The 121,896-nt window shown below is 36.1% G+C and overlaps 1 protein-coding gene across 3 annotated transcripts; it reads right to left on the bottom strand.

The window, feature by feature from the left end:
• Nucleotides 1-2,209: 2,209 nt before the first annotated feature.
• Nucleotides 2,210-89,413, bottom strand: Use1 (Vesicle transport protein Use1). 3 transcript variants are annotated; one of them, XM_090390848.1, is made up of 6 exons: nt 89,073-89,413; nt 63,424-63,476; nt 34,823-34,901; nt 16,381-16,540; nt 7,452-7,633; nt 2,210-2,467 (listed from the first exon to the last, which is right to left on the bottom strand). In XM_090390848.1, the coding sequence occupies exons 1-6, from the start codon at nt 89,172-89,174 to the stop codon at nt 2,288-2,290; spliced, it is 756 nt and encodes a 251-aa protein (XP_090246974.1). In that variant the 5' UTR covers nt 89,175-89,413; the 3' UTR covers nt 2,210-2,287. The 3 variants fall into 3 exon arrangements, with proteins under 3 accessions (XP_090246974.1, XP_090246975.1, XP_090246976.1); XM_090390849.1 differs by having other exon boundaries at nt 63,392-63,476; nt 89,073-89,168; XM_090390850.1 differs by lacking the exons at nt 34,823-34,901; nt 63,424-63,476.
• Between the last annotated feature and the right edge of the window lie 32,483 nt (nt 89,414-121,896).

Here is a 121,896-nt window from a genome sequence, read left to right as displayed (position 1 = left end):
AACAAAAACCGCGTAAGTCGAATTCGCGTAACTCAGGGTATAATTTTGCATCTAATTTATATATACAAACATACAAAATATTAGTTAATTGGGACCAAAGGTTTACAAAAACAGCTATATTTTTTAAGAAATATAATCATAATTGTAGTTTTTCATACATAAAAAAAAAAGAAAGTTATTTCGATGTCAATGGTTTCATAAAATCTAATAGATTCATCTGACGGCATAATGTCTTTTTCTTGTTACGCAAAATTTCTTCATAGCAAGCTAATGATTTTTTTATTCCTTACCTTGTGGCTACAATTCGTTCCTCGTTAGAATCTATGTCCTCCAAAATCTGTAAACCTTTCTTTTATGATTGTTCTTACTGTGGATTCCTGTAGATCAAACTTCTTTACTAGCTCACAAATTTTCATTCCGCCTTCAAAATCCTTAATAATGTTGAGTTTTGTTTCCAAAATCAGTTTTTCTTTTCTTGCTAGCTGTTGAAGAATCGGACTTGCTTCTTTTAGACGACATTATTAATTTCTATGTGATAAAATTTTTATCAAGAACATAACATTAAACAATCACAAGGTTTGTAGACTATAAAAATCGTGTATGAATGGAGACCACGTGAAACACATCAGTGCTTGTTCACAGCATGTGCGACACTGGCAGATGCAGCCAGCGCCAGAAAGATACGACTATGTGAGGTAAGGTGTGAAGCGGGATGGGAATACATACATATAAGAAAGCGCGTAACTCCGGATTCGCGTAAGTTGGGGTATGACCGTACCACCAAAATTTATACTTCTCATATTTCTTGCAGGAATCTCACTTCTTTCCTAACTGGGATTTCCAGTCAATATTGAATTTCTCCTCTCAGGATGACTCACACTTCTAGCCCTCTTTGGCACAAACACATCCAAAGTCTCTTCAGCTTCCAAGAAATCTGGTGTTCTCTTCAAGTCACTATTTTTCCTCTACAACTTCTAACTCCCTTTTCTTAGCCTTAGAATACTTAAAATACCCAATATCATTGAGAAGAGTGGTTAGCATATCTACTCTTCCAGCCAAAAAGCTGCAGGTTTGCATCCCGCTGTGGACATGGATGTTTGTGATTGTCTGTGAAAATACTAGTGGTGGTGGACAGTAGATGGCACTGGTGTAGATGATGATGTAGTTGCAGTTCCCTGTAGTTGGTGGATTGAGTGGTGGAGATAGAGAGTTGTAGAGTAGGTGCCCTCCCTCGATGAGTCTTTGGACACCTTGAAGGTATCACATAATAATAATATCCCACCGAGTTTCTCCTCTAGTACCACTTTCTCATAGACATTAATTTCTGCCTTATAACTTTTCTATAGGCAGTGTCAGGAGTCAGCTGCCAGATGATATTAATACATAGTTCTTTGGAATCTATCAATACACAGTTCTTTAGAACAGTCCCCCCCCCCCTCAAAAAAAAAAAGGACTATAGCATACAGTTCAAAAAAATATTGAATTTATTTTTTTCCCCTAAACCACTTTTCCATACATAGCATTCTTGTGTTGCTGGCTTTGTACTATTTCATGGGTGAAATTGATTAAAAATATTTAAATAAAATAAATGAGATCACTGTATTCTAATTATTCTTCTATCATCAAATGTCCATTATGCATAAACCTACCACTGCATTATGAACCTGTTGATAAAAGTACTGAATAACAGACAAGTTCAAATAACATCAGTATAAACCCTTATACAAAAAAATACTTATTTTTCTGGGTAACCAATCTTTTTTTATTATTTATTAATTTTCCATATAAAATTTGCAAAGCTAAGCATATAATGAAATCTGAAAGAAATGAAATGAGTTTATTTAATTTCTTTCAGATATTTTTGTAATGGCAAATATATATTACTAAAAAGTTTTATCACTGCATTTTTTTCTTCATTATTAAAAATAATGCAGTATCTCTAATATTCTTATTAATGCACACAACATTCTGCATTGTAATGTGTGTGTTCTTATTTCTACCAATGTGCCACATTTAAATCCAAGTCTAGAGAGGTATTGTCCTTCACTAATCTAATTCAATAATTATGCACCAATATTCAAGTCTAGAGTTATAGATCCTCACTAACTGAAGACATTCTAGAAGGCTAACTTCAATGCAACAAATCCAAGACTTGCTTCAGTATGTTTAATGAAAAGAATTGAGGTGTAAGGAGTAGTGCAAAGCAACATAAAAAAAAGAAGACATTTTATTTCAAGACAAGCAACATTTTTTATTCAAAATACAATTATGATTAACTATAAAACTATCACTGTTTTGGAAATAATCTTATGAAGATAACCATCCAAAGAAAGGTAAGACACACTCCACCCACCATTAGCCAGACCCACCAATTACAAGATCTTTTTGCATGTGTTTCTAAGCGACTGCTCTCTACTTTAAGCTGTCCATAGTTCTGCTCAGCCAACTGAGAAGCATATCCAAGTGTCTAAGAGGAGGAAAAAAATCCATAAATAATATTTCAAATGACAACATAAGGTAGTATCCAACCTTTTTGACAGTGGTAGCAAGATTTCAAAAGAATATCCAAAATTTGAGAAGTAAATGAAGAAAACTGGCAATAAAATTCAAAAAATTGCAGAATATTCTTGGATTCATTTAAAAGTTTCATTAAAAGATGTCAGTTTAACTCTATGGTAACTACTACTACTACATTACAAAACACACATCAATGGAATGTTTGGGTCCTTATAATTTACTCCCCCCACACACACACTGGGATTCTAAACATGATACACCAATTCACCATAAAAAGTGAAGATGATAATCTGATAAACTGTAACTGGTTTTAGGTATATTCAGTTTCATGCAAGAAAAAGTTAACTCTTACACTCTAATGGTATTATAACAGGAATTAGAATTAAAATTAAAAAAAAACAGAAGTAGTAATCTGGTGAATGAATGAACTGATGTATGCCTAATTACTTGTATGTAATAATTAAATTACAACTTATAGCTGAGTAGCATTTTCGCTTCCAACAACAGACCAGGAATTTGAATCCGATTTGGGGGTATTGGTCTTTGTGAACATGTTTCAGGTAGTAGATGAGGTGCATCACCTGTGCTCAGCTTGCTTAAGAGGCATGAGCATGAAAAAGTTGTTTGAATTCTAGAGCACAGTTTCTGATTATTTTATTCTAAGCACTGAGTATAGTAATAATGTATTAGGGTTCTAATGTACTATGGCACTAATATATAATTAATTTACTACAGTCTTCCGTGGATGAGATTCACAGACAGTAAGAAATAATTATCAATCAAATAAATAGTGGCCGGTGTCCTCTGGCATACACTAAAGATTCTCATCCCTAGCACACTCTGAAGCAAATATGGTTAACAATCTATCAATTCATACAGAAAAACAAATTGGCTTTCTTAATCAAGCTTGCATTCTTTCATGAGGCCAAAACTTGATATCTACTGATTACAAGGCAATGTTACTATTCTTCATCAGCACTCAACAACACAAAATGGCATATTATATCATCAAATATAGTTCACTTCTGCCACTAGAGGACCCCCCACTCCAAAACACCAACTTTAAAAGGTGAAAGAACTTGAATTTACAGCACACTGAAAATAGCATCCCCTGAGATTCTCATGGATTCCATATTCCACCAACATAGAAAACCGAATCACTGAGAGAGAGAGAGAATTTTCTTGTAGGTCTGGTGAGGTACGAGTGTTGATGAACATCATTCTCTGAGCTTCACATGACACTTTCCCAAATTCGACATTCATTAAATCTGCATTTTGGGTGGTTATGCCAGACAGTATATATGGTAATACAAGGATGACACTTACTCCTCTAACATGAATAACGTTTGTGGCATTTCTGCTTTAATAGTCTTAGCAAGAAACAATATCATTTAATCCTTTGTCCCAATTTTCTTCACTACTGTCACACCACACATATTCAAATCAGAATTATCAGGGAATTGTCTCTTCTTTCTGTGGCCAAACAGGAATCCTTTTGCACATCTACCTCAAATTAATTGTTTTAAAAAAAAAAATTATCTTGAACCTGCAAGTTTTACTTGTGGCTGCTTCCCTCTGAAGATGAATACTTCGTTCATGCACAATCAACCACCCAAATACCAACTATTCCTTCACTACAGCCAAGGCATGATATATAACTTCTACCTTAAACATACAAGATAGCATAAAACCTTCACTGTAAGCAGCAACCAACCTACTGCTTGGAGCTTTTAGACAGAAGATGAGAAGCCACCTGCTGCAAGAACATCATCATCACTGCTACAGGGAGAATGGTTCCTCAACCTTTTCTACCAATAATGGAATGAACAAAAAAAATTCTAATTGAGCAGGGAAATAGAACTGCTATCCACTTCACAAATTAGAAGCAACACCAGAAAAGTTTGGTACTTGGCCAAAATTCTTCTATTTCCTTACCTACATAATAGAATCATGAAATGGAACTTTGTCACAACCCCCCCCCCCTTTTTTAAAGTAATAACTGAACCAATGGAATGGATATAAGCAAACTGCAAACTGCCTAAAATTCATAAGAGAAACATTAATTAATGATATTTTCTTGGGACTGAATTAAAACTGTCAGTGGATTCCACAGACTATAGGTCACACATCTTTGATATAAAGTAATGATAAAATGAATAAAATACCAATAAATAATAGACATTTAAACATGCAAGTAAGGATGTTATTTTTCATATAATTTCTATATATTCTATAATTCTATTTTGTATTTCTGTGTATATTAACTATTTTTATAATAACTACTGCAAAAATAAGAAAGCATGGAATCTATCATACTTACTGAAGGCTAACGTTTGGTTGGCTCAGTCTACATGTGTTTACATATTTAAGTCCAAGGACAAAGCCCAGGATTTTATACCTTATTACTGTTAAATTCATATAGCAAGCATAACTTAGAAACTTAGAAAAATACTGAAATATACACTGGAATAAAATTCACTTATATTTTTGAATTAGAAATGATAATTAGGGAACAAATGCATTTCTTTTCATCACAGTGTGTCGAAGAAAATTATGCAAACTAGAGTATTCCAAGATTAGGGATGGGCTTGATGAGAACATGGCATGTTTGCCCAGTTTCAAACCTGTAACTCTTCACAAGATGATTTTATGGGTGACATTAAATTAGGACAGTATGCTGAATCCGTCAACTGTGAGAATCTGATATTTTCCAGTCAGTGGTGTAAACTTTTCACTCATCCTCAACAGAACACAAAAGGTACTGAGAAATTTATATGAACTACCTTGTAAGATATGCTTGCATAATTGCAGCAACAGAAATGATGAACCCAGTTTTTATCTTGGGCATCAACTTTAATTCCAAAACACAGTATGCAAACTTTTTTTTTCTTTTTTTTTAATTTAAAAGTGCAAAATTTCATTTCTGATTCTATTGTAAATTCACCACACAAATAAGTAAAGTCAGGACAATATTCATATTTAAAAAGGATTTTTTTTAAAATGTTAATCTCAATGACAAAAGATTGTAAACCTACAATCCATTAGTACTATGGATGAATTAACAGATAATCCAAAAAGTTCATCCAAATAGTTAAATGTCAAATTTCAAACCATACAAGAAATGCAACTGAAAACAAATGGCCAATGAAGGATGTGACAGTGCAGTTTTGATATACTATGTTAACTATTGCTATCCCTCCCTTTCCTCATTCCTGATTCTGAAAACAGAAACGGGATCTTCATGGGGAAGGGAGAGCTCATGTCAGCAGTTGATATTGTCACCTCACCTTTAAATACTGGTACCCACTAGTAACAATCATCCAATGCTGTGTTAACTTGGGATAGCACTCTCCTGCAGGTCTGATACGAGTATGAAATTTTTACATATAAACTGTTCCACTTTAAGGACTTCAAATCGAAGCAATGGCAGCGCAAAATGTATAGATAACATGAATATGCCACTGATGGTCTTATCCGTAACTATCTGCACTTTCAATTTTCTACACCACTACATTTTCAGCAGAAAACATTACATCACAAATATGTGAATTTTCTGATATGGAAATTAATCAGATAAGGAAGTGGTTTAAATCCTTATTTACTGAATGTAATTATGGATGAAATAATAATAGAATTCAAAAAACAAAAATGAAAATTTAAATTTGGATATGCAGATGATATAGTATTACTTGAAGCAAATGAAGATGACCTACAGTTATTTAAACTAAAACATATATGCAGTTAACTTAGAAATAAAAATACTAATATTGAACATGAAAACAATGGTAAATGCAAAAACACTAATAAGATGTTTATTAACATCACTATGTGAAATTTACATAGAAACATCACAATGCACACTGTGCCTGTTAAATAACAAAACAGAATTTTTATAGACTTATTGTAAATAGAATTGGGCTCTTTCCAGTGAGCACATACACACTGCAACAGCTTCATTAGTTCTCACATACATGCTGCTTGAGTGAGGCAGTGTTAGTGCCACATGTCAAAAATTCGAAAATGGCTGACCAAGATCACACCATTTTAGACAGAATTGTGACTGGTTATGAAGTGTTCTGCATCTGATATGATCCAGAAACAACATAGCAAACTATGGAATGGCAGTTGCTGCTCGAAGACAGCAAAAGGTTCAAATGTAGAAATCTTGAGTCAAAACAATGCTAATGTTTTCTTTGATGTTCATGGAACTGTTCATAAGGAATTTGCTCTGGAGGGATAAACAGTTAACAGTCAGTACTATTTCAATGTCATTCAACATCTGAATCCACTCGAGATAAGTATGAGAGGAGCATTACTGAACAAACAGCTGGCTGTTGCTGTACAAAGCGTCTGTGCACCGCGAATTAAACATGAAATGGTTTCTCATTTCCAAATCAACCACAGTGCTTGAACATCCACCGCTTTTGCTAGATCTGGAACTGACAAACTTTTTTTTTTTTTTAATTGAAGATGAAATTCAAAGGATGCCAGTTTGACTTAGTGGAGGTCATCTAGAAGTGTATGACTGCTGAGCCGAATGCTATACCTTTGGATCACTACCAGCAGTGTTTTAAAACTTTGTATGAATAATTTCAATATTGTATTGGGTTAAGGGGGAGATCATTGAAAATAAATAAATGATCAAAATGGGATCAAAATGGAATAGTAAAATTAATAAAATGACATCTATGAGAAAATTTGAAGATAACAGACCACTTAAAAAAACTAACTTCACTGTAAAGGGAGCCTTTCATCTAGTGTTATTTATATAATAAGTATGTAGCACAGTATTTATATTTGAATTTGAAAGAAGCAAATAAGATTTGCAAATTACTTTTAAGAACTTTGTTGTAATAGAGAAAATAATAAAAAAAAAATAATAACAATTAGATAATTTGAGAATATTTCTGTTTATCTTTTAATATAATGCATACCTCAATATCTTTACGAATAATATGGCCTGCCAAGAGACTGTTCTGCTTTAGGTTTTGGACTAGCAAAACCATATCTTCTGCTACTTTCTCCTGCATGCTATGATGATAACGAAGTACAGCATCCAAATCCTCTGGTGGAAGATTGCCTGCACTACTCTGACGGTGACGAAGACCATTACTTCCTAGAATTTAGAAACAAAGTGAAAACCCAAAAAGGCTAAAACTGAATTAATATTATGGAGTAATTAGTGTAATTTTGCATATAGTAGTGCTATGTGCAAATTAGTAGAGAAAAATTTAAGAATGCTAGCAAACCTCAGGTGTTGGTTATGATTTACATTATTTTAACAGTACTAATTCACCAACATCATACTGCCATAAATAAAATGAAGTTTGTTACAGATTTATAACGAACTTCTAAGGCTTCATAGAAGCTTGTTACAAAGGTTATGTTGAAATTCTTGCAAGTTCTGGTGCAAGGATCACATAACTAATACAGTTCACTCTTACTACAACAAACTTCTCTTGCACAGAATTTTAGATGTAGAGCTTGGTTGAGTTCAGTAGTTTGCTATAACAGACTGTACCATGATTTTTTTTATATGGCTCCCACCCACAAAAGGTTTATTTGTAATTTGTAAACCTATGAGATATTTCTAATACAGAATTCCTGCAGGCTGATCTAAATAAACATCTATGGGCAAATGATACTCAGGAGGTGATATGCTACAAATAGGCAATGAAGCCAGAGATATGGGAATGCTGGCAGACAGATTCAAGTTTAAGGGACAACAATGATAAGGTGGTTAAGTGCTGGCTAACTGCCATGTTGAAATAAATACTAACTTGCAAAGACCACATTACCTACTGTGCTTAGATATAGTCACCTGGGCTCCGAAGAAATGAAGAGACAACTGAAAAATCAACTAGACCTATGGAATGCTGTATATGCAGACGAGCTAAAGGAATGCGGTCTACAAAGTTTAAGAAATAGGATGAGAGAAGATATGATATAAACATACAAGCTGGTAAGGGGATCTTTCAATATAGATGCAAGAAAAATTTCACAAGAGCCTCTGTAGCTGAAATAGTATCAACGATGCTCTTTAATTGGAACTACCTGGGTTCAAATCTCATGTAAAATACAAAAAAATCTATCAGGACTTTTCCAGTGATGATGAGTTAGCAGTCTCATAAGGGTTTTTCATCCTACAAAACAAGCAAACCAACCACAAAAATATGTGCAACTTACAGATATAGCAGACAGGATTAATTGCCCTATCATATGCAGTAAACAGGTCTCTAAGAATAAGAAGCTAAATTACTTTGCTGTGAAAGGCCATTGGCTTCACATGAAAGGGAAGATAGGATGGGAAATTTCACAGTACATAGCAGGCAGGGGATGAGAGAGAAAGAACTTGGGGTAATAATTCCTACATCTAAGTAGGGGTATAAACTAGGATGCATGACACATAAGTTCTTCTCAGAGCATGTGGTGGATAAATAAAAAAAAAATCATCTTTTTAAATTTTTTGCAAAAAAAAAAAAAAAATTGTTTTGCAATTTAGCCTGGTATGAGATCATTGTCCCACTTATCAGATGCCAGTCATAGCAAAAAAAAGTTACTATTATTTAAAATTGTTTTGTCAATCAAAACATCTCAATTATAGCACACAAAGAAAAGGTTATTACAATTATAGCATGAAAAAAAAACAAAAAAAAAAACAGTTATTACCATTTAAAATTATTTTGTCAATGAAAATGGAATTATGAGAAGAAGAATGGGGAAAAGATGAATTTCATCACTCATTGTGAGATTGCTATTCCAGTTATTAGACATGAAATGGCTTGAAAAAGTTCCATGTTTGGTCTCTAGAGAAGAATTTTTTGTATTTAAAATAATACATACAGTTAACCCTTCAACAATGCAGGGGTTAGGGGTGCCAACCCTCCGTGTTGTTTGAAAATCCACGTATAACTTTTGACTCCTCAAAACTCTACTAATAGCCTACTGGAAGCCTTACCGATAACATAAACAGTCGATTAACATATATTTTGTATGATATGTATGTATGTATTACGTACTATATTCTTACAATAAAGTAAGCTAGATAAAAAAGAAAATGTTATTAAAGAAAATCATAAGGAAGTGAAAATACACTTACAGTTCTGTACTGTACTTATCAATACCGTAAGTTTATGTCATCTGTTTACAAGATGAATCGTCTGTCTGTCAGTATTATCTTATATGATACAAAATACTGTAGGTGTTATATGTATTACTAACACTACACATCACAAATGAAAAGATAATGTGAAAAAGAAATTCATATTTATTTACAGGTATAATGATTCATTCACTGATAAAATGAAGCAGCAATATAATTGCTGTATGGTAGGCTACTACAATTGAGCCTCGATGAGTCTTTGAACTCCCTGGAGGTGTCAAATAATAATAATAATAATAAAAAATAATAATAATAATATGATTGTTTCGCATTAGCCTAGCTTATACACTAATGAATGAATCATTATGAAAATTTTATTTTATGCTAATTAAATAATTAAGTTTAACTAATTAATTCATTAATAACAGTTAATTTTATGCAGTTATGATTTATGATTTATTATAAGATCTGATAATGTTGGAGTCTTGACAAGTAACAGACTGATTTGGAGGAAAATTGTAGATAGGAAGTTAGTAATGATGTAATTTTTTCATGTAGTACTGTCATATCCTGTACACCCCTTGAGGGTACATGGCAGGAATTTGATGATGATGATGATGATGATTTATTACTGCAACTTTAAGATTGTTTTCCATTTCGCTCGACTGCAAATGGCCATGTATGGTCTCTAAGTGTTTGTGTGAGTAAGTTTTGATAAATTTTAACTTTTTTATAATAGATTTGTGTATTTTATGGTAGTAAATGATAAAATACACTAGTATCTACATGTATTTAATGCATTCATGATATACTTATTTTTTTCGATATTTCTAAGCTACGAGGTTCATCTGCAAGTTTTTTCAAATTGTCGGAAATCTCTAAAAAAATTTTCCAACATATTTATTGAAAAAAAAAAAAAAACTTATTCGAAATAAGTGGATCAGTACAGTTCAAACCCACGTTCCTCAAGGATGAACTGTATATATCTTAAACAATAATTTAAAACATCCTTAGTCCACTGACAATACTAATAATCAGAGGTTTATAACATTTTGTGGGTGAAAGTCACAAAAAAAATAAAAATAATAAATAAATAATAATAACAATAAATTCCCATAATTCATCAACATTATGCTGGCACAGAATTATTAATCTCAATACAAATGAACTGAATGAAACAAAAACGAAGCATGTGGATATCTTGCGTTTATCCAAAATCCCAAATTTATCCAGCCAGACTGGAGTTATTTCAATATATATAATTTGTATGCACTTTTTCTCTTTATGCTAAATACAAGACTTAAAATAGCTCAACAAATATTTATTGAAATAATTCCATATATGTAGTGTTATATTCATGCAATAACGATCAGAGAAAGAAGAAATATAATATTCAACACCAAGCACAAGGATAAACTTCTTGAATTGCAAGCAACAATCTCAATTAGGATGACATAGGCAAACATTAAAATGGAGAAATGGAGAATGAGACTATTATTGGTACCTATGTTCCCAAAGGAGGTTCAACTAAGGAGGAAGTTTACAGACTAGTTAGCTAAAAGGTTAGTATATTCATGTTCCATCCATCCAACAGGCTGTGGGTTCAAATCCTGCCACAGAAATGGATGTTTGTGACTGTCTTTAGGTGGAAGTGAATTTCATAGCCTGGTGCAAGACCATTTAGTGTCTCATTTACTATATGTCTGAAGTGGCTTGAAAAAAAAAAATTCCATGTATGGTTTCTGGATTATGTAAAGAATACATAAAAATGCAAAACAAATATATAAAATTAATAAAAAAAACTCATTAGCTCACCTACTGTAATAATATGGTACTATACTTGAAACTCGATTGTAACCTCCACAGATTCAAAAGACTCATCGCAGGAGACCCAATCAAGACACTAACAACTCTCCACACAAAAAATCTACTCCGCACACCCTTCTTCACCACATCTTTATCCCCCACCTATATAGTTATAGTCAGTTGTGAAGTAACAAAACATATTATATACATTTTAGTCGTAAGAATGTTTCAGATTCATATCTGTGATGGTGCACTGACTTCAGAATCAGCATGCCGTGTATATCCAAAGAAGCTTGAGTATATAAAAAATGAAAATATTTACTTTAAAACATATAAATATATACAACAGATAAAAAACTCTTTTTATCTCTCTAGGAAATCTAATATTTCATATTCTCTACAGAATTACAATTAATAAATTAAATTTCTACTGTTCTATATATATATATAACTTTTTAATACATACAAATAATTAAATGGTCATTCTAAGAATTACTCACTATGAGCACAATAAAATTCTTTCACTCTGGCTGTCATAGTAAAAATACATTTCTGAGGAATAACATCAAATACTATACAAAATAATTTGAACACAGTATTCAGCTGAAAGTTCTGCAATTTCACTTGGCCATATGAGAAGTTGCTTTGCATCATTTATTTTATTGTTTTTACTCATTCATTCATTCTGCTTATCTCTCAAATTACTTAGAATACATTCAAAGTTAGAAGGTCTCACTTAACTATTATAGTTGCATATCTTCTTTCAGTAAGACAGTTTCCTAAAACTCATCTTTCTTTTATTTATTTATTTTTTTTTTTTTTAAGTAGGCATGAAGCATAATCATATGCTTCATGCCAATAAAATGTATTTAACTGGGTAGTTTCAAATGCACTTCCAATAAAAAGAAGTTTACAACAGATTCTATCATGCTCCTTGGAACACATTACTTGCTTCTCATATAGGAAGGCTTGATATATTATTCTGTTCTTCAATTATTAACTTCACAGCTCCTCCTTAGAAAGTAGTTAAAGATGCATATAAAAACTTTTCCGAGATCAGATAACTTAACTCGATAGATTGTTAGACTTTCCAGCTCTTTTCCCCTGCTTGCCTATTCCTTGCTTACTAGCATTCTTGTTACCCACTGACAGCTGTTCTAAAAAAAAAAAATCTGCATACCTATTACAGAGATTCAAAGCAATGAAGTGCTTTGAGTTCCATGCTTGCACACTGTATGGTCATAGTGTGATATACAAACACTATTATAAACAAACATACAATATTATACCCACATGATTTCTCTGCTGATAATATGGTTAATTATTTAAAATTACACTCAAGTCTCATTTATTACACTAACACTTTACAGTTCTGATAATTCCGACAAATACAATTGCATTGATAAATGCAAACATATACATATACATATCCAATTCTCCATTTACACGGTAGATTGGTTCCAGAAAATCCATGTAAAAAAAGAATACAATGCAATGAAAAAATAGAAGAATGGTTCCAGATGTGAAAACCCGATACGAATAATTAGTTATTTTCAAACAAAACATGAAAATCATTGAATAAAACACTATTTAATTTTAATGGAATATATTCTTTTTAATTTTAAATACTTATTTAAAGTATATACTAATAAAACAGAAATTCGAAAAAGGCTCAAATACACCTGGCACACATGGTTATTAGTTAAATTTTATTCACAGTCACTTTCCAATAGTAGCTGCATTCTTTTGTGTGAGACTGGAATTAAATCACTTCAATCACTTGAAACACTTTGGCCATCCTGTTCATACTGTAATAGGGAAATATTTTCTTCAGTAAAAGGAACTAAATTAACACTAATTTTCAATAATTCTGAAGGTTGATTTTTTTTTTTTTTTTACCACGAACTCTGTTAATTGTTGATATCCTGTTTTGACTAGATCTTTGTATAATTCATCATACTGCACCATACATGACTTCAGTTCAAGTTTAAACTATTCAGCTCGTTCGGTATTTGGATCATGTGTAAGAAAATGACTTTGCAATTTACTAGCCATTTGAAGCCCTTCTTTAATTAATCTTGCTGTGAGTGGAACAATGGTTTAATCATCATCACTTTTTTCTTTTTCACACATTCTGGCCAAGTAGCTTTCCAGCATGCATTTAAAGTTGATGGTTTCAATTCTGATAATGCCAACTTAGCAAGTTTGATGCAATCCAAAATAGAAAATTTCTTCCACACATCAATAACTGTCAGTAGATTATTCTTATCTAGTTTATCCAAAATGTATTGGAATGTTCTTCTTATTTAGTAAGTTTTGAAGATAGCGATCACACACTGGTCTAGTGGTTGTATTAAGGATGTTGTATTAGGTGGCAGAAAACAAAATTCCACATTTGGGTGTTCTGAAAAAGGATGGCCAGATGCATTATCTATAATCAATAAAATTTTAAAGTCATATTTTTTTTCACCATCAAATAGCATTTAACTTCTGGAACAAAACATTGAACCATTCATTAAAAATTTCTTTTGTAATCCAACCTTTTTTGTTTGCCTTCCAGTGCACTGGTAACGTGTTAAAATCCACACCTTTCATTGCATTGCCTGTGGTCTTAGACACAAACTTTATTGCACGAACAAAACACAAGACGTGTAACCATTTTGAATTGTAAACAAGAAATGATTGTTTAGTAAACAGCTTACTTCTTCCAAACAGCTTTATTTAGGTGGGCCTCCTGTAACGGACCAACTTAACTTCGAGGAATCAGCATAGCACCCTTCTGCTTCCAGGAACCAATGACAAGTGAATACAGAGGATCATCTGTTGTTGCCACAATTATCTACATTCTGTGGCTTAGCGTAATCCCTGATATTTAAAACATCGAGGGAGTTCTCCAAAATTCAAATTTAAGAATTCCATTATAATGGAAATACCCTATTTAACAGAACTGAATTCAAACAGAAAATTTAAAAATAAGCGCCATTTGAACCATGTTAAATCAAAATATGTAAAACTATGTAAAAATAAAATTCCTTTTGTTTTCTAAACCGTGTTATTTCAAAATCATGTAAAAAGAGAATTATCGTATTTTTAAAGATTATTTGATCATATAACAAAACATATTTTTCAATGAATTTTTCACTTAGTATATATAAAACTGGAAAAGGAATATAACAAGTAAAACATTTATATGAGAGTTTTACAATGCACTATGTGCTCTGAAAGAATACAGAGAAAAATATAAAAAAGGAAGGCCAATGTGTAAAAGTAACTAAAACAAAGTCATTAAAAAAGACTATGTTAAGAATACAAACAATATCAGAAAGGTGGCAAAATGTTCTAGGACTGTAGATAAAGATATTCTTATGTCTGGGGTAATATTATTATTATTATTATGTAACACCTACAGGGAGACCAAAGACTCATCGAGGGAGGGCACCTACTCTTCAACTCTCTGTCTCCACTACTCCACCAACAGTAACTACCTTCATCATCTACACCAATGCCACCTACCGCCAACCATCACCACTAGTATTTTCACAGACAATAACAAACATCCATGCCCACAATGGGATTCAAATCTGCAGCCTTCTGGCTGGAAAGCAGATACGCTAACCATTCAGCCAACCAGGCCGCCGAATTACTTTGGAAGATTTCAAATGAAACAAAAAGTGACAGAAGGTTAATGAAAACATTCAAGAGAAATGTAATTAGGAGTACATATCAATTATTTGAAGTTGAAAAAGACAAAAAACTTAATTATGTCAGTATAAGAGTTTTTACAGTAGTTTTCAATAGTGCATCATTCAGTTGGCCTGGTCACAGGTTTGAATTCCATGACTAGAGCAGCTCTCCATCCATAACAAAGAAAATAAAACAATGTAAAAATTACAGAGGAATTTCCCTACTGTGTATTCCAGGTAAGATTTATACAAGCACATGCAAGAAGACAGTAATGAAAATTGCAGAAGGAAAATTTGGAGAAGAATAAGTTGGTTTCAGGCAAAAGGGGTTGTCAAGATCAGTAATAAGTTTTGTAGACCTAGAAAAGGCATATGATGAAGTGCCCTGAGAAAAGCTGTTCAAAATGGTTTAATTATATGGTGTAAATGGCTCTTAAATAAATCCAGTACAATTCTGCAATATTCCTTACACAACTGACTATTTGCTGCAACAAATTTAGTGCGACTTATTTTTTAAAAAAATATAACATAAACTGAATATTAATTATAACTTTAATTAATACTTCCTCATCCAAGTCAAATTTCCATCATCAGGGATCACAGAACAATGATATGTGCATACAGGCAATAATACTGAATAAATGAGGCTGAAGAAAGGCAACCAAATGACATAGGAAGTTACTAATAATATAAGATTTTCATAATAGCTTGAACACCTCTTGAGGGCACATATTGGGAATTCAATGATGATCATAATCAGGATTTCAAATACCAAATGTGAGAAAACCATTCAAGCCAGAGTTCTTGAATAATTGGCTTATGAAAAGACAAATAACTATTTGTGCTCATGTATTCTGCAACACACACACACACTAATAGATTCACCCCAACTAATGCCAAAGGTTGAAATTATTACTCTATGAGATCCAAGAAGGATATACGTCCAATTAAAGGACTCACAGGTGGAGGGTGGTGGTAATAATAATAATTTTCTTGATAGGTTGATTGAAAGCAAATATTTATCATAATGATAACTTATTTTTTGGTCTACTATTTGTAAGTCTTCTATCATTGTATTATTATTCATGTTTATACTGAATTCAATTTTCAATAAACCAATGTAAATAATTGTGTCATATGAATATATAAATGTTTATATACTTACAAGTATATAATAAGTAGTCAAGTATATAACAAATAGGTCATATGAACAGGATATTTCATATAATGATCTTATGATGCGAAATGACATTACAAACTTTCAGAACTCACCTGCTGAACTGTCATCTGATTTTGTGTTCAAGAGTTCTTGCCTCATTTCTTGAGTATAGCGAGATTTTGTCTGCAAGTATATTTCTCTGGTTTGTGCAGCAGTACAGGAACGGCCAACAGACAACAATTGATTGGCTATTGCCTTATCTGAAGCTGTTGGCTAGTCAGATAGCAAATAAAAAGAATAGAATTAATGACTGTTTTTATTTATAAACCACTTAATGAAAAAAATGACTAAGTTAATTAATCTGCTTATCTTCTGAGGTCGTTCTCAAAATAAATATACAAATAAACACACACAAGCTAAAAATGGGATATTACTGTAACTCCTACAATGAGATAGTTATATATTTATATACCCACACATTAATTATCAATACTTATGAGTTTTCTTGACCTTTGTTGAGAAAAATTAATAACATGGGAAAGAAACAATGATCCCAATGTTTACAATGCAGAAAGAAACAAACCAAAAATCATCTACATGAAATTCTCAAAGATATGTTGTCTTAGTTCAAACATCAATGATATTCATTTTGATCTGCAGTCTGCCTATATTTTCTAAACATCATCAATTTCCTGATATGTACCTTCAAAAGCTATTCATGCTACTATGACAGCACTACATGATTAAGTTTACATTATTAATAATCAATCAAGTTTTCCTCTAAATTGGTCTATTACTTGCCAGCACTCCAATATTGTCATATCTAACATTTCACTCTAAGGCATTTCTGACTGAATCAATCCACCTGCCTCTATTATCTCTACTATCTTCCCTCATTAAAGTGATCCTTCTATAGTCATTCTTCCTCTTACTTGCCACATAGAAAGAATTCTTTGGGATTTCCTTTAGTCTGTTCAGCTAAATTTCTTCTCATAAGCTGATTTTGCCTTCCTTACCATGCTCATCATCTTTCTTGCCTGATCCTTGTACTGTTCATGAGTTAGCTGGTCACTTTTCTTCTTATATACCCTTTGCGATATTTTCTTTTTTTGAGGCTCATGCTTAATGATTCTACTCATCCATCTAACTACTACCTGATTTACTCTCCCTGACCTTGGGTATACAGTGTGATATTGCTTTCTGCAGATAACCCTAGACTATCCTCTATGCAGTGTGAACATACTCCTTCCCTCGCAGATCTTTATGACATCGTACTGCTTCAAGCTGCTTTCTAAGTGTATCATAATCACCTGCCTTGTAATTCCACATATACCCCTTCTTAACTGGAATTTCCACATCTTGCAATCTCCCAAGTCAAAACCACATGATCACTTTTCCCAATTGCAGATAATGTAGCCACCTTAGTTATGGACAGGTCTTCTCATCCTGTAACAAGAGCCAACATTCTTGTTCCCTGAGTCCCCTCTGTCAAATTCTGCTTCAAGTAATATTTTTCATTAAGTGTATAAATTTCATTTCCTTCCTGCCATGTGATCTTTCCTCTTTCCATAATAATTACTCAACTTTCACTAATTGTACTAATCTGTTGATGCACATCTTCCACATCAATTCTGGCACCCCATGGCCTATAGCAGCAACTAATTGTATATTTTGACTCAAAAAAGCTGCCATCTGCCTGATTGACTCCTAATCTTATTGGCTGCAATTCATCTGTTATCATCATCAGTACCCCCCCCCCCCCCGTCTTGTCTACTCTATCATCCCTGAAAATGCTAAATTCATCACATTCTATCCCTGTAACTATGTAATATGCTGTTAGCCAAGTCTCACTAATGCCTATAACTTTTGGTGAGGTTGCACTAATGAATACCGAAAACTCTTCTCTCTTATTCCTGATACTTCTAGCATTAGTATATAGAAACTGTAGCATCCCCATAGGCCTCCAACCCTTTGCATTCTGAAGTGACTACCCCATTTGATATTGTTGCCTGAGAGACTAAATTCCACTGTTTTTGTTCATTCACACTCATTTACTTCATAGGTACCTTCACACACTCATCTGCATCTGCCCTAATTGCTTGTTTTCCTGACTTTGCACTTCCACACTCTCAGTGAATAAAGCTCTCTCCACACACCTAACTCTGAATCCATCAGCATTGTTTAAATCTTTCTGTCCCTTAAACTCTACATCATTTCTTCTCAAAAGCTGCATACTGATTAATTAGCTATCATTGCTCTTCTTCTCAGTTTGCATCTATCATAGCGTGGCAGCAGACTCACACTTCACCTGTTACTTTTCTTTTTTGCTTCTTCCAACAACTCTTTGACATCCTTCATACAATATTTCTCACCTCTCAGGTCAGTGGTTCCAGCCAAAATAATGAATTTTTTCACCTTCTCTCTCTCCTCTTTTGTCCTTAGTGTGGATAAGAGTCTTCCACTGTTCTCTGTCCAAAGCAAGCGAGCTCTTTCATATGGCAAAAGCTTTGAAAGTCCAATACAGTTCTAAGGACCTTATGTCATGTTAATCCTGGTCTTCCCCTGGATGTTATATCCTCCATAGTACCCTCAAATATGAGGTGAGGAAGTCTGAATAGTTCCATTTGCATTTGCCAGCCTGGTGAGCTGAGCAGTTAGCATATCCACTCTCTAGCCAAAAGGCTGTGGGTTCGAATCCCACCATGGGCATGGATGTTTGTGATTGTCTGTGAAAATACTAATGGTGGTGGTCAGCGGCAGATGGCTTTGGTGTAGATGATGAAGGTAGCTGCAATTCATGGTAGTTGGTGGATTGATTGGTGGAGAAGGAGAGTTGTGGAGTAGGTTCCCTCCCTCGATGAGTCTTTGGACTCCATGGAGGTGTCAGGTAATATAATAATAATGTGACCAAACCAATGGAGTTGATGATTTTTAACTATGTTAAGAATTGTTGAGTTAGGGACATTCAGATCTTGCAGTACTTGTCTTATGTTCTGTCCAATGAGTTCTGCTGATTTTCCTGAAGCATTTCATTTCAAAAGTCAACAGTTTTCCCTCTCTGCTTCTTTTTTTTGTTTTTTTAAGGTCCAAGTTTCTGCTCTGTAAAGCTGTTGGTAGTATTATACTTTTGTATAATTTTATTTTTAGCGTTATAGGAATGTTGTTGTTTTTCCAAATTTTATCAAGTTTATTCATCATTGACCATGCTATGGAGAGTCTGTGTTTTATTGTTGCTAAGTCATTTAAATCTGAAGTCAAAATTGTTCCTAAGTAATTAAAACCATTAACCTGTTCTATGGTTTCCTGATTAAATTTTACCTGTATATCTTATGAATGTCTTCCAATTTTCATTATCTTAATTTTACTTATTACAACATTATAATTTCTGCAGGTTTCTTGTAATTTTACAAGCTGATATTGAAGATTTTATTTGTTATCTTTTATAATTACTACATCATCTGCATAAATGATTAGTCTTGCATTGACTTTTACCCCATTGGTTGAGGACAATGCATCTTTACTGAGTTCTTTGATAAAAATGTTAAAAAAGGCATGGGATTGGACATCCTTGCATATAACTCCTCATTTGATTTCAAGTTTCTTTTTTGTTATGGTATTTTTATATTGAATTACTGCACTTGTATTCTAACAGCAGTTTGAAAAAAAATCTTAGTACTTCAAAGTATGTTTTTCTTTGTCAATATTTGAATAAGTTTTCCTCTATTGACAGAATCAAATGCTTGTTTAAAATCCACAAAACAGCAATAAAGGTCTCTCCCTCATGTCCTATGCGATTTTGGTCAGACTATGAAGGGTAAAAGATATGGTTAACTGTTGACCTGTTTTTTTTTTTTTTTTTTTTTTCTAAAGCCAGCTTGTACTTTAGATGATTCTGTATTATTTTTACAAAGATTTTGTAAGAAATCTTTGTAAAAGTTATTGAAAGGTAAGTAGCAAAGAAGAATACTTGGTCTATAATTATTATATTTTTGAACACCACCTTTTTTTTTATATACAGGCAAGATTTTGCCTATTTTCCAATCATTTGGGGGTCCCAGCGAAAAGAATATTATTGAAAGGTTTGTTTATTTGTTTAATTAGACCAGCTCCACCACTCTTATTGAGCACTAAGGGTATTCATTATTTTGACATGCTTTTGATGATTTCATTTGATTAAGTGAAAGGATTACTACTTCTAGGATTATGGGTACTGTATCTTTCTCATGGTCAGTATATGTGGGTGAAAGCTTTTATCTTTAAAGATATTAGAGAATTGCACCAGATGTGTTCCATTTCTCTAATATTTCCAGTCCCCTTGTCTTGTGAATCTTTCATGGTGAGAGGTGATGGACCGTAGTCTTTGATAATATCTTTAAATGTAGAGTAGAGAAATTTGGAGTCATATATAAATAGGCTTCTATACATTTATCTGTTTTATCATTCAGATGATCTATTTTTGCATTTTAGCATTCCATCCTGTCTAGTTGGTTTTGCAGGCTTCTGTAATATATTCTATTTTGGTCATTATATAGTTTATTCAGATGTTCTTTAACCTATCTTTTCTGCTCCCATAATATCATTATATCAGGTGTTATCCAGTGATTATTTGGTTTTATTGTTTTTTATAAAAATAGGTCAACTATGCTGGTTATAATAGTTTTCAACATTAATGTGACCTTGTTTTGTCGTTCTGTAAACGATATTTTATTTGTCTATATTTGTAATATCTTTTCTCTATGCTCTTTCTGGTATTCAATATACCATTATTCTAATTAGCAGTGTGCGCTTTCTCTCTCGTGACCTTTCTCTCTTATTCTACTGTGTACTACGTTTATCCACCTTCCATATTTACTAGTCGAATGCCTATGAACATTGAAAATTTATTTGTTAGACTGCGACACCAGTATATCAATTATTCGGCATAAGACTAAATAAAACGTCCAGTAGATCTCTCTCTCCCTCTCTTACTAGTGAAATTTCCATTAAGAAAGTTTACATTAACATTCGTGGTTCATAAGTAACTAAATTGCACTTTTATTGCCTTAATTGTTTCCTGCTCACAAGTCCGATTATTTTTAGAAACAGTGCAATTGTAAAATAAAAGATCAGGCATCACTCTTTTAACAAATAATTAAAAGACATTTATTTACATTAATATGAAATATGCATGAATTAAACAATAGGGAGATTGCTTTCTCTGTCCATCTATAAAATCTTTAGCATAAAATTAGAACCCTTTTAATTCAACACTAAATAATCTCTTTAACTCAAAAACTTATTTACTCTCTGCTTACAATTTCAATTTATTAAACTCCTAGTTTACTCGCAAAGAGGTCAGCTTTACAAATTTGATATCAACCTCTAAACATGCCAATTGATTCTCTTAAGGATACTTCTTATTATAACTGTAAGGTGGTACAACACCTTACCCCAGTCCTGAAGATACTTTCAGGCACAAACTTTGTTTGCTCACACTTGGATAAAGGATTAAACTAAATTTATTATAGTCTAACCAACTGAACAATAAACTTTCAACACTTCTTATTACTATTAAACAAATTCTTAATTGTCCATCTATAACATAACATACAGGGAATTGTACAAAAGGATGTAACTTACAAAGGCTCTGTATTGCACATTCAGTCAAAAGTCTTGCACAAAAGTTTCTATGGCATTTATTCCATCTCACATCTCGAGCTTCCTTCAGGGAATCTGGCATCAGCAGTATCTCGTCGGGAAAATAGCAGGCTGAGGACTGGGACCTGCGGTACTTGTACAGCTCCGGCAAAAGGTTGTTCTCCTACAGTGAAAAGAAAAACTTCCGAGCAAAGCTGCTTCAGGTAATTTACATCTACATCGGTCTTTCTCCTTCTTGGGCTCGCCGTGCAGCCTGGACGACTGGCTCCTTTATCTGCCATCTCCAATAACTGTAACTGTCACCAACTCTCTCTCTCTCTCTCTCTCTTGGCTGCCAAAATGGGTTCCCTCTCTCTCTCTGGCGACTGGAAGCCCCTTATGCTCAGCTCTGTCCCTTTTTATTACGCTTTCTCTGAGACCTTGCACGAAGGTTGTAACCCCCCCACCCTAAGAATTCGGCATGACTCATTCATCTTCTTTTAAGTTCAACCCACTCTTTGTTCTCGTCCATGCACCCTTTTTGATCGTAAGTTGCCCAGCGGAAAGTTGTTTGAACCTTTTAGACTGACTTTGGAGGTGTTTATGCTCAGAGCTTGTAAGCACTTTCTCATACACAAAAATTGTAAATCTTTCTTATGCCTTCATATAGAGCTATTACATAAAGTTCTGGTGGCAAAACATTGCCTTTGTAAAATATTCTTGTTAAAGGAGTAACTACAGTTAATTTCCATAGGGTTATTTACAAAAATATCTAGCACAAACAAGGTTATATTGACAATATTCTCATGGGACTTGACCTCTGTAAATATCAATGTAAAGCGCTTTGGTATTTTTTAAGCTACATAGAGTTTTTACAAAGGCCCACTCCTTCACGAAAAATTTTTCTTTAATCTGTCTCTGTATCGTGTCTCATGCTTTCTCTGGGTCGGACAATACTCAGATGTCTTTTAATTTTGAGCAGGAACATCATCAGCCTGACCTGTGGGCTCTTCTTGGTGCTGACTTATGTTTGTTATTATCCCTTGGGCATTTTACCCCTTTATGATACCCTGCTCTCCTTCTAATTCTCCCGTTGTCTGGGCAGTGATTTTTATTACTGCTTCTCTCTCTCTATAATGTTTACTTCTTCTACCTTTTTATTACCCTCCCTTAATTCTTTTTTCTTTATGCTTTGATCATTAACTAAATTTACGCTTGAGGTCAGGTAAGTCTCAGATTGACTATTACTTTAGGATGTTGAAACTATTGAAGGATCAGTATGATTATTTCGAGACATTTTATTATTACTTCTTTCAGTCAGCCCGACATTTCTTTCATTCTACTTTCTTATTTCACGAGATTTCTCAACTCTATTTTTAAATTTACTGTTCCCTTTATCAGACCATTTAATACCCATTATGAATAATTCAATTTTAAGAAGTCGCATGAGAACTTGTACCTCTCTAGAAAGTTAGTTCCTAGGATAATCTGTGCTCTTGTGTGAGGCGTCCTGGGAAGGACCAACAACGCTTGCCAAACACACAAATTAAATTCTGGCAAGTATATTTTTACCCTAACCTTCTTGGTTACATAAAACACAGAAGTTGAAAGTTCCGATAATCTGATTGGTCTCTTTAGCTTAGTAATGCCTCTCCATATCTTGGATTTTATTCCTTGAAAATAATCTTCAGTTATGATAGAGATGTGGAAACCAGTATCTAATAATATGTCACAATACGATCCTTGTACCTTCCATGGGTGTTCTTGATTCCTGTTCTTTACTCTCCATGGTTTGTTTGCATAATTATGATGAGGGTGCCCAAAATTTGACTCATATCTCATATTTTTGTTGGAGGGTCTTTTTTTTTTTAAAGCAGTTGCGAGCTATGTGCCCAATCTTATTGCAACTAAAGCATCTGGGAGGTTCCCTCCTGTCTTTTATTTCATTAGTCCTCTCTGATTGAGGTATAGTTGATTCAGAGGTCCCTTCTGTTACTGCCGCCAGCTTCAAGACGGTCCATAAAGGGCTGTTGTAGCCATTCAACCTCTTGTCTGATTAAAGTGCGTACTTTCTCCATATTAATGGAATGAGTGATTTTTGTGACCTTACTTTCTTCTTCTTTTCCTTCCTTTTGTTGGTCTTTACTTTTTTCTTTAGGATTAACCAGACTTTTCTCTTTCTTCATCTGACACCTCTGTAATGTTGTGTATCTGGCTGGCACCAGATTCAGGATGAAGATCGCCTAGTCTTTCTTCTTTTTCTTTTATGGCTTGATAGCATTCTTCTAAGGTGTTTATTTCCCTCTTGTATGCTGTCTCTTTATATTCTTCTTCTCACTCCTAATCTGAATTGGTTGAAGACAGCCCAATCAAAGTGACTCTTTTCATCACTGGACACGCTCAAGCTATTAGCTAAAGTGAGCAGCCTATTATAATAGTCTGTGACAGATTCTTTCTTATCTTGTCTGCATTTTTGCAGCCTCCTCGGACCTATGCTTTTAACTTTGGAAAACTGAGATATCAGGGTATCTTTGAATTTATAGTATTCCAAATGTCTCTCAAGATGGGAGAGGAATATAAAAACTTGGCCCTTCCAATCAGTTTATTCCTAAGTATTATTAGAAGCTGGAAGTCCGACCAGTTTCCGACGTTCCTTAGCTCCTCTACAAACATGAAGAAAGACAACACATCACCGTGGTCCTCCTCAGAGAATTGAGGGATTATGAGGTGAGGATTTACAGTTCTAAAAAATTCTACATCCCCCCATCATGTTAGTACTAGTGGCTTCCGAGTTACCGCTGTTCATATTCATCTTCCTTAAAAAATTTTCTTACACTATATATATACAGGGTGTTCGGGATAAATTTGACAGTTTCGTAAGGAAAAAGAAAATCTTCTTTGTATCTATTAAATTTAATGAATTGACAAAAAAACATTACAGGCAGAGTTAATTACAATACTATCAACAAGATTTACTCAAAATAACCACCATTAGCATCGATCACAGCTTCAATTCTGCTTCGGAACCTCGAACAAGCTGATGCTACAGTCTCCCTGGGAAGGGCCGCAAAAACTGTTTTAATTTTATCCATTAACTGGGCTTTTGTATTACTGGAAGTGCGATTGGTGTCTTTTTCAACTGCGCCCCATACAAAATAAACCATGGGGTTAAGGTCTGGGGAGTTTGGAGGCCAAACATTTGGACTGGTGAAGTCGTAGAAATTTTCAGACAACCATTTTTGACTTTTCCCAGAGGTGTGGCAAGGGGCCGAATCCTGCTGCCATACATACGGCCTACCATTGGCTACCCTTGTTATCCAGGGCTTGACTACAGTTAGCAACTCCACGAACAAAGCCCGAATTCCAATGCCAGGGTTCTTCAACACCTGTTCCTGCAGATTTGCGAGGAATTCTGCTGTACGAACGCAATCAGATCGTCTGCTAGGGATCTTTCTTCTTGCTACATCCTCGTAGTCACCATTGCGAGTCTCTAGTTCATGCCTGATTGTTTTTACTGTATTCAGGGAGCATTGGGCAGCAGTCGTAATATCCTTATTTTGATGGCGGGCACGAATCATCATGATACAAGTTATTCTCTTCCATGATTCAGGTGGGTTCCAGCTATCCATCCTTTCTGACATCTTGTATATGAATGAAGAAGGGTCCAAACTTTTAAATGAAGAGAAGTGTGTGTTAATACATGTAACTTACGGAAAAATATAATTAATTATAAATATGTCAAATTTATCCCGAACACCCTGTATATATATACACATATACACACTTCTTATTTAATTGCCTGTTCTTTATCTACAAAACTGTTCCAATCCACTATTTCTTATTTTAATTACTGTTGATTTTATCCTGTCGACTGCTCCATTGTAAACGATATTTTATTTTTCTACATTTGTAATATCTTTTCTCTATGCTCTTTCTGGTATTCAATATACCATTATTCTAATTAGCAGTTTGTGCTTTCTCTCTTATTCTACTGTGTATTATGTTTATCCACCTTCCGTATTTACTAATCAAATGCCTATGAACAGTGGAAATTTATTTGTTAGACTGCGCCACCAGTATATCAATTATTCAGCATAAGACTAAGTAAAACATTCGATAGATCTCTCTCTTACTAGTGAAATTTCCTTTAACAAAGTTTACATTAACAGTCGTGGTTCATAAGTAACTAAACTGTGCTTTTATTGCCTTAATTGTTTCCCACTCACAAGTCCGATTATTTTTAGAAACAGTGCAGTTGTAAAATAAAAGATCAGGCAGCACTCTTTTAACAAATAATTAAAACACATTTATTTACATTAATATGAAATATACATGAATTAAACAATAGGGAGATTGCTTTCTCTATTCATCTATAAAATCTTTAGCATAAAATTAGAACCCTTTTACTTCAACACTAAATAATCTCTTTAACTCAAAAACATATTTACTCTTTGCTTACAATTTCAATTTATTAAACTCCTAGTTTACTTGCAAAGAGGTTAGCTTTACAAATTTGATATCAACTTCTAACATGCCAATTGATTCTCTTAAGGACACTTCTTATTCCTATTAAATAAATTCTTAATTGTCCATCTATACATACTATCGCACATTCAGTCAAAAGTCTTGCACAAAAGTTTCTATGGCATTTGTTTCATCTCAGATCTTGAGCTTCCTTCAGGAAATCTGGCATCAGCAGTATCTCGTAGGGAAAATAGCGGACTGTGGACTGCGACTTGCGGTACTCATACAGCTCTGGCAGAAGGTTGTTCTCCCATGGCGAAAAGAAAAACTTCCGAGCGAAGCTGCTTTGGGTAATTTACATCTACATCAGCCTTTCTTCTTCTTGGGCTTGCCGTACTGCCTGGATGACTGGCTCCTTTATCTGCCGTCTCCAATAGCTCTAATTTCCACCTCCAATAACAGTGACTGCCGCCAACTCTCTCTCTTGGCTGCCATAATGAGTTCCCTCTCTCTTCGGTGATTGGAAGCTCTCTCTCTCTCTCTCTGGCGACGACTGGAAGCCCCTTATGCTCGGGGTTGTAACCGCCTAAGTATTCGGCACGACTCTTTCATCTTCTTTTAAGTTCAACCCACTCTTTGTTCTCGTCCGTGCACCCTTTTCATCATAAGTTGCCAACCAGCGGAAAGTTGTTTGAACCTTTTAGACTGACTTTGAAGGTGTTTATGCGCAGAGCTTGTAAGCACTTTCTCATGCACAAAAATTCTAAACAACTTTTCTTATGCCCTCATATAAAGCTATTACATAAAGTTCCAGCAGCAAAACATTGCCTTTGTTTTTGACATTCTAAAATATTCTTGTTAAAGGAGTAAATACAGTTAATTAATAATTTCCATAGGATTATTTACAAAAATATCTAGCATAAAATATACAGAGACAAACAAGGTTATTTTTACAATATTCTCATGGGACTTGACCTGTGTAAAAATCTATGTAAAGCACTTTAGTATTTTTTAAGCTACATCGAGTTTTTACAGTTCCTTTATATGACAACTGGTCACATTTTGTTATGCTGTTTTAAGAGTATCCAAGTGGAATTTTTCCAGATTTGGTTTGAAGTGTTTTACTTTACCTTTTTTTTTTTTTTGAAATTTTAACCAGATTTTGGTAGATAAAAGTTTATGATCTGTATTCAGTTCAGCAATATGAAGGTTTCTTGACATTCAAAACAGAGGATTTTCCAGTTTTGTGAATTAGGAAGTAATCTATGCAGTTTTTAGTATTTGAATCTGGTGAAGTCCAAGTGTATTTGTGGGTAGGTCTATGGTAAAACTTGGTGTTTGCAAATCTACAGAAATCAAGCAAATACCCTCCTCTCTCAATTCTTGTGTCAATTCCAAATTTACTCATTACATCATGCATGTCTTTTGAATATTTTCCAACTTTGGCATTAAAATCACCAATGATTATTAGTAGATCTTGTTGTATGTTCTGTCAATCTCCTCTTTAATAAAAGCTTTTCTTTCTTTTGCTTGTAGTCTAATGGCTATGATTCTGGATGAGATGGGTTTAATTTCTATAATGCTGTGGGAAAGTGATCTATACATTAAAATAGCTACTCCTCTGTGTGTGCCAGTATGTTTCCAAAATTTCTTTCAAATACGCATTTCCAGGTTTGTACAATATCCGAATATTTACAGTAGGTATGTAGTGAATGGATTTCGCTGACTATATAATCAATTTTTCACTGTATCTCTGTGACATAGGATTTGGTACATCAGCTTCCCCATACACAGTAGCATTATTGACACTTCTTTTAGCAATATAATCCATATGGGTTTTGAGGCAGTTGAATTTAATGTAGCTGGCCTGCCATTCCTATGCTATACTTACCTACTTGGGTAAGGCATATCTGGGAGAGAAGGCTTCCCACTGTAGTGTGAAGAAGTTCAGTAAGACAGGAAAGATACACCCCTAGCCCTCAAATACTCTAATAGCATTGGGGAAAGGGGGGGGGGGAGGAGTAAGATAAAAAGAAAGGAGACAGAAAGAAGTGGAGGAACCAGTCTACAGATAATACAGTAGAGGTACGTTATGTGAAGTAAGGCCAGGTCCCGCATCAGGTACCTTGGGTTTACCACTCCCATGTTCACAAGAAATGAGCCCCCGAGGTTCTGACAGCATTACTAATATTCTTAATTTTTGCCCTAGGGGAAACAAGAACTTGTAGATCTTTCATGAAGAATTCCATCATAGAATCACCATAAAGAATTATTTGCTTATGCTAATTCTCTCAATTATTCTTACAATTTTTTTTTTTGGCTTCAGACTGTTTTTTTTTTGTTTTCAGTTCGACTGATCTCTTGCTGTTTCTGCAGCCTTTCAATCTCACGCTTTGTCCTGTGAAGGACTACATGTAAGTGTGCAAGCTCTTTATTCAGGTCTTCTACATTCTTCTGAAATTCTGCCACTGCACTTTCAGTATTATCACCGATATCTACAATTTGTAGTATTGTATTAGAGCTTTTTACTCTACTATCATGTAATATGCTCTCTCTCTATGTATTCCTTTCAAAGCATTTATTACACTTTTTCACCAGTTTTGCTCTCCTTCCACAAATCTTTCAACTTTCGTGATGAGTACATCTTACAAATTTTACACTTCACAAAATAACGTGAATTTAGTTGGCCCAACAAAGATGTCATCACTGCCACTGTTCTGCTATGCATAGGTACCATACCAACAATATATCTATATCTAATTTAAGGAAATATAGCATTTTACTTATGTGTAAATAACTCACTCTATCTCACACACACTCATAAAACAATAAATTCACTCACTATTATTAGCAATCATTTGAAAAATATTACTTATCTTTCTTCAGCATTATGAATCAATGACATTCAACAAATTACTCTTATATTATATTATTAGAGTGATTTGTTTGTTGTTGATTCGTAATGCTGCAGAAAGATAAGTAATTTTTTTCAAATTATTGCTAATAATACTGAGTGAATTTATTGTTTCATGAGTGTGCAAGATAGAATGAGGTTAATTAAAATGATATATATATTGATCTTTAATTGACCATGATTTATAAACATCTAATATCAAAAAGTTTCGCCAACAGGGCTCTCCGGCTTCTTCAGGGCTTATAATAGTAAGAGAAAAAAACATAACAGTGACTAACACAACACACTCCATGAGTGTAATTTTACATGTTCTGTTTTAATGTTTAATTTATACGACAGTGTTACTCCATTTTCTCTGCACTAGCCACTTTGAGTTTTTTTCTCTTACCGTTATAAGACCTGAAGAAGCTAGGCAGCCGTCAGCGAAACTTGTTTGCTGACGGCTGTCCAGCGAACAAGTTTCTAAATGATTTATTAGATGATTATAAATCATGGTCAATTAAAGATCAATATATATTTCATTTTAATTATATGTTTGAATGACCAAATATAATCTAAACAATAGAATGAGTTATTTAGACATAAGTTAAATGTTCTATTTTCTAAAATTAGATATAGATATATTGTTGGTATGGCATCTATGCATAGCAGAACAATGTCAGTGAAGACATCTTTGTTGGACAAACTAAATACATTAATCAATAAAATACAAATGTATTTTATTAATTAATATGCTAGGAAAATTAATGTACTATTATATCTTCAACTGTCAAAAATTCAACATTTTAATTGACACCTATTACTAATAAATAGACAAAATATAATAATAATAAATAGTGCATAATTCTTCGATTATCAAAATAAGCTTCATTACCTGTTTATGAAACAGGTCTTTCCCAAGTAAACATGCTGCTACAATTTAATTTTATCTTGCAGATTACCACGCAGTTAACCGAGTGGCTATGCCCTTCACAACCATATGCCTGGGAAAGAAGTGTCCTGGGTTTGATTCCCATTGCCGACGTGAGGATCTTTCTCAGACATAGCCAAGTTAATCGGTCTTAGACATGGATTGCAGGGTTTTCTCCCCAGTTTATCTGGGAGTTTTTCCTCCCGCAAGCAGGCAAACTGACCCCGTGAACACACGCATCCAGACATAGGGCTAGCCACCTTATCCTCAGGACAGGTACGGCTTAGAAGAGATAAATAGCTCCGTAAGAGGCCACTAGGCCTAATGTGTGAAAGGAAGAAGAAGAAGATTACACATATTATATGTATAATCTATAACAAATATACAACTCAGCTTATAACAGCTTCAAGTTTCATACCAAGCTGACTGCTAACAAAAGGCTAACAAAGAGGAAGAAAGTACAGAGATGACTGTATTGCATTTCTGTAAGATAAATAACTACACGGAGTACTAAGATATCTTAAAATGTTGCTATTTGAATTACTTTTGGAACTGAACTGACCACATTTAGATCCCCTTTCTAATACTTTTCAGAAGTATTTTTCATTTTGGTGTACTACTCATTTAAATCTTGCTAAGAAGTAGATTGTAATCACTTTCTTCAAAATTGTAAATTCATGTGTTCTGAAAAATGGAAGATATTACTATTCATAATAAAATAAGCACCCAACATATAAGTAATATGACTTATTAAAGTGGTCACTCAAATTATCCACCTCAAGAGAACAAAACTGAATAGGTTAGAGTGTCAACTATTTGTACAGCATCATGTAACTATGTCTTCTTGCATCATGTAACTATGCTTTCGTGAGGATAGAAAGGGTAAAAAGGGAGGGGGAGTGCTATTGATGATAGAGAAAGAGCTATGCCTATACAAAGTAGAGATGCAAGATGCAAATAGTGACAATGGTTTTGAGGCAGTATGGTGTGAGATAGAGGTGAATGGAATCAAATACTTGGTGGGATGTTGTTATAGACCAGGTAATGTGGATGGTAGTGATAGTGAAATGTATAGTCAAATTAGCCAAGCAAATAAGAAAAGGGTGATCATTATGGGTGATTTTAATTATGGCAATATAGACTGGAATGATGAGATAGCAACTGGAAGTAAAGAAAATGAGTTTCTTGAGTTTTTGAGGGATAGCTACCTCAGACAGTATGTAACAGGACACATGAGGATTAAGGGTCTTGAATTTGGTCATCTCATCATAGGATGTAATTCAAAATGAGGTGTCAAATCATCCACCAATTGGTGAGAGTGACCATGAGATGATTAGCTGGGTTGTTTCCAGCAGTGCGAGGACCCCTGTGAGAAAAGTGTATATGTGGAACTACAAGGGGGGGGGGGTGATTATGAAGAGCTCAGGAGACAGCCTGCAGGTGTAGCGTGGAATGAGGAGTTAGCTGGAAAAGAGATCAATGCAGCTTGGGGGGTTTTTCAAAAACTATCTAGTAGATGCAATGTCTAAATGTATTCCAAGGGTGAGAAGGTTAAATAAGGTAGGTATGAGATGGATGAATAAAGAGATTAAGCATGTGATACAGAGAAAAAGGGCATTGTGGAGGCAGCATAAGAGAAGTGGAAATAAACAATTTCATGAGGTCTACAAGGACCAGGCAAGGAGGGTGACTTGGTTGGTGAGAGCAGCTAAAGAGAGGTATGAACAGCAGTTAGCTAATGAAGCCAAAAAGAATCCTAGGGAGTTCTTTCGATATGTAGCCAGCAAAAGAAAGAATAATTATGGAAGGATGACACTGATTGGAAGAAATGGTATAAAGACAGCTGTTGCAGAATGTGCGTGGTGGAGATACTTAATGAGCAGTTCATAAAGATCTTTCAATCTTGTGAATGTGACTTCATGGAGAGATTGAGAGCAGTTGATGATGGGGAGGAGAGACTGACTGTAAGTGAGCAAGAGGTGTTTAGTGAGTTGAGTAAACTAGATGCAAATAAGGTTGTGGGACTTGATAATATATCACCACGTATTCTGAAGGAATGCGCCAGGGAGTTGACACCTGCCTTGACATATTTTTTTAATACAAGTCTTGCACTTGGTCAAGTTCCTAAAGAGTGGAAGGAAGGCAAGATTGTGCCACTTCATAAAGGAGGTGATCAAACTCAAGCATCAAACTAGGCCTATCTCTGTGTCAGGTGTTCTGGTTAAGTTGTTGGAGAAGCTTGTGAGAACTAGGATCCAGAGTTGATTTGACAACAATGGTATAATCTTTGATGGACAGCATGGATTTGCTAAAGGGAGGTCATGTTTTAGTAATCTACTTACTTATTACAATAAAGTGACTGCTTCCTTGGACAGAGGAGAAGGATACACAGTAATATACTTGGATTTCGCAAAGGCTTTTGATAGAGTACCTCATGATAAGTTGGTATCAATATATCTGATAGGTATCAACGAGTTGTGTATGGGGATGCGATATCCAGGATAAGGAAAGTCACTAGTGGAGTGCCTCAGGGGTCTGTTTTAGGGTCATTACTGTTTAACTTGTATATTAATGATATTGACAAAGATTTGGATGGAGATATTCAGTTGTTTGCAGATGATGCAAAGTTGGGATGAATCATAAAGAGTAGTGAAGATGGTGTGGCCTTACAAGAAGACTTGAATAAATTGAGTGATTGGGCATGGAAATGGGGATGCGAGTTCAATGTTGCAAAATGTAAGGTTTTAAAATTTGGAAAACAAAGATGGGATGCAAGATTTATGCTTGGTGAGAATATATTATTGGAGGTAGAGGAAATAAGAGATCTGGGGGTGATAGTCGATAAGGATCTAAAATTTAGGGGACACATCACCAAAATTGTGAAGACAACACAAAGGCTTCTGGGAATGATGTGGAGGACACTGACGTGTAGAAGTAGGGAGATTCTTGTTACGTTGTATAAAGCTTTGATTAGGTCACCGGGTTTTCAGAAGGATGAAGAGATGTAGGAAAGGGTCCAAAGGTGACTGACTAAGGTAGTTTCTGACCTTTGGAATGTCGAGTATGAAGAAAGATTGAGAAGATTTAATTTGCAGAGTCTGGTGGACAGGAGGAAGAGGGGAGATATGATAGAGACAAATTGGTAAGGGGTTGTTATAGGATCAATGGTGGATTAGTTCTACAGAGAATAGTGGGAGATCAGGGGAGAACCAGAGGTCATCCCTGGAAACTGTATAAAGAGGGTGTGAGTAGGGGAGTGAGAGGCAGGTTTTTTTCATGCAGAGTTGTGAACGATTGGAATGCCTTACCTGAGAGTGTGGTGTCAGCAAGGAGTTCGAGTGTGTTTAAGACATGATATGATGAGATGTGTGTGTGTGATAAAAGGACCTCCCAGATGAGTCTTTGACTCCATGAGGTCATGGGTAATAATAATAATAATAATATGCCTTCAGTTATTCCAACCTTCAATTATCCAATAGGTAAATTGCTTTCCCACTGCAGTCGGATAATTGAGGACTTACTGTACTTGTGTATTCTCTCCATGTAAACTGATTCCCAGCTTTATGTTGGAATATGCTTTATTAGCATCACTTCACAATACAATTAGCTTCGTTCTTTGAACTTTATTCCAAATTTTTCCAAAATATTTCCATAACTCTGGTTCGTTCTCTACTATTTTAAGTCTCTAACAAGAACCAGATTCTACTTGAATAACTAAAGCACTCACTCAATTTCTTACTTTTAAGCACCACAGATAAGTTTTACACTTGGTTCACAATTACATCAAATTACCTACTAATCAATCAATTAGTTTATGTATGATATACTGTCACCAATCTTTTCCTTTTCACAATAAATCATTTTATAGTTTTTGTATTACTGAGAAGGATCTGCTTCAGCCTTTTTTTTTTTTTTTTTTTGTCTTAGTGACAATAATTAGGCTTATATGATATTTTTGAAATTCCACTACTAGCACTTCTTTCCTCTTCATAACATGTCACTGATGATACTTGTGGAATTCTGATGACATTATTCCAGCAGTTGATTTGTCTCCTTGTTTCTCTTAATAGCCTGGAGTGGAAGAGAGAGAGAGAGAGAGAGAGAAAAGGAACTGTGCATTGCATTCAAACCTCAAACCAATTTGTGGTCTGAATGCATTTTGCAGTGAATTTGGTTAAAGCTAACAAAGAATACAATAAAGTGTGCAAAAACCCAAACTGTTGATCATCCTTATATGTTCATAAAACAAGTGGATAATATTTATTATTAACTAACTAACTAACAGGATGTACCAAGAAAAGTTGAGGGCCAGACTTTGAAACATCCTAATTGACCTTCGAGATCTCCTGGATAGCACCAATCTTTAATTAGCTTTATATTGAGCATGAAATTCAGTTTATCAAATACTCAATTTACTTGAATAAACTTCACTATAAACAAAAAAAATCTACTTTCAACTGAAAAAGAACTTCACAGTACTTAACTCTCACTATAGCAAACACTGATATAACAAACTTACTTACTATAAAAAAATGTTGATAAGTCTTGAACAAAGTCCTACAGGTACAATGCTATGCACTAAAAGAAATTCACTGTAGTCCCTATAAGTTTGCTATTGTGAAAGTCTGCTACATAGATAAACTGAACTCACCAATTTGTCAGCTTCCACTATTCCTTTCAGGAGATCAACTTTCCTTGTATACTCTCCTAAAGTTTCTTTATTAGGCTGGCTAGAGGAGGATGTGAAAAGTGAGTTTTAATTAATTTGATTATTTTTGATGAATACTTAAAATACTTCTTATCATAGCAAAAGTTTCAGGTTTTGTTATGATGAGAATTTGGAATTACCAGCCGATGCACAATGCTTTATATATTAGAATTAATAAAGTGTGGAATTAATACACACTTTTAATAAAGTGTGTATTAATCCACATCAAGTAGGATATGATTAAGACATCCACTGGCCTTATGTGAATAGTATATTTAGAAATCACCTACACTGTAAATTTCAAAGGAAATTTGGATGTCAAATTTTTCTGTCAATCCCAAGATAGAGATAAAAATTTGGGAATCCTACTCTAGCAACCAAACATGAAATTTTTTTTCAAGCCAGTTCATGTTTCCTTTGAGGCAGTGGTCTCACAGTGGATGAAGAAAACTGTCTAACATACTTTATTGTGATATATTAATTTGTTGTACTACTATGTTCTGTAATTTTAATATAAAATAACAAACCATGATACTTTATACAAAAAACTCCAATTTTTTTTTTTGTTTTTATTTATATAGTAATTGGGAATACACAGAACCAGATTAATATTTTAAATGTAAGTTTCATGATTTGACTGAATCAAAAGGATCAGCTGTTTCTGTAGCAGTTTGCATTCTTGCTTTGTAGCATAGATGAGTCTTGACAGACTTTATGTCTTAGAAAGGACCTCCCTCGATGAGTCTTTTGACTCCTTGGAGGCCTGAATAATAATAATAATAATAATAATAATAATAAGATACGAGTCTATTTAAAAACAATCAGTCATTTACCTTCCACATTAAAGATAGGTATTACACAAAAATATTCCTAAAAAATGGACTAACACAAATATTCTTAAGCGAGGCTAATGAAAATATTTTTAATGATCTCCTGAACATTACCCATAATGAGTAGGCTCGACACTATCACATAATACAATCTCAATATTTGGAAATGGCATTTCTTTCAGATAAGACAACAACAAAACAATACTGACAATGTCTCTTCAAGTAATATATTGCTATATGAATTAAGCTATGCTAATACCTCTGTCAAAAAAGTTTTTCATCAACAATTTTCCTCAATATTTTTTAATTTTTATTCTATTTCCCTATAGAATAAATAACTTTCAGTAATTGTTTAATAATAAGATACCACTCAAGCTTATTTATTCTACAGGAATAAGAAACTTTGCCATTTGATGTTAAATACTTATAACTTGAATATCACTGAAATCATTTTCCCATTCATTTATATTAATAAAAAAAAAAACCTCTTTGTCCATTTTCTTTTTCCTTTATACTCTGAATATTCTTCTTCTTAAGCTTTTACAAACCCTTAAGGTTCTTAGCTATGGACTTTGCAACTGCAATCATCTCGAGGATAAGGTGGTTGGCCCTATGCCTCCCAGTGCGTCTTATGTCTGTAGAGTGTATGTTCACGGGGTCGGTTTGCCTGTTCTGGGGGGGACGAAAAACCAGAGTTTCCAGGTGAGTTATACGTCTCCATATGAGACCGGATAACTCATCTTTAGTCAAAAGAGACCAGATAAAGATTCCTCACATCACAGGCAGGAATTAAACCCAGGTCATTCCGACCAAAGGGCTTCATCTATACCAACTGAGCTATGGAGGCTCCATATTCTGAATATTGGTTCCAAATTTTTGGAATGGGTTTTAGAGAAAGACAAGGTCAGGTTCACTGACTCTTATACATGTTTGGGCATAAGAATTATTTTAGCCCTGATGTGGAAGTAATATACATGTTTGGGCATAAGAATTATTTTAGCCCTGATGTGGAAGTAATATGAAGAGAACATACAGAAGAAAGAGATGAATTTTGAAGATTTGGTAATGTGGGATAGAAGAATAAATACAAATAAATAAAACTAAATAAAATACTTGAAAATGAGATTGAGCATTGCTAACCAAACAAAAACCTCAACTTCTCGCAATGTACACAGAAGCATGTATTGTAGAAAAACGGATAAGCAATAAATCCAAATGGAACATTGAATAAGCAAGGAGGAAGCTTTTAAGATGTAGTATGTACCTTATCACTTTACATTTAAAGTGTTATAAATATGGGAAGTTGCATTATGAAATTATGAAAATTGCTCTGGTGGTACCATTTCATAACAATCATCATCAAATTCCTGCCACATGCCCTCAAGGGGTGTGCAAGATATGATAGTACTGCATGAAATATTTACATCATTACTAACTTCTTATCTACAATTTTCCTCCAAATCAGTCTGTTACATGTCAAGACTCCAACATTATCAGATCTTATATTCTATCTTCTAAGGCACTTTTTACTGTATCAATTCACCTATATCTTGGGTCTTCCTCTGGATCTTTTTCCTGCCAACATGGCAGAGAACACTTATTTTGATAATCTTTCCTCGCCCATTCAGTTTAAGTGACCCTGAGATTAACTCTGCATTCCTAGATGCTGATAATGTCAAGAACTTTCCTAATATCCTTGTTTTTAATATGATATTGCCATTGATGCAGCTGTTCATGCAACTAATCTTTCTCATGACTCTCATATCTGCAGTCTCTAGTCTTTGGTCAAGTGTTTTACTTCTGACCTAGCACTCAGGCCCATAATTTAAAATTGGTTTGAACACTATCTTGTATATAATTTAGTGTTTTGACCAATTTCTCTCTTATTCCATATAAATTTATTCAGTTGACTTCCTACCATACCAGCTTTATTGATTCTATTGTCTATTTCCATATTTAGTTTACCATCTTCACTAAAAATCGTGCCTAAGTAGCTGAAATGTTTTACTTGTTCTATAGGGTCCCCATTCACAATGCAATTGATATTTTCAATGCTTCTGCCTATTTTCATTGTCTTTATCTTTTTACTGCTGACCTTCATACAATATCTATTACAACAGTTATTTAATTTAGTCCTGGAATCATGCAGACTTGTAGAGGATTTATTTAGAAGTATAACATCATCCACATAAACCAAAGAGCTGACATTAACATCTCCAATTTTAATATCAGGTTTCATACCACTTTCCTTCATAATGTGATCCATATAGATAATGTACATCCTTGTCTGACACCAGATTTAACATTAAACCATCTTCCTGTACTTCCTTCAATTCTAACTGCTGACTTACTACTCAAATAAAGACTAAGTAATGTCTGAAATAATGCCACATTGATGCCATACAACTGTAGCATTTCGAATAGCTTCTCTCTTGACACCTTGTCAGACGCCTTTTCCAGATCTACAAAACTGAAATATATATCTTTATTATATTCTTATGATTTCTCAGCTATTTGTTGTAAAGTGAAGATCTGATCCAGTGTTTTCTTTCAGGTTTTCTTGAATAATGTTTGTATATTTTAGTCTACAGTTTACATCTGAGAGCTGCTCAACTTTTATTCGCTTTAAAACTTTCTTACATCTTTTTGAGCAGGATAAAATTGAATTTCATATTGAAAAGAATCTTTTTCAGTATGAAATTCAATTTTATCCTGCTCAAGACTAAATGGTAATCACTTCCGATTTCAAATCCTCTGTACACTCTGGTGTCCTGCACCAGGGGGAAAATATCACTATCAGCAATAACATAGTTAATGAGACTTTTCTTATTCATTGCCTCTTCTCTCCATGTGAATTTTTGCACATTTTTATGTTGGAACATTGTGTTAGTAATAACCAGTCAATGTGCTGAGCAGAAATCCAACAGGTATTTGCCATTATCATTATTAGTTTTGCTGTTTTCTCCAAATTTCCCAAAATATTTTTGTATGTCTGGCAATCATTCCTACTCTGCTATTTAGATCTCCAACAAGGACCAACTTTTCCTTTTTTCAATGTGTCAGTTGCTTTCTCTAAAGCCTCAAAAAATTCCTCCACTTCTACCTTAGTAGAACCTTCTGTGGGATCACAGGAACAAATAAGTCTCATTGTTCAGTAGCCCACATCATTCTACTTGAGACTGCCAGCCATTCAAGAAGATTAGCCACATATTTAGTGTTGAATACTATGGCTACTCCTTCTTTTCCTTGATTGTCACTGCCTGAACATAACATTTTGTATTTACTGCTCAGAAAGATCTCGCCAATTTTTGTCTTTTTTTTTTATTTCAGTCACCCCTATTATGTTGATCTGGTACTTGTCTAATTCCTCAGCTAGTTCCATTTCTTTGCTATTCAGTGTCTTCTTATGCTGATAGTCCCGATCTTGAAATCTGGTGATGTCAAGTTGGGGTGTGTTTTAAGATTTGTTCCATAAGACTTGTTTCATAACAATTTTAATTAAAATATACTTAACTATATTATGTTTTGACCTTCAACATTTTGCTACAAAGGACATTTGTTGCAAAATCTTAACTCAAAAATTGCATGAAGTTCTGTGCAATTCAATATGAAAAGCAGTATGATACAAAATGTAAAAGAAACACTCACCAAAAATTCCAAATACAGGAAAACCTCGCTTAACGTGACTTCGATATGCATGACAATCAGTTAGTATGATTGAGTGAAACGATACTATTTCCCACGTTAAGCAAGTGATTAATCAGTTAACGCGATTTTTTTATGTCATGCAAATTTTTTTGTCGCCAATCTGCAGCGAGATGGAACATCTTTTATCACTCTGGAATGAGGATTGCAACCATTAACAGAATCTCATTATAAAAGGAATATTCTGGCAAATTCTGAATATTTTTACATCATTGAAAGAGACCAAATTTCAAGAAGAATGTGAAAGCTTTAGTGCAAGTTTAGGATGGTTAGACTGTTTTAAAAATCGAGCTGGACACAAAGCAAGAATAACTAGGGAATCTGCTAGTGCTGATAAAGATTCTTTGCAATTCTTCAAGTTTCCTGAAAAATTGCAAAGGATAATTCAGTTGGGTGATTATGACATCGTCAAATATTCAACGTTGACAAAACTGGTCTCCTTTGGAAGTGTATGTCAACAAAAACTTTCCTAGCTAAAACTGAAGCATCTCAACCAGGATACAAAGTATCTAAAGATCGTCTTACACTTTTATTAGAAGGCAATGCAGAAGGCGACTTTAAACTCCAGCCTATGTTAGTTTATTATGCACAAAATCCAAAATCTAACATTATTGAAGAAATCAACACAATTGGGAAATAACTTGGATGCAATGTACTGGATAATGAAGATGTGAGAAACTAGCTCGATTCCCATTCAGAATTAAGTGAGAATGATCTCCTTCAACTAGAAGAACAGCATGCAGAAGTGCGAACAAGAAGAGAATGTTATTACTGAGAAGCTAACTGCAAAAGAACTTGAGCTAGTTTTCAATCACATTGAGCATACTAAGAAAATTTTGTTTGATGTTGATCCTGATATTGAAAGAAGCTTCAAAGTCCGCCAAAATCTTGATAAAGTGATTGCCAGCTATTGAAAATTGGATGAAAAGATGAAAAAGTCGAGCACTATTCAAACATCCTTAATTAATTTTTTTGTTAAAAAAAAATAGCTCAATCAAATGTTTAGACATTAAATCCAATTTAAGCAACTGATTTTTATTAACTTTGATGATTTTATCCTCTAATATAGCCTATAGGTGGTAATTTTTTTTTTAAAAATTTATGCTACCTGTGGATGAATTATAATTAATCCTATTGGTTATTGTATTTGCTTAATGCAATTTCACTTACCGCACCGTAATTGATTGATTAATTAATCGCGTTAAGTGAGGGTTTCCTGTAAATAGTTTAATTTAGTAACATATGAAGACAATATTCAAAAACAAGAGGTCAAAATGAGATTGTCAAAGTGCCTTATTTGAATAATGAATGTGGCCATCCTCACAGCAATACAGTGCTCGCAATGATGTTTCATACTGTTTATAATAGTGTCCACGAGCTCAGTTGGTAATAACCATTGCTCCTGCAAAGTTTTCCTAAACACCTCAAAGTTTTGGGGAAGGGTAGGGGGAAGATTGACAGCAGCAGCAAACACATCTACCTAGAGCATTCTAGACATAGGATTAATGTCAGGAGACTTGGCTGCTCAGTCCATAAGTACAATAGTACTTATGGACTGAGAATGAAGATGGCTCTCCTAAACATCTCAAAGTTTTGGGGAGATTGACAGCAGCAGCAGCAACACATCTAACTAGAGCAGTGGTCGCCAAAGTGGTCGATAGAAAAATATAACACATCATTGTACGGGTAATATTTAATTTGGTTAACTTGATTTATCTCCATCCTGAATGACAGTGCAATTAAGAGTAAATCGTGGAAACAGCGACATGAATAGGACCTGTAAGATGGGGCAAGGTCATGAAAATAGTTATGGAGGCCAATCAAGTAGGCCAAAATGACGTATTTACCAACAAGCGTCTTTTTTGCTTATCCTATTATAATTACGTAATAGTAAAATAGAGGGGGGTCAATAAAAAGTCAAGAAACTCTTGAAGGGGTCGATGGTCAAAGAAGTTTGGCGACCCCTGATCTAGAGCATTCTAGACATAGCATTAATGTCAGGAGACCTGGCTGCTCAGTCTATAAGTACAATAGTCGCTTCCTGAAGATATTAATGCACGAGCTTCTCTTGACAAGGATGCACATTATCATCTTGTAGGATAAATGTCTTCCCTATCACGCCCACATATAAAAGAATATAGGTGTCCATGATCTCGTCTCTATAAGTTCCAGCATTCGGGGTTCTGCTAGGAAGCACATACTGGTCAATGCATTCACCCGAATAGATGCTTCCCTAAACCATCATTCTACCTCCACCATAAGTGTCCTTTTCACAGATATCAGAGGCATGATGATGTGGCCCTAGTCCTCTCCAGATCAAAGAATGCCTGGTATTGTTTTGTAGAGCAAATCAAGACTTATCTGCAAACCAATGGGGTAGGTCTCGGGTCCAGTTGACATGGAGCCTAGCCAATTTCAAGCATGCACCTCTCCTGTGGAGCAGGATATGGACATGCAGACTACCAGTCACTTAGAATACAGATCACCTTTGTGAAGCCTTCGGCACATAGTGGAAGCAGATACCAATATTTCTGTAGCTGATGCGAGGTCAGATTGTAGCTGATTTGGAGTAGCACCTACCTTGTTTTGGTGAGCAGATAAAATCCGAGATATCTGCTCAGATTGCGAAACAGCAACCTAAAATAGATATGCAACAGACAGTGGTAATTAGTTTATTTCTTGCCCAGTGATGGAATATACAGGATTTGACCATTAATAGTGAATATTAAAACTTGGTAAGTTGAGAAAAAAATATTTATTTTTCCAAAATGACTTTTTTTACCTGTTATTTGTATATATATATATAAATATACACTACATGTCTCATTTTTATTATCTGCACAAGTATGTATTTATATATATTGATGTCATGTGTCTTTTTTTTTTTAATTATTTCTATTTTTTGAAATTTATTTATTTAATTTAGTGTATGGCATAATAATTTATGCCATACGCTAAATAGATAAATAAATTTCAAAAATTTTTCATTATATCGATTCTAACCTAAATTTTTTTTCGATTGTTTCAGAGCTGCAGCTGTGTTGTAAGGCATCTCTGCCCTGTCCAGCCAACAATGTTTCGGAGCTAATCACAATTCAGAAACACACTAATGCAATTATATGATAGACATGAGGATTTTAATGTAGATATTTCCTGAAACTTTCTTTTAGGGTTACATGGTAATCAGCATTCATTTTAGACAATCATGGACTCTACAACCGTGTTAGAAATAATTATTTTAATTTCCTTGACATTTCGACCTTCATATTAAGGTCATCATCTGGAGTATACACGTATATATAAGAGACAAACTATATTACATTTCACACAGTATGCTAAAGGAACAATGATTTGATCAACGTTATTCTACTAGCCTGACCTCTAGTGAAAATAAAATTAAATTAAATTCATTTATTTATTATAAATAAATAAATGAAATAAAATAACTACACCAAAGCTATATTCTATATAAGATGTTGAAAGTCTAAATCCAGAGTAATTTAATAAAAAAAGGTGGAACACTTTTTGACAACTCCTATAGGTAAAGATGCCCTCGGCATTGCTTCTGCTTGGTATCTCCACTTCTGGGCCTGGCTCCCATTGAAGAGACCTCAATAAAGGTTGAAACTAGTCTGGGTAGTGGCCCTTCCCTACCTTACCCCAGTCCTGAAGATATTTTCAGGCACAAACTTTGTTTGCTCACACTTGAATAAAGGATAAAACTAAATTTATTATTATATCTATATAAGATATAAGACAAACATCAGAGAAAAAAAAAAATTTTTTTTCCCCTTTTCATGCAAAAATGATATTATTATTTGTGATACCTCTAAGGAGTCTGAAGACTCATCAAGGGAGGACACCCACTATACAACTTCTCCACCTCTACTACCAATCATCTACATTATCGCCATCTACCACCCACCACCACCACCATCATAACTAGTATTTTTTGTCTGTACGAGAGATGAAAAACCCTGCTAATATTCTAATTTAACATGAGAATTGTTATATGAGATTGAAGATCCTGGATTACCTAATAATAAACAGGACAATAGGTAATCCAGGATCTTAAATCTAATATAAACAATTCTCGTGCTAAATTAGGACATCAATTTTGCTGTCTGTATGAAAAGAAAAAAAAAAATTTTTTTTCTCTGATGTTGTCATAAATATAATATAGCTTTGATATAGTTATTTCATTTCATTTATTTATTTTAATTTAATTTTATTTTTGCTAAAGGTCAGGCCAGTAGAATAACACTGATCAAACCATTGTCTCTTTAGCATACTGTGTAAAATATAATATAGCTTGTCCCTGTGTGTGTATATAATATATATATATATATATATATATACAATAAAACCCCCTTTTTTTTACACTTTTCAGGGGACTGATGGAAAAAAGTGTAAATAGCAGGAAATGTAAAAAAACATTAAAAAAAAAAAGGCTAAAAGATGACTTACTGCTAGTATGTGAGAGTCTACATACTCGATTACAAAATTTAATAACTGAAAATAAATGAATTTACAATTACTTACATTTATCTATTTTAAAAAAATCTTTAATTATTGACTGTTTTTGCTTTTAGTTTTTTTTTTTTTGACATAGCGGCAGATTGCTTTGCATTGAGTTCAATGCTTGACCTGTTTTTTACTATCGTGTTCAAAGTGGACATGGAGAGTCCAAGATCTTTTGCTAAATGCACACGTGTTCCGGCATGCCAATCTACATGTTGCACAATTGCCATCTTTTCTTCTACCGAAATACATTTTCTGTCTTTTTTCTCCATGTTACTAACATGGATAATCCACCACCACAAAATTACGTAGCAGAAATTCTGCAATATCAATTCGTACTGTGATTGAAAAATCACGGTATCGCTCATCACTACATTACTGCTGCAAGCGTGCAGGTCACAGTGATGGCGGAAGCGAAACTACATCCGAAAGCAACACCATCTGGGAATAGAAATGCACAGATTTCCGCAGAAATAGATTAGAAAATTAGTATTGCCACCCGAGAAAAAAACACAAATCACGGAAATAACAATCCACATCAAGTTGTTAATGGCGGGAAAACAATATATCGTAAGAATAGGCCTTAAGACGGGACCAACAGAAAATGACGTAAATGGCAGGAAAACATAAATTGCGGGAACGTAAAAATGAGGTTTTACTGTATATATATATATACACAGTAAAATCCTGAAGTTACACGGTAGGTGGGACTAACAAAGCGCGAGTAAGTCAAATTCGCATAACTCAGTGTATAATTTTGCATGTAATTTATATATACAAACGTACAATTGGGACCAAAGGTTTACAAAAACAGCTATATTTTTTAAGAAATATAATCATAATTGTAGTTTTTCATACATAAAAAAAAAGAAAGTTATTTCGATGTCGATGGTTTCATAAAATCTAATAGATTCGCCTGACAGCATAATGTCTTTTTCTTGTCATGCAAAATTTCTTCATAGCAAGCTAATGATTTTTTTATTCCTTGCCTTGTGGCTACAATTCATTCCTTGTTAGAATCTATGTCCTCCAAAATCTGTAAACCTTTCTTTTATGATTGTTCTTACTGTGGATTCCTGTAGATCGAACTTCTTTGCTAGCTCACAAATTTTCATTCCACCTTCAAAATCCTTAATAATGTTGAGTTTTGTTTCCAAAGTCAATGTTTTTCTTTTCTTGCTAGCTGTAGAAGAATCGGACTTGCTTCTTTTGGATGACATTATTATTTTTTTATGTGATAAAATTTTTATCAAGAGCATAACATTAAACAATCGCAAGGTTTGTAGACTATAAAAATCGTGTATGAATGGAGACTGCGCGAAACACATCAGTGCTTGTTGACAGCATGTGTGACACTGGCAAATGCGGCTGGCGCCTGAAAGATACGACTAGTGGTGAGGCGTGAAGTGGGATGGGAATACGCACATATAAGAAACTGCGTAACTCTGGATTCGCGTAAGTCGAGGTATGACTGTATGTGTGTACTCCAGAGAGAATTCCTTAAACTTTGTTTCACGTCACTCCTAAGGATTTATTTTATTGAGTTTTTGATATTGAATGTTTTCATGTTTGCTGATAATGGCAAAGAAGAGGTTTTTTTTTTTTTTTTTTTGCATAAAAGCAATTTAAGACATAAGTGTTAGTCACAAAAATATAGTGAAAAATGGAAGAATTTTTTCTTCATAGATGGATAAACATGTTGTAAAAATATTTATGTAGCTATATGAAGTCTAAATATTTTTACATAAAGTTTACCAAGGTCAAGCCCAGTAAGAATTGTGATTTGTAAATAGATGTATGTTATATGTAAATAATCCCAATGGGAATTTGTATATTGCTCTATGCCAAATAAGGGAATATTCTAGAAGGTGTAGTATTAAGGCAATACCTTGCCATTAGTAAACAGTATAATTTTAGAGCTTTGTAAAGACGTCAAACTTTGTGCATGTTCTACATGGGAAGCTCAAGGTCAGTGCTAGGTGGACCAACAAAAGCTTCAAACGAATGTCCGCTGCCAGAACGAACAGGATTTTGGGAGTGTAGGAAAAAAACAAAGGAAGGGTTAGCCAGAGAAAAGGATCAAGGGATTTCACCAAAATGTTTGGGGTTCACATATCTCCGCACAAGGATTTGGAAGTGACCGAATAAAAGGCGTGGGCGAAAAGATCGCATCATCGGTTCGAGAAATTTTTGTCAGTGATCCAGAGGTCGTGATTGGGAAGTTGCCAACGGTTGTCCGACAGATGTAAGTCATCGAGGACGCGACATCCGGAAAAATCATGCCAGTGATCTGAAAGAAAGATGATGAGGAGCTGATCCGCCAGGCAAAACTGATATGGGAAGAAATTGCTCCGTTAATCTGATGCACATACAAGCATTCCAGAAGCCTATAATCTTCGCCCGAAGTGCGGCAGGACAGAGTATCCTAGAAACATCAGTATACCTAACGGCGGCATAAAGAGGGATTGAAAAACCTGACACAGAAAAAAAAGGGAAAAGAAGTTCAGCCAAGTACACAGTGGGTAGCAGCTATAAAGTGAGTTGACCCGTTTGTTAAATTTCCTTGAGCTTTTAAGAGAACTGTTATTAGTGGACTGTAAGTAGAGGCTGATCTAAATAGGCATATTTAACAGTTAAAAATTAAAGTAATTAAGTGTCAGGAATTTTTAGTTTGAAATAAGTCATAGTGTAACTGTTTGCTGAAACTTGCCTATAGAACATTCCCAGCATAGAAAGGAAAAAGCAATTGTGTGTAAAAGATATTGTTTATGTGTTCGATGAGTAAGAGTTAATATTTAAGTAATAAGCACCATTGCTCAGTATAAATGATTTATGTGATATTAAGAAAATTAGTTAAATATGTGATATAATTTGTGTGAGAAAATGCAGGAACTTAACTAGTCTATTTAAGCGATTATGAAGAGCTCCGGAGACAGCTTGTGGGTGAAGCATGGAATGAGGAGTTAGCTGGAAAAGAGATCAATGCAGCATGGGGGATTTTCAAAAACTATCTAGTAGATGCAATGTCTAAATGTATTCCAAAGGTAAGAAGATTAAATAAGGTAGGTGTGAGATGGATGAATAAAGAGATTAAGCATGCGATACAGAGAAAAAGGGCATTGTGGAGGCAGCATAAGAGAAGTGGAAGTAACCAATTTCATGAGGTCTACAAAGACCAGGCAAGGAGGGTGACATTGTTGGTGAGAGTAGCTAAAGAGAAGTATGAACAGCAGTTAGCTAATGAAGCCAAAAAGAATCCTAGGGAGTTCTTTCGATATGTAGCCAGCAAAAGAAAGAATGATTATGGAAGGATGACATTGATAGGAGAAAATGGTATAAGGACAGCTGTTGCAGAATGTGTGGTGGAGATACTTAATGAGCAGTTCATAAAGATCTTTCAATCTTGTGAATGTGACTTCATGGAGAGATCGAGAGCAGTTGATGATGGGGAGGAGAGACTGACTGTAAGTGAGCAAGAGGTGTTTGGGGAGTTGAGTAAACTAGATGTAAATAAGGCTGTGGGACTTGATAATATATCACCACATATTCTGAAGGAATGTACCAGGGAGGACACCTGCCTTGACATATTTTTTTTATACGAGTCTTGTACTCGGTCAAGTTCCTAAGGAGTTGAAGGAGGGCAAGATTGTGACACTTCATAAAGGAGGTGATCGAACTCAAGCATCAAACTATAGGCCTATCTGTGTGTCAGGTGTTGTGCTTAAGTTGTTGGAGAAACTTGTGAAAAATAGGATTCAGAGATGGGTTGACAACAATGGTATTATCTTTGATGGACAGCATGGATTTGCTAAAGGGAGGTCATGTTTTAGTAATCTAATTACTTATTACAATAAAGTGACTGCTTCTTTGGACAGAGGAGAAGGATACACAGTAATATACTTGGATTTTGCAAAGGCTTTTAATAAAGTACCGCATGATGAATTGGCAGTCAAACTAGAGCAGATGGGGTTGGATATTAGATTAGTGCATTGGATTGGAGACTGGCTATCTGATAGGTATCAACAAGTTGTGTATGGGGGGAACGATATCCAGGAAAAGGAAAGTCACTAGTGGAGTGCCTCAGGGGTCTGTTTTAGGGCCATTACTGTTTAACTTGTATATTAATGATATTGGTGAAGATTTGGATGGAGATATTCAGTTGTTTGCAGATGATGCAAAGTTGGGACGAATCATAAAGAGTAGTGAAGATGTTGTGGCCTTGCAAGAAGACTTGAATAAATTGAGTGATTGGGCAAGCAAATGGGGATGTGAGTTTAATGTTGCAAAATGTAAGGTTTTAAAATTTGGAAAACAAAGATGGGATGCAAGATTTATGCTTAGTGAGAATATATTGTTGGAGGTAGAGGAAATAAGAGATCTGGGAGTGATAGTGGATAAGGATCTAAAATTTAGGGGACACATCGCCAAAATTGTGAAGACAACACAAAGACTTCTGGGAATGATGCGGAGGACACTGACGTGTAGAAGTAGGGAGATTCTTGTACCATTGTATAAGGCTTTAATTAGGCCGCACATGGACTGTTGTGCCCAGATTTGGTCACCGGGTTTTCAGAAGGATGAAGAGATGTTGGAAAGGGTCCAAAGGCAACTGACTAAGGTAGTTTCTGACCTCTGGAATGTTGAGTATGAGGAAAGATTGAGAAGATGTAATTTGTAGAGTCTGGTGGAGAGAAGGAAGAGAGAGAGATATGATAGAGACCTACAAATTGGTAAGGGGTTGTTATAAGATCAGTGGTGGAGAAGTTCTACAGAGAATAGTGGGAGATCAGGGGAGAACCAGCAGTCATCCCTGGAAACTGTATAAAGAGGGTGTGAGTAGGGGAGTGAGAGGCAGGTTTTTTTCGTGCAGAGTTGTGAATGATTGGAATGCCTTGCCTGAGAATGTGGTGTCAGCAAGGAGTTTGAGTGTGTTTAAGACACGGTATGATGAGATGTGTGTGTGATAAAAGGACCTCCCAGATGAGTCTTTGACTCCATGAGGTCTTGGGAAATAATAATAATAATAATAATAATAATAATAATTTATGCAATTTGAATTGTGATGTTTCTTTTTATTACTGAAAATGCAGTGTAAAATTTGCTTATGTGAATTAAAATTTTGTTGTTTAAATATTAATAGAGTGTTGCCTGATATTTTAGTTCTTTGATGCACTGTTCTAAAAAAAAAATAACCGAGCTTGTGAGCGGGGAAGATAGATAATTAATACGAGAATTAGATAAAGGGATAGTCACGACTGTATATAAGAGTAAGGAATGATATCTACCGAAAGTAGTAATATTTAATGCCATAAAAGGATTTCCTGAGGTGCAGTCACTAATTCAAATAAATATCTAGAGATCCTTGGTATAATAAAAATAGGAATATGGAGGTAAAAATAAGGAACAGGATGATAAAAGTTTAAAGTTAATAGAGTTGTATAAGGGAAAAAGAACAAGTTCAAGATTTGGGAATTGACGATAAGATATATAATATAGAAGAGAGATATAAAGAAATAAGATAAAGTAAAATATAGAAAAACCCTAAGATATTACAATGGCGCAGTAACGACAGGATATAAAAAAAATAAAGGATATCAAAATAGATTAAAAACACCTCACATTTACAATGTTAATATGTATGAGGTGTGACTATTACATAATGAATTATCAGCCAGATACTGCTTTACAGACAGTGCACTGTGGGCTGAAGCATTGTCCTGATGGAGAATCCAAACACTGTTCTTCCACAGATCAGGTCACTTTTTCCTCACTCGTTCTCTCATCTTGTCCAGAACCTCAAGGTAATAATGTTGGTTAACTGTCTGACCCTCTGGCACCCATTCAACTATTACCATGCCACTGATATAAATATATATATATAAAAATCAGCATTGCCTTCAGTTTTGACTTGCTAAGAAGATCCCAGTGTTGGGCCATTCCACCTTACTCACCAGACTTAGCTCCATGTGACTTTTACCAAAGTTGAAATCTGCATTGAAGGGCACCTATTTTCAGTCAGTGGATGAAGTAAAGGGAAAACAGCATTGCTTTCAACAATGATGACTTGCAGCACTGCTTTCAACAATGGAAAATTAGTATGTAATATGTAACGGTGTATAGATGAGGGGAGTATGTTGTAGGGGATAACAATTAAGTTGTACAATTGTAATAATAAACACATTTTTGCAACTAGTCTCATTATTTAATAGCGACACCTTGTAAGTAGTTAACATGTTTGCTTCAATACTAATAGTTATACAGGGTTAAAATTAACCATATCATTAACAAATGGACCAGATCCAAGGATAAACACGACTATATTAGGCAATCGTGGTAAAGTACATTCAAACTAACATCTGATGAGTGAGCTATTTGCCCGACTGGTGGGCCACCACAAAATTTTTCAAGACCTTGAAAAATTTTGTGGTGGCCTTTGACACTTGCTACATAATACTATCTAAACTGATCTAGAGAAGAATTAATACATAAATTAACATAACATAAACATTAACATAAACAAAACATCATTGGAGACTATCAGTGTGGCTTTTGTGAGGAAAGTCAACTGATGATATTTCATGCTCTGACAATTTTTAGAAAAACATTATGAATCTGACTAAGAATTACATCTATTATTTGTGCCATATAAACAAAGAGAAACAAAGGAAACTCTTGGATTAGAGAGCAAACCAAGATAAATGACATTCAAGCTCATATTAAGACCAGAAAATGGAAGTGGGAAGGTCATGTAATGGGAAGAGAGGATGGATGCTGGACCAAGGAGCTTACAAACTGGAAGAAGAAAGAGAGGAAAGCCAAGGACTGGATGGGATGATGACCTCAGAAACTTTGACAAGAAGTGGAAGAAGACTGCTGAAGATAGAAAGAAGTGGTCTAAAAAGGGGGGAGGCCTTCATCCAGCAGTGGACGAAGGGTGGCCAACCTATGGCGCATGCACCAAAAGTGGCACATTGCATGATTAGAAGTGACACTGAACCCCAGAGAAAAATTTTTAAAAAAATTGTATAAGATTTATATATGTATGTGTGTATATATATATATATATATATATATATATATATATATATATATAAACACACAATTAACCTACAACTGAATTCTAGAGTGTGCACTTATTATACTTGTTTGATCTTGAAGCAGCAGGCACTGGCATATGCTGACATGCGTAACCAGTTACCCAATCAGTTTACAGCTGACTCTCGTATCATAACATTCGATGAACTTCTGATTCGATGTGAGTGAACAATTCTGTGTTTTTGAACTTATATGTTTTTATTAACAGTTCTTTAGGTTTAAGATAAGATTTCTGTTTTCATGATGGCTTAATATTGTTCTGTAAATTTAAAAATAAATTTTTTCATTTTGAACACGTATGTCAAGTTCTTGCCCACTCCCCTAATTTGCTGATTACTGAAACTTGCAATTATTCGGTGTATTTGTATGTGTGTGTTTATATGTTTTTTTTATACAATATCTTTCCTTTTGATTTACGTATAGTAGGTTTATTCCTAAAATTGAGCTGATCATCAGCAAAGCTTTCGTAATGAGGATGTTTGGGTTGTGTGTGTGATTGCCAGCTGATTATGGCAGGAAGCGATCTCATATTTCATTGGACATAATATATTACGAGAGAGCGACGAAAACTCTCTATGGAAAAAAAAATATATGATTTTTAAACTTATAGAACTGTATCAGGTCTTCATGAAAACAGGAATCTTATCTTAAAATTGTAGAATTGTTTTTGAATGTTCATAATGTTTAAAACGATAAAATAATTTAAATAAATTATTTAATAATAAGATTTACTTTTTGAAATAATTTTTTTTACAGTCAGTTACCTATTACTCTGCAAAAGAAACTGAGCAGAAGAAAAGCAGGAGGTGATAGCAAGCGCCAGTTTAATGAACTGTGGGAAAATGAGTTCTTATTTATTGCGGGTCCTTCAGGAAAACTGTTGTGCATTGCTTGTGAAAGCACTCTCTCAGATAATAGAAGACATGTTCTTAACAGACACTATAGAAAACATCAAGCTGAATTAGAAGAAAAACTGAAGTTAGTTCCTGGGTCTGAGTTGCAGAAAGAATATGTGGTTAAGAAAAAGGAAGAAATAAAAAATAGACAAAATATATTTGTGAAATGAAGTTGTGAAAGTGTGGCAATGCTGGAGGCGTCTTATGAAATTGCCTTTGTGTTGGCTAAAAAACACATGCCTTTCTCTGATGCAGAGGAAGTTGTTAAGCCCTGTCTCGAAAAATTTGCAAAATGTCTTGGTGATAAGAATGTTGAAAGAAAAGTAAACCAAATTGCTCTGTCCAAGCAAACAATTACAAGATGCATCGAACAACTTTCCCATGATGTTACTGAGCAATTGAAAGACCATGTTCATGCTTATTCTTTCTTTTCTTTAGCCTTGGACAAATCTGCTGACATATGTGATGTAGCCCAATTAAGCATTTTTATAAGAGGAATTAATGGTAATTTTAGCATCTTTGAAGAACTTATCAGTCTTGAGTCACTTCGTGAAAAACCAGAGGGTCAGCATATTTGACAAAAGTAAAGTCATGTCTAGAATATCAACAACTAGATTCTAGTAAACTCATCAGTGTGTTCACTGATGGAGCACCGTCAATGGCAGATTGAGTTTCTGGGACTGTAACTTTACTTGAAAGTATTTTAAGTCGTTATCTACTAAAGCATCACTGTATTATACATGAAGAATCTCTGTGTGGAAAAACTCTAAATTTGAAGAATGTTATGATACCAGTTGTAAAGTGTGTGAATAAAATTAGAGCAATAATGTTAAACAGAAAAGAATTCGGAGAATATTGTGAACTGCTATATATGGAATATGGTGTTACACCTGATATCTTGAGAATATAATATCCTCAGTTATCATGGTGTAACATGAAAAATAAATAACATAAATAAAAACCCCTGCATAAAAAGAATGATTTAATTAATAAAACATTCTTGCATCCAGTATAAATTGAGTAAAATGTAAAGGTCTATTGTTTAGTTAAGATAACAAAAGAAAAGAATGTATTAAGATGTATTATGACTAAACAAGGAATTTGTGTTAAATAAGTAGCTAACTAAGAATTAATATAGTAATGCGAGAGGTTCGATGTAGTGGTGGAGATGGAAAGTTGTACAATAGGTGTCCTCGCACAATGAGTCTTTGGACTCCTTGGAGGTGTCATGAATAATAAAATAATAATACATAAATATTTCATCCCAAGTACCTTGGGACATGGTCAGTACAGTAACCAAACAATACTAGGAATAACATACAGTTAGGGTGCATGATTACACTGGAATCTCAATATGCGTGCAGTAACGTGTTATAGAAGTAAATTAAAATATACTGGAAAAAAAAAATAAATAAAAATAAAATAAAATAACATATAAAGAGACTATTTTACACAGTTTTGTATGACAATTTCCCATACTTTAGGAATAGTAAGAACGTCATTGCAGTTTAAATTTGGTCTGTGTAGTAAGGCTTCAGCACTTTCTTTATATAGACGTTCATGTTTAAATAAAGATCTATGCAAAAGTTTCGACTTTTCCCAATGGATCCTACAGTTTGAGTTTTCAACTCCGTGTTGAGAGAGACGCATTTCTGAACAGATCTACCTGTCTGTCCAAAGTAAGACAAACTGCAGGAGCATAGGATCTCATAAACGCCTGGTAACATCAGAGGTGAGAGTTTGTCCTTAGGAGAAGGTAACAAGTTATAGATCTGGTTGATGGGTTTGTAAGTAGTGGCAAAATTGTATTTCTTCATAATTTTTGAAAGACATTTGGAGATGCCTTTGACATAAGATATGGGAATCCTATGGGCTTCTTCTTGTCTAGGTTGATGTGTGGGGAAGTGACTGATGATTTTTTGAGATGTTTTAAGATTATATCCATTTAGTATGGCTATATTTTTGATTTTTTCTAGTTCTTGTTTTAGAGATTCTTGAGAGGAGCAGAATTTGTGTGCTCTGGTAACTAGTGATTTAATGATGCCAATTTTCTGAGATGGATAATGAGTGGAAGAATTGTGAATGTAGTGACCTGAAAATATAGGCTTATGATAGACAGACGTGGCAATGGAACCATCTTCTTTTCTTTGAATGTGTAAATCCAGAAAGGAGATCCTGTGGAGATTCTTTTTCTAGCATAAAGTTGATGAAAGGGTGAAGAAGGTTTATTTTGTCTAGAAACAGGTGTAATTCACGTTTGGGATGATCCCAGACTGCAAAGACATCGTTGACATATCATAACCAAATTTTTGGTTTGAGTTCAAAAGTGAATATTTTTTCTTCAAGGTGTTCTAGAAACAGGTTTGCTAAGTTTGGTGATAAAGGAGACCCCATTGCTGTTCCTTCTTCTTGCTTGTAAATTTTACCTTTCCAAGTGAAGTAACGGGATGCAATAACAAATTTGAATAATTCAACTATATCAGACGGAAAATTTTGAGTTAATAATTCTACTGTTTCTTTATGGGGAATGTTAGTGAAGAGTTAGACAATGTCGAAGCTAATTAACAAGTCAGTTTTTAAAAGTTGAATATCTTTTATTTTTGCGTGAAACTCTGTGGAATTTTTGATTGAAGAGGCTGAGTGGCCTATGTGAGGACGGAAAAGGTTAGATAAGAATCTTGATAACTTGTAAGTCGGGCTGCCAATAGAATCCACAACAGGTCTGAGTGGAACATTAACCTTGTGAAGCTTAGGTAAACCATAAATTCTAGGAGGTCTAGCATGGTATGTCTTGAGGTTTTTAGTTGTTTCTTCATCTAAGGAGGATTCATCAAGTAACTTATTTAATTTCCTGAGTTGATGTTTCGTAGGATCATAATCCAGTTTGGCATAAGTATTACGATCTCAGAGTAGTAGTAGAAATACCATGTGGTTCTTGATACCAATATATGATCGGAAAATGAATTTACTACTCTTCTTCTTCTGCAGCTTCTCCCACTTAAGTGGGGTCACTGTTTGTAATGAGTCTCTGCCACACCTTCCTGTCTTGGGCTGTCACCACATCCAAGTTCTTCATCTTCAAGTCCTCTTCTACCAGCTCCCTCCATCTCTTCTTTGGCCACCCACACTTCTGCCTTCCTTGCACATCCATCTGCATGACCTTTCTTCCCACATATTCGTCCTCCCTCCTCATCACATGACCAAACCATCTCAACCTTGCCTCCTGTATTTTCGCTCCTAAGTTCGTAACTTTCACTGTTCCCCCGACACAGTCATTTCTCAGACGATCCTTTCTGGACACACCGCACATCCACCTAAGCATTCTCATCTCTGCTACTTCCATCCTGCTGATATTATTTTCCTCAGGGCCACAGTTTCTATACCACGTCATAGCTGGCCTCACTACTGTCCTATAAATTTTGCCTTTCAGATTGATTGGCACCCTCTTATCGCATAACACTCCAGCCATCTCCCTCCAGTTCCTCCAACCCGCTTGTATCCTGCATCCCACTTCCTTCTCAGCTCCTCCATCTTCTTCCACTGTTGAACCTAAGTATCTAAAGTCTCTCACCTTCCTGATGACATTTCCTTCCAGCTCCAGATCTGTCTCCTGGCCACCGCCCACTGCGCAACACATATACTCTGTCTTACTTCTGCTCAGTCTCATACCACTCTCTTCCAGTACTTTTCTTCATCTTTCCAGTTTAGTTCCCGCTTCTTCTCTTGAATCTACACACAACAAGATGTCATCTGCATACAACATTGTCCAAGGCACATCTTCTCTCACCTCCTCTGTTACCACCTCCATCACAATATTAAACAGAAACGGACTTAATGCTGACCCTTGATGCAAGCCAACTGTTACTTGAAAACTTTCTGTCTGTCCCAAACAGGTCCGAATACTTGTCTTCACATTTCTGTACATTTCCCGCACCAACCTGACATATTTCTCCGGCACCTTCTTCTCCCTCAGACACCTCCAGACTTCTTGGAGTAGTAAAATGAATTTACTACTCCGAGATCATAATACTTACGCCAAACTGGATTATGATCCTACAAAATATCAACTCAGGAAATTAAATAAGTTACTTGATGAATCCTCCTTAGATGAAGAAACAACTAAAACACTCATGACATACTATGCTAGGCCTCCTAGATTTTGTGGTTTACCTAAGCTTCACAAGGTTAATGTTCCACTCAGACCCGTCGTAGATTCTATTGGCAGTCCAACTTACAAGTTATCAAGATTCTTATCTAACCTTCTCCGTCCTCACATAGGCCACTCAGCCTCTTCAATCAAAAATTCCACAGAGTTTCACGCAAAAATAAAAGACATTCAACAATTAAAAACTGACTTGTTAATTAGCTTCGACATTGTCTCCCTCTTCACTAATTCCCCATAAAGAAACAGTAGAATTATTAACTCAAAAATTTCCGTCTGATATAGCTGAATTATTCAAATTTGTTATTGCATCCGGTTACTTCACTTGGAAAGGTAAAATTTACAAGCAAGAAGAAGGAACAGCAATGGGGTCTCCTTTATCACCAAACTTAGCAAATCTGTACACCTGGAAGAAAAGATTTTCACTTTTGAACTCAAACCAAAAATTTGGTCATGATATGTCGACGACGTCTTTGCAGTCTGGGATCATCCCGAACATGAATTACACCTGTTTCTAGACAAAATAAACCTTCTTCACCCTTTCATCAACTTTATGCTAGAAAAAGAATCTCCACAGGGCATCTACTTTCTGGATTTACACATTCAAAGAAAAGAAGATGGTTCCATCCCCACGTCTGTCTATCGTAAGCCTACATTTTCAGGTCATTACATTCACAATTCTTCAGCTCATCATCCATCTCAGAACTTTGGCATCATTAAATCACTAGTTACCAGAGCACACAAATTCTGCTCCTCTCAAGAATCTCTAAACCAAGAACTAGAAATAATCAAAAATATAGCCATACTAAATGGATATAATCTTAAACAATTAATAATAATTAATGGATATTGATTATATCCATTAAACAATTAATGAATATAATCTTAAAATCAAACGTCTTTCAAAAATTATGAAGAAATACAATTTTTCCACTACTTACAAACCCATCAACAGATCTATAACTTGTTACCTTCTCCTAAGGACAAACTCTCACCTCTGATGTTACCTGACGTTTATGAGATCCCATGCTCCTGCAATTTGTCTCACTTTGGACAGACAGGTAGATCTGTTCAGAAACGCATCTCGGAACATCAAGACCACATTCGTCTTTTCAAACCGCAGAAATCTGGTCTCTCTCAACAGAGTTGAAAACCCAAACCATAGGATCCATTGGGAAAAGTCAAAACTTTTCATAGATCTTTATTTAAACATGAACGTCTATATAAAGAAAGTGTTGAAGCTCTACTACATAGACCAAATTTAAACTGCAACGACATTCTTACTATTCCTAAAGTATGGGAAATTGTCACACAAAATTATGTAAAATAGTCTCTTTATATGTTATTTTATTTATTTTTTTTTTGTTATATTTTAATTTATTTCTATAACACGTTACTGCACGCATATTGAGATTCCAGTGTAATCATGCGCCCTAACTGTATGTTATTCCTAGTATTGTTTAAATTACTGTAGTGAGGATGTCCCAAGATATTTGGGATGAAATATTTACATATTAAAACTAATCACTGTGATTACACGTGTGTTTTTAGTGACATTAGACATTATTCCGGCAAAGCGACTTTGCATGTGTTTCTTTTATAATTGTCTACAGACTAACTATGAGTGACAGTGAACAATGCTTATCTCAACTGCTTCTAGAACCTCCACGTTCATTGACGGCGCAAGCACATCCCGCTGCTACAAATACACAATTCACAACGCACCTTGTCTTATTATTTAATAGCCACACCTCGCAATTCTGCTCAAGATATGTCATTACTAACATCATGTTAGTAATGACATATCATGAGCAGAAATCTGCAGCTATGTACCTACTATTATTATTAGCATTACCTTTTCCTCCAAATTTTTCTAAAATATTTCTATGTGTCTGGCATCCATTTCCTATTTTGCCATTTATATCACCAATAATGATGCTCTGTGTGCATGTAAAACTGGTGGGATGCATTTAGAGCAAGCATTATGGATGAAGAAATTCAGGTGTATAAGGACGAAGTATAAGAGCTGTTGCACAAACTGAATAAGAATTCAGCAATAAGGACTGATGGGATATCAGCTGAACTGGCTATTCCTTTAACCAGGCTTTTTTAATATGAGTCTCAAAATAGGAAAGATTCCACAGGATGGAAAGAATGTATGGTAATACCATTACATAAGAGTGGTGTAAAGACCGCTAGTGACCAATTAGTATCTCAGGAGTGGTGGTGAAGATTTTGGAAAAATTGGTTAGGGCTCACATTCAGAAATGGGTTGACAGTGAATCTCTACTTTGCAATGAGCAAGATGGGTTTACTAATGGAAGGTCATGTTTTAGCAACTTGCTCACATTCTATAACAATGTTACTATTGAATAAGACAAGGGGAATGAATACAACATGATACTTTTGGATTTTGCTAAGGTTTTTGACAGAATACAGCATGTTAGAATGTTGCATAAATTGGAAAATATGGGTTTGGATTATAGAATATTAGCATGGATAAGAGGATGGCTTAATAACGGATATCAAAAAGTGGTCTACAGGGATGCGAGTCTGCAAGGTTTAAGGTAACCAGTGGCATACCACAAGGATCAGCGCTTGGTCCACTGTTATTCACTCTATACATTAATGATAATGGGAAGGATTTGACAATGACATACAGCTATTTGCTGATGATGATGTAAAGATAGGTAGGATAATCAGGAATGCTGCTGATATGCAGTACTTGCAGAATGATTTCAATAGGCTGGAATTGTGGGCATGGGAAAATGGACGTCAGTAAATGTAAAGTCATGCACTTAGGTGTGATTAGATATCCAATGCCATATTATATTGGTGGAATTATGCTCGAGGAAACTGATGATGCTAGGGAACTTGGAGTGTTAATAGATAGGGAGTTAAAGTTCAGGGGCCATGTAGCAAAGATTGCAAATACAACTCAAAAGATAATTGCAATGTTGAAATGAATGTTCGCATGTAAAAATAAGAATGACATTTTGCCTCTTTACAAAGTGCTGATAAGACCTCACTTGGACTATTGTGCATAGGTCTGGTCTCCATTGTGATTCTGATAGATTGGTGAGAGAGAGTGAGAGCAAAGGAGAGTGTTAAAAATGATATCTGGATTATGGACTACTGATTGTGAAAGCAGATTGAAAATTTGTAGACTGCTGACACTAGAAAACAGGAGAAAGAGGGGTGATATGATTGAGACTCACAATCTTCTGAAAGTGTCATACAGGATTTCAGTTGGTGGAATCCTTGGAAGCTAAGAATGAATGCTACTAAGAAGGGGGTGAGGACTAGATTTTTCTCTCATAAGGTGGTGTGTGATTGGAATGGACTGCCATTGGCTGTTGAGTGCAAACAGTGTGAATGAATTCAAGAATAACTATGATAGCTGGTGTGTGTGTGTGTGTGTGTGGTCTCCCTCAATGAGTCCCTGACTCCCTGGAGGTCTCTCTTAATAATAATAATAATAATATATTAAATAAATTTATTATAATAATAATACATATACAGTCATCCCTCGACTTACTTCCATTCGAGTTACGTCCTCTCAAAGATACGTTCATGATCCCATAAGGGAATAAATAACATTTTCGGCTATACTTTTGAACAAGAAGCAAGCGAGCGTAAGGTAAAGCATGCACATTGGCAACAGCGCTTTCAGGGACGACCTCGCTCGACAGCAGCCATGCATCTTCAGCAGTTCCTCTGTTGATTTTGTTTGAGAAGTGGGTTATTTGTGTATTTATCGTTAAATGTTTCACAATGTTTTCTGCAAAACATGACCCCTACATGCACAATCAAAAAACCTAGTGAAGAATCACAGAAAAAAGGAGAGCAATTGATCTTGAAACGAAGTTGCAAGTTATAAAGCAACACGAAGGTGATAAGACTGTCAATGTGATCGTACATGACTTCGGATGGTCTCATTCTAGTGACGACCATTTAGAGAAATAAGGATAAAATTGTAGAGGCTGTGAAAGGATCTGCTTCCTTTAAATCGACGATGGTGATGAAGCAACGGCAAAGTCCTATAGGTGATATGGAAAAGCTACTTGCATCATGGATAGACCTGAACAAAAAACACATACCCCTTAGCACTGTGACATAACCACTAAGGCACTAAGTCTCTTCAACATGTTGAAGAGACTTAGTGCCTTAGACTCACAGCAAATATTTAATATGGATGAGACGTCTTTGTTTCGGAAAAATATGCCCAAGTGGACATTCATCTACAAAGAGCTAAAATATACCTAGTATCTATCTATACCTAGTTTCAAAGCTCTTTAATGCCTGTATGCCAGTTCATTATCAGCAATAAGAGTTGTTTGAGAATGACTTAATCAACTGTTATGTGATGAAATAAAAAGCTATTGTGTGAAATAAAATTTAGAATTTAAAATTTTATTAATTCTAGATAATGCTCCAGGTCATCCGTCTTATAGCGTTGATCTTCACCAAGTTGGTCATGTTTCTCCCTCCAAACACTACTTCATTGATCCAACTGATGGATCATGAAGTTCTTACAGTGTTTAAGGCTTATTATCTATGGAGAATTTTTTCACAAGCCATTTCTCCTACTGAAGGGAATGACCAGACTCTAATGCAATTCTGGAAAACATTCAATATGTATCATGCTATTAAAAATATTGCTGCGGCTTGGGATGAAGTGACCTCTCAATGTATGAGTGGCATATGATAAAAGATATTAAAAAGGTTTGTGCATGATTTTGGAAGTTTGTAATAGTGGGCCTAGCAAACAATCTGAATCTAAGTGAATGATGACAACATAATTCAACTCATATAAAGATGAGTTGAGAGAAAACTCAATGAAGCTGGCCAATGAAGAATTGGTCGAACTGGAGGAACAACTGTTGCAGAAGAGGAAAAACGAGAAAAGAGGGAAAAGAGAAACAGGAAGAGGAAGTTAAACAATTTACAGTGAAGGATCTTGCAGAAATGTTCTTTGCAGTTAGTTATTTCTCACAATGGCTGAAGACATAGACCCCAATGTTGACCTCTACTTAATAAGAGAAACGAAAGTACATGATGCGTTTGCTTGCTATGAACAAATTTATGATGAAAAGAAGAAGAGGAATAAGCAAAGCACATTAGACATTTTCATCAAAAAAACAAAGCTTACACCAGAAGAGCCACAGCCTGATTGTTCACACAGGGAAGGTAATGACGATGGGATTGTGGAGGAAGATTTGGGTGATTATTCTCCTGTTTTATAGTGACAGTAATGCACAGCACAGTTTTTATAATAAGGTTTAAAAATTAAAATGACAGTATATTTATTACAGTTAAGTTCCTAACCCCTATAACTCTGTTGATTTACTGTATCGATTTACATCCTACTCGACTTGCGTCCTGCTGGATGAAACAGAACCCGGACATAAGTCGAGGGATGACTTGCAATTCTTTCTGTAATAGTTCTTTTGAAGAACAAAAGGAGTGAGCTCGATGAACCAGTGTTTTTATAGTACCTCCCTTTTTGACTGGGATGGTGATGTGATTCATGATATGAAAACACTGGTTCATCGAGCCCACTCCTTTTGTTCTTCGGAAGAACTATTACAGAAAGAATTGCAATATATTAATTCCTCCTCCTTATCTAATGGATATAAGAATTCCTTCATAAAAATAGCATTGAGCAGTCATTTTTCAGCATCCTCTTCAAATACAGAAGAAATAACAAGTATTTCCTATCCCCTATGTGCAAGGTATCAGCAAACGCATAGCCAAAGTGTTAAAACCACTAAATATTTGTGTTGCCTTTCGACCCATTAGAAAAATCTCCACTTTCCTCACGTCTCCAAACGACAAGCTTCCACATCTCAACTATCCAGGTGTCAACCAGATTTCCTGCTCTTGTGGGTTATCATATTTCAGACAAACAGGAAGATCTGCTTTTATCCAGTTAGAAGAAGACAAGTTGTATATTCAGTACCTTGAACCTGAACAGCCTGGACTTGCAGAGTTATGCCATCAACACTAGACATACAGTTCATTGGAACAAGACAAAAATCATTCACAAAAGTCGGTTCCTCATGGAACGGCTTCACAAAGAAACATGTGAAATGTTACTTCACTCCCTTAACTTCAACAGATCCCTATTGTGAGAGATAGTACTCTATAAATCAGCCAATCTTTCCTAACTTTTGTAATTGTATACACACACATATATATATATATAGTGTTTTGTTTTTTTTTAAATAAATTTAGGAAATTTAATGACCTTTTCTAGTTATTTTACATTAGCTACTTAGGGGCACCTTGTGAATATGTCAGTTATTGTTTAATTAGCCTTTGTACTTGTACTGATGATGTCTGTGATACTCAGGTGAAAATTCTACTAATAAAAAATATTTTATGTGAGTTAATTCCGTTTTTATAATTGTAAGTAATATGTCTACTCACAGTATTTCCTTACTGAAACTTTATCTGGCCTTTTTTGACGAAAGGTGAGTTAGCCAATCTCATACAGAGGTAGAGGGTTTTTTCCACCTTGAAACCTGTGTTTTTTTGTTCCCCAGAACAGGCAAACCAGCCCCATGAACACAGGGATTACAGTCATGAATATGTTCCAGCCATATGCTGGTCCTGAGCCCAGATAAAATGGGGGGAATGGGGAAGCAATGGTGACTTGCCCTGTAAACATCTCACAAAGAACACTTTGTGGGCAAACCTACATACTCACCTAGGATCAGAAATGACTGAAAGGATAAACCACCACCACATAACCAAAAATGAGTAGCTGCATGACAGAGTGTGTGTGTGGGGGGGGATTATCAAGCACTGAGAAAGCGCATTTCATTTCTTGAATTTTGAATGCAGGGAATTAAAAGTCTTCTTTTGTAACTCAAGCACATTATAAAAGGCTGCCTAACAGCAGAATCCTCGCTTTGACTCAGAGAATGTCATTTTACAACATTTATTTTCCCATAAGAGAGCTGAAGTATAATGCATATAATCAAGAAATCCATATCAATGCACCATCAAGATGTGGAATGGTACTGTGTTTTGTCCTGTTTCAAAATATTTCCACAAAAAATTGCCCTTTTTTGCTGTTGTAAAAAAAAACCTTCAGACTTTTAGAAGTATTATGTTTTTGCCTCTGGTAAAAATATAATACTTCAGTAATTCTGAATTGTTTTTTTTTTTCTTTAAATAAAGTAGAGCATTAGATTCTGGAAAAAAAAAAAAAAAAAATCTGGCATAAAATTGTACTCAAAGGAAAACAAACATGAAAGTGTACAAATTAAATAAACTTCTAACTTGCATAACTTACAAAATAAGCAACCAAAAGGGCATGTTAGTTACCAAGTGTTCAATTTTTTCAATAGTGCAAGCTTCTCTTCTAGTGCTGCTACATACTGAATGTATTGAAAAACAAATGGGAAAAAAAAAAAAAAAAAAAAAATATATATATATATATATATATATATACATACACATATTAAATATATATATTAAAAGAATTCATATAACTACTTTAAATATTTAAAGTGACATCTTATATATTAAGTGTGAGTTCATTTCCAATTAGTAATAAGAAAAAAAGATACATTAAAATCTTATGGAGAAACTGGTCAAACAAAATGATTTATTTTGGGTATAAAATTCATTATATTGATACAATTCATAGGATGAAATATGGAATTGGATGATATGTAACTTAAATACATGATAGACAAAAACATTTAAGAAAACTGAACTAAGATTTTACAGGTATTTAAATTCAGAATTTAAATTCAGATCATGAATTATTAAGCTTCAGTATTAAACTTAAGGTTTTATATATAGTACAACACACACACACACACACACACACACATGCTTTCCAGCTATGAGGGGTTTGAATTTTGCCAAGGGCATGGATGTTTGTGATTGTCCTACTAATCGTTTACCCGATGTGCTGCTGCAACTTGTATCCTGGCACAGTATAACCTTTGATGTCTTTGTGATATAAAAATCAAATCAGCACAAACACAGAGAGAAAGAGAGAGAGAGTGTGTGTGTGTTTCAAATTAAAGTATCCCATATCTCTATTGAGAGCAATCCATCTCTCTCTCTATGGATAATAGAGAGAACCATTAGAAATACCCTCAAACTTGGTGTGTACACCTAACCAGATTGTAGGAAAGAGATTTTGACAATTAAAAAAAAAAAGTGAGATTGAAAATATAGTACTATGAGCGAGAAAATAGTGAATTTTGCATATCACAAGACTGACTGTACAGTCATTAGACTTGTACAATGGGTCTCATTTTGCCTGTATGTATCTTGTTTGTGAAGTGTTTTTATAGGAATGGGGAAATGCTGCAGCAGCACTTTCTGAATATATATACCTAAAGTCTTTATGTAAAGTCAGATGACATCAAATGCAGTGAGACGCACGGTTTGTCGATTTGAAGAGACAGGCAATGACAGTCCAACAAGAAAAGGGGTGTAAATCTGAAATTCTGCAAATGACTGAAGATGTTGAGCAATCAATCAAATGAGAATGCTGTAGACATTGTCATTTTACAATGGCACGTGCACTGAATATGCCATAGCAAAACAATTAGATTTGCCACACAGAATGGTATAGAGAACTTTGCATAAAAAGTGTTTGTAATGCTACCCATATAAACTCATTCATAGCCAAGAGTTATAGCCCATATGCAGTACTAATGTACTATGGTTGGTCAACAAACCTCTCATGTATGGACTTGACATAAAAAAAAAAAGTTGCAAACAGGAGATGCCAGTGTCTGAGTAATGTTTACATTGAAATTTCTGGTATGCATGGAGATGGACAAGGATTGACCTTGGAACATCCTATGGAGTGATGAAGTGCATTTTCATGTTTGTGGAACAGTAAATACTCAAAACTGCTGCATCTGGGCTACAGAGAAGCCCCATGCATTTCAACAAGTTCCTTTACATTCACTAAAGGTTACAGCCTAGTTCATTATCAGGCCATTTTTTTTTCAAATAAGTCCATCTAACAGGACCTATGACCCACACGGTTATGGCTACACGTTATCAGGACATGTTGAGCAGTTTCATCATCCTCCAAATGCAGCGAAAAAGTTGCCTGAACACAACAGTGTTGATGCATGATGGAGCTGCTCAACATGTCCTGATTTGAAGTTCAACAATTATTGCATCAACATTTCACAAAGAACAAAATAATCAATTGCTCATTTTCCAAAATGGCCACTCCACTGTATTCACTAGCTCCAACCCTTGTAAATTTTGGCTTTCAGGTTAACATCCCCCCCCAAATAAAGCATGAAAAGTGTGAGACCAGTGGACCTGCATACTGGAGGCATGATAAAGTTCCATGTTTTAGTCTCTAGATCAGAGTTTCTTAACCAGGAATAAATGAATAAAAAATTGCAAAAGTTAATAATAACAGATTTTAAAAAATCCTTAACCCACCCATGGAATTTATGCACTACAGGTTTACCACACCCACGAAATTACATGGTTATGATCACAAAAGGAAATTATATATTATACATAAAATTCTTCTGTGCTTTCTCACAAAGCATTCCAAGATAATAATCACTATGAATTTAAAGTCACTTTCAAATGAATTCAAAGTAAATATATACAATATACATAAAAATATACAATACAAAATATAACATAAAAATATAATAAACAACATAAAAATATAGAATACTTCAGCAATATCTGCATTACATTATATGACAGGGGCAAATGGAAAACCAGCATTGCAGCCTTATGTGCCAGTATGCACAGAAAGACTTGATGATGATGATTGTTAGCGTGCACATGCTGCCGATAAGAAGGAATACAATGGCATCCAGATCGCCATCTTTGCCCAAAAAGCGGTTGGAGTCTGGCTAGACAATGATAATGGAGTGAATATGTGCAGAAAGTGTAAGGAATGTGAGGATTTAAAGTGTGTTTCAGGTCGTGAGAGTGATATCGTTGTTGAAAGCGGGAATGTAGAAAATAGTGATATGCAAGGTATGAACAGTGATATTTGCGAGGTAGTACCAGATAGCTGTGAGAGTGGCGTTAAAAGTGAGAATGACGGCAAAAATACAGAATGAATGAATTAACGGATATTAAAAATGATGAGACACATGCAATGAGTGAGATCGCACGGTTACACGGAGTGATACATAGGGCAAATTGGCAGCTGGAGCGTTGGCAAAAATGTTTATCGAGCATACCAACTAATAAACGGCAAAAGTATGATAAGAAAAATAAGAGTATGATAGTGAGCATAAACAAAATGAAAGAGCGAGTGTCATACAGAGATTCTTTAGTAAGAGGTGTGATAGATGAGAGTTTGACAAAAATCGTACCAAGCTGGTGCGAACGTTAAGGATGTAAGCGAGTCAATTAGAATGCAAAAGCAGAGGGTGAAAGAATTGATAGTAGTAGCAGGAACGAATGATTTGAAAGGAGACAAAATAGCTATGAGAGAGAATTTGAAGGAATTACTTGAAGTAGCAAAAGAGAAGAGTGAGAGAGTTAGGATGGCGAGTCTGTTGGCACAGTATGATAGTGAAGAGTATAGCAGGGCCAAAATTGCAAATGCCTTTATGCGCTGATTATGCAGGAGGAGTGGCATGGAATTGGTGGATGTGTGGAGTGAGTTCGATGGGTGAAAGGATTTATATAAGATGGATGGTTTTAATTTGAATGGATTTGGTGTGCGGTGACTTGAAAAGGTGTTGTTGAATGAAGTGGATGTGCAGAATCAGGGAAACTAGAGTTATTAAGGGAATGGGGGGGGAGTAGATATGCAGACTTTAGGGAGACAGTTGAGTGTATGAATGTGTGTGTAATATGCCCAAGCGAGTACGAAGGACAACAAATCAGAATGGGATAGTTAGTATAAGGCATCAAACTACGGATGGGACTAAATGGGCTTCAGCAATTCATGTATACTAATGCCAGAAGTATTAGGAACAAGAAGGAAGAATTTTTGGCCTTGGTTGGCACTTCCAGGCCACAGGTTATTAGCATTAGCAAAACATGGCTGACAGAAGATGATATAGCTAGTGGGATTGAATGTGAGGGGTATGGTGTGTTCAGCAGTGACAGAGAGAATAAAATGGGGGTGGGGGAGGAGTGTTATTGATGACAGCTGATGAGCTTTGGCCAAGGAAAATAGAAGTAAAATTCCAGGATAGAGAAAAGAGCACATTTGAGGCTATTTGGTGTGAGATTGAGAATAGCAGAACAAAATATACAGTTGGGTGCTGCTATAGACCAGGTGATGGAATAGAAGGTGGAGATAGTATGCATAAGCAAATAGAAGAAATGAGTGGAAGGAGGATAATTATTATGGGAGATTTCAATTATGGTAACACTGATTGGAAGAAGGAGAGGACACATGGGATGAAAGAATTGGATTTTATGCAGTTATTAAGGGATAACTATCTCCAACAGCATGTAATGGAAAATACTAGGGGGTCAGAGAGTGCTTGACCTAGTAATTGCATCTGAGAATTTGGCTGTAACAAATATGACCACGTTTCCACCAATTGGTGAGATTAATCATAGGGTCTTGACTTGGGAGGTGGCTAAAGGTGTGGAATTTACAATTAAGACAGGGTGCATGTGGAATTATCAGGCTGGTAAGTGTGACAAGCTTAGGAGTTTGATTGGTTCAGTGCCATGCCATGTAAAACTGCAAGGGCTAGATGTTGATAGTGCATGGGAGGCAGTTAGGAAGTGTTAACACAAGGCAATGGCTGACTGTATACCTAGAGTCCAAATAATAAATCAAGTAGGGGTTAAATGGATGAATAACACCATTAGGCTTGAGCTGCAAAATAAGAAACAACTGTGGAGGGAATTTAAGGAGAAAGGTGACCGGCAGGCACATGAATGATATAAAGCGCAGGCCAGAAGGGAAACGAGTGTGGTCACAAAAGCAAAAGTGGATTATGAAAGAACATTAGCCATGCAGGCTAAAGAGAATCCCAAACATTTTTTTTGATATGTTGCAAGTAAAAGAAAAAACGTATATGGCAGAGTGTTCGTGCAAGCTCCTGATAAGATAAGTATTATTTTCAGTTATCGTTGATAAAATTAGTTAATATTGCGTAGTTTGTTTGCCTTGCATATTTTAGTGCGTCTGTTTGTGTGTTTTTGGTGTGTATAACTTATTATTTGATAAAACACGTTGCAATAATTATGGCACCTGTACAAAGGAAAATGGCGGCCAGTAATGATGGTTCGCCATCATTATCAAAGAACAATAGTATAAAAGAAAAGAGTCAGTGTACTAGCTGTGAAATGTATGCTTTACAGAGTGCAGTCGGAGTGTGGATAGAAGATAATAAAGGATTGAATGTGTGTAGAAAATGTAGGGAGAATGAGGAATTGAAGTGTATTTCGGATCGTGAGTGTGATATTTTTGTCAAACTTCAGAATGAAGAAAATAGCGATATGACAAGAAACGGCAAGGTTGTACATGAGAATTATGAGAGTGGGAATGTAGAAAGTGTGAATGATAGTATAAATGGTTTCTCAGAGAATAAAAAAGATGAGATAGATGCATTGAATGAGATCGCGTTGTTGAATGGTGCGATAGAAAGGGGGGCAAAACAGCAGCTAGAGTGCATGAACAAAAGTCGACTGAATGAACCAACCAATAATAAAAGGTATGACAGGAAAAATAGGCGTATGAATGTGAACATGAACAAAATGAAGGATAGAGTGCTGTATGGAGACTCGTTAGTACGCGGTGTGTTAGTAGAGGATTTGACAAAATCGTACCAACCTGGTGCGACCATAAAGGATGTAACTGAGTCTATTAGAGAGCAAAAGGAAAGGGTGAAAGAAATGATTGTTGTGGCAGGTACGAATGATTTGAAAGGAGATAAAACGGAAATGATAGAAGAAGACCTGAATGAATTGTTTGAGGTAGCAAAAGAAAAGAGTGAGAGAGTTAGAATGATTAGTCTTTTGCCACGGTATGACAGTGAAATGTTTAAAAGGAGGGCCATAATTGCAAATGACTTTATGCGTGGGTTATGTATGACGAGTGGTGTGGAATTTGTGGAATGAGTTTGATGGGCGAAAGGATCTATATAAGATGGATGGCTTGCATTTGAATGGTTATGGTGTAAGAAGACTTGAGAAAATATTGCTGAATGTAGTGGATGTGCAAATTCAGGGAAACTAGATTTGTTAGGGGGGGGGAAGTAGATATACAGTCCTTAGGGAGGCAGTTGAATGTAAGAATGAATGTAATATGCTAGAGCAAATAAGGACAACAAACCAGAGTGGGATAGTTAATATAAGGCATCAAGGTAGGGTTGGGACTAATGGGGGTCTTAAATTCATGTACACTAATACTAGGAGTATTAGGAACAAGAAGGAAGAGTTTTTGGCCATGGTTGGCACTTCCAGACCACAGGTTATTGGTATTAGTGAAACAGGGCTGACTGTAGATGATATAGCTAGTGGGATTGAATGTGATGGGTATAGTTTGTTCAGGAATGACAGAGAGAATAAATTGGGGGGAGGAGTATTGTTGATGATAGCTGATGAGCTACAGCCAAGGAGAATAGAAGTTGAATTGCAGGATAGAGAAAAGAGCACAATTGAGGCCATTTGGTGTGAGATTCTGGCTAGCAGAACTAAATATACAATTGGGTGCTGCTATAGACCAGGTGATGGAAAAGATGGTGGTGACAATATGCACAAGCAAATAGAAGAAATGAGTGGAAGGAGGGTGATTATTATGGAAGATTTCAACTATGGTCGCATTGATTGGAGTGAGGAGAGGACACACGGGAGGAAGGAATTGGATTTTATGCGGTTATTAAGGGATAACTATCTGCGACAGCATGTAATGGAAAATACTAGGGGTCAGAGAGTGCTTGACCTAGTAATTACATCTGAGGATTTGGCTGTAACAAATATGACCACATTGCCACCAATCGGTAAGAGTGATCATAGGGTCTTGACTTGGGAGGTGGCTAAAGGTGTAGAATTTTCAATTAAGACAGGGTACATGTGGAATTATCGGGCTGGAAGGTATGACAAGCTTAGGAGATTGATTGGCTCAGTGCCATGGCATGTACATCTGCAAGGACTAGAAGTTGATAGTGCATGGGAGGTAGTTAAAAAGTGCTTGCATGAAGCAATGGCTGACTGTATACCTAGAGTCCGAATAATAAATCAAGTAGGGGTTAAATGGATGAATAACACCATTAAGCTTGAGTTGCAAAAAAAGAAACAACTATGGAGGGAATTTAAGGAGAAAGGTGACCGGCAGGCACATGAACGGTATAAAGCGCAGGCCAGAAGGGTGACGAGTGTGGTAAGAAAAGCAAAAAAGGATTACTAAAGAACATTGGCCATGCAGGCTAAAGAGAATCCTAAACAGTTTTTTAGATATGTAGCAAGTAAAAGGAAAAATGTACATGGCAGAATGATTTTAAAGAATGCCGATGGTAGGGAGGTAACTGAATCAGTTGAGATAGCTGAGTTACTGAGTGAGCACTTTGCAAGAATATATCATCCAGGTGGTGACATTGCAGAAACGAATAAACCAGTAGATTATACGGGAATTGTGGTGAATGAAGTGGAGGTGAGTAGTCTATTGCATAACCTCAATGTCGATACATCTGTGGGATTGGATGGTATACCAGCTCGTGTAGTACGAAAAGCAGCTAAAGAATTGTCAGTACCCTTGACCATTTTGTTTAATTTGAGTCTCAGGTCTGGGTTAGTCCCGAGCGGGTGGAAGGAAGGGAAAATAGTTCCACTGCATAAAGGTGGTTCCAAGACTGCTGTTGTAAATTACCGACCAATTAGCATATCAGGAATCATTGTCAAGGTCTTAGAGAAATTAGTCAAGAAAAGAATACAGGATTGGATAGATGAAAATGGGATATTGTATGGGGGACAACATGGTTTTGTGAAGGGTAGATCATGCCTCAGTAACTTGCTCACGTTTTATAACACAGTGACGACTGAACTGGATAGGGGTAATGGGTTTACAGTGATACTACTGGACCTTGCCAAGGCCTTTGACAGGATACCACATGGAACCCTAATCAGTAAACTGGAGCAGATGGGGATAGATATAGGGTTGGTAAGGTGGATAGGAGGGTGGTTGAAGGAGAGATACCAGAGAGTGGTTGATTCAGGAGTGGAGTCTAAAAGACGTCTTGTGACTAGTGGAGTACCGCAGGGCTCTGTTCTTGGACCACTGCTTTTCAATTTATTCATCAATGATATTGGAAAGGATTTGAGAGGAAGTGTTCACTTGTTTGCTGATGATGCAAAGTTGGGTAGAGCAATTGTGTGGGCACAGGATGTCAAAATTTTACAGGATGATTTGGATAGTTTAGAGGACTGGGCTAGGAAAAATGGATGTCAGTTTAATGTGGCAAAGTGTAAGGTTATGCACTTTGGGGTGAAAAGAATAGCAGCAGTATATCGCATAGGTGGAACCGTACTCCAGGAGATTGATGAGGCCAGGGATTTGGGAGTACTGGTGGATAGGGAGTTGAAGTTTAGGGAACACATTGCAAAAGTAACTAAAACAGCTCACCAAATCACTTGGCTTATGAAAAATACTTTAACATGCAGAGAGAAGCAAGTTGTTGTTCCTCTGTATCGAGCCTTGATAAGACCCCATCTGGACTTCTGTGCCCAGTTATAGGCACCAGGGTTTCTTCGTGATGGGGAGGAAGTGGAGAGGGTCCAGAGACGAGTGACCAAGATCATAGCAGGTCTGTGGAATGAACCTTATGAGAATAGGTTGAGAATTTATGGGTTGCAGAAATTGGACGATAGGCGAAGGAGGGGTGATATGATTGAGACATTCAAATTACTGAAGGGTTTTTATAAGATTGATCCAGAAGATATTTTTGAAAATGACTGGTGGTGGGAGGACTAGGGGCCATGCATGGAAGCTGGGCAAGCGCATGATTGACAAGGGTGTTAGAGCTAGGTTTTTTACTTGGAGAGTGGTGAATGAGTGGAATAAGCTTCCAGAGTCTGTTGTGGGTACTACGACCGTGAATGAGTTCAAGGCAAGATATGATAGATACTGTGTAAATGTTGAATAGTTGTTCCAGACATGATGTTAGGGCCTCCCTCGATGAGTCTGTCGACTCCTTGGAGTTTCCCGAACAATAATAATAATAATAATGATTTTAAAGAATGCCGTTGGTAGGGAGGTAACTGATTCAGTTGATATAGGGGAATTACTGAGCGATCACTTTGCAAGAGTATATCATTCAGGTGGTAACATTGCAGGAATGAATGAACCAATAGCTTATACGGGAATTGTGGTGAATGAAGTGGTGGTGAATACTCTATTACAAAACCTCAATGTCAATACATCTGTGGGATTGGATGGTATACCAGCTCGTGTTGTACATGAAGCGGCTAAAGAATTGTCAGTGCCCTTGACCATTTTGTTTAATTTGAGTCTCGGGTCTAGGTTAGCCTGAAGGGGTGGAAAGAGGGGAAAATAGTTCCACTGCATAAAGGAGGTTCCAAGACTGCTGTTATAAATTACCGACCGATCAGCATATCAGGAATCATTGTCAAGGTCTTGAAGAAAATAGTCAAGAGGAAAATACAGGATTGGATAGATGAAAATGGGATACTGTATAGGGGACAGAATAAATTTGTGAAGAGTAGATCATGCCTCAGTAACTTGCTCATGTTTTATAACACAGTGACGGCTGAACTGGATAAGGGTAATGGGTTTACAGTGATTCTACTGGACCTTGCTAAGGCCTTTGACAGGATACCACATGGAATTCTAATCAGTAAACTGCAGCATATTGGGATAGATATAGGGTTGGTAAGATGGATAGGAAGGTGGTTGAAGGAGAGATACCAGAGAGTGGTTTATTCAGGAGTGGAGTCAAAAAGACGTCTTGTGACTAGTGGCGTGCCAGGGTTCTGTTCTTGGACCACTACTGTTCAATTTGTTCATTAACGATATAGGAAAGGATCTGAGAGGAAGTGTTTATTTGTTTGCTGATGATGCATAGTTGGGTAGAGCAATAGTGAGTGCACAGGATGTCAAAATTTTGCAGGATGATTTGGATAGTTTGGAATACTGGGCTAAGGAGAATGGATGTCAATTTAATGTGGCAAAGTGTAAGGTTATGCATTTTGGGGTGAAAAGATTAGCAGCAATATATCACATTGGTGGAACTGTACTCCAGGAGATTGACGAGGCCAGGGATTTGGGAGTGTTGGTGGATAAGGAGTTGAAGTTTAGGGGGCATATCGCAAAAGTGGCAAAATCAGCTCATCAAATTCCTTGGTTGCGGAAAAATACTTTAACAAGCAGAGACAAATAGGTTATCGTTCCTCTATCGAGGTTTGATAAGACCCCATCTAGACTATTCTGGTGCCCATATCTGGGCACCAGGGTTTCTTCTTGATGGGGAGGAGGTGGAGCGGTTCCAGAGATGAGTGACCAAGATGATAGCAGGGCTATGGAATGAACCTTATCAGAACAGGTTGAAGATTTGTGGGTTGCAGAAATTGGTTGATAGGCGGAAAAGGGGCGATATGATTGAGACATTCAAATTACTGAAGGGTTTCTATAAGATTAATTCAGAAGATATTTTTGAGAATATGACTGGTGGTGGGAGGACTAGGGGCCATACATGGAAGCTGAGCAAGAATGTGGTCAGCAAGGGTGTTAGAGCTAGGTTTTTTACTTGGAGAGGATGAATGAATGGAATAAGCTGCTAGAGTCTGTTGTGGGTGCCATGACGGTGAATGAGTTCAAGGCAAGGTATGATAGATACTGTGAATGTCGAATTGTTGTCCTTGACATGATGTTAAGGCCTCCTTCGACAAGGCTACCAACTCGTTGGAGTTGCCGTAATAATAATGACTATATGACAGTGAAATTTGGACAATAAACAAACATAAAGAATAAAAATGAGTGAAATGAGATTCATGAGAACTACAAAATACATATTATGCGAAAAAATGAAAAGACAATATTTTAAAAGAACTAATAATAAAATTAATACAAGCAAAACTAAACAAAAATAAACAAAATTGGATCTACATGAAACCCAATAGCCAACACTTGATATCCTAAATATAACTTTATTTTATAACCTATAAAACTTATATAATTTATTTTAACTTATATAATTTTATAACAATAAAATATAACTTTATTTTAGGTATTATTTCTGGGACTCATGTTACTCCTCTTCAAAACTATTATTTTTACAGCTATTATAGCTTGCTTTTGTTTAGGAGTATGTCTTATTTTAAATACATTGACTTTTTTACTCAAGAAATTTTTAGGGTATTATAAGTGAATTTTAAAGGAAAATATAGCAGAATAATTGAGGAAGAAAATTTTGTACATACCTTGTTTAGATGCTAGGATGTCTTCATTCTCCATATTTTTGTTCTTAGGCTGTTAAAAAAAAAAAAGGGAGGGGAATGTGGGGGGAGTGTTTCATGCAAGGTGGGAAGAATAATTTGAAAACCCGGGTTTTTTTAAAACAATATATATACATATATATATATATATATTATTTATACTTAAACGTGCTTCTTTGGGGAAGGGTTTTATGGGAAAACTGGGATGGGGAGAGCATTAAAGGGGGTGCGAGCCGTTTCGGTTGTGTGACCATTATTGGAACGTTTTCGAGATGAGTGTAGGGCTATGTCACGACCGCATGTTGTATCTGACAAAAAAGCGCATTTTTTGTCGCTTATTTGTGTTCACTTATAATGCCCTACAAATTTCTTGAGTAAAAATGCCAATGTATTTAAAATAAGGGACACTCCTAAACAAAAAAAACAGGCTATAATAGCCATAAAAATAATAACTTTATTTTATTTTTTGCATAGACATAACAGTCATAAAATCCATGTCTGTATTTAGTTTATGAAATTAAAAGTTTTAACTTGATTTCTTCTGTTCTGCCAATGTGTGTGTGTGTGTGTGTGTGTGTGTGTGTGTGTATTATTATTATATGGGCACCTCCATTGAGTCAGAAGACTCATCGTCCTAATCAATCATACCTCTTCTTTAACCTATTAATTCCACTCATTCACAACTCTCCAAGCAAAAAATCTAGTCCTCACATCCCTACTAACAACACCTTTATTCAACTTCCAGGGAGGACCCCTTGTTCTGATCCCTCTAGCCAAGTGCTGAAAAATTTCCCCCTACATCTATCCTATAAAACTTATAGGGGTGTTTCATCCATCAGGGTGGAATCATGAGGAACTTAAGTGTCGAGTTCTCTGTGGTTATTAGCATGGGTTTGTTAAGAGGAGATCATGTTTCACTAACTTACGTACTATAACAAGGTGACAAATACCTTGGACAAGGGAGATGCATATAGTGGTGTACTTGGATTTTGCAAGGCTTTTGATAGACTGCCACATGACAAGCTCTTAAATAAATTGAAACAGATGGGATTGGATAACAGACTTCTGTGTTGCATCAGTGACTGGCTGTCGAATAGGTTTATCAGAAAGTTGCATATGGTGGTACAGTATCTCGAAAGAGAAAGGTCACTAGTGGTGTGCTGCAGGGGTCAGTTTTGGGGGCATCGTTGTTCAATTTGTATGTTGATGATATTGGGTAGGGTTTAACTAGTGATATCCAGCTGTTTGCAGATGATGCAAAACTGGGGAGAGCAATGCACAGTCAGGCTAATGTTAATGCCTTACGAGAGGACTTGAATAGATTGCATGAATGAGCAGGTAAGTGGACCTGTCAGTTCAATGTTGCCAAGTGTAAAGTTTTGAGATTTCGTAAGCAACGATGGGATGCAAAGTATACACTTGGTGGGGAAACTTGAATAGAAGTAGAGGAGATGAGAAATCTAGGAGCGATGATGGACAAGGACCTGAAATTCATGGACAACATTGCACAAGTCGTGAAGACATCACATCGAATAATGGCAATGATATGGAGAACCCTGACATGCAGAAATAAAGAGGTTATGATTCCATTGTATAAGGCCACATATGGATTATTGTGCACAGATTTCGTCGCAGGTTTTCATGGTGACGAGGATATGTTTGAAAGGGTACAGAGAAGATTCACAAAGGTAATCAGTGATCTTTGGAATGTGGAGTACGAGGACAGATTGAGAGAGTGTAAGTTGCAGAGCCTCGTGAGTAGGAGGAAAAGGGTGGATATGATTGAGACATATAAGATAGTCAGGGGTTGTTATCAGGTAGACATGGAAGAGATTTTTCATGGAATGGGAGAGGGGAGTAGAACGAGGCCATTGCTGGAAATTGTATAAGGAGGGTGTGAGCAAAGGAGTGAGAAGCAGGTTCTTTGCATGAAGGGTGGTTGGTGAGTGGAATGCATTGCCTGAGTGTGTTGCGGATGTGAACACATTGAATCATTTTAAGATGCGGTTGGATGAGCATTGTATGCAATAGTGAGTACTTCCCACGATGAGTCTCTGACTCCATGGAGGTCAAATGTTAATAATAATAAAAACCCTTTAATCAACTTAAATGTTTCTATCATATCTCCTCTTTTTCTCCTATCAATTAACTTCTGCAATCCACATACCTTCAATCTATCCTCACAGGGAACATTCAACAGGCCATTCACCATCTTTGTCACTCGCCTCAGAATCCTCTCTATCTCTTCCTCATCCCCAAGAAACCCAGGGGGACCAGACTTGAGCATAGTAATCGATGTTAGTATCAAGGCCTTATAAAGAGGCATAGCAACTTCCTTCTCTCTACATGTTAATGTGTTCTTCAACAGCCAAGTAATCTTATGGGCTACCTTAGAAAGACGTCTTCCTTTCTTTTAATCCTTTCTTTAGAAATATGTCCTTTAAACTTAAATTCTGTCTACCATAGAGAGAAAGAGATAGATACATCAATGTTTGAAATAGGAAACGAAGCTTTATCAGGATTTCCTCTGTTTTGCAAAAAAAATTCTGCTGTGAATTTGGCAAAATCTGCAGACTGTCCAAGATATGAAGATCAGCATGTGCACACACTTAACAAGAATCATGAACCATTCTTTTAGTTTTAGAGCTGACATGTTACATAATATTATTATTATTATCCTAAGACCCCAATGTAGACAGAGACTCATCTAGGAGATCCCTTTTGTCATACACAGAGCTCATCATACTGTGCCTTAAACACATTCAAATTCTCTGCAGAGACACCACATTCCAGGCAATGAATTCACAACTCTCCATGCAAAAAACCTGCTTCTCACTCCCATCCTCCTTATACAGCTTCCAGGGATGACTCTCATCCTCTCCAATCTTCCACCATTTTATGAAAAACCTCTTCAACGTTAATCCTATAACATCTCCTTTCTAACTTGTACATCTCTATCATATCATCCCTCTTTCTCCTATCAACTAGACTCTGAAATCTGCATCATCTCAGCCTTTCTTCATATTCAATATTCCAGAGATCAGAAAGCATTTTGTCAATTGCCTGTGGACCTTCTTCAACATCTCTTCATCCTTTTGAAAACCAGGAGACCAAATCTGTGCACAGTAGTCTACATGAAGCCTAATCAGAGCTTTATACAATGGAACCAGACTCTCCTTCTACAAGTTGGTGTCCTCGATATCATTCCCAGAATTCATTGTGTGGTCCTCACATTCAGATCCTTATCCACTATCACCCCAAGATCTCTAATTTCCTCTACCTTCAACAATATATCCACACCAAAAGTATATTCTACATATGTTTTCCAAATTATAAAACCTTACTGCAGTGCTCATTCACTAAGTGTTCTTGTAAGACCACATCTACTCTACTCCTCATAGTCCTTCCCAACTTTGCATCATCTGCAAACAGCTGTATATCCCATTTCAAATCTTCCCTAATATCATTAACATACAGGTCAAACAGCAATGGCCCTAAAACAGATCCTGAGACACACCACTAGTGATTTTTCTCTTCTGGGATATTGTTCCTTCATACACAACTTGTTGATACCTGTCAATCTCCAATAGCCAATCCACTGCATTAGTCTAATATCCAAACCCATTCATTCTAGTTTCGCTATCAACTTATCATGAGGTAGTCTATCAAAAAGCCTTTGCAAACTAAATATACTATCCATCTCCCACATCCAATGCTGCTGTCACCTTATTGAAATAGGTAAGTAGATTACCAAAACATAATCTCTCCTTAGCAAATCAATGCTGTCCATCAAAGATAACACTGTACTGGATGCTGTTATTTGCCTATTATTGTAATATCTTTACTCTATCTTTATTCTAATTAGCAGTGCACGCTTTTTCTTTCATAACCTTTCTCTTATTCTGCTGCGTACTAAGTTTATCCACCTTCCATGTTTACTAGTCGTATGCCTATGAACACTGGAAAATTTATTTGTTAGACTGTGCCACCAGTATTTTTTTATATCGGCAGAAAACTTAGTAGTATGTCCGGTAAATCTCTCTCTCTCTCTCTCTTACTAGCGTAAATTACTTCAACAAAGTTTATATAAACAGTCATGGTTCTTTAAGTACTTGAACTGCACTTTTTAATGCTTTAATTGTTTCTAGCTCACAAGTCCGATTTTTTTAGGAACAGTGCAGTTGTAAAGTAAACATCAAGCAGCACTATTCGCATTTAAATAAAACATTTATTTACAATAAATATAAAGTACATTAATTATTAATTAAGTAACAGGGAGGTTACTCTCTCTACCTATCCTTTAGACTTAGCATAAAGAACCAAACTTTCTTTTTTCAAAACTAGATAACTATACAATATAATTACTCAAATACTCCTCTGCGTATTTTATTCAATTACTGACACTAATTTACTCTCAAAGAGATTGGCTGACTATGCCAAGTTATCTCACAAGTTATATTTCAATCAATAACAGATCAGAGGACTTTCTTAGATACTCCTTATCAGTCCATCTATAACATATCTCCTAGATTACAAAAGTAATTTACAATTAAAGATGGAACTTACAGAGGCTCTTTGTCACACATTCTTCAAAAGGTTCTGCATTAAAGTTTCTATGCCCTTTTCTTTCCTCAGGTCTTGGCTTTCATCTGGAGAGACTTGCTTTAAGAGGGTTCATCGGATTACTGGCGGGCCTTGGACTTCAATTTTTTTCGGTATTCAAAAGGCTCAGGCAAGGAGTTTCAGCATACAGGCTCGAAGATCATTCTGCGGCTTTTTACTCTGGTTGACCTCCCATGGCAAAAAGGACATCCGACACTCTTGGTTCGGGTTCGCCATAACTTCTGGTTCTCTGCCAACTGCCTCTGGTTCGGACTCCGCTTATGGTCTGCAGCTCGCCTCCGCTCTGGTTCCAACTGTCCTCTGCCTTTAGTAACTGGGGCCTTCCTCTCCTCTTTTGCCGACTTCTGATGACTGCCTCTCTCTTGACTGCCAACCGAGTTCCCTCTCTCTGTCGACAACTCGAAGCCCTCTAATCTCAGCTCAGTCCCTTTTTTATTATGCCTGCTCTGAGTCCTCACATGAAGGGTTGTAACCCCCAAAGAATTTGGCATGACTCTTCAATCTTCTTTTGAGTTTGACCTGTTCTCTGTTCCCCTCCGTGCACTCTTTTGATCGTATGTTGCCAGGCAGCGGAAACTTGTTTGAACCTTTCAGATCTCTCAGGTACCGACTTTGGAGGTGTTTATGCGCAGATCTTGTAAGCAACTTTCTCATACACTAAAATCGTAAACAACTTTCTTATGCCCTCATATAGAGCTATTAAACAAAGTTCCGGTGACAAAACATTGCCTTTGTTTTTGACATTCTAAAATATTCTTGTTAAAGGAGTAAATACAGTTAATTCCCATTGGGTTATTTACAATAAAATATACAGAGACAAGCAAGGTTATTTTTGTAAACATTCTCATGGGACTTGACCTCTGTAAAATCGATTACATCGATTTTACAGAGGTTTTCTAAATCGAGTTTTGTAAAAACTCGATGTAGAAAACCATTGTTGCTAACTCAATTCTGGTTCCTGATTCTCACCAGTATTTCCAACACTTTAACCATAACATCTGACACACAGATTGGCCTATAACTTAATTAAGTGACAGGGAGGTTACTCTCTCTACCTATCCTTTAGACTTTAGTAAGTGACAGAATTCAAGTTAATGCTTGAATTATGTCACCTACTTTATGAAGTGGTACAATCTTGACTTCCTTCCACTCCTTCGGAAACTTGACCAAAATATTAGGAACAGATGAACTTTTATGTGGGTAATCCTGCAATCTGAACTGTTTTTCTTATTTACTTATTTTTTATTTTGTCTTTCTTCTTTCTTTCTTTATTTATTTTTACTGTAAAACTGATATCGTGGGTTCAGTTCCGTCTGTTAACTGTACAAGAATCAGCAGACTACTGACTCATGGTCAGAATGAGAATTAGTAATATTACAGTTTAGATCAAATAAAGAACAAAAAAAAATTTTAAAAAATAGAAAGTTAAGAATATTTATTCAATATTTTAACTAAACATGTTATAGTATGTGGAAGCTAAACAAAGACAATGAAAAAAACAGACCAACAAAAAATGGTATAATCAAAACCTAAATTTTTGAGAACCAAGTTGCACTCTACTAGTTAAGGGGAAAAAAAAGAATTTTCACAAAATGAAGAGAAGAAATAACTGGACAAACAAGGGATAATTACAGAAAAACAAAACAAAACTGGATTCTGTTTACATGCTGGATCCAGTTTTTTTCTGTAACTATCTGTTCCAAAATGTTTATAAAATGAGGGCCAATATAACATATAATCCCATAGATGTACTGAGATTTTGTAATATACTAAGCAACTCCAGTTCATATCAACCTCTATTCTCAAAAGGGTTGCTTTCATCTTAATCACTGCATTATATCTATTTAAATAATACACCATTGCAACATGATTAATCAATAAGTCAACTATTTCTTCTTGCTCTGACACCTCCCCACTCATCTGTATTCGCTCAGGTTATCCTACCATCACTACTCTTTCTTCATTAACATCATATTTCTGATATATGTATCTTCAAGGCGTTATATAAGACACTATAATAGTACTACATGATTAAATTTACATCATTATTAGCCTTCTATTAATTTTCCTCCAAATCAATCTGTTATTTCACAAGACTGCTAGATCAGATTTCTCGGTCTTCAAGGACACTCCTAACTTCATCAATCCACATAGATTTTGGTCTTCCTCTCAGTTTTATTTCTTGCATCCTGATATCAAACATCTGTTCCAATACCCTTTCCTTTCCCATTCTGTTTAAGTAATCATACCATACAGATTAGCTATGCTCATGCATTCTTGAATGCTAACAATGTCAAGTTCCTTCCATCATCATCAAATTCCTGCCATGTACCCTCAAGGGGGTGTACAGGATATGATAGTACTACATGAAAAAAATTACATCATTACTAACTTCCTATCTACAATTTTCCTCCAAATCAGTCTGTTACTTGTCAAGACTCCAACATAATCAGATCTTATATTTCTATCGTCTAAGGCACTTTGTACCATATCAATCCACCTATATCTTGGTCTTCCTCTGGGTCGTTTTCCTGCCAACCTGGCAGAGAACACTTGTTTTGCTAATCTTTCCTCACCCATTCTGTTTAAGTGACCATACCACCTGAGATTAGCTCTGCTAACGCATTCCTGGATGCAGACAATGTCAAGTTCTTTCCTAATATCCTCGTTTTACGATATTGCCATTGATGCCATCTGTTCATGCCTCTAATCTTTCTCAGGAGTCTCATATCTGCAGTCTCTAGTCTTTGGTCAAGTGTTTTACTTCTGACCCAGCTCTCAGATCCATAAGTTAAAACTGGTTTGAACACTGTCTTGTATACAGCTAATTTAGTGTTCCGACTAATTTCTCTCTTATTCCATATGAATTTATTCAATTGACTTCCTACCATACCAGCTTTGCTGATTCTGTTGTCAATTTCTATATTTAATTTACCATCTTCAGTAAAAATCGTGCCTAAGTAGCTGAAATGTTTCACTTGTTCCACAGGTTCTCCATTCACAGCACAGTTGACGTTTTCAATGATTCTGCCTATTTTCATTGTCTTTGTCTTTTTATTGCTGACCTTCATACCATATCTATTACAACAGCTATTCAATTTAGTCAGAGAATCTTGCAGGCTTGTAGCAGATTTATTTAGAAGTATAACATCATCCGCATAAAGCAAAGAGCTGACATTAACATCTCCAATTTTGATATCGTGTTTAATACCACTTTCCTTCATAATGTGATCCATATAGATAATGAATAACAGAAGGGATAATGTACATCCTTGTCTCACACCAGATTTAATATTAAACCATCTTCCTGTGCTTCCTTCAATTCTAACTGCTGACTTACAACTCAAATAAAGACTAAGTATTGCTTGATATAATGCCCCATTGACACCATATAACTGTAGCGTATTGAATAGCTTCTCCCTTGTCATATGCCTTTTCCAAATCGACAAAACTTAAATACAGATCTCTGTTATATTCCCATGCTTTCTCGACTATTTGTCGTAAAGTGAAGATCTGATTCTGACAGCCTCTATTTGGCCTGAATCCAGCTTGTTCTTCAGCAAGCTTTTCTTCCACAATTCTTCTCAACCGTTTCTCAAGTATACTTGCATAGATCTTGCCAGGAACACTCAGCAGGGAAATACCTCTGTAATTCTCACATTCAGTTTTATTTATCTTTTTATATATGAGTACTATGAGAGCTCTACTCCAATCATCAGGAATTCGTTTCTCTGTCCAGGCTTTCTGAACTATGCAGTGCAGCCACTGTAAGACTCTTATACCACCATACTTCAGCATTTCTGGTCGAATATCATCTACTCCTGCTGTCTTTCCACATTTCAAGCCCTTGATGGCTTTTTATACTTCAAGTGTAGATATGTATTCCTGACTGCATGCCTGGTCAGTGTTTTTTGCCACTGTGCTGTCACCACTGCTTGTTTCATTTAGCAGTTTTTCAAAGTAATTACTCCATACTTCAAGGATATCTTTTTCTCCCATTTTCATGTCACCTTTATCATCTCTAACTTAACTCCTTTTACAGCACTCTTTCCTCCATTCCTAAGCTTCTTCAACAACCTCCAGAATATTTTGCCACCTTCTTGATATTTATTTTCTATATTCTTGCCAAAGTCCTCCCATGACTTTTGTTTAGCTAGTTTTACACAGTTTTACCATTCTTGCATTTGTCTCTGTATTCTTTAAGAGCACAAGATGACTTATTTGACAGGAACTTTTGATATGCTTTCTTCTTTTCCTTCACTGCCTCTTTAACTTCCTGAGTCCACCAGGGAGTTCTGATTTTTTTATCCTTGCAGACAACCTCACCACATGCATCTCTGGCTGAATCAATCAATGTTTTCTTCAGAGTTTGCCACTGAATCTCCAAGGTTTGATTCCTGTTCTCAAACTCTTTCATTTTTTCTTCAATAATCTTTGTGTATTTTAGTCTACAGTTCACATCTGCGAGCTGCTCAACTTTTATTCGCTTTAAAATTTTCTTACATGTTATTCTTTTCAATACGAAATTCAATTTTATCCTGCTCAAGACTAAATAGTGATCGCTTCCAATTTCAAATCCTCTGTACACTCTGGTGTACAGAGTGTACCAGGGAGAAAGCATCACTATTAACAATAACAGTCAATGAGACTTTTCTTATTCCTTGCCTCTTCTCACCATATGAATTTGTGCACATTTTTATGTTGGAACATGGTGTTAGTAATAATCAGTCCATGTCCTGAGCAGAAATCCAACAGATATTTGCCATTATTATTAGCTTTGCTCTTTTCTCCAAATTTTCCCAAAATATTTTTGTATGTCTCACAATCATTTCCTACTCTGCTATTTAGATCCCCAACAAGGACCAACTTTTCCTTTTTTCATTGTGTCAGTTGCTTTTTCTATAGCTTCAAAAAATTCCTCCACTTCTACCTTAGTAGAACCTTCTGTGGGACCATAGGCACAAATAAGTCTCATTGTCCAGTTCCCCATTCTCATATTTGCCCACATTACTCTACTTGAGACTGACTGCCATTCAAGAAGATTAGCCTCGTATTTTATTGAATACTATGGCTACTCCTTTTCCTTGATTGTCATTTCCTGAATATAACATTTTGTATTTATTGCTCAGAAAGATCTCACCAGTTTTTGTCTTTTTTGTTTCAGTCACCATTATTATGTCGATCTGGTACTTATCTAATTCCTCAGCTAGCTCCATTTCTTTGTCATTCAGGCTTCTTATGTTGATAGTACTGATCTTTAACTCTGGTGATGTTGAGTTTGGGTTTGTTTTCAGATTTGTTCCAGTAGCTGACTTTTCGCTGTTCGCCCTGGTTCCCTGGCGAACACAATGGGGGCCTTGTTTAACCGGGCGACGCCCCAGCCGGCATGAAATTTTGTCATGTCGTACCATCATTTTTTATTTTGGTTTAACCAATAAGAATACAATTTGGTCAGCTAAATCACAAATTGCCAGCCCATCCTCGTTCGTTCAGTATCCAAGTAGATACCCAACAGGGTGCACCACGAGAAGGTGAGGATTGGACATTAAGTCAGAAGCCCTGGTCGGTTCTCCGCATTCTTTTAAAGGCTATGTGGAGGTCTCCTCTCAGGTATACAGCTTTGACCCTTAAGCACCCCCAAGTTCCTTCCTAATATCTTTATTTTTAATATGATGCTGCCATTGAAAGTATTTGTTCATTCCTCTACCTTTTCTCAAAAATCTCATATCTACTGTCTCTAATCTTTGATCAATTGCTTTATTTCCATCCAAACTCTAAGATCCATAAGTTAAAATTAGCTTGAATATTGATTTCTATACTGCTAGTTTAGTTTTTTTACTAATTTTTCCATGTAAATTTATTAGACTGGTTCTCCACCACACCAACTTTGCTTATTTGGTTGTCTATTTCCACATAATTTGCCATCTTCATTACCCATTGTGCCTAAATAGTTGTAGTTAACTTGTTCTGATTCTGAACCATTCAGAATGCAGATAGTTTACATGTTCCTGACTATTTTCAGGATTTTATTATTATTTATTATCATTATCAATATCTATGGAGTTAACAGCTCATTAAAGGAGGTCCTCCATCACACACACACACACACACACAACTCATCATACCATGACGTGAATTAAATCACTGTCTCCACAACCACCACACTTACGGTGCATTTAATGCATTCCAACCACCCACAACTCTTAATGCAAAAAAACCTACTTCTCACAATCTTCACTCATACCACTCTCCTTACAGAGCTTCTGGTCTTGATCATGCCCCACCTGCTATCCCCTAGACTCTGCTATTTATTCCCTCAATCTGTTTTCATGCTCAACATTACAGAGACCAGAAACCATCTAAATCAATCATCTCTAAACCCTTTCCAACATCTCCATCCTTTTGAAACCTAGTGACCAAATCTGTGCAAAGTAATCTACTGTATATATATGGTCTGATCAAAGCTTCATACAATGGAATCATAACATCCTTACTCCTGCATGTCAGTGTTCTCTGCATCATTGCCATGATGCACCGTGATGTCCTCACAATTTTAGCAAAATTGTCCCTGAAATTTCAGGTCCTTATCCACCAATATCCTCAAGTTCTCTCATTTCCTCCACTCCTCTAAGATGTTCCCATCAAACTTTAAAAACTTACATGTTGCTATGTTAAGCTGGTAGTCAGATTCATTTGCCCATTTAGAAAGTCTATTCAAGTCCATTTGCAAGGCTACAACATCCATTCTACTCCTCATGAGTCTTCCCAATTTTGCATTATCTGCAAACAACTGTATATATCCATTCAAGACCTTCCTAATTTCATTTACATACAAAATAAACAGCAATGGGCCCAAAACAGATGCCTGGGACACACTGCTTCATCAGAAATTTTGTAACATAACCATTATTCATTCAATTCACCATTTTATCATCGATGCCTTACTTCAGCAAAACCACCACAAACAACGAATGACAGGGTTGCTTCTTCTTTAACCTCTCAAAAGACAGCCATTCTTTGTTGCTTTCAGCAACAAAGAATGGCTATCTTTTGAGAGGTTGAAGTGCACTCAGTAATTCTGAAGGCATTTCTGAGTGCACTTTGGTATGATCGTGTTTAAAAGTTATTCTACTTGTTCCATAAGTATTTTCATTTCTAGCTACAGCCAAGGATAGGTATCACTTGGTGTATGTGAAATCCGTGATTCATCCTACTTTAATCAATCCAGCAGACCTGCAAATTGCTTCATAAGGAGAGTATCAAAATCATACCAAGAAAGATGAACTAGAAGTTTGGCCTTACTGATCACGCTTTGAACTCTAAGCAGAGTTCTTTCGAAAAGACTAAAATCCTGCAAAAGGTCAGTTTCCTTGAGGAAAGTTCACATAAAGAGAAATGTGCATTCTTACACTATCCTCATTTGAATAGCTCTGAATGGTTACATTTAACTCTGTTGTGGGGAATATTACTATTCTCATGTGTACCACTTCTCATTTGCATATAATCAGATCATTATGTCTTTAGTACCATAAAAACATACAACTCCAATCACATCACATGTTCGGTCTTCTCAGTTCATAAAGTAACTGATACACGAATATAACAAGCTTAGGAAGAAGCTTAAATCTGTGCCATCATAAAACACTACAGGGTCTTATGTTCGTAGTGCATTGGAGATAATTAAGCGTGTACCTAAGGTAAGGAGGATTAATCAGGTAGATGTTAAATGGATGACTAATATCATTATGCACAAGCTGCAGAAGAAAAAAATGCTGTAGTGAGTATAAAGAAAAAGGTGAGCAGCAAACTGATGAACAGTAAAAGGCTCAGGCAAGAATTGTGATAAGCATGACAAAAATCAGATTATGTGAAGAATCTAGCTGAGTAGGCCAAAGGAAATCCCAAAGAATTCTTTTGTTATGTGGCAAGTAAGAGGAAGAATGATTATGGAATATCACAACTCGGTAACTCACAAGTTACTGAGTGATCACTTTGCAAGGGCATTATTATTATTATTATTATTATGTGACACCTGCAGGGAGTCCAAAGACTCATCGAGGGAGAGCCCCTACTATCCACAAAGTACAATGAACTGCAACTACATCAATGCCATCTACCTCACTGCGCCACCACTAGTATTATTACATAAAATCACAAACATCCATGCCCACAATGGGATTTGAACCCATTGCCTTTTGAATGGAGCAGGAAACAAAGGTGGATGAACTGGAGGTTCTTAGGAAATTGCAGAATCTCATTGTAAAATACAGCTGTGGGATTAGATGGGATATCAGCTTGGGCTCTGTAAGAATATACAATGGAACTAGCAATGCCTCTGACTAGGCTATTTAATTTAAGTCTCAGCTCTGGTAGAGTTCCAAGGGAGTGCAAAGACGGCAAAATAACTCCCTTGCATAAAGGAGGTTCTAAAACTGAAGAAGAAAATTATAGACTAATCAGTATCTCAGGTGTGGTGGTAAAAGTACTGGAAAAATTGGTCAAAAAAAATTCAAGAAAGGGTGGATAAAAATATGATACAGTATGAAGGGTCAGTCATGCCTTAGTAATTTACTGTCTTTTTATAATAGAGTAACAGCAGAGGTGGATAAAGGAAATGGCTGCATGATAATTCTGTTGGATTTTGCAAAGTCAGTTGACAGAATACCACATGGAACTCTGTTATGCAAACTAGAACAAATGGGGATGAATATGACACTGGTAAAGTGGATAAGAGCATGGCTGCTAGAGAGATATTAAGAAGTGGTATATGGAGAGGCAGAATCAATGTGAAAACAGATGACATGGTGTGATGCAAGGTTCAGTGCTGGGACCATTGCTGCTTAATTTGTACATAAATAATATAGGAAATAACCTGAAAGGAAATATTCAGTTGTTTGCTGATGATGAAAAATTAGGTGAGATAATAGTTAATCAAGGCGATGTGGAGAGCTTGCAGGATGATTTAAATAGGTTGTCAGTATGGGCAAAAGATAATGGGCATAGATTTAATGTCGAGAAATAGATTACAAGCTGTGTACGACATTGATGGAGCTATACTCCGGGAAATAGATGATGCTAGAGATTTAGGGGTGGTTGTGGTGGTAAACAGAGTTGAAGTTTAGAGGACATATTGCTAGGGTTGCTAAAGTAACCTATAATATTGCATGGCTCTTGAAGACCACATTAATATGCAGAGATAAGAAAGTTGTTAGTCCTCTTTATAAAGCCTTGATATATCCACATCTGGATTACTGTGCTCAAGTCTGGTCTCCTGGGTTTCTTGAGGATGAGGAAGTGGTGGAGAAAATTCATAGGTGAGTAACCAAGATGGTGAGTCTGTGGAATGTTTCCTATGAAGAGAGATTGAGGGTGTGGATTGCAGGTCGGTTGACAGGGGAAAAAGAGTGGATATGGTAGAAACATTTAATAGATATGATAAAAACATTTAAGTTGCTTAAAGGGCTTTATAGGATTGATGGAATGGAAATGTTTCGGCACTTGGCTGGAGGAGCCAGAACAAGGGAAGTTGAATAAAGGTGTGGTTAGTAGGGATGTGAGGACTATATTTTTTGCTCAGAGAGTTGTGAATGAGTGGAATGGGTTGCCAGAGGAAGTAGTGAGTGCTTTATCTATTAATGGGTTCAAGAAGGGGTATGATAAATTGTGTGGATAGTTTGGGTCTCTCGTGACCAGTCTTTGGTATACATGGAGGTGTCCATACAATAATGATACCTAAAACCGATGATTGGTAAATCTGCTTTATATATATATATATATATATATATATATATATATATCTGCTTTTTATTAGTAACTGAATTAATTTAATTTCTTTAATGAAACCTTATAAGCAAAAAATTCCTAAATCATTACTTTGGTCTTTTATTTTTATTGTGATCAAAGCAAAAATTATTCATGGTACTTGTTAATTAAAACTTATAAAAATAATCTTCGCCATTATTGCTATTTACCTTTTCAAATCTCCAATTTTTAGACTGCTTCTCTGACACCATTAATTCACACTGCGCTAATAACCTACAAAAGTTTATTTCCAGTCTTGAAAGAGGAGCCATTTGACATTAAATTAAACAAATGTTAAGAGCTTATTGTATATCAAACTGATGAACATATCACATTAAAGGTGTAACGACCTCTCCCAGCACGAGTACAATATATTGCAAATTTAGTCACCATCAATCAAATAAACTAAATAACAGCATTTTATTTGTTTATTTATTTTAAACTCTGATTAACCTATACCTCTCATATCAAACATATCAACATCACCCAGAAGAGGCCGCTTTGAATGAAATCTTCGCTTAAACTTTTTAGGTCGGTTAGAAAGTAAATTATTTTTGCCAAGACATTACACTCTTATTTTAATTCTTTACTCAACTGTGAGCATAAAATGTGCACAAAATATACCTTCTCCATTAAAATTGCTTGCACACAGAAGCAGTTAATTTCACATTGAAATATCTCAGTATATCTTTATCCACAATACTCCTCCGTAGCGCAATTGGAAAAACAAGGGTCAATTGCGCCCTTCGACTGGAATATGCCTAAGTTCGATTCTCGTGGCGATGGGAGGAATCTTTAACTGGACGATTTCAATCGAAAGTGGGTTAGCCGATCTCATACGGCAGGTTTTTTTTTTTTTTTTTCTCCCGGAAACTCGGGTTTTTCATCCCGCATACAGACAAATCGGCCCTTCAGAACACACGCAATTTACAGACAAAAAATACTAGTTGTGGTATTGGTGGAGGTGGGCGGTAGATGGCGTTGATGGAGATGTTTCGTAGTAGAGGTTCAGTGTAGCGGTTGAGACAGTTGTAGGTGTCCTCCCGCGATGAGTCTTCGGACTCCTTGGAGGTGTCACGAATAATAATAATAATAATAATAATAATAATAATAATAATAATAATAATAATAATAATAATAATAATAATAATAATCCTTTCGAACTTTCATATGACCATGTATTATGCGACGGGTTACTAAACTAGTTTTGACCTCATTGAGATCTCAGTAGTGTTAACTGGACTCGTACAAACTTTTGTTGCTCACGCTTGGGTAAGAGATTGAAATTGATATATGATTTCGTGACAAGCACCATTTAATCTTTGACAATACAAAAAAAAAAAAAGCCAAAATTCTCTCTCATCTAGAGTATTTTAACAAACGATAGACCATTTTGCTAGCTGGTGGTCCTTTATGCACCCGTCAGTATCACCATTGAGCTAGTTCCCACTGATGAAATCCCCTCGAAAGAGCTTCGTCTCGCATCATGTTTCTTAACTTTCTATCAGACATCTTTTTGGCTTGAGGAACATTCATCTGAGTTTGGAAACATCTAGCGGCCCCACGGTCTCCGGATTTAAATCTGATCGAATCTTTCTGGTATGGCGTAGAAGGCCGTAGCTAGGGCTTTTGCTGCCTGGGATGGTCCCTGAGTTTGCAGCCCCTCTCAATACACACCAGAAATACTACAGAAAATCAAAACGACATATAGGGAAATAAATTAAAACACTATGTTTATTTTTGAAGCAAAACTTTAATGCCAACATTCTAAACTGTTATTTTTCTTGCTATTCCGTTAGCAAAATCGTCGAAGTCTATTTCATCACTCAGTTGTTGTAGTATAGCACGATTTCTTAAACGCAAAGTGCCGCCCGGGGCGGACCCCCCCCCCATCGGCCTTCCCCTAGCTACGCCCCAGCATAGAACGAGACATCTCATCGATGTATCTCACGTCTAAAGCACAGTTATGGACAATGCTGCAACAGGCATGGCTGGAATTACCTCCAGCATCTGATGGAGTCAATGCCTCAGAGAGGACAGGCTGTTATTCGCGCTAGAGGACGACCGACACGCTATTAGGTAGACATGTCTAATGTTTTTTCCATTGAGTGTGTATGATATCCCCCAGGCACTCATCACTGCAATTTTTTCAGATTTTCTATAACACAGAGATATCAAGTAACCAATCTGTGCATAGAAATCTAGATGCTTAATTAGTGCCTTATACTGTGAAATTATTACTTAGATACCTTTATTTAATTCAGTGTTGTCTTTCTCATTATTGCAGCAATCTCTGGATTAGCTTTGCAACTTTTGTAATTTACAACTTCAGTTCCCAAAATACCAAACATCCCTGATCACTCTCCTCCTGGGGAAATGTTTTTCTAATAATACATATCTCACTCCATCCTTCTGGCCAATGTGTATGATTTTAACTTATGTAACTGGCTTCCCAATTCATCTGCCAACAGTACAATCTTCAAATCCTCTCATAATACTAACAATCAAAGCTTCCTGAAATTGCACTTCCCAAAATATAGCACCATCAACAAAGAATTGAATATCTTCTCTCAATCTTCTCTCTCGATAGTGCTTTACCTAGTAATATTGTCACCAATTGGTGAGAATGATCACAACGTTTTGACCTGGGAGGTGGCTAAATGTGTGGAATTTTCAATTAAGACAGAGTACATGTGGAATTACTGGGCTAGTAAGTATGACAAGCTTAGGAGATTGCTTAATCAGTGCAATAGCATGTTAAACTGCAAGGGTTGGATATCGATAGTGCATGGGAAGTGGTTAAGGAGCGTTTGAGGGAGGTAATGGTTGACTGCATATCTAGAATCCGGAGAGTAAGTCAAGTGGGAGTTTATATGGATGAATAACACTATTAAGCTTGAGCTGTAAAAAAAGAAACAGTTGTGGATGAAATTTAAAGAGAAAGGTAACTTTCAGGCAAACAAACAGTACAAAGTACAGGCAAGAAGGGTAACTAGTGTGGTAAGAAAAGCAAAAGCAGATTATTAAAGGAAATTAGCAATGCAAGCTAAACTGAATCCCAAAGAGTTCTTTCGATATACTGCAAGTAAAAGAAAAAATGTATATGGCAAAATGATTCTAAGGAAAGCCGATTGCAGGGAGGTAACTAAATCAGCTGAAATAGTAGAATTACTAAGCGAACACTTTGCAAGTGTATATCATCCAGGCTGTGATATTGCAGGTATGAGAGAACGAATGGCTGATTCCGGAATTGAATTGAATGAAATGGAGGTGAATAGTATATTACAGAACTTATATATCCAATCCCTTAATGTATATACATTAAGGGATTGGATATAAAATAGTATGTCCAATCCAATAGTAAAATTGGATATAATATAAAATAGTATATCCAATCCCTTAATGTAAATACATCTATGGGATTGGATGGTATACAGCTCGAGTCTGACGTGAAGCAGCAAAAGAATTGTTATTTGGCTTGACCATATTGTTTAATTAAATCTCAGCTCTGGGTTAGTCCCAAGGGGGTGGAAAGAGGAGAAGATAGTTCCATCGCATAAAGGAGGTTCCAAGACTGCTGCATGGGTGGCTCGTACATAGGCACTGCAGAACTGCAGCACCCCCAATTTTTCTCGATAAAAAAAATTAGCTAAAGCCTTTTTTATTCCCGTATATATGGAGTAGGCGAGGCCGTTTAGCCCCATCTAACTTTCGGAGACTGAGTGGATAGTTCAATCTCCAGTGGCAGCCAATCAGAGATAGCTGGACCAATGCTATCATAAATTAAGCGGCACGCAGTGAAGAGAGACGGCTCATCAAGTGCCGCTATCTCGTGATCCCTAACCCTAACAAAATATATTTAATGTCTGAAATAATGTGGGTTCTACGGTCGATTTTCTTGAGTTTACGGGACGAAAAACACGGGTTTCAGGGAGAAAAAACCCGCTTGCCCATGCCAGAGATCGACCAACTCGGGAACTGTTTGAAAAAAGGCTTAGAAAAATTTCCTCTAGTCCACGACTAGATTCGAAACAAAGTCTTCCTTCGTGCGGTCAAGCGCCGTGGTGTGAAAACGCCACATCCACTGAGCTACACAGGCTCCATTTTTTTCTCGATATATAAATATATTTATTAATTTATTTATATTTGCTTGTTATATTTAATTTTGTTATCAACAATCCTATACAACTCTCTTATTTTGTATAGAAAATAATCAAAATCTATTTTGTAGTACTTAGAAGGACGCTAGCATCACAGTGTTTACCACAGGGTCATATTGCTATGTGCGCAAGCATATGCACGTCATTGTGAGATGCGAGCAATTAGCGTAATGTGGCACTGTCCGTCAGACAGTTCCACTGTTGTTTATATGCTGTTTGCGCTAATAGTAGAGTGTTCATAGTGCTTATCGTGTTTACTCCGTCTTACTTATTTTATTTATTTTTTATTTACTTATTTAACAATGATAAATTAGCTCATTTTAAGAATAAATTGCCTACAGAAGAAATAAATTTGACCACTGAAGCATATCCCATGATCAACAAACAAAAACTTGAAACTAAACTTCGAGTATTCTGCAATAAACCCGACATGCAAGTCAATTAATTGACTTGTTAAAATTTATCACAGAAAATAATTAGATTGTGTTCTTAGTGAAATTGCAGTATTGATAAAAATTCTCTTGACAGTTCCTATCTGCATCAGAGCCTGAACGTTGTGTTTCAATATTAAAGAGAATAAAAGCATTTCTGAGGAGCACAATGAATCAGGGTAGGTTAAATGCACTTGATTTCAACGGAGAAAAAATTCTTCAACAGTCACAAACATCAAGGAAAAAGTTATTGATCTTTTCGCTCGAAACAAAACAAGACGAATGGAGTTTATTTTTTAGTAATTTTGAATTATACTAAACTTTAGAATTTTATCGATAATAAACAATATTTTTCATGAAAGAAAACAAGCAGAATGACTTTAAAATATATTTTATTTTAAAGTCATTTTGAATTATACCAAACTGTATAATTTTATCGATAATAAACAATATTTTTTGATGTTTAATTTCTTTTTAAATTTTTACCATAATTTTGACATTTTATCCAAACACGTTTACAATGTACTTAGAGTGTGTATATGTATATTTCGAAAGTTGCAGCACACCTATGATATCAAGCCAAGCTGCCACTGCTGAGTGCTCGTCCAACGTACCGACCGATCAGCATATCAGGAATCGTTGTTAAGATTTTGGAGATAGTAGTCAAGAGCAAAATACAGGAATGGATAGATGAAAATGGGATACTGTATGGAGGATAGCATGATTTTTTGAAGGGTAGATCATGCCTCAGTAACTTGCTTACGTTTTATAATACAGTAACAGCTGATCTGGATAAGGGTAATGGATTTACAGTGATACCGCTGAATTTTGCTACATTTTTTAGCTAAATTTGCTAAAAATGAAATTCAGCAAAATTTTGCTGAATTTTGCTGAATTTCATGTGGTAGCCTTTGACAGGCTACCACATGAAATTCTAATCAGTAAACTGCAGCACATGGGGATGGATATAGTGTTGGTGAGATTGATAGAAGGGTGGTTGATAGCGAGATATCAGAGAGAAGTGTATTCAGGAGTCAGGTCCAAATGAAGGCCTGTTACTAGTGGTGTGCCACACAGGGTTCTGTTCTTAGACTCACTTCGATTTAATTTCATTAATGATCTAGGAAAGGATTTCAGAGGAACTGTTCATGTAAAAATTTTGCAAGATGATTTGGATAGATTGGCAGTCTGGGCTAATGAGAATGGATGTCAATATAATGTAGAAAAGTGTAAGGTTATGCATTTTGGGGTGAAAAAAAAAATTAGCAGCAGTATATCACATTGGTGGAACTGGACTCCAGGAGATTGACGAAGCCAGAGATTTGGGTGTGTTGGTGGATAGGGAGTTGAAGTTTAGGGGGCACATAGCAAAAGTGGCTAAACCAACTCATTAGATCACTTGGTTGCTGTAGAATATTTTGACGAGCAAGATAAGCAAGTTATTGTTCCTCTTTATCGAGCCTTGATAACACCCCATCTTCACTACTGTGTCCAGATCTGGGCCCCTGGTTTTCTTTTTATTGGGGAGGAGGTAGAGAGAATTCAGAGGTGAGTGAAAAAGATGATAGCTAGTGTATGCAATCAGCCTTACGAGAACAGGTTGAAGATCTACAGGTTACAGAAACTGGTTGATATGCGGAAAAGGGGTGATATGATTGAGACATTCAAATTACTGAAGAGTTTTTACAAGATTAATTCAGAGGAAATTTTTCCCAACTGGTCTGGTGATGGGAGAACTAGAGGCCATCCATGGAAACTGAGCAAGAATGTAGTTGCAAGGGTGTTAGAAATAGGTTTTTTACTTGGAGAGTGATAAATGAGTGTAATAAGCTTCCAGAGTTTGTTGTAAATGAATTCAAAGCAAAGTATGACACATACTGTGCAAATGCTGAATAGTTGTTCTTGATATGATGTTTAGGACTTCCCTCGATGAGTCCAAGAAGTCCTTGGAGTTTCCCATAATAAAATAAAATCCGCTAACGCCTTTTTATTTCCGTATAGGGAGTAGGGAAGGCCGTTTAGCCCTATCTAACTTTTGAAGGCTGAGTGGGCAGTTCAATCTCCACTGGTACCCAATCAGAGATAACTTGCCCAAGGCAATTAATTAAGAGGCACGCAGTGAAGAGAATGGCTTAATAAGTGCCGTCATGTCGTGATCCCTAACTCTAACACAATATATTTAATATCTGAAATAGTGTGGGTTCTATGGTCGATTTTCTTGAGTTTCCGGGAAGAAAAAAGTCGCTTGCCCGTGCAAGAGATCAACTAACTCGGGAACCGGTCGAAAAAAGGCTTAGAAAAATTTCCTCTAGTCGCCGACTAGACTCGAAATCAAGTCTTCCTCCGTGCGGCCAAGCGTCGTGGTGTGCAAACGCAACATCCACTGAGTAACACAGGCTCTTCCCATAATAATAATAATAATAATAATAATAATAATAATAATAATAATAATAATAATAATAATAATAAAGGTTTGAAGCATGTAATCAAAACAGGGTGATTCAGAACTCTTGAGCCAAACTTTAAGGCGTGATGGAACACACCTAAACAAGCAGTTTCATCATGCAATGCAAGAGCTGAACTCAAGCAGTGAAGCGCGAGGGCGCTTTCCAGAGAACACTTATAAGCGCTAGTTTTTGCAGTCGTCGTTATTTCTACCGTGGAGTACAAAAAAGGAGGGATTCTTTCACAAATCAGGAGAACGCTGACATGCATATTTACGAACACAAAAATGCAACATTTCCAGGACGATGGATTGGTCTGGATGGTCCCATCGTTTGGCCGCCACGATCGCCCGATCTCTCATGCCTGGACTTTTTCCTATGGAGCCATATGAAATGCCTGATCTACGATAGCCCCATCGATTCTACTGATGACCTTATTGCCAGGATTTCTCTTGCCGCTGCCGCTGTACGAGAAATGCCTGGGGTTTTCGCCAATCTACGCCAATCACTACGTCAAAGGTGTGAAGCCTGCATTAATGTTGGCGGTCGCTCTTTTGAGCAGTTTCTGTAATTTGTTCAATAAAATTCTTGAATTTATATTCTGTAATTTCTGCAATTGTTTCAAATCTCTTCTGTCATTCTTGTGTTTCTACATTTCCTGACACAGTAGTTGCTAACCCCTAGCGCTTCACCGCTTGAGTTCGGACCATGCATTGTATGACGAAAAGTGCTTGTTTAGGTGTGTTCTACGACCCTTTAAAGTTAGCCTAAGAATTCTGAATCACCCCTGCATATAGATTAAATAAAAGGTCCCAGAACAAAACCTTGGGGTATCTTGCCAGCCTGGTTTGGCCGAGTGGTTAGTGTATCCGCTCTTCAGTCAAAATGCTACGGGTTCGAATCCTGCCGTTGGCATTGGTGTTTGTATTGTCTGTGAAAATACTAGTGGTGGTAGTCATCGGTAGATGGCGTTAATATAGATGAAGGTAGTTGCAGTTGGTGGAGATGGAGAGCTGTAGATTATATGCCCTCCCTGGAGATGTTAGGTAATAATTTAAATTAAATATAAAATAATAATAATAATAATAATAATAATCTTGATTATCACCTTTCCCTTTCGAAACATTGCATCCCCAAACACAACTCTGTCTCATAGAAGACAGCGAATTCTGTCCAAGGAATGGTCGCTATATACTCATATATACCGTCACACACTGGTTACTTGAAATCTCGCAGATTCACAGCTCCGTGTATACTGCTTTCTGGTACTGATCTGTCAGACACTGATTTATTCAAGTGTATAATTTATATTCCAATCCCATATTTTCCATTTCATGGAACAGCCTTTCACGTGATATTTTTATCAATGTCTTAACAAAGACCATCAATATCTTAATGAACCCATTCCCTTTATCCAACTTAGCCGATAATATTATTATAAAATATGTGCAAATTGCTAAACCATGGCCTTTCTACTGTTCCTTGTAAAGTATAACTTGTTTGTCAACCAATTAGTGTATATGAGTTACTTCCAACTTCTCTAAAATTTTCACTACCAATCCAGAGATGACAAGTTGATAGTTGGATATATAATTTTGTATCATCCTTGTGTAATGAAACTCTCATGCATTCTTCCCATTCCTGAGCTCAGATTCATGTTACACAAACATATCAAGACTCTTGCCAATTAGGCTGCTACATTCATTTAGCACATGTGCTGATATTCTCTCTCTGTTACATTTTGATTATTACTCAGCTTTTTGTCTTAAAGTGAAAAATTTGATCTTGACATGCTTCTGTTTGACATGGATCCACCTTGGCATATATCTTGCTTGAGACATTCAGTACGAAATTTCTCTGTATTTCTTATATTATATTACTTTTTATAGATAAGCATTATAGGATCTTTTGTCAGTAGCCTATTGAATTATATGATGCATCCACTTAGAAAAGCATATTGGAATATTTCTGGTCTAATATCATCTGATTTACTCCATCTGAATTTCTATATTTAAAATTTTGTTTTTTTATTCTACCTTAGGTATTAAAATGTGCTTTTCATTTGCATTCTTCTTAAGTATTTTCTACATTGTCATGTCACTTTTTGGTTAATTTGAAATCTTTCAAATAATTATTCCAATTAGAAATATATTTAACTGCTATTTTGATATCATCTTCATCTCCTCTGATTTCTTTTAAATTACTTTTCCTGGATTTCTAAGTTTTTACGATAGCCTCCAGAATATTTTGCGTCGATTAGGCATTTAATCTAACAAGGCTTCCCAAGACTTTTCTTGAGCCTATACATAATTTATATAGTCTATACATTTGCTTACCCATATAATTCTTACTTTGTTTGCATTTTTCTCTCTATTCTATCAGAGCACAGGCTAACGTACTTTCCGTAACTTTTTTTGATACATTATTCTTATTTTCCATGATTGCTTCTTTAACTTCCTGAAGTTCACCACTCAGTATTCTGATTTTTCCACTCTTGCTGACAACTTCACAACCTGCTTATAAGCCTGAATCATTTAATGTTTCAGTATCTGCTACTGTGTTCTATAGGATCAATTCATTCTTGTTTTCAAACGTATACTTTTTTAAATTTAGTAATATCAGTGTAATCAAGCTACACTTCGCTTTGATGTTTGATTTATTTCTTTTTTAGGACTTTTATGCATATTTTACTGTTCAGTATAAAAATAATTTTTATTATAATCAAGGATCAGTAGCTCATCACTAGAGCGCCCGAATAAAGACTTACGTTCGAGTCTAATTGCCGATTAGAGGAACTTTTTCTAAACGTTTCTTCGACCGCTTCTGGAGTAGGAAACTGGTTTTTCGACACCTATACTCTATCATCGCCTAGTTCCTAACCCTAACAATGTCTATTATTGCCTAAAATGTTGTAAGTACTACTGTCTTTTTTTTGTGTTGAAGGATTAATAACTTCAGTTTCTTAGAGGGGGGAACTTATTGTTCCGTGCAATAAAAAAAAAAAAAATCAGCTAACGCCTTTGTATTTCCATATAGGTTGTAGAAGAGGCCGTTTTAGCCCCATCCAACTTTTAGATACTGAGTTAGCAGTTCAGTCTCCACTGGTTGCCAATCAGAGATATCTGGTTTAAGGCTATTGCTAATTTAAGCAGATCACAGTGAAGAGACAGCTCACCAAGTGCCGCTATCTCATGGTCCCTAACTCTAAAATAATATTTTTAATGTATGATACAATATGGGTGTGTTTTGTACTGAAAACAGTATTTTCTTGAGTTTACGGGACGAAAAACCCAGAGTTTCCCAGAAGAAAAACCTGCTTGCCCGTGCTGGAGATCGACTAACTCGGGAACCAGTTGAAAAAATGCTAAGAAAAAGTACCTCTAGTTGGCGACTAAATTTGAAGTTAAGTCTGTCTTCAGGCAGTTTAGCACTGAGGAGTGCAAACACCACTTCAACAAAGATAAAAAAAAAAAAAACAGTTAATTTCTTTTTTGTTCCCGTGTAGGGATTAGGTGAGACTGTTTTAGCCCTATTTAACTTTTTGGAGACTGAGTGTGCAGTTCAATCTCCACTAGTGGCCAATCAGAGATAGCTGACCCAAGGCTATCACTATTTAATCGGTACACAGTGAATGGTCCCTAATCTCGTGATGCCTAACCCTAAAACAATATTTTTAATGTCGGAAAATGGTGTGGGTTCGACGGCTGATTTTCTTGAATCGGCCGTCGGGAAGAAAAACCCCCCTTGCCCATGCCAGAGATCGACTAACTCGGAAACCGGTTGAAAGAAGGCTTAGAAAATGTTCCTCTAGTCGGCGACTAGATTTGAACACCAAGTCTTTCTTCGTGCAGTCAAGCGTCATGGAGTACAAACACTACTTCTACTAAGCTGCACAGGCTCCTAAACAACGATCAAATATTTATTTATTTATTTATTGCGTCTAATCTCATGAGAATTTTTTGTAAAGAACTTTATGGTGGAACATGACATTAGAAATGACTGCGAATCCTGGAAACAGCAAATAATTACCATTCTTGTTAGTTTTGCAATTATTTCCAAATTTTTCTAAAACATTTCTATATCTCTGCTAATTCTGCAACTATCTCTGCAACATATTTATACTCTGCTGTTTAGATTTCCAACAAGGACAAACATTTCATTTGCTTTATGTCAGATATACCATGTCTAATATTTCAACAAGCAAAACCTTTCCAACACTGTAAGTAAGCATTATTCCACACTATTAATATAAACTGTTTGTTTTTTATTCTTAACAAGGATTATTGCTATGCGTATATGCTATTAGTGGATCACATCGGGTATCATCATGAACAAGTAATAGTCCCTTTAATGCAGTCTTTGTTTATTAATTAACATTTTTTTAACATTTTTTAATGTAGCTTAAAAGCATCAGGTACTGTTTTTACCTATTAAATAACTTAATTCTTGTAAAGAATTCTCTTAGTGAAACATCATTCTACAAGCCGTAATTTTCAAAATGTTTTGATAATCATGTATATAAATGTGAAAAATCTCCGATAATATTAAAACCTGCTCTCGAAATTTTATCTTCTTCTGCGTTACTTATAATAATCTGGTAACAATTCTGATACGGTTTTGAGCACGAAACTTCATTTCGTGTTTCGATACAGCCATCATTGTTATGCCTCTGAAAATTTTCCCATTTAATACCATTAGTTAAGTCAAATTTTTCTCTCTTTTTCATAAAATATAAAATATATCAAAATGCTTACAGCTCCTTGTCATCAACATCCTGACATGTTTCCTCAATGGGTTTACAGGAACACAATGATGGTACTACATGAAAAAGGTGACATTTCCTAGCAACCGTTTTCTTCCGGATAATTCGTCATCTGTCGAGAAGCCAATATTATCAAATGTTATATTTCTCTTTTCTAAGGCAATTATTACTATTTCAATCCATGTAGTAACAAAAAACAAAAACAGCGTCTATGTGGTGGATTCATGTTTTTCTAAAATTTTTTCCTAATTTAGTTTTTTAGACTTCCATTTTTTGAGTGTGTTTATTTATTTGTGTATTTTTATAAGAAAAAAAAAAGAATCGTGCTTTTTTCCAACAAAAAGTTGATATTTCTGAGTAATAGGTCAATACATAATGAATGGACTTTTCTTTTCCTGAAAACATTTCCATGTAATATTTTTAACGCATTCAGTTGTAGACATTTTAGCTAGTTTCAGTTTCTGAATGAAGATTCTGAATAAAATAAAAATTCATTGTTTTTCACTCAGAATCAAAATTTATGAGAGACATGAACGACTGTTTCCATCCAGTAAAATTGAGTTAATGTATCCTGGGGTAGTTTGGTAACCCCAGGATACCAAATCAACAACATGGATTTTGACAGCATACAAAATCCATGTTCCACTTAGTAAATAAAATTTAAAAGCAGGGTTGTTTTACAAACTACAAATACCTTATTGCATTTAACACAAATGGATTCGATGTGTAACTGAAATAGTTTCATCGTGTGCGATTTCATCCTCTCATTACATTGCTGAAAAAAAAAAAAATAATAAACAGCTAACGCCTTTCTGTTCCCATATAGGGAGTAGGCGTTTTAGCTCTATATAACTTTTGGAGACTGTGTGTGCAGTTCTATCTCCACTGGTAGCTAATCAGAGATAGCTGGCCCAAGGATATCACTAATTAATTGGTACACAATAAAGGCGGCGACTAGCACGTATCGCCATCTCGTGGACCCTAACCTAACACAATATTTTTAATGTCTGAAAATAGTGTGGGTTTGACAGCCTATTTTCTTGAGTTTACAGGACGAAAAACTCGCGTTTCCTGGAGAAAACCCCGCTTGCCCGTGCCAGAGATTGGCTAACTCGGGAACCGGCAGAGAAAGCCTTAGAAAATGTTCCTCTAGTCGGAAATTAGATTCTAACAAAAGTCTTTCTTCGTACGATCAAGCGACGAAGAGTGCAAAAGCCATTTCTACTGAGCTACACAGTCTCTTCATTACATTTTTTTTTCCCAAAAAACATTTGGAAGTGTCAGAAAATCAGTACTTACGAATCCGTCTTATTTACTGACTAGAGTTTCTTAAATATTCAATCATTTGTAATATTAATTATGGTTACAAGAGAGAAGTTCATTGCATGCAGATTATTATGTAAAAGTTATCACAAACGTAATCTTAAGCTGGATTAATTATTACCTTGCGATATCTAGGATTTCGAAAAGTATGGTACATGATTGTCGTTTTGATTGTGGTATTTGTTATTTTAAACTTTTTTTTTTGTAATTTAGGAGCCCGGTACTACACACTTCCAGGTTGTGTGGTAAGTCAATTCTTGTGGTTTTGCCATGAAACTCAGTTCTTTGAATTTTATCTGTTTTATTGAGAACACTAACTAAAAATTCTTTTGAGTTCAACATAATTATTTCACCCAACTCCACCAACTGTTATTACAAACCATCGTAATATTCGAAAAAATAAATAGAAAGGGAAGAATGCGGGTTGTGTTCGTCTTGACAAAATTTCGATTGCGAATAGAAACTTTCCTATGCACAGATTAGTTTTATTTCTTGAAATCCCTGCATTATCTTAATTCAGGTTAAGATTATTGGGAATAATTTTTAAGTAAATTACTTACATGAAAAGAACTTCTTTTCTTGTAATCATAGTTAGTGTTATGAATGGATGAATATTTAAAAAACGCTAGTCAGAAAATAAGACCGACTGATTTTCAGAACTGCAAAGCTATCTGTCATTTCTTTTTAATGTTCAGTTATTTCTTTCTCTATGATAAGAAAAGATTACGATTTTTAAGAATCAGCAAAGCTTAGCAGAAAGTTGATAATTCACACTCACAATCTTAATAAAAAATAATTTTTCTTTTCCTGAACATATTTCAAATCAAGTAAATTTCCTGCCTTTTATGTACAAATTAAAACAAATTCCAAATTTGTTTTAATAATAAACCACTTCGAAAAAAATAGTAAAAACTGTTCTTTGGAATAGCGGTTAATTGAAATAACCATAGTTTTGTATCCGATTTTTTAAGTTACTTGCTGAATCCAATTCCGAAAGTCCGATTACTTTTAATTTAATTCCCTTATAGAAACCACTTCGTTCTGCCGTTTTAGATCCTCCTTTACGCAAAGGAATTATTTTTCCTCTTTCTCCTCCTCCTTTGGAACTCTACTGGGACTGAGACATAAATTAAAGAACCTAGCCAGAGACATTGCCATTTCCTTCGCACATTCTCGCAAAACTAGACCTGATGTCCCATCTTATCTTACAGCTGTATTTACATTCAGATTCTGCAATATCCTAGGAACTCCAATTCATCCATCTCTGTTCCTGCATTAGTGTCTGTCACATATGTTAAAGCAAACCAAATCCATCGCCATTCTATCTTCTCTGAAAATACTAAACTCTTCACATACTATCCCTGTATCTACATCATCTGCTGTTGCACTAAACTCAAAACTCCTTCCTGTTGTATATGATACTTCGCATTAGTATATAGAAATTGAAGCATTCCTTTGGGACTCCTATCATCCTTATTTACTTTATGCCTAAAGAAAAATGATGTGCCAAGAACATGGAAGAAGACTACCCTAATTCTGATACATAAAAATAAGGTAAGGTAGAAGACTTGACGAACTACCAACCTATCAGTCTACTACAGTGGCACACCCAGAGGGGGCCCTGTCCACCCAAATAAAAATGGAAAAAACACTAAAAATTTTTCCAAAAATCTTTTCCTAATTAAAATTCATTTTTTTAAATTTATGTTGCGTCGTGTCCTCTATTTACTTACGAATTAGCGATCATTGCAGATGCTCAGTCATAGGTCGTATGCGATGCGTAGTGTGTATTCTCAAATCGTCTACTCAACTCGCCCTCCCCCAAGATTAAATCCTGAGTGCGCTACTGGTCTATTATCAGTGGTTTACAAAGTGTTTACAAAATTCTTAGCTTAAAGGTTTTATACAACTCTAGACCAGGCACAACCAAAAGAACAGGCAGGCTTTCGATGGGGCTTTAGTACAATGGACCATATTCAAGTTGTAAAGCATATTATTAAACGGTGTAATGAATATCAATTAACATGCCTTGGTTTTGACTATGAGAAATCATTTGATTCACTAAAAACTTGTACAATACTTAAAGCATTATGAAACCAACAAGTGGAGGAACCATACATCAGGATTATCAAATCAGCATACAACAATGCCATAGCAGCAATTCATTTCAATGGAAACATCTCTACTGTGGAAATACAGAGAGGTATAAGATAGTGTGACACAGTATTTCCAAAATTATTTACAGCGTGCCTAGAAAATATATTCAAACTTCTTGATTGGGAAGGGAAAGGACTGAAGATAAATGGAAGACATTTAAGCCATCTACGCTTTTACAGATGACATAGTTATCTCTACTTCAACTGAGCATGAATTAGAGACTCGTATCCATGAACTCCAAACTGTTAGCAAATCAACTGGCCTAAAGGTAAACCCAAAGAAGACCCAAGTTATGTTCAATAGCTATGTCCAACGAGAAATAATAAAAATCAATAATGAGAAAAATAAACAAGTAGATCCTTACATATACTTAGGACAACAGATATCAATGGAACAAAATATCATGGACGAAATTAAAAGATGCACAATCCTTGAGTGGAAAGCATTTGGAAAATTACATTCAGTATTCAAAAACCAGCTACAATTATACCTGAAGAGAAGAGTTTTTAACCAGAGTATTCTTCCTATATTGACATATTGTTATATTATTATACTCTGAATGAAAGGAAAGTCAAAACCTTTACCTTCATTTAGATTTAACACGGTTTATCAATTCCAGAGCCAGTATTAATATATCAAGAGAAAAATAACCAATTGTAATTTATCAGTTACGTTAATATTTAAGAAAGTTTTACCTAATGCATCATACTGAAAATAATCAAGTGTTTTGTGAAGTTGAAACCATGTGTAATCTATGTAAGTGCTATTACAGTGTTGAAGGCAAAGGACAATCCGATTATACAGCAATGGCCTGAAGTCATATACGTGCACCTAATAGACCGCGCACGCGGATGTCCTCCGAAGAGCACGCTAGGGGGGGAGATTGGTGTTAAGTAGTGAAAGGAGAGACCTGCCGTGAGGAAAGGGAGAAATCAGGATGACGTAGACAAGAAACATACAGAAACATATTTACTGTTGTCCTTCAGATAATACAGAGTTAGTATTCTTATTTAAATAAAAAATATTCCCAATTAAGGTGACTGCGGAAATGGCATTTGCTTCTATAGAGCTAGTTATTACTATTACTATTACTATTATTACGGGCAACTCCAGGGAGTCATTAGACTAATCGAGGGAGGCCCCAAATCATATTCATCACAACTATTTGACATTCATACAGTATCTATCATACCTCGCCTTAAACGCATTCACTGTCACAGCATCCACCACAGACTCAGGGAGCGCATTCCACTCATTCACTACTCTAAAAGTAAAGAACCCAGCTCTAACACCTTTACTAACCACACTTTTGCCCAGTTTCCATGGATGTCCCCTAGTCCTCCCACAACCAGCCCTGTTCTCAAAAATATCTTCTGAATTAATTTTATAGAAATCTTTCAGTAATTTGAATGTCTCAATCATATCTCCCCTCCTCCGCCTATTAACCAATTTTTGCAACCCACAAATCCTCAACCTGTTCTCATACGGTTCATTCCACAGACCTGCTATCATCTTGGTCACTCGCCTCTGGATCCTCTCCACCTCCTCCCCATCAAGAAGAAACCTAGGTGACCACATCTGAGCACAGTAGTCTAGATAGGGTCTTATCAAGGCTCGATAGAGAGGAACAATAACCTGCTTGTCTCTGCTTGTCAACGTATTCTTCAGCAACCAAGTGATTTGATGAGCTGTTTTGGTCACTTTTGCAATGTGTCCCCTAAATTTCAATTCCTTATCTACCAACACTCCTAAATCTCGTGCCTCATCAATTTCCTGGAGCAGGGTTCCACCAATGCAGTAAACTGCCGCCAATCTTTTTACCCCAAAATACATAACCTTACATTTTACCACATTAAACTGACATCCATTCTCCTTAGCCCAGACCTCCAATCTATCCAAATCATCCTGCAAAATTTTGACGTCATCTGCATTCACCATTGCCCTACCCAACTTCGCATCATCCGCAAACAAATGAACTGTTCCTCTCAGATCATTTCCTATATCATTTATGAACAAATTAAACAGCAGTGGTCCAAGAACAGATCCTTGTGGCACACCACTAGTCACAGGCCGTCTTGTGGACTCTACTCCCGAGTAAACCACTCTCTGATATCTCTCCGTCAACCACCCTCCTATCCATCTCACCAACCGTATGTCCATTCCCATATGCTGCAATTTACTGATTAGAATTTCATGTGGAATCCTGTCAAAGGCCTTGGCAAGGTCCAGTAGAATCACCGTAAACCCATTACCCTTATCCAGTTCAGCCGTCACTGTGTTATAATACGTGAGCAAGTTACTGAGGCATGACCTACCCTTCACAAAACCATGCTGTCCCCGATACAGTATCCCATTTTCTTCTATCCAATCTTGTATTTTCCTCTTGACTATTTTCTCTAAGACCTTGACAATGATTCCTGATATGCTAATCGGTCGGTAATTTACTACAGCAGTCTTGGAACCACCTTTATGCCGTGAAACTATTTTCCCCTCTTTCCACCCGCTCGGGACTAACCCAGACCCGAGACTCAAATTAAACAAAATGGTCAAGGGTACTGACAATTCTTTAGCTGCTTCTCGTACAACACGAGCTGGTATACCATCCAATCCCACAGATGTATTGACATTGAGGTTATGCAATAGACTACTCACCTCCACTTCATTAACCACAATTCCCGTATAATCTACTGGTTTATTCGTTTCTGCAATGTCACCACCTGGATGATATACTTTTGCAAAGTGCTCACTCAGTAACTCAACTGATTCAGTTACCTCCCTACCATCGGCATTCTTTAAAATCAATCTGCCATGTACATTTTTCCTTTTACTTGCTACATATCTAAAAAACTGTTTAGGATTCTCTTTAGCCTGCATGGCCAATGTTCTTTAGTAATCCTTTTTTGCTTTTCTTACCACACTCGTCACCCTTCTGGCCTGTGCTTTATACCGTTCATGTGCCTGCCGGTCACCCTTCTCCTTAAATTCCCTCCATAGTTTTCTTTTTTTGCAACTCAAGCTTAATCGTGTTATTCATCCATTTAACCCCTACTTTATTTATTATTCGGACTCTAGGTATACAGTCAGCCATTGCTTCATGCAAGCACTTCTTAACTACCTCCCATGCACTATCAACTTCTAGTCCTTGCAGTTGTACATGCCATGGCACTGAACCAATCAAACTCCTAAGCTTGTCATACTTTCCAGCCTGATAATTCCACATGTACCCTGTCTTAATTGAAAATTCTACACCTTTAGCCACCTCCCAAGTTAAGACCCTATGATCACTCTCACCGATTGGTGGCAATGTGGTCATATTTGTTACAGCCAAATCCTCTGATGTAATTACTAGGTCAAGCACTCTCTGACCCCTAGTATTTTCCATTACATGCTGTCGCAGATAGTTATCCCTTAATAACCGCATAAAATCCAGTTCCTTCCTCCCGTGTGTCCTCTCCTCACTCCAATCAATGCGACCATAGTTGAAATCTCCCATAATAATCACCCTCCTTCCACCCATTTCTTCTATTTGCTTGTGCATACTGTCACCACCATCTTTTCCATCACCTGGTCTATAGCAGCACCCAATTGTATATTTAGTTCTGCTAGCCACAATCTCACACCAAATGGCCTCAAATGTGCTCTTTTCTCTATCCTGCAATTCAACTTCTATTCTCCTTGGCTGGAGCTCATCAGCTATCATCAACAATACTCCTCCCCCCATTTTATTCTCTCTGTCATTCCTGAACACACTATACCCATCACCTTCAATCCCACTAGTTATATCATCTACAGTCAGCCATGTTTCACTAATACCTATAACCTGTGATCTGTAAGTGCCAACCATGGCCAAAAACTCTTCCTTCTTGTTCCTAATACTCCTAGTATTAGTGTACATGAATTTAAGACCCCCATTAGCCCCAACCCTACCTTGATGCCTTATATTAACTCTCCCACAAATTAGTTGCTCCAAAGATTTTTTAGGTTCAATTCTACTTGGCAAATAGAACTTTTTCAGCCCTTTCTTCGGTCCGCTTCTCAAAAATTAACCTTGGAACTCACATTATTATAAATAATTCGTCTCAGGACCGGAGTTGGTGGCAGCTGTTTGTCATACTATCACTTCTGAAAGGCTGGTTCAACAATTGCTTCAGCTCACTACTAAGTGAAAGATGCTCAGCGGTTGTGCACGTGTCTTTACAAGTTAATTATGGGTTGAGGCGCTCTGCCTATTCTATTTGTGGAATAAAGGACATTCTTGGTATTTTGCTGTTTTATGATATATTCAGTTCAGAAGAAAGATATTTGGTTTCAAGATCTGCAGGTTTTTATGCATTAAGAAGATGCAGAAGAGCAATGGTTCAAAAGAGTAATAAAAATTCAATGAAAATAAAATATTTTGTTATGTAAACTCTTGTGGGAAAAGGATATAATGCAATTTGTTTTGCCGATATTTTTTTCACATGAAAGTGGGTACTAAAGTGGTTTATTAAGACACAACTAGTTTCGTGAAATTCCTGAGTTTGACATCATCAGAAGATAAAAAGCGAATACAATTTTTTTAAAAAAAGGCTACAAACATATATCGATCACAGTAAACTATTTAAAAACAAAGACAATGAAATGTTAGCATTCATTATGTGAACATCTGCGTTCGTTGATTGTTTATTGAGAGGGCCACACTCGATGTAAAATCAATCCTCGTATGTTGTTGTACTGTTGAGGGTGTTTTAAAATTTCATTCGACTCGCTTAATGCTCTTGAAGATATCACAATCTATATAGATCATCGGAATATGTTTCCACATTACTTGATGTGTGATATTCGTTGTCATGCCAATCGATATTTGTGCGTTATCTCGTTTTCCACGTGTCTTTGAAGTCGTGTGCTGAAAATATAGCAGGGCATGCCTGATATATTTTCCGCGACGAATAGAAGCGAGGTATTCGTCAATCTCATTATCAGGCATCTAACGAATTTGCTAAGCCTTCATAGTGGCAAGCCACACCATTTTCTAAAAACTACAATTTAGTTCAATGGTCGCACGAAAGACATTTTAATAGAAACTACTGATATATTCACAAAGTTGGATATCGTCAATATGTTCATTATGTTCATTAAAATGTCCAAAGCAGAAACTATGCAGTTATCCCAAGGCCTATTTCCAACGGGCACTACAGAAGTTAAGAATTATATTAACAATGCCTTCTTCAAATTCCAAGAATTTTTTGAACTGAAGGATTGGCAATGGATTCTTCCCTTTCTGTGCTGCTAGCAAATTTTTTCATACAGCTTTTTAATTTTTCAGAAGTTTTAGAAACAAGCTTTACAACACTAGGAATATGAAGTGTCGTTAAGGTATATTCGATGACATTTTCATCGTTTGGTTCGGCTCCACTGACCAACAACAAGAATTTATCTCGTACATTAATAATATTCACCTTCAGATAAAATTCACTTTTGAGTTGGAAAACAGCACCTCTTTAGCGTTCTTCGATAAACATGTCCGAGCAGACAAACTCAGTTACTCGGTTTTACAGGAAACCCTGTAATTTGGCATGCAATACCTGCATACTACCCAGCACAAACTTATACGAATATTAAGAGTGAGAATACAGAATATCCACAATATAAATAAACAAAAGAAACCAGGAATTCGATTACATCATTTCAGTCCTTTTAAGGAATGACTATAAGAAATCATTGGCCAGGCAAATTTTACTTCTACCTGCTAGACAGCAAGATGAATATGGAAAACAAGATTTCAGAGGAACAGTAATTCTCCCTTATATAGGGTCAATCACAGGGAATTTTGAAATTACTATGTCAACACAACTATAAATGTTGCCTTCCACTCCCTCAACAAGATCTCCATTCTCCTCATGCCTCAAAAAACCTCCCCATACACCACTTAAGAAGCCTAGGGTCTACAAGATAAACCGGTTGTGGGCTGTGTTACATCAATCATGGAAAACGAGACAAAGCGAATATCAGAATTGGCAGCACATACAACGGATACCAAAAATCAAATAATGTGGCAACAAACTAAGATGATCCACATAGATTACAAATTCTATTCAAGCATTGGCTGAAAGATAAACCATCCTCAACAGTGTAACTAGAAACAAGGCACGATTTTATATTAGATGTGGGTTCATTAACACACACAGATTTATGTATCGCACATTTCAGCATTCCATTCTTGTTTTCAAATTTACAGTACGTTTGAAACCTTTTTATTTTATTCATTTTTCACCTCCTGATGATCAGAAACAGGAATTTTATGAAACTACAGTAGTTGTCTTGATGCATTGGTTTCCATAAATTAATGAACAAAGAAAAAATCGCGATAACTCATAAACGATATGATGAATTTTTATACAATTCAATTAAAGCAGTGATATGAGATGTGAAATAAACACCAACCAAAAGAAATTGTAAATATAATAGTTTAATTCAGTATTGGGTTACCTGAAAAGAATTGCCAAAGGGCTGCAATATAAGTTTAATTCAGTATCAAATGGGTACCTGAAGATAATTGTCAAAGGGCTGCAATAAGAAATGTGGTTACCCCCCCCCCCCTCAAGTTTCATACTGTTTATAATACTGTCGAGCAGCTCAGTTGGAAATAATAATGAGAGTAGCAACACGTCTATCTAGACTATCCCAGACATGCTCAATAGAATTAAGATCAGGAAATTGGCTGGCCTGTCCATATGTACGGTAGTCTTTTTTCCTTAAAGATATTAGTCCACGAGCTTCACACAACGTGGATGAGCATTGTCTTAGAGGATAAATGTCGCCGCTATCGCACCCACATATAAAGTTAAGTGTGCCGAATTTTGTAGCTATAATTTGCAGCAATCAAGGTTATGCTAGAATACAGACAGGTCAGTGTGTCAATCAACGAGATTCTCCCCAAACCATCACATTACTTCTACCAAAAAGTGTCCCTTTCACGGATATTAGAGGGATGTTAATCATGACTGGCCAACCTATAGTTTTACAATGGCTCGCCACCTGAATTCATCAGTTAAATGTCTTGCAATCATATCCAAGAATTTTGCTATCACAAAATGACTTGTTCTCACTCTAGACATGAAATGGAAAATTCCTTCAAAATGCCCCCTTTTATGCAATAGCTTATTTGCATATATCTCTACCAGTGCTACTCATTTTTATGATAATCAGATTTAGCATTGAATATTTTATAAATATACCCGAGTTTCATGTTTCTTCCTTTTCCCTGAAGTTATCGCAATTTTTCTATTTGTTCCTTAATTTATGGAAACCAGTATAAACATCTTTAGTACCAATTTTTCCATGCGGTAAAAATACCGGTAACACAATTGCAAAGAAATATTGTTTTGCATGTTCCAAGTTTTACTATAAAGGAGTATTGAAAAGATTCTGAATTGGGTGGGTCGTAATGACTTTTTTTTTTTTTTTTGGATGGTGAGGAGGCAATATTTTTATTTATTCCAAGAGATAGTGGAGGTTAGAGTAATTCAAAATCTCATATTGTCTATGGATTTGAATGTTGCATAAATTACTTTCCAAGATTTACATAATTAATTTAAATAGTAATGTAAAGGATAGAGTAAATGGTCAAAAACATGAAAATGGGATTTGCTAGGAACGCAGATGATAGAGTCAGCAGGAAATGGTGCTAAGATCATCAATCGCTGTGAATTTGGGATTAATTGTTTGCAGAAAATTAACAGTATACAGAGTGGGCTAATTCACACGCAGGAGGATTATGGGCGGAAGGCAGTATTGCGCTACCCACTAATTCTAGTGGAAATAAGTAAAGACCAAAAACACATATACAATCTCCAGACCATCTGTGATCTAGTCATATAAGTAGAGGCATTAAAACATAAATCAACTACAATGCAATGTCACAGATGCCAAAAATTTGGGCACGTACAACGATGCTGCAAGGCTGAATTTCGTTGCGTGAAATGTGGTGGCAAACACGCAACAAATGAATGCCAAAAACCCTGCACACATCCAGGAAAGTGTGCAAATTGCAGAGGCCCACCCCTGCAAATTATAGGGGCTGCATAGCTTTTCCTCAAAACCAAAAGACACAACTCAAAGCCAGCAAACCTATACAAGAACGCACGTCCTTCCATCAAACGACAATCTTCACAACGGATGGAAGATCATATGCTGACATTACAAGACCAACTTAGCTAAAAGACCCAAAACCAAACCAGCTACAGCAAACCTATCCTACTGAACATAACAAGTCACATAGGTGAAATGCTTGCTGAACTCTGAGAAACCAATCCAACTCAAAAAGCCAAGGATATCATCTTCAGGTACACACACAGTCACCCCTTGTTGAAATCCTTAATGGATAAGACTAAAAGAAAGCTAAAATCACTACAGATTGTTAGCTGGAATGCAAACGGCCTATCAAACAAATTACAGGAGTTTGCAGCAGAAACCCAAGCAGACATCATCCTCATTAATGAGTCACAGCTTCATCCAAGTGACAAGATCAGAATTAACAATTATAGCAGTTACCATACAGATAGATCCTATGCCAGAGGTGGAGGCACTGCCATCTTTGTCAAAAGAAACAAAACATAATTCAATAGCCGAACCCCAAACAGAACACAGAAACTACAGGAATAGAAATACAAATGGAAAACACAAGCAGCATCAGGATATATGCAGCTTACAACCCCCCAAATAAAAAACTCCTTGAATATGATTTACTTGTGATACTAAATACAGGCAGAGCAGTGATTATAGCCGGAGATTTTAATGCCAAACATTCAGTATGGAATAGCAGAAACTCAAATATTAAAGAAAGAATAAAAAACATAGTGCACAGCTATCAAATACAAGCAGTCAACGACTTAAGTTCTGATCACAACCCCATCATACAACTAGGCACCATACAAGATTTAATGGAAAACAACAACACATTTATAAATTGGAAACAACTTCCCTCAGCCTTCCAGGAAAACCTTGGCCCAATACCGCATATAGCATCCACTGAAGATATAGAAAAAGCAGTGAAAACTCTTGAAAAACAACTACTAATAGCGATAACACAGGTAACAAATATAACCAAATGTACACCATCAAATAAACTCCCAGAGGATATAAAACATTTATCCAAGAGAAAAACAGATTAAGAAGACAATATCAGAGAACAATGGACCCAGCGGTTAAACAAGCAGTTAATAGAGCAACTAACCAGGTTCAGTATGCCCTAAAGGATCACCGTAACCAACTCTGGAATAACAAAATTCACCAATTAAACACAAAGGATCAGTCATCATAGAGAATGATGAGATTACTCCGTTTGAAGCGTTTTACACTTCCTCAAATCCAAGGTGATTATAGTGTTGCTTACAATGACGAGGAAAAGCAGAAGCATTTGCAGACAGCTTAGAAAAACAATGCAGCCCCGAATTATATCAATAGACATAAATTTCATAAGAAAAATCCACACCCAGGTAAATAAAATAACTCAAAACGCCTCACTGCAATCAAACAAAAAATCCGTGTCACCAACAGAAATATATGAGATCTTAAGAAAACTAAATAATAAAAAGGCTCCGGATGGAATAACAAATAAGGTCCTTTGGCTAAATTATTTCCCAGAGCGATTGAAACCTGCTAAACGTTTTCCCAATTCCAAAACCTGAAAAAAATACAGTTTCCTGAAAATTACAGATCGATCAGCCTTCTATGATGCATAGGTAAGATAGCAAAACGGGCTATACTCACAAGAGTTCAAGAGGCAGAAGATATCAACCATGTCATTCAAGACGAGCAATTCGACTTTAGGAAATATCACTCCACAACGCTACAAATTTACAGTTGTTGGATATATCACCCAAGCGTATGAATGGGACAAACACTCTGGCAGAGTATTCCTGGACATCACTCAGGCATTTGATAGAGTCTGGCATCATGGTCTAATTTTTAAGCTACACCAAGTTGGAATTCCATTACCACTCATTCTACTCATCAAATCCTACCTAAATAACAGATAATTTAAAATAAAACTCAATGGGATCAGATCCACAGAGAGGAGAATCATGGCTGGAGTCCCTCAAGGTTCTCTGCTATCTTCCATACTCTTCTCCATATACATGGCAGATCTCCCCAAATTGTCGCCATCTATCACCGTTCCATATGCCGATGACATAATCATCATAGCCAGATCCCTCCATCCACATCTGGCCACAAACAAGCTGCAGAGAGCAGTCAATGAACTGGAGGATTGGTACACCAAATGGTGTATCGCAATCAACCCAAGAAAAAGCTCTGCAGTACTTTTCACCAGACGTAAAAGTAGAACCGAATACAAGCATACAAATTATTATTATTGCGGGCAACTCCAGGGAGCCCTTAGACTCATCGAGGGGAGGCCCCAAATCATGTTCATCACAACTATTCGACATTCACACAGTATCTATCATACCTTGCCTTAAACTCATTCACTGTCATAGCACCCACTACAGACTCTGGCAGCTTATTCCACTCATTCAGCATTCTAAAAGTAAAGAACCCAGCTCTAAACACACTCTTGCCCAGCTTCCATGGATGTCCCCTAGTCATCCCACCACCAGCCCTGTTCTCAAAAATATCTTCTGAATTAATCTTATAGAAACCCTTCAGTAATTTGAATGTCTCAATCATATCTCCCCTCCTCCGCCTATCAACCAATTTTTGCAACCTACAAATCTTCAACCTGTTCTCATACGGTTCATTCCACAGACCTGCTATCATCTTGGTCACTCGCCTCTGGATCCTCTCAACCTCCTCCCCATCAAGAAGAAACCTAGGTGACCAAATCTGGGCACAGTAGTCGAGATGGGGTCTTATCAAGGCTCGATACAGAGGAACAATAACATGCTTGTCTCTGCTCGTCAAAATATTCTTCAGCAACCAAGTGATCTGATTTGGCCACTTTTGCAATGTGCCCCTAAACTTCGACTCCTTATCCACCAAGACTCCTAAATCTCTTGCCTCATCAATTTCCTGGAGTACAGTTCCACCAATGTAGTAAACTGCTGCTAATCTTTTCACCCCAAAATGTATATGTATAACCTTACATTTTGCCACATTAAATTGACATCCATTCTCCTTAGCCCATATCTCCAATCTATCCAAATCATCCTGCAAAATTTTGACATCATCTGGATTGGAGATATGGGCTAAGGAGAATGGATGTCAATTTAATGTGGCAAAATGTAAGGTTATACATATACATTTTGGGGTGAAAAGATTAGCAGCAGTTTACTACATTGGTGGAACTGTACTCCAGGAAATTGATGAGGCAAGAGATTTAGGAGTCTTGGTGGATAAGGAGTCGAAGTTTAGGGGCACATTGCAAAAGTGGCCAAATCAGATCACTTGGTTGCTGAAGAATATTTTGACGAGCAGAGACAAGCATGTTATTGTTCCTCTGTATCGAGCCTTGATAAGACCCCATCTCGACTACTGTGCCCAGATTTGGTCACCTAGGTTTCTTCTTGATGGGGAGGAGGTTGAGAGGATCCAGAGGCGAGTGACCAAGATGATAGCAGGTCTGTGGAATGAACCGTATGAGAACAGGTTGAAGATTTGTAGGTTGCAAAAATTGGTTGATAGGCGGAGGAGGGGAGATATGATTGAGACATTCAAATTACTGAAGGGTTTCTATAAGATTAATTCAGAAGATATTTTTGAGAACAGGGCTGGTGGTGGGATGACTAGGGGACATCCATGGAAGCTGGGCAAGAGTGTGTTTAGAGCTGGGTTCTTTACTTTTAGAATGCTGAATGAGTGGAATAAGCTGCCAGAGTCTGTAGTGGGTGCTATGACAGTGAATGAGTTTAAGGCAAGGTATGATAGATACTGTGTGAATGTCGAATAGTTGTGATGAACATGATTTGGGGCCTCCCCTCGATGAGTCTAAGGGCTCCCTGGAGTTGCCCGCAATAATAATAATTTGTATGCTTGTATTCGGTTCTACTTTTACGTCTGGTGAAAAGTACTGCAGAGCTTTTTCTTGGGTTGATTGCGATACACCATTTGGTGTACCAATCCTCCAGTTCATTGACTGCTCTCTGCAGCTTGTTTGTGGCCAGATGTGGATGGAGGGATCTGGCTATGATGATTATGTCATCGGCATATGGAACGGTGATAGATGGCGACAATTTGGGGAGATCTGCCATGTATATGGAGAAGAGTATGGAAGATAGCAGAGAACCTTGAGGGACTCCAGCCATGATTCTCCTCTCTGTGGATCTGATCCCATTGAGTTTTATTTTAAATTATCTGTTATTTAGGTAGGATTTGATGAGTAGAATGAGTGGTAATGGAATTCCAACTTGGTGTAGCTTAAAAATTAGATTAAATGATCTGATTTGGCCACTTTTGCAATGTGCCCCTAAACTTCGACTCCTTATCCACCAAGACTCCTAAATCTCTTGCCTCATCAATTTCCTGGAGTACAGTTCCACCAATGTAGTAAACTGCTGCTAATCTTTTCACCCCAAAATGTATATGTATAACCTTACATTTTGCCACATTAAATTGACATCCATTCTCCTTAGCCCATATCTCCAATCTATCCAAATCATCCTGCAAAATTTTGACATCATCTGCATTCACTATTGCGCTACCCAACCTTGCATCATCCACGAACAAATAAACCATTCCTCTCAGATCCTTTCCTATATCATTAATGAACAAATTAAACAGCAGTGGTCCAAGATCAGATCCTTGTGGCACCCCACTAGTCACAGGCCATCTTTTGGACTCTACTCCTGAATAAACCACTCTCTGATATCTCTCCGTCAACCACCCTCCTATCCATCTCACCAACCTTATATCCATTCCCATATGCTGCATTTTACTGATTAGAATTCCATGTGGTATCTTGTCAAAGGCCTTAGCAAGGTCCAGTAGAATCACTGTTAAACCCATTACATTTATCCAGTTCAGCCGTCACTGAGGCATGACCTACCCTTCACAAAACCATGCTGTCCCTGATACAGTATCCCATTTTCATCTATCCAATCTTGTATTTTCCTCTTGGCTATTTTCTCCAAGACCTTGATAACGATTCCTGTTATGCTGATCGGCTGGTAATTTTCAACAGCAGCCCAGCCTTGGAACCACCTTTATGCAACGGAACTATTTTCCTCTCTTTCCACCCCCTTGGGACTGACCCAGACCCGAGGCTCAAATTAAACAAAATGGTCAAGGGCACTGACAATTCTTTAGCTGCTTCACGTACGACACAAGCTGGTATACCATCCCATCCCACAGATGTATTGACATTGAGGTTCTGTAATAGACTATTTACCTCTACTTCATTCATCACAATTCCAGTACAAGCTGTTGGTTCTTCCATTCCCAATGTCACCACCTGGATGATATACTCTTGCAAAGTGCTCGCTCAATAATCCCACTATATTGACTGATTCGGTTACCTCCCTACCCTCAGCATTTTTTAAAATCATTCTGCCATGAACATTTTTCCTTTGGTAAAATCATCCCTTGGTACAATTCTACCAAATATTTGGGAGTTCATCTTGATAGATGCCTAAAGTTTAAGACACACATAGTGTCGCCACTAAAGCAAGTCAAACCATAGCACAGCTATATCCACTTTTGAATAGGAATAGCATCCTAAGCATAAGCAACAAAATACTCCTCTACAAATCAGTGATCAGACCACAACTAACTTACGCCTCTCCAACCTGGGATCACACAGCTGTCAACAGATTACAGACAATCCAGAACAAATGCCTAAGAATCGCATTTAATGCCCCATGGTTCATCAGAAACATCCAGTTACACTAAGAAGTCAATCTTCCAGATATTGAGACCTACATGATAGGCATTGCAGAGAAATTCTTCACAATCACAGATAATCACCCAAATCAGCTAATTCGACAGCCAGCGGACTACAAACCCTCAGATCGTTTCAAACATAAAAAACTGAAATCCTCTATCGCAAGAGAAAGCTGATACAGCCTACAATGCTCACAATGAGTGGGTAAATTACCCACAAACTAAAATCCAGATGAAGAGTCAAGGGCTCAGTCCATCAACCAATGAAGTTCCAAGTTCCTTGGTATCTCTTCTGGGTCTGCCTCCCATGGTTTCCACAGATGAGATGCCCACTGGTCTTGATCACTGCATTCCGTTAGACATCTGCCTAATCTTTAAAGGTACCTGTAGACATCTGCCTATGTATGGCTTCTACTGAAGTGACCATTATCAGGCCTTTGGTGGATGCCTTGCCCTGGAAGATGAGCAGTTCTGGCTGGTGGCTTATGGAGGTTGATGCTTGGCTTAGTGGTGAGTTTTTGCTTGCCTGAAAAGGACCAGCATCATCACTAGTAGGTTCCCTCCACTACAACAAACAGGTGCTCCACATGGAAGGTTGAAAACAAGAACCAAAACTCAGAGAATGAGTGGCTAAGTAAGGCAGGCATAAAATTAAAGATGTCTGCAAAGGTAATGGTCAATGCCCCGTTTGACCTGAGAACTTTCTAAAGGCTTACAGTTGGTATTTTGGAAATAACAGAGTAAACCAATATTTCTTCCTTTCAAGGATACAGCTGGTTTGTGGATTAACTATTTTAAAGATATATTTTTAAAAACCAATGCCTCATTTGACATTTCCCCAGAAAACAATCAGAAAAATATTTTCCAAATTGGATACCAAAAGTCTCTTGGTCCTGATGGCATTTCTCCAATTATTCTAAAAGTTTGTGCTCTAGGTAACAACCCCTCTATATCCCTTGTTTTTTAGGCTTCCATAATCCACTGGTAATGGAAAAAAACATTAACATCCACCTCCTTCACTACTTTCAAGGCTCAACTAATAAATAACTACTAGTCATTTATTGATTTTGCACCATCAATCAACAAGAGATCTGGTTACGTATGTCACAAATCTGTGGATAAATACAAATATCATGGAAAAGTTTGGCAAATCTCAAGTGGTTGCTTTTGATATCTCCAAGAATTCTAACCAGATATGATTAAATGTAAGCTTCAATCATTTCGTCTGTTCCCTGACTTCCGCAACTGTGTTGCCAGAAGCCAGGGAACAGACGAATGGTGGACGGTTTCTTATATTCTATGCAACTAATGTTGGGATTTCACAAAACTATTCTCTCATGATCCCTCTTCTTCTATGTATTAATGATCCACTTCAGCCCATTGCCAATCCAATACACAGAAATGCTAGTTACAGTAACCTGCACTCCTTTATCACATTTGACAAACCTTGCAATGCCTAAATCACCACAAACCTCCAGAACATCAACCTCTGCTAAGCTAAATTCTAATCTTGAAATCATTCTTCAATGGGATTCAGATGACGTTGCTGATTTAAATGCTAGCAGAAACAGCTCTACCTTATTTCCAAAAAAAAAAATTAATATTACTTTTGACAACATCCAAATCTTTAGCAAAAAGAGCAGTTACACTGATTAATGACTCCACTCCCATCAATTCATTTGTAGAGGTCTCCAGTTTCCACTGCTTGCATTTTCTACATCAATATCCATGGCCACAGTTCATCTGAACTGGCATTAATAATTCACACACTCTCTCTGATAATCCATTAAAATGTGTACAGCAGTTATTCAACACTTCTTCACAGTTCACTTCAAACTCATAAAATGAATTTATCCTCCTCTTTATTCATCCCTTCTAATGTAGTCTCAGGAATAGTCTCCAATGTTATGTGTTTCCCAAGGAATACAAATCCACACACTTCAAACCAAATGTGAACAAGTTCTGTTTGTTGTCAATAAGATAGAATATTTAGGAAAAGAACTAAATAACTATGGCATCATACAAAATGACATATAAGAACAAGCAACAAAAGCTAGTAGAATATCTGAATGTCTCAACAGCCTCATGTGAAAGAATAACAACATAAGTAAAGAAACAAAATGAAGAATTTACAAAGGCATTGTCAGACCAGTACTAACATATATGCAGCAAAAAGATGTGCAGAACTACAAAAATCAGACAAATGATTGAAACCATTGAGATGAAAACAGTAAGAAAAATTGAAAGTGTAACAAGGAAAATATTAGGAACTTGCAAATAAAAAAAAAACTGTAAAATACAGCCAAAGGATACAAATATGAAAAGAAGAATGGAAAAATTATTATTATTACATGACACCTCCAGTAAGTCCAATGACTCATCGAAGGAGGGCACCTACTCTACCACTAAATTCACCAACTACAACCACCATCTATACCAACACCATTTACCGCCCACCACTACTAGTATTTTCATTGACAATCACAAACATCCTTGCTCATGGCAGGATTCGAACCTGCAGCCTTTTGGCTGGAGAGCAGATACGCTAACCACTCGGGCCAGCATAAAGAAAGAATGCAGAATAATGGGAGGAAAAAAACAAAAACTCGATATCAAAGGTGAAGAGAAGCAGACGAATATGGTAGGTTGATCTTGACTAGGCACAATAGTGAACGAAGACGATGAAGATGGAGGCAGAGAATGTGGTTGTTGATGGTTTGCTATGTACTGATATTGTAATATCAGATCAATATACCTCCCTCGACCACGCAAATGTTTTAATATCAAAGGCATAAATGAAATTATTGCTACGTGTTTATATTAATCTGCATGCCTTTCCAAACAATTAATACACAATATAATGAAGCAGTTAAAAAAAATTCATTTAATTTTTAAGTTTTTTTTTTTTTTTTTTTTTTTTTTGGAGCTGAAAGTTAAACAGAATATTACATTGTGCAACAATGAGTATCAAAAAGCATGTACAAAGTGGAAGGACTAAAGAATTTTGTTATCAAACACTGCCAATAAAGTTTGACAAAGAAAAAACATCATAAGAAGAAATAAGGAAAAGCAGTATTTTCATTGAAAATAATTTAAAAAAAAAAAAGGTGTCATGCACTGCTTGGAACAGTCAACAGTCATCATAGTGTGAGAAACAAACAGCCACGGCACCCACCCATCTTAAGATGTAGGACCTCCTCCTGTGATGAATGCATCAATTCTATGGGGCATACTTTTCACGAGCATACAATATTATTCAATGGGAATTTTGGACCATTCTTACTATAGGCATGTAATGAGGTCCTGGTGTTGTGTTCTGAATAAGCATTAAAATGGTTTATATTAAAATATTCAGGTCACAGCATTAATTCTATTCAGGCAGAGAACATGGAACGTTGGCAATAGAAAAAATTAAATTGTTTGTGAACACAGGTCAAGATAAAGTTTAAGGAATTGTATAAAGTGTTTAAATATAATCTGTATTGAGTGTGGACCTGATAATAGAAATCCATGTAAGCTGGCAAAATCCGTTTGGAAAACCAGCCTCTTGCACTGAAATAGTAAAGCCTGTGAGTCAGGGTTCAAAGGTCACTTTTATCGTCCTGCATTATGAACGAATTGGAAAGGGAAACCTAAGCGTCTTCCAGGAATAGGAGGCAGACACACGTGACCGAGTCGGCGCGTGTCGCAAATATCGAGATTTAACGAGAGGAGAAAATGAAGCAAAAAGGCCTTGCATGAAAATTGAGATATTTTTTCCTGGATTCCTGATCTCTCGGAGTGGTCCTGCTCGTCGTAGGACACGGTCCTACGACGAGCAGGACCACTCCGAGACATGTTCGTATTGGGCCAAGCTATGTCCATGTTCTAGGATAGCTGTGATGTTGTCGTATGACGGAGGG

The sequence above is a fragment of the Typopeltis vanoorti genome, chromosome 3 (assembly GCF_054136105.1).
Source record: "Typopeltis vanoorti isolate ZY-2024b chromosome 3, IOZ_Tvanoo_1.0, whole genome shotgun sequence".
NCBI lineage: Eukaryota > Metazoa > Arthropoda > Arachnida > Uropygi > Thelyphonidae > Typopeltis > Typopeltis vanoorti.
This window is presented reverse-complemented; position numbering and strand designations above follow the sequence as displayed.

Bases quoted from the DNA above. Each gene is read 5' to 3' on its own strand.
- Use1 (XM_090390848.1), bottom strand. From the start codon at position 89,174: ATGGCTCCTCTTTCAAGACTGGAAATAAACTTTTGTAGGTTATTAGCG. The intron at 34,902-63,423 runs GTAACTAACATG...ATCCTCCTCTAG, and splicing joins TTGAAAAAATTGAACACTTG to CCAGCCTAATAAAGAAACTT. The intron at 16,541-34,822 runs GTGAGTTCAGTT...CTATCTGACTAG, and splicing joins TAGTGGAAGCTGACAAATTG to CCAACAGCTTCAGATAAGGC.